The following is a 126,088-nucleotide window of genomic DNA, read 5'->3' as shown; positions in this document are numbered from 1 at the left end:
CAGGGTTGAGTACTGTAATATGGCCGAGCAAGGGTCATGCTTTGCTTTGGCAAGTGCATTCCAAAGCTTCCCTGTGGCTGCAAAGTAGACATGGGCTTTCTTCTCCTCTTTATAGTTTATTGGCAAAGTATCAAACATTTTATAGGGCAAACGCTGCCACCCGCCCAGCTGTGCTCAGCAGTTACTGCCAGCAAAGACGTTGCAGTTGGGACTCACACTAGGGTAACTTCAACTTTCAAAGCTTGCCTCTGAATGCTTCTCTTCATGCCCTTTAAATGTTGCAAATCAAAGAGGCACAAGGGGAGGCTGGGTGGCTGGCAAACTTCCCACCATGGTGATGAGAATATAGCCCTTTGTGCGGCTAGAACAGCGAGAGGTGAGGCAGGGGGAAGAACACAGGCTGCTTACCCAGGGGGCCCAAAGCACCAGCTAGGAGGGGAACACATTGCCTGACTGAGGTCAGGCGGGCGCTGACAGTACTTCACCAAATGCCAACAGTGTTCCCTGTCTTCTTTACAGGCACTAGTGCTGTTCAGCTCCCTCCCTTGCTCAGCAGATTTACTTAGATTCAAGGAGTCCCCAGGCAACTGACCTGCACTAGCCTTCTCCACAAGGTGTCCCCGATACTGTTCGTGAAAATTGTAAAAGACAATATTGGAATAGCAGTCCTCTACAGACCCTTGTCTAGTTAACTTCCCTTCAGCCCCTTTTTCATATGATGACAATGGAGTGGCCCTGAACTCTATTGGGATCCAGCAGAGGGGAAGGTGAATTGAAGATTGATCTTAGTGTGCTATGTTCCTGTGATTTACAGTCACTTCCTATGTAAAACTTAGCCAAAATGCCATCTTGGGGCCTCATAGACCTCTGGTAGTGGATCAGTATTTATCCCTAGTGTACAAAGACTTTGGGAGCCCATTCCACATAGAGGGATACTCTTTCACCCTAGACACACAGGGGAGGGTCTAGGCCCTGCTCCAAATGATAAGACAGACATTGAAGATCCCCCATGGAATGCCTCACCCTCCCTGGGGAGCAGAAAGGTGATGGGATAGGGGGCCAGTAGGTGGGCAGGGGAGGAGGGGAGGGAAAGGAAACTGGGATTGACATGTAAAACAAGCATGTTTCTAATTTAAATTTTAAAAAGTTAAAAAAAATGCTATCTTGAAAGTAGAAGTGGCTTCCATAAATGCAGATACACCCACTCTACTGGCAGGGAACCCATAGACAGGGAAACCTCTACAATAAAGACAAGGGGAAGTTGATTGCTTAGGTAATGCAGTCAATTCAGACCCTGTAAGATTAATTTTGCACTTGGATGTTAGAATGCCTTGAACTGTCACAATAAGCAAAACTCAACAGAAGTTGGAAAAGACAATAATGTGAAAACCACAGTGTATAACTAATAATGAGCTGTGAAACTAAAATAAACTCCAAGTCATGCTAAAAGAAAGGTTGGGCATATTTCTTTTATTTCAAAATAAAAGGAGAGCTAGATATGACAGCAGGCTTTGAACTCCAGGGCTTGGAAAGTGAGGCAGGAGAATCACAAGTTCAAGGCCAGCATGACTCCATCAAGAAACCCCTATCTCAACAGAAATAAAGGAAGCAAAATTAAAGACAGAGCTATAGAAAAAGAAGAAAAAGAAAAAGAAAATGTTCTTACAAAAAATTTCAAATTGAGATATGATTGAAGATGAAAGCCAAGAACTGTAAGAAATGTATCAGACTGATTTTTTTTAACTCTTTGGTTTTTACTCTCTGGGGCCCGTCACCAGTTATTCTTACTTATGAATGGCTTGTTTCTAGTCAGCTTCTCTTAAATTATCCCATCTATTTTTTTGCCTCTGGGCCTTTTCTTTCTCTATTTTTGTTACTTTCCTTCTTATTCCATATCTGGCTGTGTGGTTGGGTGACTGACCTCTGGCACCCTCCTCTCCTTTTCTCTCTCCTTGATTGGATCTCTTCTTTTTCCCAGATTTCTCTGCCTATTTATTCTCTCTGCCTGCCAGCCCCACATGTCCTTTCTCCTGCCTAGTTATTAACCATTCAACTCTTTATTAGATCAATCACGTGTTTGAGGCAGGCAAAGTAACACAGCTTCACAGTTAAACAAATGCAACATAAAAGAATGCAACACATCATAACATGATCAAAGAAATATTCCACAGTACAAACAAATGGACACATCTTAAATTAATATTCCACAACAACTGATAGTTCAGAAAATTAATATATTTTTCTTGGACTTTGAGATTGAAAAATGAATCTCTGATTTATTTCCTTGTTTAAATACATATTCATTATTAGGGTCAATTTTCTATTAATATGCTTTCTTATTGTTTCTCTAAAGGAACATCATGGGTCTGGAGAGATACCATAGTCTGTAACTCAAGCTTGAGAACCAAGTTTAGATTTCCAGTACTTAAAGAATACCAAGCTTGTCAGTGCACACTTGCAATCCAGAGCTCGGAGGTGGGAGCAAGAGGACCCTTGGGGCTTGAACCTAGCGATTTAGCCATTTGGCCAGCACCAGGTTCAATGAGAAACCCCCCCCCCGTCCAGAAAATTAGACCTTTGATCTTCACACACACATTCACATACATGTGTATGTATACACTCACATGAATGCACACACATATGAATAGACACATTAAATAAAAGAAGCTATCTAAATTAGTTTCAAATTTCATCAAAACTGAAACTTCACCAACAGAATAGAGATACAAAGAAAAAAACATGTAAGACCTGGCCATCAAAGGCCACCAGGCCAGCTAAAACACAAACTAACAGTTACACAGTGTTATCAGAAGTGCAAGACTTTGGCCTTTTCTTTCTTATTCAGATATGACTTTTGGGGATCTCAGCGTGCCTTGCTCTCTCTCAACAGTGCATTCATCCCTTGATCCTTTCTTACATGGGATGTGGTGGTTTGGAAGAGAATGGCCCTCACAGGCTCATATATTTGAATGCTTGGTTGGCAGTTGGCGGAACTGTTTGGGAGAATTAGGAGGTATGGCTTTTTTTGAAGAAAGTTTCAAAACCTCAAGCTATTCCCAATTGGCTCACTCTCTGTCTCATGATTGTTGTCTCAACATATAAGCTCTCAGCTACGACTACTGCTCCAGAGCCAGGCTTGTCTGCCTTCTGCCATGCTTCCTGCCAGATGGTCATGGATTCTATTATCTTTTGGAACTGTGAGCCTTAAACTAAATGTTTTCTTTCATAAGTTGCCTTGGTCATGGTGTTTTATCACAGAAATAGGAAGTAATTAAGACAGGGGACCTCTCAAACACCTACCTCCCTATATCCAAACCTCTGAATTTATCACTTACTTCATTAAAACATTTATATCCTTACTTTGTTTTCATTTGTGCATATATATATATATGTAAGATACATGGGCATGTGTGTGTGTGTGTGTGTGTGTGTGTGTGTGTATGCTTGCCTGCATGAGTGTATGTGTACATGTGCTTGTGTGTGTGTGTATGGAGGCCAGTAGTTAATGTCAGGTATCTTCCTTTATTTCTCTCTACCATAGATTTTGAGATTGGGTCTTTCACTGAACCAAGAGGTCATGCTTTGGCAAGACTAGCTAGCCATCAAATCCCTAGGAGCTGCCTGTTTGAGCCCAGCCCTGTTTTCAACTCTGGGTTACAGATTTGCAACATGATACCCATCTTCTATGTGCTCTGGGTATGCAAACAAGTCCTCATGCTTGTAAAGCAAGCACTTGACACTTCCCAGTTCTTCTGTCTTTTTTTATTTTTTTTTGACTGCATTAGGTCATTCTACTTTTATTATCCGGGTTTTTTTGTTCATATCCACATGGAAGTTATAAAACAATTTTTCCAAGTCAACATAGTTCTTTCCAAAGGAGGGATTAAGCTTCAACCTAATTATCCTCCCAACTTGATTTCTACTTACTCCTTTTCTCTTCCCTCATCACTCCAGTAAACTGTGTTTGCCTGTATGCTTAGACAAATTGATTAGGGAATGAAGCACACATACTGTTTAAAAAGAAATAGGATTTTAGGGCTCTGAACAGGGAGTGCTCCCTAACTCTGCCCTGTGCATAGTACTGGTCTTGGTCTTGTTGGAGGGAGGAAGGGAGGGGAAAGACAGGAGGAGAGACATATGAACACTTAAATTACTTCATTTTACAAAAGACCCCTCCCCCAGTAACTTTTCTGTTCTTTCATTTAAGTGTAGCCTCCGGCTTTTCACATGTACAGTAGTCCTTCCCTCCAGCTCTGAAGAAGGTGCCAGTCTGGTGTTTCAAAGCCAATTTCTCTTCCCTTGCCCTCATCCACAGACTGTCCATTGAATGAATTCGCTCAGTCAAAAAGCTACTCCGGTGTCTCTTATTTACATGCATATTTGCACACACACACACACACACACACACACACACACACACATATGCACACAAACACACACATTCTTACATCCAGACTCTCACACACCTATACACACAGACACACACACACACACACACACAGACAAACTCACACACATCCAGGAGCTTGCTTTTCTCCTACACTTCCTTATGCTATTTCAGCTACCTAATTTGGCATTTGCTCATATTCATCCATTACTTGAAACTTACCTGCTGGAAGTCACCAGTGACAAATTCCAAAGGTATTTAGATACTCTTGATGGGTTTTCAACTAACCCTAACTACTGAGGGACATCAATCTATTTCCTAAACTGGCTATTTCTTTTACCTACTCTTGTCATTCTCATTGCGAAGTGGCTTTGTAAACAGAGGCTTTTATTTTCCACGATAACCAAGCACCCTATGCCTGAGCAGGCTGTCTGTTATACGGCATCTGCTCCCAGGTTCAATGCTGCGCATGCCCGCCACGTTTGCACTACAATGCCTGCTCAGACTTCTGCTGCTGCTAATCCTCCACACTTGCACACAGGACACTCTGTTCCCACATGCTTTGGCAGAGGCCACAGTCACAGCTGCCCACCATCTGATCAGTCACCTAGGTGGCCTCCCATGCTGAGCCTGCCATGCCCTGTTCTCCCACCTTGCCCCCACCGCCACACCCCTACTTCCCAGTGTGCCAGTCCAGCAGCCACCTGGGCACCCTGTCATGCCCATGCCCTGTGTCACCCATCACCACTGTCACAGTCACTGCTGCTGTGGACAAAGCAAAAAGTCAGCAGATTTGGTAAGATACCTGGGAAGTCTAAAGAAAAATCTTTTGAATATTAAAAATGGGGCATATCACAATGCATGCAGCTTAAAAATGGAAAAAAAATAAATGAAGGAACATTGGGAGACGTCATTCTGTAAATATGTGCCTGATTGGTTTGAATAAAGCACTGTTGGCCAATAAGGAAACAAGATAGGTGGGACTAGGAGTCTAGGAGGATTCTGGGAAGTGTAGTGAGGAGAGCTCTTGTCATGTAATCTCCTAGGAGCAACGGGGGCTCAGAGTGCCCCTTCAAAAAGATAAGTTCTTATAAAATATGTATTAGTAATTATGGGTTAATAATCAAATCAGAGCTAGCCGATAAGGAGCCTAGCAAATGGTCAACAGCTTCATAATTATTATAGTGTTCTGTGTGTTACTTGGGGGCTCAGACAGCTCGGCAGGGCCCAAGTGGCTGGCGAAAGTCTACACGTTACAAAGGAATAATCAACTTAACTGGGATTGACATAATATTGATTATAATTACTATCAGTTTAATAATTCATATTTTATCCTTAAAAAGTTGTTTAATAACTGTGCCAAATATGAAAAATTGACTGATAAAATACAAGCCTTGGAAAGACCTACTAATGAAAATAAGAAAAATACTCAGACACAGACAGGAATTTAGACAGAACCTACAACAACACTGCATGAGGAAACTGCACCACCTCTCTGATCTAACAGGTTTCCCGCCAATATCTGCCTCCTGACTCCCAAGTCTTTACTGGTAATAGAACAACTAAGGGAATACAACATCTTCATGCTTGTGTGGCAGCTGCATTTACCCACTGAGCCATCTGCCCAGTCTTAGACAATATTTGTGGTCCTGTTTATGCTCTGACTCTGAAGATGTGCCAGACTAATGGAGAGGAAGACAAATGGCAGAGACATGGAGTAGGAGGGAGAGAGATGAAGATAGATGGGAACAGTAAGATGAAAAATAAAGGAGACGGAAGGGGAAGAAATGGAGAATGATACAGATAAGAAAGGGGTTGATTCTAACTGAGCTCCTGGAACCCAGTTGCAAAGAGGAGTGATGAGCAAAGGAATCAAGACCTGGCTTGCGAAACCCACAGAAGCAGCTGACCTAAACAAGGGGGAATGCATGGACCCCAGACTGATGACTGAGAGGCCAGCATGAGACTGATCCAGACCTCCCCCCACCTGCCCCCGAACCTGGGTGTCAGAGAGGAGGCTTCGGCAATTTATGGGACCTTAGAGAGTACATCAGTATTTATTCCTGGAATGAAAATGGACTCTGGGAGCCCATTCCACATGGAATGATGTTCTTTCAGCCTGGACACGTGGGGGAGGACCTAGGCCCTGCCTGGGATGATATGACTCTGAAAATCCCTCATGGAAGGCCTTACCCTCTCTGGGGAGTAGAGGGGGGATGGAATGGGTTAGGGAGATTGGGGGGCCTGGAGAGGAGGGGAGGGAGAGGGAACTGGGAGTAACATGTGTAAAAAGTTAAATAAAAATTATTATTAAAAAAAGAAAGGGGTTGATTAGCCACTTCAACCTTCTATTTAAATGTGCTCCAACATTCCTGGATCATATTGTCCTTAACAAATGACTTCCAGCTACGTCTTCCATGGCATGCCAGTTTCCATAACTACCCATTACATATAAAGCCTAGGCATCTAATCTATACATATTTTTTAAATTTCCATTTATTCCTATTGGGATTATGGGCCACCAGTTTGAGTCAGGCACAGATACCCTTTTCTTATTTCCAAAATATTACCTCCCTAGTCTCCTTTAGCCCTGTGTGTGTGATGACACACATGCATATATCACATCAGGATGGTATGTGAACTGCAGAAGTCTGCAGAGCATAGATGTGGCTTTTCACCAAACTTAGGTAGCCTTTCTCCCTTTTCCTGCAGCATATGTAGATATGCAGCCTAAAGGTCAGCAGCAAAATGCCACCCCATCCTCCACAAAGAAAAAATATAAACCAAAACTGAACTCCAAATGAATGAACAGCTCTTTAAAACATGTGCTATAGTCAACAGCTGCAGATGACTGCACAGTATCTTTACAAGAAAGGGCCTGGCTGGGTGGTGGTGTCACACGCCTTTAATCCCAGCACTCGGGAGGCAGAGGCAGGCGGATCTCTGTGAGTTCAAGGCCAGCCTGGTCTACCAAGTGAGTTCCAGGATAGCCTCCAAAACAATACAGAGAAACCCTGTCTCGAAAGAACATAAAGAAAAAAAAAAAAGGGCCCAGTAACAGCAAGGCTTGGATGGAGCAGGGACACAAGCTTGCTGATGAGCTGTTTTCTATTGCTTGATTCAGGGAAAGGGAGAGTCATTGTCTTAAGCTGTGTCTCCACTGTTGACCCCATCAGGCTCCAACGGATAGTCTCAATTTAGTGGCCAGGCAGAGAGCCATGGTTAATTTAAATTGGTAGGAAAATAAAACCAGAAGTCACAAATCTGGGAAGGGGACAGGCAGGGTAAAGAAGGGACTGATGGGGAGTGGAAAGGAGATGAGAGAGTGTGGGGGTGAAATTGCCAAAGAACTAACTTAATAATAATAATACTAATAAAGAGTACTACAGTTCATGAAATGGAAAGATGGAAAAAGCCTGAACTTCCAAATATAATAAGCTTCTGCAGTAGCCAGATACCAACTAGCCTCAGGCTTGTTTATGAGAAAATTGAATCTTTATTTTGTAAGCAAAATGTAATTGGATTTTATATTTGCGAGTAAGAGCATTTTACCTGAGCTTTTGGTATTTTGTTATGCGCTGTGCCAGTACGATTTTTAAAAAATTCCCTTGGTATCATGAGACAGGTAGCCCATGATGTTTGGAGTTTGGGGGATGAGTGATTTTAGGATGGAAATATTCAACTGAGTTTTAAATAAGGTTAGTATAGTACTAAGTCTCCAGGACATTCATCCAAATTACCGCAGACTGGGTGGCTTAGCAGAAATCTTAGACCAAAGGAGCCGAAAGTTGTTTTCTTTTGGCGTTCAATGCTGGTTGTATTTGTGATCCTGACACAAGCCAGAGTCACCCGGGAGGAGGGAACTTCAATTGAGAAAATGCCTCCTTCAGATTGGCCAGTCTGCAGCTCTGAGGCACTTTCTTGATTACTGATTGATGTGGAAGTGCCCAGCCCACTGTGGGAGGTGCCATCTCTGGACAAGTGGTCCTGGGTTGTAGAAGAAGCAGGCTAAGCAAGTCACAAGGGGAAAGCCAGTAAGCAGCATTCTTCTATGCTCTCTGCTTCCGTTTCTGCTTCCTTCTTCTGCATTGACTTCCCTTGATGGTAGACTATTACCAATAAGCCAAGTAAGCCCTTTCCTCTCCAAGTCATTTTTGGTTGGTATTTATCACAGCCACAGGAAGCAACTAGAACAAGCCTCTTTCTTTAGTGTGTAGATGGCTGTCCTCACCTGGTGTCTTCACAGGGTTGTACACAATTTATGTCAAAGTCCTAATCTCATTTCATGAAGACAACAGGGATTCACACTGATTGGTTTCAGTGATTAAATGTAGACCTCTTTAGCAGCTGGGAGAACTGTGTTGACAGGCTCTTTGTTTTACAATGGACAAAGTAGGACTGGGTCTCAAGAGGCCCTCCCCTAGATCAGAAGTCATGCCCACTTCTAGAAAGTGGTTTGTAACCAGATCTTGAAATTTCATCCTGTGGTCTTTCCTTCCCACCAGTCCCACTCTGGCCCATTACTCATGTCTATTTACCCTGGGATTGTTAAATAAAAACGTGAATGTGATTTTTCACTTGCTTATTACTTTCTAAAGCTCAACCAGAGGAATGATACTCTAATTCTTATTGACTGAGCTAACATATTACTTAGGGAGACAAGGTTAATAAAACAAAGCATTCTTCTGGGTATCTGTTATTACATGTAATTTTAGAATTCATCTTAAGCCCAGATGCATTTTTCCAAAGGGTTCAATTCATACTGCTCTATACAATAAAAGTCTTACAACACAGTGGTTTCTGCTTTAATGTGTTTTATGTGTCTGTACAAGTTAGTGTGCATGGGACACACATTTGCATGTGGTGCATGTGTGTATGGAGGCCAGAGGTCAACATTGGAGTTTGTATCACTTTCCACACTGTGTTTTAAGACAGGGTCTGTCAGTGAACTTGAAACTCACTGATTAGGCTAGGCTGGTTAGCCAGCAAGCTCCTTGGAGTCCTTCTGTTTTGGTGTTCCCAGGATTGGGTTTACAGGTACATTACTACATCCAGCTTTTTATGTGGATGCTAGGGTCCAAACTTAGGTTCTTGTGTTTGCATGGCAAGCACTTTATTGACTGAGTCATCTCCCCTGACTCTATCTTTCATTACAAACTATATAATAAAAATTTTTGTTAAGCCTTTTGCAGTATTCTTAGTGATAACCAAGCACAAGTGTTAAAGATTTAGAAATGGTTGGTTCTTCTATAATGTGCAGAGAATTACCAACTTTTATTACAGGAGCATGTGTTTAACAACAGAATTCTATTGAAGTGAAGATCACAACCTTTTTTTTTTCTGAGACAGGGTTTTTCTGTGTGGCCTTGGCTGTTCTAGAATGGCTCTGTAGACTCGGCTGGCCTTGAACTCACTGAGATCCACCTGCCTCTGCCTCCCAAGTGCTGGAATTAAAGGAGTGTGCTCTCACTGCCTGGCCATAAAATTATTTTTATAACATCTGTTTTGTTATAAAAATATAATAAAAGCCACAGTTATTAAGAGTATTTGGTGTATTTTGTCTCACCTAATCAGCATTCAATAGCAAAAGGAGGGCTGTCTTTGAATTAAGACAGTTGTAACTTTAAATTCCTGCTCTGCCAGGAACTGCATTGTTCTTGGGTAAGCTAATTTATTCCGATTTTGCTTCCTGTTTTGTTAAATAGGAATGCTGAAACCTGGCAGAATCATGTGAGGTATGTCATCATGTTCCTTTAGTACCTTGTGCAATGCCTGATACACAGTATCAGTGAGTAGTGATGGGGGCTGTTTTTTTTTTTTTTTTTTTTACTAATGAAGACATTGATTGTAAAAGATCAGTTTCCTGAAAGATACTGAGTGCTAATGAGTGTCAGCCATCAATGGAGGTGTTAAGAATGCCTCTGAGCAGCATCAGTCACCAATGGAGGTGTGTAAAAGTGCCTGTGATCTGCTGTCAGTCACCAGTGAAGGTGTTTAAAAATGCCTCTGATTGGCTGTCAGTCACCAATAAGATATTAAAAATGCTTCTGACTGGCTATCAGTCACACCAGTGGAGGTGTTTAAAATGACTCTGATCAGCTGGCTATTCTGAGTTATCATCCTCCCTTCAAATAAATGCAAAAGCAAAAGTTCTCTCAATGTGTTTATTGAGGTTAGGATTCACACTTTCCACCGGACTTACTTCCTGGAAAGTTTCATGAAGGGTAAAAGGGGGATTCAGAAGCTGAGCCTTTACTGTCATAGTGTTGTCGGCACTTAAACGTGCTGCCTCTCACACTGACTCTCTCTATAATTCTATGGCCAGGATTTAAGACCTAGCAGTGGCAGAAGGAACACCTGGGAGTCATTCACAATGTGGAGAGAAGAGTGAACACAGAGTCAGGTCTGGGCTGAGGCGGGAGCGCTCCTGTCCACTGTCCAGTGTCCATGCTGAAGTCCAGAATTCAAACTGAGTCCAGTGATGTTCAGAGGACTTCTGACCTTGGAAGTGCTGATCTGAGAGTAGAAAGGGGAGAATTCAAGCCTGCTGTCCCGAGGTCAATGCTGTTTGTCCTGAAGTTACTGCTGTTTGAAGGTCACTGCTGTCTGTCCAGAGGTCACTGCTATCTGTCCGGTGGTCACTGCTATCTGTCCGGTGGTCACTGCTGTCTGTCCTGAGGTCACTGATGTCTGTCCTGAGGCCACTGCTGTCTGTCCTGAGGTCACTGCTGTCTGTCCTGAGGTCACTGCGGTCTGTCCTGTGGTCACTGCTGTCTGTCCTGAGGTCACTGCTGTCTGTCCTGAAGTCACTGCTGTCTGTCCTGTGGTCACTGCTGTCTGTCCTGTGGTCACTGCTGTCTGTCCTGAGGTCACTGCTGTCTGTCCTGAGGCCACTGCTGTCTGTCCTGAGGTCACTGCTGTCTGTCCTGAGGCCACTGCTGTCTGTCCTGAGGTCACTGCTGTCTGTCCTGAGGTCACTGCTGTCTGTCCTGAGGTCACTGCTGTCTGTCCTGTGGTCACTGCTGTCTGTCCTGTGGTCACTGCTGTCCTGTGGTCACCATTTCCTGCTGTCACGGCCTGGTACTTCTCATTTTGTGTAAGTGTGTGAGATGAACTGCATATATGCAAGGAGGTCCAGGTCATAGAGCTGGCAGGTGGCAAAGATAGTAACAGCCCCATGTTACCTTGAATTTAAGGGCTGAAGTTTAAGGGGTCCATGGGAACCAAAGACTCCTATACCCCCTGCCTCTGGGATGTCTGCAATTTAACACGACACACCCTACACCCATTCAAAACGTGCCAGATACCACAGAAAAATGGCAGTGGAAAACATGTAAAGGCACAGAAGTAGAAGAGACATTCTGGGGCTGAGATTCTCCAGGGACTTACCTATCTGAGATTCATCCATCAGTGCTTTGCTTCACGGTGGACAGATCCCTTGAAGTCAATTGCAACTGCTGCTCCTCTGACATGGCCACCAGCACACCATGTCTGCCTGCACGCCATCATGTTTCCCAGCACGATGACAATGGACTAAGCTTCTGAACCTGTAAGCCAGCCCCTATTAAACATTTCCTTTATAAGTGTTGCTGGGGTCATAGTGTCTCTTAGCAATAGAAACCATAAGAAAGACACAGTCCATCATTTCCAGCAAGTCACATCCTTAGCCAAGAGCAAGGAGAGAATGCACGCATGCCAGCAGCTCAGCTCACTTTCTCTGCTCTTCATGTAACTTAGGGTCTACAGCCAAGGGGCTGGTGCTGCCCATTTTTAGGCTATCTCTATTCACATCCGTTAACATGATCTAGACAGTCACCCACAGACATGCCAACAGGCCAACATGATCCAGACAGTCACTCATGGAGACCTTCCCCAGGAGATTCCAGATTGTGTCAACAACACACAGCATGAGTTCTGGGTTCTTGGGCCAGGCACCATTGTAAACAGAGCAGGGGTTAATATTTTAAATTATTTACTCTGATAAGACCTCAATATGACCCTCAATGTGGCCTTGAACTTAGAATGTTCTTGACTCTTACACCCCCTCCAATGCTGGATTAAAGGCCTACGCCAGGAGGGACATTTATGATTAGAAATAATTTGATTTCTTTTATCATGTAGACCAACGTAAATGAAACCTCTTATGGATTTCTTTAATCTCCAAAACTAGGCGCTGAGTTACAAAGAGAGGTTAGAAAGAGTCAAAAGGCTACGTCCAACTATTTAGAGATGTTTAACTTTGTGAATTCTTAGTGTATTTGATAGCATGTATTATCCAAGACAGATTTAACTCAAACACTGATTTTAAACTTCCTTCTGAAACATGCTACTCACTTAATTTTTTTTTACAAGTTATCTGATAACATGTACCCAGGCTAAAGATCTTTAATATTAAAGAGAATGGTTTGGTATTCTTGTATAGCTTCCCAGACTGGAATAACTGGGTTTTATTATGATATTAATATATAGTTAGCTCTCCTGCTTTAACTGTAAAATTAGAAGTACACAAAGCAACTGGTTTCAAACACTGGATGATAGACAGCGTAAGACTGATCACAAGGTGAGTCCAGGATCTGCATGGGAACAGTTTCCCAGCTGTAGTATGTGCAGAGAGAAGGCACCCGAACACCGAATGCTGGCTCCATTGAACAGAGAAGGCAAGGTCAGGTTGGTAGCTGGGGCTATTGGAATCTTTAGTTCAAGGAATCTGAGAAAAACGAACTGTGCAGAAAGAACTTCAGAAAGCGATGAGGGATTTCCTCAAAAGTTTCAAGGCAGGGAGCTAAATTTGATTTGCAGGGAGTTGGACCACTTGAGGCTTGCCAGGTAGCATCTGGTACAGGATTGAGACAGCACAGAAATAGTTAGGATCAGCTGTTCCAGGACCCATTAGAACTGCAAACTTTCCCAAACAGATAGAATCTCCCCTCAATACTTTTAATACAGGATGTTTCTAGAAAAAAAATTATAGTCCATGAGGCAGAATGTATGTAGAAGAAGACATCAGGCAAGGCAAGCTTATTACTTGTGAATGGGCAGGAAGTAGAAGTTTATGATCTGTGTCAAGCTTGTCCTTCAGGACATAGGAGAGCTTCTCCAGAGAAGGCAGAATCTCATCTACATGTACCCCATACATACTGTAGCAAAAGAACCCCACAAAGCACTAAGCTCTGAGTTTATATATCCTGGGAGTCACCTGCCTCCCTGAAAACAACTGTTTTAGGAGGAAGGAACACATGGCCTAGGTTATGAGAAGAACACTTTCTCCTTATCTTGCTTATTGTCTTTCTCATTTGCCCAAGGATTGCAAGTAAGCTAGATCAGTCAAGGTCATCTGAGGAGACCTTGTGGTTTCTACTACTGGCATTCTGCTGGCGAGCCAAGAAGACTGGCTTCGGCAATGGGAACCATGCCCCATGGTGCGGTCTACAGTAGACTCATCTCAGTGAAGCCTGTAAATAAGCATAACAAAACTCAGAGGGAAATACAATCCAGAAGCCAAGTTAAACTCTACTAGTTAGTGGGGCTTTAGAAACCCCAAGGCTCTCCTCTAAGTATACCATTATGCCTACTCAGCTTTAAAATATGCAGCAGTAATTAAGCTGCTTGCTAGCATAAGAATCAATACTTTTTTTATAAAAGCAGAATTCGATGTTAAACAGTGTGTTATTAAAATATTCAGAAGCCAGTGAGACGGCTCAGTGGGCAAATGAGCATGCTGTGTGAGCCTAATGACTCATGTTTGCTCTCTGGAGCCCATGTAAAGTTAGAAGGAGAGAGATGACTGACTCTACATAGTTGTGTTCTGAACACCACATGCATGCTGTGACATGTGCACCTCAATGTGACATAAATGTTGGGCATAGTGTAAAAGTTTAAGACTTTAAAACAGGTCAGTATGTTTGTATGCACTTGTAATCCCAGTACTTGGGAGATATAGTCAAAAGGAATGTGTGTTTAGGACAACCTGGGCTGGGTACCAAGGTAAGTTCCAGATCCAGCCTGGGCTTCATAGTGAAACTCTGTCATAAAACCATGGGGGAGTGGGCTAGAGATGACCCAGTGGGTTAAGTGCTTGGTGAGCAAACATAAGAACATAAGTTCAGATCCCAGCACCTACATAAAGGCTAGGTGTGGTTATGCATATCTGTAACTCCTACACAATGGGATGGGATAAGACGGAAGGGGTAGGTGAATCTTGGCGACTCATTAGCTTGGCAGTATAGCGCATCAGAGGGCTCCATATTCAGGGAGATACCTTGTCTCAAAAAACAAGGTGGAGAACCAATTGCTCTCCACAGGTACCTGTATAGGTAAACACGAACACATACACATGCATACACACACACACACACACACACACACACACACACACACAGGCACACGCACATGTGCACACACATTAATTTGAAGCTTCAGATATTTTAATCATGTATAGGTAAGAACATGAGACAGAGTTTTACTACGTAGAACTGACTGGTTTGTAACGTGCTACCTATGCTAGGCTGGCCGGGAACTCAGAGAAATCCACCTGTCTCTGCCTTCTGAGTTCTAGGATCAATAGTGTGTACTACTACGCCTGACATGTTTAAGAAATTAAGAGAAAATATGTTCAAAAAGTAAAGGAAAAAGTGGTCTTGGACAATGAAAGGGTGGAGACTCAACAGACGTGTAGAAGCTAACAAATGGACATTCTTGAACTGATTAGCACATTAACTGAAGTAAAAACTAACTCAATGGACGTACTAGCAAACTGGAGACATTAGAAGAGATAGATATTTATATAACAGAAAAACACACAGCAATAAAAATGAAGATGAAAGAGTTTTTGCTTCAGGAATCTGTGGGTAAGAACAGATGGTGGCTTGGCTTCCTTATTTGATCAGGCAGGCATAATCTAGATTCTACAGTCAGCAAAGGGACATAAAAGAAGTGTACAGGTCCATTTTTCTTAATTTAGATGTGTAAAAGCCTAAATCAAACATTGGCTATTACACATAGCATAAAACATATTCATTAATAAAATGGTGTAGGGGATATAAGAAATGCATACCAATAAAAATCTACTAATGTAATTCACTTCTTAAATGACTACAACTGGTTGCTTATGTGATCATGTCAATAATTAGTACATAAAGGGCATTTGAATCTATTCAGCATCTGTGTGTGTGTGTGTATGTGTGTGAAATTGTATGTGTGTGTGTGTGTGTGTGCTATATGTGGGTGTACATGTTCATGTGTGTGTGTCCACCTGTGGGTGGCAGACAGTGGTTAATCTTGGGCCACTTTTCATCTTGTTTTTTTTTTATAAACTTTCTTATAAAATACTTGCAAATAAAATAAACATCTTACATCAAAATTGATGAGACCCACAGTTTACACATAACAGTGAACTTCTTTATAGTTAAAATAGATACTCTGAAGCTGTGTAGCTTCACATTGGAGTTCACACTTTCACTACTGAATATATTTTATGTACTTATCCACCAGAAAAAATTGAAAATAAATTTGATATGATTATAGCTAGATAAGCAATTAGCTTTATATCCTCTTTTAGAGCTCATGTCCATTACCTGCACTCCGTCCTTCCTCATCCCCTAATACTTAGCCTTTCTTGCTGTCTTTTCTGTGTGTTCTGCTTCACTCACATAAATGTCTGTTTACATATATAGATCTTTTGTTGGCTAGATTCTGCCAATAATATCAGCACATCTTCCCCTACCAATCTCCACCTTATTTTTTGAGATAAGGTCTCTCATTGAATCTGGGGCTTGCCACAGAAGACAGGGTGCTGGCCAACAAGCCTCACAGAGCCGCCTGTCTTTGCTCTCTCAGCACTGGGGTTATAGGAACACACTACCACTACCACAAATGGCTTTGTATGTGCATGCTGGGCATCAAAACTCAGGCTATCACAAGCAGCAGCACACACACACACACACACACACACACACACACACACACACACATCTCAGTGTAAGGAACCTCAACTCACCTGTGACTGATCTTCAGTCATCATGTGTTTAGGTAACTTAACACCTCTTCCTACTTGTTTCAATCAATTGTTATCTCCCACTCTTCTGGAGTGTTTTCTCTTAACTTATTGCTTTATATTTTTATTGTTTGAGAATTTCACACATGTACATATGTGTTTTGTTCAAATACCACCCCCATTCACTTTCCTCCAATTCCTCTCCTATCTCCCATAGGAGTATTTTCACTCACAAATGCTTCCAAGTATGTCCTATTAAGCAAAGACTATTATTTTTTAAAAAGTCTTATTTTGATTTTTCATAATGTGTCTATGTGTGCATGTGTGTATGGGCATGAGTGCAGTATAAGATTCACTGGTGCTGAAGTTACAGGCAGTTTCCAGACACCCCACATGGGTGCTGGGAACTGAACTTGGCTTTTGTAGAAGAGAAACATGCACTTGTAGCTGCTGAGCCATCTCTCCAGCTAGAGCTGAAAAACAACAGACTAACAGACAAAAATCATTGTAACTCCTTAGTCCCATTAAGACTTAGACTTCTCTCTTTTTCTTCCCCACACATTAGTTGTTAGAGAAGGCATACCATATGCTTACTTTGCTGTTGACATCCCCGTCTTTGTCTAATGAGTTCTTTTGAGTCCTGTTTCCAGTACATTGTTGGTAGATTCAGATGTTTAGTCAGATGATAGCTTTTGGCATTTAAAGCACAGCCCACTCCCAATTGCACCACTTCAGAAGGATCTCAGTGTCTAGCTGCCTCTCCTTTTGTGTTAGTATTGAAGTTGTGTTTGTTGTCAGACTCATCTGTCCATCCTTATCCATGTCTCAGTCATTTTTCCATAGCTGTGATAAAACTCCATGACTGAGGCAGCTTTAGGAAGGAAAGGTTTATCTGGAGCTTTTGGTTCCCGAGAGATAAACATCCATCCAATTCACAGTGGGGAAGTGTGGGTGGCAGCAAGCACCACACATGGAGACAGGAAAATGGAGAGCCTACATCTTGAATTTCAGAGAGGAAACAGACAGCTTTCTTGAAATGGTACAAGTCTTTAAACTCTCAAACCTGCCCCCAGTGATATACTTCTTCTAGCAAGGCCATACCCCCTAGGTCTCCCCAAACAACTATCAACTGCAGACCAAGTATTCAAATGCCTGTACTGTAGGAGACATCTCATTCAAATAATCAGAGTCAGCATTTCCATGTAGTTTCAGCAATAATGGATATTCTAATTTGTCATTCCTATTGACAACTTGGAATTTTCTATAAAGAAATCTCCCTTGCCAACATCTTTTGGGTCATTTTGTAGTTTAGTTCAAACAAATCATTCAGAATGAATTTAATCCTTTTTATTGATTCTTCAAAATGGATTAGTTCTTCTAATCATCCATAACTAACTCATGCTTTCCCCTGATTTGAGTAGCATTACCAATGTGAATTTTCAATATAGCTGATGAGTTTCAAGGCAATTCAGTCATTATTCTTTTTTTGGTGTTTGTGCTAGGCAAAACAATATCATGTTCTAAACACTGGGTCCTAGTTTCTAGAGCCATGATAAAATGACATAACCAAAAGCAACTTGGGAAAGAAAAGAGTTTATTTGGCTTACAGTCTTGAAAATGGAAATAGAAGCAAGAGAGAAAGCAAAAATAGATGAAATTCTTGAAATGAAAAAAAATCTAGGTAAGGCAACAGAATACAAGAGATGGAAGAGAGAATCTCAGGCATTGAAGATAAGATAGAAAAATGGATACACTGGTCAAAGTAAATGTGAAATCTAAAAGATTCCTGACACAAAACATTCAGAAAATGAGGAACTCTGAAAAGATCACACCTAAGAATAAAAGGAATAGAAGACAGCGAAGAATCCTAGTTCAAACACCCAGAAAATATTTTTAACAAAACCATAGAAGAAAAATTATCTAACATAAGAAAGAAAATGCCTATAAAAGTACAAGAAATATACAGAACACCAAATAGATTGGACTAGAAAAGAAAGTCCCCTTGCCACATAATAAAACACTAAACATACAAAACAAGAAAAGAACATTAAAAGCTGCAAGACATAAAGAGAAAGTAACATATAAAGGCAGATTTATGAGAATTATACCTGATTTCTCTTTTGAGACTCTAAAAGCCAGAAAGGTGTGGACTGATGTTCTGCTTACTCTAAGAAACCAAATATGCCAGTCCAGATAACTATACGCAGCAAAACTATCAATCATCATAGATGGAGAAAACAAGACAGTCCATAATAAAGTCAAATTTAAACAATATACGTCTACAAATTCTGCCCTACAGAAGGCAGTAGGAAGAAAACTCTAACCCAAGTAGGTTAACAACACCTATGAAAACACAAAAAATAAATAATTTCACAACAGTAAACTTTTTTAAAAGATTTATTTATTTATTATGAATACAGTGTTCTCCCTATATGTGTCCCTGCAGGCCAGAAGGGGGCACCAGATCTCATTACAGATGGTTGTGAGCCACTATGTGGTTGCTGAGAATTGAACTCAGGTCCTTTGGAAGAGCAGGCAGTGCTCTTAACCTATGAGCCATCTCTCCAGCCCCACACCAGCAAAATTAAAGAGGGAAATACACACTCACATGTGCACTCTCTCTGTTTCTGTCTGTCTGCCTGTCAGTCAGTCAGTCTGTCTGTCTGTCTGTCTGTCTGTCTGTCTGTCTGTCTCTGTCTCTCTCTCTCTCTCTCTCTCTCTCTCTCTCTCACACACACACAACACATACACACACACTACTACCACACAAGCAACAACAACAACAACAACAAAATAACAGGAATTTACAGTCCTTGGCTATTAATATTTCTAAATATCAATGGACTCAATTCCCCAATAAAAAGGCACAGGCTAACAAAATGGATGAGAAAGCAAGATCCATCCTTCTGCTGCATACAAGAAACACACCTTGACATCAAAGATAGATGTTACCTCAAAGTAAACGGATAGGAAAAGCTTTTCTAAGCAAATGGACTTAAGAAAAAAGCTGGTGTAGTCATTCTAATATCTAACTAAATAGACTTAAAACCAAAATTAACCAGAAGAGATGGGGAAGGACATTTTATATTCATCAAAGGAAAAATCCACCAAGACGATCTTTCAATTTTAATATCTATGCCCCAAATGCAAGGGCACCCACATTTGTAGAAGAAATATTACTAAAGCTCAAATAACACATTGATCTATTTATGCATTGACAGTGGGAAACCTCAATAACTCACTCTCACCATCAGACAAGTCATCCAGCCAAAAAAATGAACAGAAATGCTGGAGCTAACTGATGCTATAAATGAGTCTTGATTTATTCAGTACCAAAATGTGAAAGCAAAACTACAGTGTTCATCTGGAAAACACAGGAAAATTTTTAAAAAATAACCAAACAAACCAAAATCCCCAAGTTTTCTTAAAATGCCAGAAACCCAAACACAGACTGTGGTTGTTTGAATGAAAAAACAAAAAAACAAATCCATAGGCTCATATGCTTATATTTAGTCACCAGTTTATTGGGTTGTTTGAAAAAGATTAGGAAGTGTGGTCTTATTGGAAGAGGTGTGTTACTAGGAGTGAGCTTTGAGGTTTTAAAAGATTTGTGCCATTCCTAGCCTCACTTCCATCCTATTGAGGATCAAGATGTGAACTCTCTCTCAGCTGTTCCTGTGGCCATGTCTTTGCTCCAGTAGAGACTTTAACTCTTTCAAACCATAAGCCCCAAATCAAGCACTTTCTTTTGTAAGTTTCCTGGTTAATGATGTTTAATCACAGTAATAGACAATTAAGAGACACTGTTGGATTGATAACACCAATTTACATATTGCTTTTTACTATGAATTAAGAGATTGATATATATTATATTATATAAATTTATAATAAAGCTTAATATATTAGGAAGCATTCATATATATTAAGAGAGTGCAATAATGCAATGTCAGGAGGAATATGGAGCCATGACCTTCATTTGATTTGTTCATACTTCAAGACTTAATGACTTTTCTGGTATTACACACAAACACATATTTGCATATGAGAAATTAGAGATCAAGCACAAACAAAGAAGTATATTTACAACACAATAATTATCTGAAAAATAAGGAAGAGAGAGAGAGAGAGAGAGAGAGAGAGAGAGAGAGAGAGAGAGAGAGAGAGAAGCAATTGAATAAAAAATGATCATTGGAACTACTAGGCAGCTCCCAGAACGTGGATGGCTAATGAAAGCATGCAAAGGCACTAAACCTCACTGATAATCAGAGATGTAACATTAAACTATAATGAATATCAAAAATACAAAATTCAAAAATGCAAACATCCATGGTCCTACCATAGCCAGGGTCTGTATTGATGTGCGTGGTCCATGTTGCCACCAAATGCCTGCAACCTGTGGCTGTGAAGGTGTCTGAGGACCATGCTGCTGTTGGGGCCATTCTGATACAGATGGCTAATGCTGTCACCTGGGGCCATGAAGGTGTCTTGGCTGGGGTGATGTCTATGGCTCCTGTTACCATAGGGCTTGCAGATGTCCAAGGTCTGGTCAGCCACCTGAGAACATGCTGCCACATGGACCATCATAATGGTTGGGTGACCTGTGTTGCCATTGGGGGCCATGGTGACATCTGGGCCTGAGCTGCTTCCGAGGGCCATGTCTGGGTCCTTGGTCCTATAGCAGCTGTAGTCTGTGATGATGTCTGTGACCTATGTTAGCATAAGGGTTATTGAAACCATGCCCTGCCCTTTACTGAGCAAGGCCCTCCCTTCACTCGCCCTGGGATAGCTGACCCTATCCCCTTGCTGGATACCTTAGCAGGAGAGCTAGCTCTGCCCCTCAGAGAAGAACAGCACCCTCTCCCAAACTCGGAAAAGATGGTTCCACCCCTCACCACAGGCATGCCCCTCACCTGGGAAGCACATTAGAGATAACCCTATGGTCAGGGACACAGGTGAGTTAACCCTGAGGTTCTAAGAGCAGAAAAGCTGATACCATCCCCTCTCCATGTGCTCCCTACAGCAATCGAGAGAGAGGGCCCTATATCTAGCTGGATGAAGCAGTAGAACTGATTCTGCTGGTGTGGATGACCCAGATCTGAGGACCTGAGAGCAGAAATGATTCAGTTCCTTGCAGCAGGCTGCACTGAGTGAGCTAGCCTGGGCAGTGCTGGAGAGCTAACCCAAGTAGTGACAATGAGGAAAAGCTGGTGGACCGACCAACCCTGCTACCACCCAGTCCAGAACCAGGGGTATGAACTGGCTCACCACAACATCCACGGTATCTATGAACTGTTGGAGCATGTAAAAGGAACAAACCTACAGATCAAAAACAGCAGGATTTCCATGACCCAGGACAACAACAGGATATTTAGGAGCTCCAGTGATAGCTCATTATCAGTGGAGTAGCAGAAGCCAGAAGCCTAGAGCCAGACCAATGAACTCATGAAAGAACAGATGAATGGACTAAAGGGCTTACAAACGGTGTGACTCAACACTACAGCTTCCACAACAAGATTCTTCTCCTTTTATTTTGTTTTGTCTCTGTTTTGGTTTTTTTTTTTTTGGTTTTTCTTTTAAATTTGGTTTTGTTTTTTGCGGGGTGGGTTGAAAGGGCAGAGGGCAGATGTGAGGGGACAGGGAGATAACTGGGATCAGAATGCATATGAAGTATACAAAGCATCAATAAAAGTTAAAAACCTTAAATAAATAAATGCAAGTATCAATGTTGGCAAGAGTGAAAAGGGCACTCATATTTTTCTTGATGAAGCAGGATTTGGTGTAGATTTGGAAGATGTAGTAGTATTACTTTAAAATCCCACATATGCAAAACCTGCACATTGCAAGGGGCCATTCCATCCCACCACACATGCATCATTAATACAACTGCTCTAAAGGTTTAAAAATTATCGTGTGTGTGTGTGTGTGTGTGTGTGTGTGTGTGTGTGTGTGTACACGTGTCTACCAGGGTGTCAGAAGAGCACATCAGATCTGCTGCAGCTGGAGTTACAGGCAACTATGAGCTGCCCAAAGTGGGTGCTGGGGATTGAACCCTGGCCTTCTGGAACAGCAAGTGCTTTCAACTGCGGGGCCACTTCTCAAGTGTTAACATGTTCTCAAATGTTCATAACAGTATTGTTAATAAAAATAAATATAAGCAGTGCAGGTGACCATAAATAGTACGTAGGATAAAGAATGTATATTTATAAATCAATGCACATTTCTATATTGGAATATTGTCTAGTTATGGAAGAAACTTCAAATACATGACATCAATATTGTCTAACTCCCTCAGCATAAGGTGATAAGCAAGCGACAGAAGAATATATAAGTATTAAATCCATCTAACATAAACCAAGACAAACTGGGCAGCAATGTAGTTTGGAAATGCATATATGGCAGCAGAAGACTTACTGTAACGAAAGACATTGCAGCGTTTACTCCCAGGGCAAAGTTTGTAAGACAATGTTCAAGGCATCTTTTAGCCTTAATAACACAGGTACTTTCCCCTCCATTGTTAGAATGTGTTGAATATTCTTCATATACATAAACTCTTCATAAACACATAGTTAATGTATTACACAGTAAAATAAATTTAACATGGACTTTAACTAGGCAGCCTTTTAGGTTTCTGTGATGATCTATGGTCAGGATCCCCCTTACCGTGGGCGTTATTTGGAGTTCCATCTGAGCAACAACATTGAGATTCCTGAAGTGGTAAATTAGACAGGAAATCCCGAAGGGAAATAGGGACACACTGACAGAGAATCACAGAATAGGTGACTAAGAAGGGGACCGTGATAGTGACCCCGGGCAATAACTGTGATTTTACTTGAAAGATTGCGTTCCAGCCCTGTTTTTGCCCTTGTCTTGGTCGCTAATTCCCTATTTCTTATATTGGTTTTGTAAAGTGTATCATAAAATTCAAACTCAAGGAAGATTACTTAGTAATTATAGTACAGTTGGGGAGACTGAGGCCATAGGCTGACGCCACTTCCCCATGGTGCCATCACCACTTTGGAACCTAAGACTCCCAGACCTGAGCACAGGCCCCTAGCAAAACTGTTCCCTTTCCTACCGGTTTGCGCTCACAGCTTGACATCACAAAAGACTCCGCCCCGTCATAAGCCCCGCCTCCATTGGTCCCCTAGCCCCGCCCTCTGTCTCTCACTCTGGCATGCCCCGCCCCGGTGCGCTTCTTCCGGCCCCGCCCCTCCAGGCTGCCATGACAACGATTCCGCGCCCCGCGCTCAGCTGCTGCTCGGGCGGGACCCAGGCTGGACCGCGGGCCCCGGCCTGGGGGCCACAGCTGCCACCGCCGCCGCCACTTCATCTCCTCCCTGTCCCTGTCCCGCCCCGCGTCTTCCCGCTGCACTCGGGCCGGAGGCCGGGGTCCCTCCCCGCCGCACCACCCTGCGCGGATGCCGAAGGTGAAGGCGCTGCAATGCGCCCTGGCGCTGGAGATCCGCTCTGTGAGTACTGGGCTGACCCTGACCCACCCCAGCCTCAGCGTCTGCCGCCCGCCTCTGGCCCTGGGGACCCCTGGAAATGTCAAGTGCCCGCCCACTCTAGCCTCGCGGGAGCCTTACCTCAACTTCCCGTTGGAGTGCTTTCAGATCTCTTCCACACCACCAGAGTTGCGCTCCCAGGGTAGTAGTTCCTTTTGAATTCCTCTTTACTCCTGTTCTGGTGACCCTTGTTCTCTGTACTCTTGGACCCTTGCTCCAGTCTGGGGGTGTGACATTTGAGCCAAATCCTGCGAGTTTTCAGATCCTTCCCCAAACTTTCTGTTAGCGTAGGAACCCCTTTTCAATCAAGGTGGAGTCCCTAACTCCAAAAACAACTTACTTGTGGCGTCATTGCACAGGGTTTCTTGCCTTCTCCTCCCAGGACAGACCCAACTCCTTGGATGCCACTTCAGCTCTTCCCTCCAGTCCCCCAAACCCTCCTGATTTTCAGATGGGTTCCTTCTCATCCTTCCAGTCGTCCCACGAAACGAAAGTTTTCAGGACAACTTTTCAGGACAACTGCTACTTCAAGCTTGCAATTCCACTCACTCTGCACTTTCCTGGAAAGGGGATCTGTCCAGCTTCCTTCGGTAAATCCAACTGAGGCCAGGGAACTCCACCTGTCCTCCAGCGAGGGGGGGCTTTCCGGCTGTTGAGAATGCCCCACTCCCCTTGATCACCGCAGAGTTTCCTTCCGAGATTTTTGAAGTTCTTCCGTGTCATCCCCGAGAGACCCTTCTTACTTCCTTTTCCCTCCTTAGAGGAGAACTCTGGTTTTCTCTCATAACCCCTCCAATTCCTTATTCCATTTGTTTTCGTGCCTGCACCCTTGAAGTGCCCTCACATGGACTCAGCCTTCTTCTTGGTATCCCAGCATAAGAAGGGAGCATTCTCTGTCATTCTGCGGGTCTGCCCCAAGGAACCCCTTGCATTTTCTTCCCACAGAGCCTCAAACTAGCTTTTCTCTGCACTTACTCGCGCTTGTAGCACTCTTTTTCCTGACTTTCCTTCCTCTCATAGAAGTCGCAGCAGCACTGAACCTAAACCAGCAAAGAAGTTACAGAGTTCTTTCCGGTCTTTTGTTCAGCCTTAAGGAGAAGCGAGGGTGGGGCGAAGTGCAGCAGAAGTGGGGGGCAAGGGAGTTTCAGGGATTCAAGCGTCTGTTCACAGAGGTTTTTATGCAGTAACGCTATACTGTTCCTAGCTTTCTTTGTTTGCAATCACAAGTTGACTTTCTGGAAGCTTTCATTTTTTTTAAAATTTTGCAAAGAATGATTAGTTTACCAAAATAATGCATAGTGATCTCTAAATGTGCTAGATCCCGGACAGTTAGTGAAACTCTTAAGTCCTGTCTCTGTAGAGTTCGTCATTGGCTGCTGCTTTCTCTCTTTGTAACCAATGGTGTAGCAGCGTGACTTAAAGCAGCTTCCTGACAGGCTGGTTGCCCTTCTGTTACCCGTTCTTTGTTAAGAGGAAGTACTCTGTCCTGATTGTAGCACTAGGGAGTCAGAGATATTTTATTTCACTATGTTGCTTTCTTGGTATACATTTTACAGAAAAAAAGGGGGGGGGAACTATACCTCCGGAGTATGCGGGTGCAAATATTCCTATTTTTATAAACATTTGTGTTACAATATTTTGTAGTTCCCCAAGTTTTCTAAGACATTGCATTTCATCTCTTTATTTTGTGTGATGATGTACAAACGCTATATTTTCTGACCAGCAACAACCTTTTAAAAGACTCCAATGTTCAGGAGCAAAAATGACTATTAGCAACCACACAAGTTAAACAAGATTAATGATTTAATTGAACAACAGAGAAATCACAGGACCACAAATGTGTTTAATATCTTTTCGATTGTAATTTTATCTTAAAAATTTTAAATACATTTTCAATATATAAAGGTCAAAGCTGTAAAACGAGGAGCTCTATGTTAAACAAGTTTTTCACCTTGATATATCATGATAGATATAAACAGATACACACTCTCTTACTCACGGCTATCGGTAACCATTGTCATTGTCAGGATATAAACGTATATACACATTCTTTATACATGACATTTATTTTCTTATGCAGCAGGCAGAATATTATATAAACCAAACTACACTTTATTTGATGCATCCTGGAGATCACTCTGCATTTGTGAAGAGTACCGTCTTGTTTTCTCCCAAATTATAGTCATCCAGTGTAATTGGAAGAGCATTTTAATGAATGTCTTGCTTATGACCTGTGTACATTAATTTGGTTTGTCTGTTTATATGTGCATGTGTATATGCAAAATGCATTTGCTGAAAATGAAAGTAAATTGATGACACCATGATACTCCTAAATACTGTAGCATGCATATTCTGATATGAGTGTATTGTACGAAACCACGATTCCACACCATAATTGAGATATTGCACATAATAGTACATCTTAATATTATGTCCATATTAATGTTTTCTGAATTATCACAAAGATAATTTTTATAATTAACTTTTTAACCAAAATCCGAGGTTTATGTATTGAATTGACCATTTAATTGTTAGGTCTTATAGTCCATTTTGTTATAGAGAATTCTCTATTTCTGTGTTATTTTGTTTTCAGTGGATTAAGTTCACACATTCATGTCATTTCCCAGATCGATATTTAGAAGTGTCTATTATTATGACATTCCATTGTTCTTCTCATTGGAAAGGAACTGCTGTTCTGATTTGTCTCTCTAGATTAGTTTACCAGCACTGCAACTTCATTTTGGAGACATACAGTGTGTAATTTTTTTGTTATGTGTCATGCTGATCATGACTTTGAGATTTAATAATGTTGCATGTTTCAGTGGGTTGTTCCTTTAAATCATGGAGTAATATTCTCTTGTATATGCATATGATAATGTTCATTTAAAAATCATAAAAGTAAAATATATGTATTTGCAGTGTACAAAGTAGCTGTATTTTTTTTTTGCCATGACATGACATGCAATTAAGAGAGTAGAGAGGTATATTACTTACTTTTGTGTTGCTGTGATAAAATACTGTGCTCAAAACCAACTTAAGGAACTGAGAGTTTATTCTAGGCTATGAATTGAGAGGGATAGAATCTATCCTGGTGGGGAAGGCATGGCCACAGTCAGGTGTAGCATGGTGGCACGAGTGGGAAACTGGCTGGTCATATTTCCATCTGCAAACATGAAGCAGTGAGAGAAGAGGAAATGGGATGAGCCTGTATACCCTCAATATCTGCCCTAGCGATGTATGCTTCTTCTAGCAAGGCTCTGTCTCATCAAGGTTCCATCACTTCTCCCCCAAACATTGCCACCAATTAAAGACCACGTGTTCAAATGCATGAGATTATAAGATACATTTTCCTTGCAAACCAACACAGAGGTTTATTTGGGCTCATGGTATCAGAGGTTATCAGTCCACCATGGTGGGTAAGGCATGGAAGTAGGAGTGGCTTTGCCAATAACACAGATTATTTACTAGAGGACAGTTCATGTCTTTGCAGATCAAGAAGCAGACAGAGGACCAGAAGCAGGGCCAGACTATAGCAATATCACCAAATTGGGAACAAGTATTCAGAAGCATGAGCTGGTGGAGACATTTCTTATTTAAACCATAGCAGTTATGTTTTGATGTATGTATGAAGCAGTTTAACACGTCTGTCACCTCACAGAGTTTTATAATGAGAATATTTAAGATTATTGTTTTAGTAAGTTTCAAGTTTACACTACATTTTTATTAACTGTAATCACCATGTCGTGTACTATATCCACAGAACTTACTTATCCTGTCTGAAACTTTGTTCCTTTTAACCAACATTGCTATATTCCCCTCCATCACTCCCAGGTTCCTGGTAGCCAGCATTTTGCTTTATGCTTCTGTGAGTTTGAATTTTTAAAAAATATTATTTACAATTGAGATCATAGTGTTTGTCCTTCTGTGTCTGGTTTACAGCAGTTAGTATAACTCCCTCCAACTCATGCATAAATTGTAAATGCTAGATTATTTTTCATTTGAACTGTGTCAAATGTTTAGTTCATTTTATAAACAATGTTTATCCAGTGATGGATGCTTAGGTTGATTCCATGTCTTGTTGAATGGGGATAATGCTGCAATGAACATAGGTGTGCTGGTGCCCCTTTGGATATACATCTGGAAGTGGGGTTGCAAGGAAGTGGGGTTGCAAGGTAGTTATATTTCTCATTATTTTGGGATTCTTTATGCTTTTTTATAATGTCAATCCTAATTTACAGTCCCATCAGCATTCAAGGGTTTCCATTTATCCACACTTTTCCTATTATGACTAATGTGAGGTGATATTTTAGTATTAGATTTGTATTCCCATGATGGTTAGAGATGGATGCATCTTTCCAAGTACGTGTTGGCCATTTGTATGTCTCCTTTTGATAACTGACAATTCAAGTCCTTTACCCAATTTTAAAATTAGGGAAAAGTAGGGAGGGTTTTTTTGTCTTCTTGCTGTTGAGTTCTTTTAATCCTTACGTATATTTATATTAACCCTTTATTAAATATATAGTTTAATATGGTTTCCACATATTTTTCCATTCCATTACCTGTCTCTCACTCTGCTAATTAATTCCTTTGATATGCAGAAGCTTTCTGAGTTGCTGCTGTCTGTTCTATTAATGATGGTTATTTATTGTAGCCTGGTTGTGATTGTCATGGGTAAGGCTATAAAGAGTCATTCTTATCAAAGTCTTTCTTGGATGTTACCTTCTGAAGTGACCAGGCTCAGATAGAGAGCATCCCATGGTGTATTGTTGCCTGTTTGTTTTCTCTTGTGGCGAAATTTAATATTTTTCTCATTAATAAGTTTTATATAAGCTAGAGATCTCTACTTGTGGGTTGAAAGTGTGGCACCCCCCTCTCCAGTCTTACTCTCATGTCCACTTTTTGCTGCAGGGTTGTATTAGAAGATGTATCATGTGATGTTGTGGTTAAGATGAGAGAAAACAGCAGGCAGGAAAGGTTTGGCTGTATCACACAGCATTTTGTGTTGTCCCACAGAGCCATATGACTTGTTAGAAAATATATTGCTGGGGAGAAAAGTGTGACTTTCTCAGGGAATCTTTCAGGAATGACATGATATGCCAAGTCACACTTTTAAAAAGAACATCTAAAGACTTATACTTGTAAAGCTTTTTACACTTAGTATTGGATACTTATCTTTGATAGGAAAGGACTGCTTTTGCTGTTTCAACTTTGTACTTCTTTTTTTGCTATTGAGTATTTCCATGTTCACACTCTAACCCTGAACTCTTGGGGGAGGGTCTAGGCCCTGTCCTGGATGAAATGACAGACTATGGATACCCCCATGGAGGGCCTCACTCTCCCTGGGGAAATGAGGGGATATTGGGGGGGGGTTGGGGGAAGGGCAAGGGAGGAGGGAAGGGAAACAGAGAGGGACCTGAACTGACTTGTGAAGCAACCTTGTTTCTAATCTAAATTTAAACTTAAAAATAAATAATAATAATAATAAAAGAAGGAAGAAAATAATGTCGAGCTTAAATAGATCAGCAAGGAAAGTGGAGAACTTTCTTTAATGCTTGTTTTGGTTAATTTTATGTAATTCTGAGTTTTTCACCTCTATATTTACTTCACTTCATTAACTAACTCCAGCTAATGGCAGCATGCAGCAAACAGGGCAGTACATACATCTGGATCGTTCATACTTGTGACCCTTATTCAATCAGACACTGTCATGCTACCATTAAAAACATTTAATTTCAAGATAGTTGAGACTAACAGAAAAATATAAATAGAAGATAATGATGACTTCCTCCATTTAACAGCAGGAAAAATATAAGTAATAGATATTATTACCATTTAACAATTGTTATATATTGTTCCCATGGTCTGTAAAACTGGACATTAAAAAGATTTTATTCATTCATCTTTTTAGTTACATGTATTTGTGTGTGTGTGTGTCTGTGTGGGATGTGCATTTGAGTGAAGATGCCTGCAGAATCCAGAAGAGGGTATCAGATCCCTAGGTACTGGAATTATGAACCACATTACAGGAGTGTAGTTTCTCTACAAGAGCAATAAGTGCTCTAACCACTGAGCACCCTCGCCAGCCCCAGAATGGATATTGAACTCTTTCTTTCTCTGTGACAAATTATTTTTAGTTTAGAATATACTGATTCCATTTGCTTTGCTGGGTTGGATTGGATGATTTTTAAATTTAGTTTCATTTGTGTGTTTATTTGAGAGTTTTAGGTTTTTGAGTTACATGTGTATTTATCTTTATCCTTTAAACATTTCATTTAAAACATTTTAGATATATGAAACTTTACAAGCAATAACATAATGAAAATCATCCTTCTGCTCCCTGCTTAATAAGTAAACGTTACAGATAAGAATGCCATTTCCAGTATTATCTTCCTAAAAAAATACCTGCTTCCCTTCTTTGGGCTAACCACCATCCTAAGTCTTTTATACTCCTTTGCATTTCTCAGTATTTTTCTCATTGTATTATCTTCCCAAGGAACTTGATTTACTTCCCAGTAAGGCCTGCCACCATTTCAAAATATTGATAGTGCAATTTTTAAATTACTTGGCATCAAATAGTTTATAATTCTTGTTTTTCCCACTATACTTTATGACCTATTTAAAAGATTACTTTCCAAATACATAGAATTTATGTGTGTATTATTCACATACTTCTGCTCTACCTCAAACATACATAAGCCACATATACATACTTTCATGTACACATAACATGCTAATATTATATTTTGAGACAGTGTTTCACTATGTTGTCCTGGCTGGCCTGAACTCACTGTGTAGAAAAGGTTAGCCTCAAACTCCCAGATATTTTACTGCCTCCTCCTTCCATGAGCTGGGATTAGAGTGTGAAAACACTTGCACATTTGATATAATTCAGACCTAGGATAATACCTAGAATTAAAATAGTTATAGACAAGAGTTTTTTGAAAGGAAGCAATGCATTTATACTTATGGGAAACATGTTTTGAGGACATCTCAGGATTTGGCCAGTTTTCACCAAGTGTGTGGACCATAATTGCTCAGTCAAGTAAATTCTCACCTAGCAGTACTCCATATTCTGGGAGATCAAGGAGCAGAGCATGATGTGTCCTGAGAAACCCCTTACATGCCCAGAACTTTCAACCTGGTCCTTTTTTATCTACCTGCCAACTTTCCAAAGCCTTCTGCTTGGATTTTGCTCCCAATTCTAGTAGTAAATCTAGCATAGAACAGACAGTGGTAACCACCTCAGCTTCAGTACTTGTCAAATAAATCTGTTATCTGAACTTGATCTCCAACAAATACCTTAAGACATGGTCAAAATGTTGACAGTTTCTCTGCCAAAATGTTAACATAAATGGCCTCCAGTCCAATTCTAAATAAAGTGTTTGTTCCCATCTGGAAGCCTCCTGAGTCGATCTGTCTTTTTGTTCTGATGCATGTTTCAGTCTCCTGAACTCCAACCAGAACCACCTGCTAAGCTCTCCTGAAAAGCTTGCCATGGAAAGCTTTTTCTAACATACACCCCCAAACTCTTCCAAATTCCTCCAACAGATCTCAGTCTACAAAGTCAGACTTAGTTATAAAAATGGGACTACTGGTCTGTCTTAGTTACCTTTGCCTGTCTGTGACTAATTATCTGATGGAAACTGGAAAGAAGAATCTTTACTTTGGGCCCTAGGTTCAAAGGATATATATATAGTCCATGGTCAGTTAGCTCCACGATTCTAGACTTATTGTCATGTAGATTATCATAGTGTTGGAAGTGTGAGATGGAGGCACCTCTTCATAGCTCGGATGAGTCCAAGGAGAACAAGGGCACTGGGCTGGGTTTCACCTTTCAATCTTTTATTGTGTCTGTGCCCACAGCACAGAGGAATGGTATTGCCATAGTCAGTGTGGTCTTCTCCCCTTAGCAACTGATCGTCTCTAGAAATTTCCCCATACTGTTGAAGGCATGACCAGAAGCCATTTGGGGAAGATAGGGTATGACAATGAAAAAAAATATTTTGTGTATGTATTTCTTACACACATGCTCTAACTTTACAAGTTGCTGTTTCCCTTCGGAGTTGGGTGTGACTCGGTATGAAACATCTAAAATGTTCCTCCCTACTGAGGAAGCTGGTGATTGTTACATCTGTCATCTCTTCTTCCATCCTGTGACCTAGTATCAATTTATGTCTAAGGATTTGATTACTGTGCACAAACTATAAAAGGAATTATGTAATTATTTCTGTCGTGTTGCATGATGTAGTTAAGTTTTAGCCCTGTGATGGCATGGATGTAGTACGTTATTCATTTTTATGGTCAAATAATAATATGTTGTGTGAATATACCACATTTGCTTATCCATTTATTAGTTGAAGAATACTTGAATTGTGTCAACTGTTTGGATACTATGGATAATTATTCTATGCTGGTATATTAACTTTTATGAAGAAATAGGCTTTAATTGGTCCTGACAATCCAGGAATCCGACAGATGAACTTTATGGCTAGCTTGTTTGGTTATTCTGAGGAACTTTCAAACATTTTCCATAGTAGCTTTATGATTTTTATGTGTATTGGAGACATAATAAAGTTATAATTTCTTGTTATTGTCTATGCTTTATTATAGCCATCCTAATTAATGGAGGGGATAATCACATTGTGTTTATGTGCATTTTCCTAATCTCAACCCATGTTGAACATTTTCAGATTTGTTTAACAAGTTGGAGAGATGCTCATCTGCATACTTTACATTATTTAGGGTTCTGTTAGTTCTACATGATTATAATTTCTGTGTCATCTTGATGTATTTCTTATTATATTTCCAGTTGCTATATGATAATTAATTGCCTTTTTGGTTATTGTGTCTTAGTTTATTAGTGTATTTAGTATGACTCTTTTAGTTATAGCTTGATTGCTATATGTTTCTCTATCTTTTAATTGCCAATTTGTATCTTTGAATTTAAATGCGTCTTATAGGCATTTATATAATTTATGTAACTAAATGGTAGTAGCTTTTGTTTTTTTATAAAATTTATTATAAAAAACCTTGCAAATAAATAAAAATATCACATACCAAAATTCACTAGCCCTGGGATTTTTACAAATAATGAGCTTATATACATTTAGGATTGGCATTTAGAATGGAAACTGTGAGGCTTCATATTAAATTTTATACTTTTAATATCAAATATGTTATGTTCTTATCCATGACCTAAAACAAACAAAAAATTCATGACAGAATTAGAACTAGAAAAATAATTAGCTTTGTATTTCTTTCATAACTCATGTCCATTATCTGCATTCACACAATCTCAGAAACAAGCCATCTGTTCTCTTTAATATACAGAATTCAGCTAGTTGTGTGTGTGTGTGTGTGTGTGTGTGTGTGTATACAAATGTCGATGTTGGTACAGGATAACATGAAGAGAAGAGAACAAAAAAGGCTAAACATAGGGGGATGAGGAAGGACTAACTGCTGATGGTACCTTTTAATGTCATACAATTTTCTTAATGGACAAAGGGAGGAATGTATCAAAGGAGTGTGAATTTTTGCAGTTTAGCATAATCCAGAAATTTATATGCCCTGTTCTATCATAGGGGAGTGAGAGAATAGAAAGTTCAGCGAAACAATATTAAAAAATTATGAGAACTCAGTAGACTTGAAGAATATTCCAAATCCTTGAGAAGACTCTATTTGGCTCATAGAACAGATGGATTGTATGCAGATGAGTCTTTCTGGTACTTACATTAGTTCCTTGTGTGTTACTGTGACCAGAATACTTGACAGGACCAACTTAAGCAATGAAATATTTATTTTGGCTCACAATTTCAGTTCATCCAGGAAAGGCATGGCAGTGTTTATGGCAGTGGGAACAAGATCCCTCACATGGTAGCAGACCAGGAACTGGCAGCTAGATGGGAGCTTGAGGTGTGAGCTCCCTTCAAAGTCCTGCCCCACTGGCCTACATCTGAGATTCCAAACATCACATGTGCTTAACAAGAAACTAAGTGCTTAAAGCAGGAAGCTGTGGGGGATAGTCTAGATTTAAATCATGACATCCTATCTAAAGGTCATCATGTTCTCATAACGAAAGATACACTCAGTCAAAATTTAAGTGTCACCATTTTCTTTTCTTTTTTTGATTTTTTTGAGACAGGGTTTCTCTGGGTAACAGCCTTAGTTAGCCTGGTAACTAGCTCTTGTAGACCAGGCTGGCCTCGAACTCACAGAGATCCACCTGCCTCTGCCTCCTGAGTGCTGGGATTAAAGGCATGTGCCACCACCACCCAGCCTACCATAGTCTTAACGTTGTTCAGACTCAAGGTGTTGTAGTTGAGTTTTCTGTTGCTGTGATAAACAACATGATCAAAAGCTACTGGGGAGGAAACTATTTCTTCATCTTACACATCCAGTCCAGATCAAAGTCCATCTTTGAGGAAACTGAGGCCGGAACTCAAGTCAGGAATCTGAACCACTGAGGAATGCTGCTTCATGCCTCACTCCTGTAGCTTGCTCTACTAGCTTTCTCATACAGTCTGGGCCTGCCTGCCTAGGGATAGCACCACCTACAGTGGACTGAGTCCTCCTCAATCAATTGGTAATCAAGGGAATGTCCCACAGATATGCCCACAGGCCAATCTGATTGAGGCAGTCCTCCAACTGGGACTACCTCAGATAACTTAGGGCTGTGTCAAAGTTGACAGTTGAAACTAACTAGGAGATTCCATTCCTTGTCAACTTGATACATCAGTATGTCATTTTAAACCATAACTTTTCATTTTTGTCTTCCCTAAGATTTCACATTAATATTATATAGTATGGAACACAGTACAACTTTAAAAGTCCCACTGTCTTTAAAAATTGATTTAAAAAATTATGCTCTTTTAACTGTGGGATTCTGTAAAATAAAAAAATGAAAAGGGGGAAATAAAAACAAATAACAAACCCAAGCCAAACAGTATTCCAAGTGAGAAGAACCGTGCCAGTTACAGTATGAACAAAGCAAAACTATAGTGTAAATAAATAGCTCAGTGTCTGAGATCTTGAGGTCTGTGATTCATTCGTGATCTTCTGTGTACTAAAGGGCTTGGGTCATTTTACTTCTTTGTCTCTGCCATTCACAGCATACACAGCTTGTGTCATAGGTTCAAGTCAGCTCCACTCCACATTTATGACTGACCTTGTGGATGTCCCATTGTTCTGACTTCTTCAATACCTTAGTGAACCTTTTATTCATCACAGCTAAGTTTTCATCCCCAGAGGACCAGTATTTATTGTCCCACTCAAGCACAGCAAGTTTCACTTCCAGATTCTTCATTCAAATATATAAATCATCTTGATAGAATTTTTGAGTGACTCTCAAACTTCCCGGAAACTTCGTTCCTGGTACCCATTTCTATTGTGGTTTGCCTTTTTGTTGCTGTGATAAACAATATGACCAAAAATAATTTGGAGAGAAAAAGGGGTTATTTCATATTAAAATTCCAGGTCAAAGTCCATCTTACAGGGAAATCAGACAGGAACCTGGAGGTAGGAGCCATAGGGGAATGCTACTTACTGCCTATTTCTCTCTTGACTTGATCAGTGAGATTTTTTTGTATAGTTCATCCCACCTGCTCAGGCACCACCCACAGTGGAACAAGCTCTCTATCAATTATCAGTTAAGAAAATCCCCACAGATATTCTCAAGGGCCAGTCTGATAGAGGGAGTCCCACAATTAGAACTCCCTCACACAACTCAGGACTGTGTCAAGTTGACAGCTGAAGCTAACTAGGATGAAAGGTAGTTTCTTAACAGGAGCCCATGTACAATCAAAATCAAATTATATGTTACTCATATGATGTTACAGGTGAGCATCATTCCCATTCCTCAAAGGGGGAAAAGTAGGATATTATGAGACAATGACACCAAAGGAAGACTGAACTCCTGCAGGGCCAACATTAAAGCCTACATTTTTGTGTAGCTTTTGTCCAGTCCAGCTGACTTGTCCAGTCCATAACTGAGAGGGTGAGTGTGGATTGAGGACATAGACAAGAAACAAGAGATAGAGTCAGGAGGGCACGCTAGTGAATATTGGGGAAAAATCCCCAACTTTATTACATACCGTCTTTATACACCCCATTCAAAAGTGGGGGAAGGCAAGGAGACTTCGTTACCAATATACAAAAGAACAGGCAAGTGTAATTACCTTTTCAACACCCAAAACATCAAGTAACTACACCCTAAACTGGGTATCCTGTTGTCAAGGCAAGATAGACAATAGTCACACCTTAAATATCCTGTTGTTAAAATAAGACATTCATTAGTTACTTTTTAGGCCAAATATTCTGTTGTTTAATCTTGAGAGATTAAGATCTGACCTTAAGTCAAATTGAAGTGGAGCCATTTCTATGGGCCCAGACACTACACATGTAACTTTTCCCTTAGGCCACCTCTAGTCAGTACATGTCATTTTCTTCAATGGATAATTAGTGCTTCTGGAACCTTCTTGAGTGTTGGAACTTCCAAAGTTCATGCTAGCTCAGGAGCTCTGTACAGGGAATCAGACCCTGCTATGAATTTTTATTTTACCTCATAGACTTTTTTCTCAAACATTTGCATATACCTCCAATGACCCCCTTCATTCTTGTATTCTGAGTGTCTGCAAAGTTAAAGCTGGACCCTCTGGGAACATGGCTTCAGTGACTGACCTCTGTGTGTGCTGCACAGGAAGCCCTTACCTGTGTGACTCTGTTACTGGGAGATCTTCAGTACCCTCTGATCTTGACTTGAGAGGCTGTGTCTGTTCTTGTGCTCTTAAAAGAGGAGAATTCTGATGCAATACACTAGTAGACCAAGCAGTCAAAAGTTCATTAGAATAAGAATATGCTCTTTAAAAAAGGAGCAAGGCCTAGACAAACAGTAATGGTCCTAGTCTTAGCCTTATGTTTCTCTTCTGTTGTTCCTTTCAATGCACCTTCCCCAAGGGTGGCATTTCAGGTGTGCTTTTTTCCTCGTTGATGAAAGTACATTTTACCCATAATCCATTCTATTTTGAAGATAAAATAAAAGTATGGATTTAACTTACTCCTAAAGTAAAAAAGTTCTCTAGGGGAAAAGGGTAATGGTACTGCTCATACTTCCCATGAGGGTGGCTGCCTATGAAGTTGATTTTAACTGACCCAGCTAAAGACCACTAGCACCTATTGGACTTTGCATCCTGTTTTGGGAGCCATGAGCTTGTCCGTCTGAAGGGATTGCCACACATTATTTTCACATCTTGTTTCAAGTGACCTTCCTACACTATCTATGGCCAAGCCAGAGAAACTACCTGCTGGAGGCATTCTTTCTCTTAGGAGACAATGTCAAACATCTTTCCTTTCCTTATAAAGCTTTAATAACAAACCTAAACACAATTCCACCAGAGCCCATCTTGGGAAGCCACTGAGTTTATTGGGTAGGTGACCCCAAAGCAGCCTTACCACCAGGATGTCTCATCCCTCTGTGGATAACATATTCCCATAGCTACTTACCTACTCCCCCTTCAGTTGACTGTCCACAGTCTATATACTCCAGTACCTCCCAAGACCTCAAGGTCACACACAAGGCAGAATTGCATGCAGCTGGCCAGGTTTAGGCATGAGCATCAGGAATCTTAGATGAGGTCCAGAGACCCATTCCACCTCTTCCTTCTAAGTAGTAAACAAACCTTGTATTGAGGCAGTCTTGAAGTAACCACAGCTGTTCTGACATGCATGATATTTGCTATTCTCAGAGGCTAATGTTGTAACACACGGCTACCTGTTGTTCTTTATGTCCTGGGGCAGGGATGCTGCTGGTCAGTCCCTCTTACAGCTAACCTCTTGCCTGACAGCACTATTGTGAGCAGGAATATCCAAATGAAAGTCTCTCAACGAGGTTTCAGTTTCATCCTGGGGCTTCAAGGTGAAATGTCTCACCGCCCCCCTCCCCACCTTTCCTGTCAGTGTGAGAAGCCTGAGGTTCCTATTTAAGGTGCAAATGTCCTTAACAGTTTCAGAATCTGCATCTACATTGTCTACACCATCAAATATAATGCTTCCCAATTGTATTTATACCTTACATAGTTTGGCTCTGGTTTTAGCTCTGAGTTGTCACTATAAACGTGGTTAAAACAGCCAGTAATAACCATGCCTGAAAGCCATGCTGTCTGGAAATTTCCTGATTTCTTTCTCAGTCACTTCATCATCTGTATATAATAGGGCCACTGATTTTTTTGAGTTTACCTTGTATCCTGCCACGTTGCTGAAGGTGTTTATCAGCTCTAGGAGTAATCTTGCGGAGTTTTTTGGGTCACTTATGTAAACTATCATATCATCTGCAAATAGTGAAAGTTTGACTTCTTCTTTTCCTATTTGTATCCCCTTTATCTCCTTTTGTTGTCTAATTGCTGTAGCTAGAACTTGAAGTACAATATTGAAGAGATATGGAGAGAGTGGACAGCCTTGTCTTGTTCCTGATTTTAGAGGAATTGCTTTGAGTTTCTCTCCATTTAGTTTGATGTTAACTGTTAGTTTACTGTATATTGCTTTTATTATATTCAGGTACGTTCCTGTTATCCCTGATCTCTCTAGGACCTTTATCATGAAGGGGTGCTGGATTTTGTCAAAGGCTTTTTCAGCATCTAGTGAGATGATCATGTGGTTTTTCTTTCGCAGTTTGTTAATATGGTGGATTATATTGATAGATTTTCTAATGTTGAACCATCCCTGCATTCCTGGGATGAAGCCTACTTGATCATGGTGGATGATTTTTCTGATGTGTTCTTGAATCCGGTTTGTGAGTATTTTATTGAGTATTTTTGCATCGATGTTCATGAGGGAAATTGGTCTATAGTTCTCTTTCTTAGTTGTGTCTTTGTGTGGCTTCGATGTTTTCCCTATATACATTCTGCCAATGGCTCCTATTGTCTTTTGCATTTGAAAGCTTGGTCTCAAGTTAGTGCAATTGTTTTAGAAGTATTAGACATGTGACATTGTTGGGAGAAGTGTATAAAGGGATTGGGATTTGAGTTTTCAGAAGCCCAAATCATTCTAATTAGCTTTTTCTGCCTTGTGCTTGTGGATCAAGATGTAAGCTCTCAGCTACTGCTCCAATGCCATGCCTCGCCCATGATGCTCATGGACTCCAGCCCTCTGAAACTGCAAGCCCTTAGTAAACTCGTTTCTTTTTTTTCTATAAGTTGCCTTATTCATGGTGTCTTATTACAGCAATATAAAAGTAACCTAGACAATGAGGATAGTTAAACGTTATTTAATATTTAAAATATACTTGATTAGGCTAGAAAATGAATTTTTGGGCCTTGAAACTTTACCCTGTCACTTCTAATGATAGGATGAATGGACATCTATTTTAGTATCTGTGTGTTTGGCCAATACAAATACTCTTCAGAGTGATGGGAAATAGAGCCATGCTTTTCTGCAGTGTCATTTCTGTCCTTGAGTATAATGCTTTAATTCTGCTGGGTGCTACTCCTTTGTGAGTACATGATGTTGAATACTCTATATCAGCCTTCAGCAGAAAATGAGACCCAAAGGCTGACTGCTTAAAATTATTAAATTATTAGGTCATATCTCAAAGGTCAATGTATAGAATTTTAAATGTGGCATAATAACCAAATAGAAAATGACACATTTCTAAGAGGGAAGGCAATATAAAGGCATCTCACTGAACTCTGTGAGCAGCTGAAAATTCTAGTCCCTGGGGTGGGAAGTGACTGTTCCCCACCATGTTAGTGGGGTAGCTCATTTGAATTACAATGCAGGTGTAGTCACTTATCTAATTGCTTTCAGGTGACTTGTCCAGGAGTGGTGCTGAAAGACAAGGAGGACATCTATCTAAGTGTCTGTGTGTTTGGCCAATACAAGAAGACACAATGTGTCCCAGCCACATTTCCTCTGGTCTTCAATGCCAGAATGGTGTTTGAAAAGGTGGGTACAAAAATCAGGCAAGTATTAACAAACAAAAATCTATGATTCCAGTTTCGAATAAAATCCTGCAGCATAAACTATTATTGCAGACTATGTGCTTTGGTTTGATTCAAAATGAAAGTTGTAGCACGTTTAGACTTTTGAAGATATTCCCTTTATTATGCATTGAATCAATTGCCTTTTCTCGATGTGACCCAGCCTGTTTCTAAAACAGCTTAGTGGGCTTCTTACAAAGCATGGCATCTTGACTGCTGAATAACTTCTGTACAAACTAAAGCACAAATAGGTGAGCCTATGTTGCGTTTTACCTAGGAATATCTTGTGCTTTTCTGTTTCATCGTCTCTCTCTCTCCATTTTCCTTAAAAGCACTGGCATTGGTAATAATTACCAACCATATCCCCTTCCTCCCAGACTTGTCTTGTTTCTAGTCTTTCCCTCCCTCCCTCCCTCCCTTCCTCCCTCCCTCCCTCCCTCCTCCCATCCTCCTTCCTCTCTTCCTCTCTTCCTCTTCCTTTCCTTCCCTCCCCCCTCTTCTTTGCTTTCCTCAAAAATAAAATAGACCACTACAGGTATTTGTGGAAAGTACTGATGACACATAATACACATAATACAAGGCAAAACTATCTCTTTCTGGAGTTTAATAAATGCGTAAATACACATAAGGGAATGGTGAGAAATTAGGGGAGAAATACATACATTTTAAAAATGTCAAAGGCGGCAATAATATTTCAACGAACCTTGAATGAAACTGAGTTATTTGAAGGTCTAGGGGAGAGAATTCTAAGTAGAGAGCTAACAAACACAAAGGTTTCTTGTGAGGAGTTAGCTTGCTGAGGTGGGAGGGTTGATAAGATGGTTCCGAGGAGCACAGCTAAGAATTCTAGTGAGTGATAGGAGAGGGAGGCATATCCAGTTACAAAATGTACTTGTGAAATGATGGGAAGCCGAGAAAATTATTGAAGATTTGTTTGGAGGGTTGGCATGGTGATTTATTCCTGTAATCCCAGAATTTGAGGTACTTTGGCAGAAGAATTGAGAGATCAAGACCAAACTGGGATACTTAATGAGTCTTCTTCTCAAAAACCAAATCAAACCGAGCCAAAACAATAAACCCCCAAGCAAATCAAGATTTTTCTTTGTTTGGGAAAGGGAATGGGAAAACAGTCTACTTACATCTTCTTTGGCTTCCTCTTCTCATCCTGCCCCTTGCCGTGGGTGTCTGTGCTCCCTCTCTGCAGGTGTTCCCGGAAGCTGTAGACCCTGGAGATGTGGTTGCACAGCTGGAATGTAAGTTTTTAATTTTTTTTAAATTACTGATTGGAAAACATTTTAGGAAGTATCATCCTTATGCTATTTGATTTGAGGTTAAGTAGATGCTTAAAAGTCTAGTAGGATTTCAAAAATGTTGAACTGGGAAATTTTCATAATAAAAAAAATCTTTAAATAAACCTGAAAATAGAAATACTGGTATCTTTTTTGTTGTGGATAAACAGAGACTTTTTCCCCTTTCTGTTGTGGTCTATGATAAATTAAGAATTACTTACATATTTTGGCCAATAAGGTACGAAGTGTTCTGATGGAGTTTCATGATAGGTGGAGCTTTGTCCTGCAAACAAAACCTTAATGTAGGGGTAAAGAACTCAAGAGTCTCAAAGAGTCTCAGAGTAGCTTGGCTGAAAATATCTGTGCCTTTAGTTCAGTAGTTAACATTTTTTTCAAGGTTCTACATGACAGTACTACCCCACTATCTGTATATCAGTTGGAATAAACTGCACAGCCAGCCATGCTAGGAGTACACTTGGAAAGGACTTGTCTAGGCTCTGGTTATGAAATGGAAGGCTGACTTTTATGCCTAAAAATAGAGAGCATCCAAGGTCACAGACTGGTCTTTGTGCCTCAAGGCTGGTGACTTCACTCCCTTGTGTCCTCTCATGCTTTCCCTCACTCTCCTCCTCCGGGACACTCTAGCAACTTAAAAACATGGAACCTGGCAACAAGCTAACCTTTTAGGATGGAGGGTGCAAACAAGTCAGTCTGCTTGCTTTTATGGGATTAGGGCCTAGTGACTCTGCAAAATGCTTTGCACCAGGGGCTGGCTATTTCATGTCTGTTCTAGGACCTGACATTGTATTTCTACTGTGGTAAATACGCTCAGTGGCAATTGTTGCCTGTAAACCAATGTATTTAGTATTTCCTGGACATCGTGTTCAGTATCCGGGAAACCATCTATTACAAGCATTGAGGGCGACTATTTCTCTCATTTTGAGCTTTTCCCATTGAGAGAAACCCACTATTTATCTAGAAAATTTAGGGCTTCAAATTACTAATTACTGGTGATTGTTTCTTGAAAGGGGTCTTGATTTCCCTCACTTTTTTTCCTTTTGATCCTTTACTCATGCAGTGAAATTCTGCTTTTTATCCTCTCATCTGTCTTCAAGTGTTTGTGTTTCATTTCTCATAACTCTGTGCTTCACTTTGCTCTGTCCTTATGGCATATAGTTTGTCTTTACATTTTGCCTCTCAGATAACTTCCACAGCAACCTTCACTAACAAAGTATCTTCTTTTCTTTTGGTCTTCCTTCTGCTATGGTTTTCTTTGTCCCCTAATGATTTCTAATCTGGAAAATAAAAGCTCTATTGAGTAGAGACAATACCCACTTCAGTGGAGTGATGTCCCTGTGCCTGCCATCTTGCCTCAGTGATTTTTGAGGTCTCATTAACCTTATCCCTTGTTCTTGCTGGCCACTTGCAAGACAGGTGGGCTGTTCAAATGCATATTTTATTCACGGTGTCATTTTACTACAGGTGTGTAACAGATGGAGGCACTATGCTGTTGTCACACTTCACAAAATGAGCAGTTCCTCAGTTAAGTCAAACGTTTCCTCCTCTGTACCCCACATGTCTTTTTAAGTTAGCTTCTTAAAATAAGGATTTTGTCAGGCTTTAATCTCTGACATGATGTGGCTATTTCTTTAGTTTCTTTTTATCTGTAATGGTGTGTCACATCTTTCTATTTGTTTTTAATGCTGTGAATAAGAAAACTAGGTCCTTCAGAATTTCCTGTCTTTCATATTGTCTAATTGCTTCCTTACCAAAGCTCTGTTTGACTTGCTTATTGCTTGTTATTATATAAGCTGCTAATGGAACTGGAGGTGTTTGGATTGAGGCTTATTTCACTTCATTTTGTTATTTGGCAAAAATCCCTGATAGTTGGTGTTGTATGCTTATTGTATCGTGTCAAGTGACACGACTATCTTGTCCTTAGGATGCAGAGACTGGTCATTTGGCCCTAGTCAGCCTTATCCTGAAATCTCCATTTCAACTTCCTAATCAGCCTCTTATCTGCTAGCTTTAGCATCCACTGAGAACCATCTCTTTATTATTATAATACTATCATTCTCTTGTGTTTTTTAACTATAATTTTTTGTATGTGGGGTGTGTGTGTGTGTGTGTGTGTGTGTGTGTGTGTGTAGGCCTAAAGTGGATGTCTGATGTCCTTCTAGACCATTCTCCACCTTATATATTGAGAAGGGTACCTCCCTTCATTGAACCTGGGGCTTGCACTTAAGGCTTATCTGCTAGCCAGCTTGCTCTGGGGTATCCAATGTCTTTGCTTCTTGTGAACTGGGATTACAGATGGGCACCATCTTTTCCAAAGGCATTTCCTGGGTTTCAGGGAACTTAACTCTGGTCTTTAGTTTGTATGGAAAGTGTTCTGCCTGCTGAAACATCTCCCCAGACTGTGTAATTTTTTCTTACTTTCTTTTTATTGTTTGTTTTTTAAGATAAAATTTTCATACTATATATTCTGATCACAGTTTCCCCTCCCCCAACTCCTTCCAGATCCTCTCCACCTCACCACCCATCCAACTCTAAGCCTTTAAACAAATAGGCACCCCGTAAAAAAGAATAAAAAGAAAAATAAAGAAAAAACAGGAGAAACATATATACCTCCAACACCTAGATACATTCTCTACCTGAGACTTCTGTAATTTTTTCTTATCAGCAATTCAGGTCTTCTGAAATACAATCCCTATGGAAGAGGCGGGGCAAGCCTTTACAATGCCTTTTGCTCTTTCTTGTTAAATAGCTTCAGCAAAACTTACACATCATGGAATTTACCCCTTGTAGTTAAAAAGTTTTCAGGATGTTTATGCAAGTGTGAGATATCACCACTATCCACTTTAGGATATTTCTGTCACCATCAAACCTTCCCTGAGGTATATTTATTCAACCCCTGTGTATTTATTCAAATTTCTTGGCCCACCAGTCTCTAAATAATGACATGGATACTTATTATAATTATGAAAGCTTGACCTTTAGTTTAGGCTTCTTCCCACTAGCTCTTATACATTAAATTAATCTGCTTCTATTAGTCTACATTCTGCCACATGTCTCTCATTCTTGTTCTCCATAATGTATGTCTGCCTCTCTCCATGTCTCACTGCCATCTCTCACCTCTCTTCTTTTCAGAATGCCTTTCTCTTCCCGGAAGTTCTGCCTTTTCTCTCCTGCCTAGCTATTGGCCATTCAGTTCTTTATTAAACCAATCAGGTCCCTTAGGCAGGCAAGGTAAAACAGCCGTATATCTTTACACAGTTTGCTCCAATATTCTGCAACAAACAAGTGTCTACCTTCACTTCCCAGGAACCTCTCATTTATTTCTCTCTATAGACTTGCCTTGCCTCATTTCTTTCCTCTCTAGCTTATTAATTTAGAATAATGTTTTTGAGGCTCATTTGTATTTTTCCATATATAAGATGTTCATTTCTTGTGATTGCAAAATAGTACTTCTTTATAATAAGCATTTTGACTGTTTGGCTATTGTAAATAATAAATTCATTAGTATCTGCTGGTTTGTAGGCCAAGTATATGTTTAAAATTTGAATATGCAGTGAACATGTTTTTAAAAGCTATTGCACCATTTTACACTCCTTTGAGTTCATGAATGTTTGCTTTGCTGTGTTGTTCCCAAGACTGAATATTGTTGGTTTTTTGTTATATATGTATATATGTATAGCTATTTTTGTGGGTATATAAATATATCTCATCGTATTTCAAATTTGTACCTTAACACTAATGATTTTGAACATCACTCCATGTGCTTATTAGCCATTCATATTTTCCATATAAACACTTATTCAAGTATTTTGCTTGTTTTTGAATTGTGTTGTTTGCCTTCATATTAAATTATATAGGTCTTAATTTTTAATATTCCAAATGTAAGCCCTATATCATGTGAAAAATTTGTAAATTTTTTTTCTGGTCTGTCAGTTTTGTTTTATTATCATAATGATGCCTTTTGAGGAATTAAGTCTATTGTATCAGTTTTTTCTTTTTGGTTTATGCTTTTGAATTGCGCCTATGAAATTTTGGTCAACCCAGGGTCACACCAAATTTTCCCCTGTACTATTGAAATTAGTAGTTTTAATTCTGTAGTTTAGAGCTGTGGCACATTCTGAGTTAATTTTAGATATGGTATGATGAAGTCAGAGTATAGTCACTCTTCCCCACAACCACACTTTCTTTCTTTTTATGGTTGAATATCCAGCTGCCCCACTGATTATAAGATGCTCTTTCCTTCATCAATTGTCTTTTGTACCTCACTTAAAAACCAGCTGACTGATGTGAAGTTTCCTTTTGTCTATTCCTTTCATCTACATATTTACCTTTAAGTGACTATTACTGTCTTGCTCACTCTAGCTTTATAGAAACCTTGAAGCTAGTCTGTGTAAGTCTTGGCTTCATTTATGTTAAGAAAGTTGCAGTTGTGACACTTACTGTGATTTTAAACAGGCCAATTTTGTAAATGGCCTGAATTCCATGTTTTACCTCATGTTGTAAGACATAGTCAAAATATGAAGGCAGATGTAATTTGCTGTTGAATTGGCCTATATATACTTTACATTTCTAAGAACCACAAAGATCTCTAAAGGAAGGAAAGAATGGTTGTTATAATACTGTAGGAAATTGGACCTTAGAGAGTGAGTCCAAACCAAAGCAGGTGAGGAACAAGCACACTATGTAGACAAAACTTGCATGGAATGTTTATTGGGGGAAGGGAAGTAAGTGAATGGATGGGAGAGAGGGGAGAGAGAAAGAGAGAGAGGCACAGACCTGCTTGCCTCTTTAGAGGAACAGTGAGAGTGAGTGGGAGTAGATGGAGCTTGTCTCTTAAAGGACCTTTTGCACCTGTGTACAGAGCCAAGGTACTGCTTGCCATGGGCCCCAAGGGGCATGGCCAAGGTGTGCCTGGATGGTAACAACAGATGCTGTGGGGGCAGTCCACACCTATCTCTACAATGAGCTTCCATTGTAGTTAGACTTTAAGCTACAACATAGCATTCATCACAGAAGTGACAGAAACTGTTCACTTCAATGAAGTATAACATCGAACCATCCTAGCAAAAACAAGCATTTCAAATGAGGAAAGTTGCTGGACTAAGGTAGGATTTTCAGAATTTCTACCTACTTATTTTACTATTGTGATGGTGAATCACATATTGTCAGAACAGTCCATGATCTAGCTGTGTAAGATTCCCGAGAGCTCGTAAGAAAATCCCAAGTAAACAAGACAAGGGTTTTATAACCTCTGTTTCTCCATGACATGGATTTATTCATGGAGAGGGCTTTCATGCCTCTCCCAGGTGTAGTAAATAGGGGTGGTTTACTTTAGATTACCCACAGTCTTACCATCTTACCTATTATTATTCAGAACGATGCTTCCAAGAACAAGTTGTTTTCATGACTATGTAAAGCCTAAACTCATGTGACCTTGTCATTGTAACTGTATACAACTTGAACTCAAGTGAACTTTGCTCACATTACCTTGCTTAACCCTCAGAATGTAAATTGTCAGGTTTCCTGAATAAAATTGGCTTTTGCCTGAGACTTTAATCAGCCTCATTGTTCTCATAGTCTAATAATGCACAGCACATATCATTTTCAATTGTTTAAGAATGCAAAACTAATGTGTGCTTGCCAATCTAAAATCTAAATTCCATTAAGTAAGAATATGTTATCCAAAACCAAATTGCACATTATCTAAACACTGAAAGGGATCCTGAGCCCTTTAACAGGCTGCCAGATAAATGGGCAGATCCCTTACTGACCTCAATCAAAAGGTTCCAGTGATCCTTGGACATAGGAATTACTTAAATGGCCTTTGTTGTCATTGATATGATGTATTGTTACTGTACTGTTATTACTATTGGTTTTACCCTAGAACTAAACTCCTTCTATTCCACACCACATCTGCTTCTTTGGGGAGTTTTCAGAGACCCTAAATCACTGTGGGTATATAGTGTATTCTCATTACTGTTATTCCCCACTCTCTCTCTCTGGGCCACCCCAATTCATTTCATCTCCTCTTCTTCCCTACATGGCCTTTTTCTCCATTAATCTTGATTTGTTTTGTTTTGTGGCTCACTGAGTTTAATCAGGGTCATCTATGGGACTATGAGTTTGAAACTTACTAGAAACTGGTGAGGTTATCAGTGGGTTTGTAACTGAAGACAACTTTATCCTGATGAGCCAATAGTTCATCAGAGAGTGGTAGGGCTCCAGGAGCCACTCCACAATCCATGATTGACTGTTGACAGGTTCAGTCTCGTGCATGCCCATTGTTGGCAGTTGCAATTACTGTTAAATCATGATTGTATTAATTGTATCATGCCAATAATATATAGTTTCACAACCTTTCTCTATTTCCTGGCTCTTTCATTTTTGCCACCTAGTCTCTTCTGCAGTGTTCCCTGAACCTTCGAGGAGGTGTGGTGTAAATATTCTGTTTAGGGCTGAGTATTCAACAAAAACATATTCATAGCACCTTGAATGACATGACAAAGAGCTCTGAGTAAGGCTGAGAAGTAGCCTTCATCTGTGGGTATAAACATAGGCACTTAGAATGCAGCTTGGTTCCATGACGTGTTAGCTTTCACCCTAGCACTTAAGCTCTCATCAGCTATGGATTTTTGACTAGGTTTGCATTACAGGCATGAGTTCCTTCTTGTAGAATGGGCTTCATGTCCAATCAGAGAACATTGATTACCTCCCACCCTCATAACAGTTGTGCCACATGTTCCTTTGAAGATGGTATATATTTTTTTGTAGAGTCCACAGCTTGGTTTAAGACCCCTGGTGCCTTTTTTCCCCTGAGGAAGACACTAAAATAGAAAAGGGTCACTGGGATGGAAAATGCCTTAAGGGAGAGAGGATAGCATAAAGCACAGGTGACATGAAAACAGAGGAGGAAACACTAGGGGTAGAATATTGCATGGAGTAGGGAGGAATGAAGAAGTTGAGAGAGGAGAAGGATATATGAAAAAAGCCACATGGAAACCAACTACTTTTGTTAGCCAGAGAGGGAAAGAAGAAAAGAAAGGGATTAGAGAGAGGAGAAGAGATAGGCAGACAGACACACAGATAGTTAATGAATGGATTGAGTGGATGCATAGATATGAATGACTGTAAGGAAGATATCCTGGATCCTGAAGGTTACAGGTTATTAAAAAAAATTCCCAGTGTGGAGTACCTCTGTGAGCTGTTGGTCAGGATGGCCCTAAGAGTGCACCAAACAACATAGATCCTTGGCATTTGTCTGAGTTGTTCAAAAGAATTGGTTGATGAGACCTTGTTGCTGAAGATGCCACACATCCTGACTATAAGATACAGAGAAATCAAGCTGGAAATGAACTGCAATCTTCCCTGCCAGATAACATTCATAGTGCTGGAAGTTGCTAGGTGGACTGCTGAGGTAGAAAGCCATCTTACTGTAGTCTTACTCAGTCTCTAATACTCATCATTTGGAGTAGCTATACATTTCTGTGGTAACCTTCACCCATTGTACAAAGGTCTTTGATCAAAGCTGAGAGTGGCACTAATCCAGACATAAACATAAATGTTTAGAAGGCAGTTTGGTGGACACAAGGCATCAACTTGTTTTCAATTCTTTTATAGCCACTTACTCTTGCTCTTTCCTTTCTGAAATATACAGACTCATTTCTACACAGAGACACACAGGCCCATGGGCATACAGGCACAAGCACACAGACACACGACTAAAGCTATTGTACCTCCTGAAATTTCCTTTTCACTAGTTTCTGGTCACTGATCATTTTGCCATTGTAATCAGACAGGTCTTATTTCCTAACCTGTATAAGAAGTTCCCACAATTATACATTCCATTTCCATTGGTAACACAGTCCTGCATGATCATCTGTGTGCATGCATGTGTATATGCATAACATAAAAAGTGATAATATTCAGAAAAATACATCCTATTACCTATAAGTTGTGATCTACTGATAACAAATCGTTTTATCTGAAAGCAATTCCATCCCTAGCACATACCTGACATTGTAGCAGGAATTTTACCATTTTCTTTGCAGTCTCTAACCTGAAACTGTGTCAAGAAATTATTCATTTAGATAGAGATAATAGCTAGGGATTAGAAGATCTTCAGGTAAGCAGGGATTGGTCCCAGTCAGAGGTATTCTGGGAAAGGATATAAGATATCGAAAATGTGTCCTTGCCAAGGTTGCATTCTTCCATTTAGAGATTTTTGGGCTGCCTATTGTCACTGATTGAAGTAACATGGCATTTTGCCTTTGAGGAGCCTGGGTCAGAGTTGGAATAGATGGTAAATGGTATTTTAAGCAATAATGAATGAAAGTCCAGTCCCAGTTAGTGGCTGGGATGGATGCAAGGAAAATGACAGCATACTCAAAATTACTGTGGACTGCAACTGTAGGAGAGCAAATAAAATATATTGAACTACCTAGAAAAAAAAGAAGTTCCCACATTTGTCAGTACTGAAGGCTTTGCTCTGTGACCTTTCGTGCTGGATAGTTTGAAGTCATTTCAATACAATCTAGGGTCATTGCAGAAGCCTCTATAAGATTCAGCTATAGGCAAGCCTGTCAGGAAGTTTCTTAATTAGTGATGGATGGGAGAAGGCCCAGCTCACTGTGGGTGGGGAACCATCCCTGGGTTGACCTCAGCATCAGTTCCTGTCTCCAGTTCCTCCCCTGATTGAATTCCTGTCCTGACTTCCTTCAGTGATGAACAGTGATGTGGAAGTATAAGCCAAATAAACCCCTTTCCTTTCCAAGTTGCTTTGGCCATGTTTTTTTTTTTTTTTTTTTTTTTAACCACAGCATAGCGACCTTAAGTAAGATACCTTTGGAGCCAATTCTTCTATACTAGGATATATTTTAGAGTGAAAGGTTATTGAAAGTTTGCACTCTAACACCAAATGCCTCCCCAGTTCTGTGTTAAAGGCTCAATTTCCAGTGTAGCATTATGAACAGGTATGTGAAGTTTAGAAGGACGGACATGGCTTTCTCAGTGCAGGAGACCATTGATTTTGCTCTGCCATGATGCACATCCTTCTATAGATGTCTAAGATGTTGAGGCTGCTGATCTTGGGCTGAAACATCCAGAAATAAAGCCTTTCTCTTTATTTCTCTGTAAGTTAGGTACCTTAGTTATTTTTTACAGTACTAAAAGCTAACACAAATATGTTGTTAATATTAATGCCAAAGCAAAGGGTGTAAAAAGGATACTACCATATAAACAAAAAAGTGATCAGCTTCTCCCTAGCACTAGTGTATAGTTTTTTTCTCTAATTAAATGATAGTAACTTTTCCCTTTTTATTCACTCTGTGACTCTACTGGATATATCTCTTATTCAAAACATACTAGATATTTGATAGCCAAGGTATTAAATATAATAACTATATCAGCCCTCCTCACTACTTTATGACCCTTGTAACTATCCTATTAACCTGTATGGTGTTGTGATTCTTTCTTCAGGAGCATATTTTGTGTTTGAGAGTTTAAAATAGATGGTCTGTTTCAGTTTCATTCCCTCCAACATTTGACAAAGAGAAGACATGATTTATATTTACACTTCAGTATATTACTAGGTTTCCCCCATTGAATAGTTTCATGTAGAGAAAAGTAGCTCGCTGATTAGAGCTGGTATTTCTCAGTTTATAGGAACTAAGGTTTACCTGGTGTCTGGGATCTGGAAAGTGATTTCAGGTGAGGATTTAAGGACTGAGAATAAATCCTTTGAATGGGAGTGTCCCTGTGTAAATCCTCAGGAGAGCTTGTGGGACTCAGGTTTGTATTTTAAGCACACAGGCACATTCTAAAAGTGTAGAGCCCATAGGTAGGCACTTAAAGTAAATTATCATGGTGGTTTGTGTCCTGGAGCAGAGGCTAACAGCGTTCTGACATTTCTGCCTGATGTACTTACTGCAGCCTTTTTATTTACTGTATGTGACTAGAATTTCTGGGGTATTTTGGTACATTTAATGTGTAACTCACACTAACAGTACAAGTGTAAATGAGAATTTTTACAGAGGAAGAAGGAACATAGTTTTTAGTTATACAGTAAAGATTGGCCATAAATGATACTAATTGTATTGCATGTTCCAGGAGATATGTTTATATTAACTTACTGTTGGTTTCCACCCGATCAGATCACTTCTATAAAAAGCTTTCCTTTAATAATTTAATATCTTCCCAAAGTATTTTAACTGTAGTAAAATATACATAACATAAAATTTGCCACTTTAATCATCTTAAGTGTACAGTTTAGTTGTATTAAATGCATTTATAATTTTGTGTGACAATCACCAGCCTGCATTTCCCTAACTCCTTAATTTATCTTTCAAAACTGAAGCATGAAACAGTGACTTTATTCCCCTTATCTCCCCATTCTACTTTGTTTTTATGATCATGGAAAAGAAATCCTTTATCAATGGAATTTGTCCTTTTTTGTGAACTGGTTTATTCCACGTGGAATACCTTCAAGGTTCATGTCACAGAATGTCAGAAGATTCTTCCTTTAAAGATGAGTAATATTCCATTGTATGTTTATAAAACATTTGCCTCTTTCTCCATTGATGGGTACTTGGGTTGTTTCTACCTTTTCAATATTGGGAATAATGTTGCTATGAACATGGATGTGCAAATATGAGTACTTTCAGTTCTTTGTGTGTTTTTACATGTAGAGTGTCTATATTCTATTTTCTTTAGCATTTTTGGAGGAATCACTGTACTCATTTCCATAGCAGCTATAGCATTTTACATCTTCACCTTCTAGTTCATTAGCTTCTTGAGTATTTACATTAATGTGATTCACAAAATCTGGGAATTTATAATATTCTCACCGCCCCCTTTTTGCTTATCTTTTAGCAGTTGATGCCTTTGGCAAATGGTCTTTATGTTTCTATTTGCTTCAGTAAACTGCCAGTAATTCTAGTAATCCATCCTGTCCCAGCTTTCATCCATGTAAGGATTAGGGTTTCTTCTATTTCTTCTTGTGTTCCTTTTATTATACATTACATTTTTTTTGCATACTGCTTACTTTTTCTACTAAATCTCTTTGAATTTTATAGCTTTTAAAATTTGTGGAGTATTTTAGTAATGGAAATTAAACCCAGAGTCTTGTACATGCTCAGCAAGTTCTTTATTGCTTCAGCTCGGATCTTTCTTTCTTTCTTTCTTTCTTTCTTTCTTTCTTTCTTTCTTTCTCTCTTAAGTTTTTGATTCTGTCACTTCAGTGTCCCCATTTGTGTGATCATGGTCTCCACACTGCACACTTGTTCTTTCACGTTTAGTTTGCCATGTTCTTTGCTGAAAGCCAGTCATAGTGTATTGAGGAAAGAACTTTTGTAGCTGTCCTCTTTAATGTGTTGCTAAGGTCTGAGGAGAGAGTGTTCTGGCTTCTGGGAGTGGAGCTACCCTTTGCTGAGCCCATGTGAACTCTCCCAGTGTTTCTAGGCCCTATGTCTCTAGGACAGGATAGCTCGATAGCTGAGTATCTCCTTTCTCCCATGGACAAGAAAGGTGGTACTGAAGTTGAGTATTTCACCTGCTCCTGGTAGAAGCCTGGAATGGGCTACAATTGGGACTTTCCTTTTATCATGTCAATTAGGCTTTTTAAAAAAGAATCTGGAAGATAGAACCCATGTAAAAACAAATTTTCCAAGAAAAGGCCTCGTTGCAAAGAATATAATGTGCTGGCATACTTCCAAATGCTTCCTTGCCTCTAGGCAACACTCCTGTGTTGACAGTGAGGATCCTGAGGTACCTATCAAGACTCCCCCCACCCCTGCCCGCAGCTCCCATAGAGGCCTCTGCTTATGTATTTCTGCTCTGTTGTGGTCCTTTGTCCTGTGAGATCACCTTCCTGAGGTATACTAGAAGGGTTGCTCATCTCCAGTTTTTATGCTAGACCAAATTCCTCTAAGCCTCTTATACATTGGCAGACTATAAGCCCTAAAGCAAACTTTAAGGCTGTGTCTTAAATGATGTTAAATCTCTGCCATTGGTAGCATAAATGGCACCTTTTGAGTATGTAGAAGACTTAGTTTCTGGATCTTCTAATTTGTTTTCTTAGTTTTTAAATCTCAGTTACCTATTTTTCTTTATACCCGTTTGCTTTAGTTTGAATGCCAAATGCTGTAAAATGTAGAAATAATTACTTGAATTATCTTAATTCAGGCTGGATTTGAGCTGTTTCCAAATTGGCTATATTTTAGTTTATCCTTTACTTTTAGATTTTGTCTTAGTTACTTTTCTATTTCTGTGAAGAGATACCATGACCAAGGCAACTTATAAAACAGAGCATTTAATTGGCGGTTTACTTATTACAGTCTTAGAGAGGGAGTCCATAGCTATCAAGGAAGGGAACATGATGACAGGCAGGCAGACAGGCAGGCACTGGAACAGGAACTGAGAGCTCACATGTTAAGATAACAATCAAGAGGCAGAGAGAGCTAACTGTAATGGCATGGGCTTTTGATATCCCACCCTCGGTCATACACCTGTTCCAATAAGGCCACACCTCCTAATCCTCACACATGTAAACCTTGGGGCATAGGGGGAGGCATTCTTATTCAAACCCACTACAGGTTTAATCTTCTATGAATCAATCATCAGTCAGGTTATCAGGTCATTGACTTGAGCCCCATCCCCCACTTCCTAACTAAGGCCACGCTTTTCCATGGGAATGTAGTTGAGTATTTTACTTTCCCAATTTGACTATTCTAATGTTCATGTCGAGTCTATCAAAAGTCACTGTTAATTCCTTGCCTCTTAGCTGCCTGTCCGATTTTTTTCAGATACAAAAACCAAAACAAAACAAAACAGAAAACCAAAACGAAAACAGCTCCCAAGGCCAGGCTCATCTCTCTGGATTTCCTTTTTTTATATCAAGTTTCTGTTTTATACAGTTTTGGTGCTTAGGTGTTAGCATTTATTATTTTTTTTTTAGTTTCTACCTTTTCCAGTTGATGTTAGAAGGAGCCTTGTTCTTGGATTATTTCTTGCTCTGCTGTATTTTGAGCCTTTGTATATTCTGTTCCTCTATGAAACTCTATACTTGTTACTTTGCAATTCCTGGTTTACATTACTTAACCCTTGCTGTATATGGGTGCTAAGGACCACTTAGAGCTTTCACTGCCCTCCTGACTGGCTTAGGTACTTTTATTGCAGTATCTAATGACACTCTGCAAGTCTTTCATTGTACTTGTGGATTATAATTGCATATTCATGTAGGTATTTTTATTACAGTATCTCATGACACTCTCCAAGGCTTTCATTGTACTTGTGGATTATAATTATATATTCATTGATGATTTTTATTTCACTTAATATTTATCCCCTTTGTGGAATTTAAGGCTCTTAGGAAAAATCCACTTCTTACTTGTTATGAGAGCACATCTGCAGTCTCAGTGCTCAAGGGACTAAGGCAGAAAGGTGATGTGTTCTAGGCCAACCCAGGGTACACAGTGAAGCCCTGCCTCAAGTAGATGGAGTAAAAAACCATGAAGGTATAAAAAGAATCATATTTACATTTCTCATCATAGCTACCCACTATGACTTAAGTGGAGAATTTAGGATTTTTTTCATTGGTGGAATATATGTATGGAGAGTAGAATGGGATCCCATGGAGAATAGCAGAAGTTCAAGGACAAAACAGTTAGCCTTTTCAATGGGTTCTCAGAGGAGAGAGATCATTCATTTATTTTCTTCTTACTTTTGTAAATTTATCAAAAATGTCTTAGAAGGTATTTTATAATATATATAACTTGCTATCACTCAAGATTAAGAAATAGATATATTCATAAACTATGTATAGTCTACTAAGAGATAAACAAGCACATTGTCTATTCAGTAATTATTTTGGATTTAAAAATTTTGATACTTATTGTGTGTGTAGGAGCACTTGTTCTTGTATTATGGCATATGTGGATATTGAGGGCAGTTCCATTATGTGGGTTCCAGGGATCGAACTTAGGTTCTCTGGCATGGCAGTAAATGTCCATACACACTGATCCATCTTGTAGGATATATCTTGGTAAACAAAGAAGAAAGATATAAGAAAAGGGGGAATATTTATTTTCTAATTGGAGCCCCAAATTATGATGTAAAGGAGAATATAACATTTGTTCATATATGAAATACATGGATGGAAGGTTGAATGAGACTTCCATTTATGGAAAACAGCAGAAGTTAAAGGAATGAAGGGAGAAATTATGCCTTTGTAATGAGCTACCATAAGTAGATTAGAGTAACTCATTATCATTGACTTTTTCACTTATGGAGATTTTCCTTTCAACTTTCAGATGATACAGCAGTGTTCGAGTTGATACAGCTAGTTCCACCAGGTATTGTACTACTTAATGATAAGGCAACTCATTTCAATGAAATATTTCTAAATATCTCTTCTCCCATCTCCCTGCCAAATAATAGCAATGGTTATGTTTTAGGCCATCGATTTGTTATGCATATGCCAATACAACAAACACAGAAAAATTGACATGAATGCAAATTGAATGCCTCATTCTGAAATTAAATGTTAAAATAATTGAAAGTGGAAGATAACACCTTTATATTTTTGACAGTAATATAAATTGAATTTTAATTTTTGACATTAAAAATAAAATTGTTTATATTTGTTAACTAAACAGATTTTTTTATTTTTAAGTTTAGATTTAGACTAGAAACAAGGTTGCTTCACAAGTCAGTTCCAGGTCCCTCTCCATTTCCCTCCCCTCCTCCAGTTTCCTCCCCCCATTCCCCCCATTATCACCTCATTTCCCCAGGGAGGGTGAGGCCCTCCATGTGGGTGTCCATAGTCTGTCATTTCATCCAGGGCAGGGCCTAGACCCTCCCCCAAGAGTTCAGGGTGAGAGTGCATCTCACATTGTTGGATGGGAGTCCAAAGTCCATGTGTATACTCGGGATGAATACTGATCTACTACCCAAGGCTCAATAGATTACCTAGGCCTCCTCACTGACACCCACATTCAGGGGGTCTTGATCAGTCCCATGCTGGATTCCCAGGCATCAGTCTGTGATTCAAGAGCCAAACCTTGTCAGGTCAGCTGTTTCTGGGGGTTAAACCAGCCCAGTCTTAATCCCTTTGGTCATCAGCCCTCCCTCTCTGTTACTGGCTTTCTTGAGTTCAGCTCAGTGCTTAGCCGTGGGAGTCTGCCTCTTCTTCCATCAGCCACTGAATGAAGTTTCTGTTTCCCAGACTCTCTGGCCATGGGATTGTAGGCTGGCACTCCCCAGATCTATGTCTAAAATCCATATATGAGAGAGTACATGCCATGTTTCTCTTTTTGTGACTGGGTTACCTCGCTCAGGATGGTTTCTTCTAGTGTCATCCATTTTTGTGTGTTTGTTGACTGTTATTGGGAATGAAGAGGGTGGTAGCCTTCCTTACTTGTAAGGTAAACATGGGTTTCTGAGGAAAGAGGTTACCTCTTAAAATGTAGAGACTAGTTTTAGTGTTGATATTGATTTCTAGGACTATCAAAGAAATCTTGGTTAAATATTTTATACAATATATACCTGTATTTTATTAAATACAAGTAATCTCAAAATTTTCAGTATTACATACATACTTAATTCACTAGCCACATTTATAATGTTCAATCTTACTCCACATGAGAGCAGACAGAAAAGATAGAAGACAGGAAGTTTCTAGAGATGGTAATAATAAGCTTTGGATCTATAAACTTAATGCAACTTCATATTTTTAACGAACTCCCATTTCTAAGAGTTCATAGGTTCTCACTGAGTGTAAGTGTACCCCTCTTCCCCAAGGTGTGAGGTAGAGAATTAGTAATATATACAGTATTTCTATAATTGAAAAAAGTGTTAATTTGTTGTATCCTTATTTTAATTTTCCTTTTATAGAAGATAAGCATTGTCTTCAAGCAGGTATACAATAAGGCATCAGGCAAAATATATATATTATACTTGATAATTTTGTTTCTAAATAGAATGTTTTGTTATAATTTGAATCATAGGATATCTTTCTTATAGTTGGAGAAACACTGTCTACCTATGATGAAAATACACGAGATTTCATGTTCCCGGGTCCAAACCAAATTTCTGGACACCATGATTCAAACCGCCAGGTTACCATGAGGAGGATTTCTGGACTAAGAGTAAGTGATTGCATGATGCAGGATAATGGGTAAGAAGTAACATGCAGGTTTCAGTACCTTGAATGTGTAAAACCAACTTTAAATTTAATTGGTTTTCAGACTTCTTTTGTGTAATTGTGTTATTTTAAGTATCCTGAATGCAATGAAAACTAGCAAAAATTAAGGCATTTATCATAAAAACTAACACACATATTGGCTGATATTCTTCACAACTTGCAATTTGTTTCTCATCTGCAATACCCATCCTCATTCCTCCATGTCTATCTGTCACTTTTTCTGTTTCTTTCTGGGGAAAGTTCAGCAAACACTAGAGCAATAACCAGTCTCAACATTTAGGGAAACCCCAATTTAAAACATGACTTTTTTAGACATATATGATTTATTAGAAAATATTAATACATATTAAATATTTATAAATTGAGAAATCTTGTAAGCTTCTGTGTCATAAGCTGGAATAATCAAAATTCAAAATTATTTAATAGAGACCAAGTTTTTTTTAGCATATTATCTTCTAGGTGTGTGTCTTCAACGTATTCTCACTGGAATACCATGCGCCGTTTTATTTTGCTCATATCCTTGGTGCTAGAGATGGGATCTTGGGTCTTTTTCGTGTTATTCATCAGTTTACCACTGAGCTACACCACAGGTTAAGATGTTTCCTTATAGTGCCGTTAGCAGTGGTAAAAAACAGAAATGACTGAAACTTCCAGCTCGGATAAAACCTGAATGGATAGATTATAAAGTATCCATAGACTGTACATCTAAGTGTAAACACTACATTAACAGGGCCTTTTTTTCTGAGTGGCAATAATTGTGTCACTAATAAACATCGTTAGATCTGATGCTGTCTCCACACAAATCTCTCCCATCTTTTCCTGCAACTCTTCTGATTTGAAAATATCTTTATTCCTGAAAAGCAGCCTGCTTCTCAGAAGAACTTGGAGATGGTCACTTTGTTTCAAAAGCAGAAAAGCCAAAGTTGTTTAGCTTGAAATTATTTGAGCAAACAATTTTTAAGCTAATTTTATGGAATCCTAATATAAGCAAATAAAGTGGTTGTCATATAAATTAATACAGTGAATTAAATCAATTTTCCCCTGTGTCTAGGTTTATGATAAGCTGTGTCCAAAGAAATAGCAAGTTCAATTTATTGAAAGGGTAAAAGTTGACTCTGTAACAAATGAAAACCTTTCTTCTCTGGAATATTTTTATGTTGTTAGTTAGCTTTTATACTATAACTGTCTTCAAAGAGTATTTTAAGAGTCATGTGGAAGCTCATAAAGAAAAATATATTTAGTTTATGGTCTCTTTAAGGTAATTTAACTTGCTTTGTCATATGAAGACAGCAATAGACTGTTCACAGGAATTTTCTTTCATCACTTGAGTTTCTTTTGCATATATTTGGAAGTTTGACTATTGAGATAGAGATATATAAAAATAAGGACTTCCAATAACAGCCATATGAAGAGTTGACAGATCTTCTCTTTATATTAAGCATGTGTGAAACTGGACAAAGTTATCAGAGTCAACACTGGTCAGTGAATACCTACTATCAAGTGCAGCAAGTAGATGACATTTTTATACTTGAAAATCTGCTCCAGTTTTAGGTAATATAGCAGGAATTTGGGGCTCCTTTGCCTGGGATACCCCATGTCCTATGTCTCACTGACAGCTGTATCTTTACCAGCTGTTACTGGACACAAAGAGCAGTAGCTTTGGTTCCAAGAGGTTGAGAAGTGGGGTGAATGGTTTGGTTCTGCTAGCTAAACATAGTGGATCCTGTTAGTAGCAGATGGACAAACCTTACAGCTATGCAAGGCCCACACAATCTGACTCAGGTCAATGGCACACTTTCTACGACATTGGCGGGGGATCCAGAAACAAAGGGACAAGAAGAAGATTGAGAGAAGCTCTCTCTTGTCTCAGTTTGAAAGGCATTCACAGGGGTGACAGTGAGAGATGAAAAGAAGCGCAGGGAAACTAGTTGTAGCTATTAATTTTTTCTCACCTATCACTGAAAATCAGTGGAGGGGCAAGCCAGTATGGCTTCTGTGAAGAACTGAAAAATAGAGAAGATATGGAACAGAATGTAAACTGGACATCAAAACTGGGGTATATGTACAGCCATATCAATAATTGTATATATATATATATAAGTAAAAGTAAATGCTCTAGTCAGTAGTTTGTAGTCCTGGCAAGCAACAATGACTTGTCTTCAGAATTCTTGTGATTCTGGGCTACCTTCTGTGAGTCCCACTACTGTTGACGAGGATTCAAACCATTATCTGGAATTAAATTGTGTCACTTTTATGGATTTGCTTAGTAAGCTTGGACAAAGCACAGTGACCTGTAGCTATAGGGTCCATGGGTGGATCAATTTAACATTGAGTTGACCATACTTTTTAACTGTGGTTGCCTTGGTGGTGGTGCTGGGTATTTTCTCTGTAGACTTTGAGCTCCACAACATTTTCATCCTTGAACTGTAGTCGTTCTCAGTATCTTATGAAGTAGTATTTAATAGATGCCTCTTGATTAGACTCAGTTAATTAATTACTTCATGCCATAGGCTCAATGGAGAAACTTACTTTTGAGATGGTGTGATTTGGTCAATTTGGCTGGACTCTACAGCCCATGCAGTAATCTAGATGTTACTGTAAAGCAGTTTGATGATGTGCTGAGTATTTATAAACAACTAATTTAAATACTTGACAGTGCAAGTGACCTTTATCTCATCAAGCAGGAGATTGCAACACCAAACACTGAGGTTTTCTAAGGAAAGAAGACTTATTTCTCATGGAAGCAACAGAAGTCCTACCTATTTCTAACATTCCAGCCTACCCATTGGCTTTCATGTCCAAAATAGTGTGTCAATAGTTCCCACCTATTTAAGGTGCCCTTTGCATTTCTTAATTGTCATTAATTGGATTAATTCCCTAAGACAAATCTCTCTATGTATATGAATAATCCTTTTACACACTAGACTTTAAAAGGCTTGTAAAAAATACTGTCAGGACTATTGTGAACTCAAGTGTGATGAGCAATACTTAGGGAAGTTTAGAGTGGAAAGTCATAGGCCAGGTGGTGATAGTAGACAGTCTTGTACTTCTTAACATTTTGATTAGAGTATGGCTATAGCATATATTTAGTTATATAACAGGGTTCTGGAAGAATACATGATGATGGATTGTGTAATGACACATTTTCAGTTCAAATCTTCATCATTAAGTGATACATGACTGTGTTTCCAGAAATTCTTTGATACTCCTCTCTGTCTGGACTTTGGAATTGTTAGGCACCAGTGATATTTATTGCCATTTTGTCCCCATTTGAATGAGAATGTGTGCATAGACTGCACTGTACTTGCTGAACATGTGTACAGTGGGTGTTGTCATGTAGATAACTTGTCTCCTTAGTTCTTCTAAATCTTGGCTGTGAAGAAGTATATTCTAGAAGCTATACTGAGCAACCAAAGAACTTTACCTATATGAGGATTCTTAAATGCCAACCCTGATTTTAAACTGAGTTTGTAAAGTTGTAAAAGGTCAAGACTTCTTGCTTCCTTTTTTCTTTTGGGAGCATTAATGTATTTTGCACATAAGAGGAATGCAATTCATAGTTACAAGGGAAACTGCACATACATATTTAATACTCTTCCATTGAAAAAGAGCCAAGTTCTGAGTCTTTGAATATGGACCACACTTAACAAGTTCTAGAGAAATATATTGTGTATAGTAGATATCTAGCAAGTGGGTATAGTAGATATCATTGATGTTGATTTTTGGGCAGCTCAGATTTACCCTCTGTAATGGATATGTTTTAAATTCTAAACTTAGTTGGTCACCGACAGAGTTTGCAGAGATGCCCAGTGTCTGACTTTTATTGCTTTGGGGAGAAGCTATTCAAGGGATAGCCAACATGGTTTACAGTTGGGTATATATAACATGGACTTCCAGATATTTCCTTGGGTGTTTTGTAACTGTCCCCCTAACCTGTCTCCTTTTCTCCACTTATCTCAAAACTGTTCAAGTTGATTATTGAAATGTTAGTGGAAATAGAATCCAGATAAATATTTACACATGAATATAAAGTATAAGAAAAAGGCTATAGGAAATTTCAGAGACCTCCTCTGTCTGAAGATTGCATGACTGGGAGTAATGATATTTTCAGAATGAAGCATCCAAACTATTCCATTAAAAAATTAATAGCGTGGAGGGGTATAAGATGAACTAGAGGAAGTAAATGGAATAGGAAATAGAATTCTGTTTTAATTAAAATATATTAAAATACAATAAGTTAAAATTTTAATGGACAGCTAAATATATATTTATAATAGACAAGGTGTTTTGTTGTATGTAGAAATTTTGTAATAGCTAAAAAGAGCTAATAATTATTTCTTGATTATATAGTTAAATTGTAAATGTAAAGACAGTTGAAATCAATTAAATGCATTCACATGTTTATGACTAATATGTCATAATTTAAAATCTTAAACACTTTGACAAAGAGACACTTGAAAATGAAAACAATTTTAAATTATTCCATTAAAGTAATATAATAGTTTCAAACCAAATTACTAGCAATGAAACTGCTAATTAGTAGCATTTATCATTACTATGTTTTTTTATAATAATAAAAGATCAAACTAGCAAATGAAGTGCTGAGGCTGTGTCTTGAAAAGTAGTAATTTTAGATCCTATTCTAGCCACTATCTTTTTACTACGTAATAATACCATTTTTCAATCTTGCAGGGAATTGCTCCAAAACTGGAATTTTCTACAACTTCAGTGATCACGGAATGTCTGATAAGTTCAAGGAAGTGCCGCACTCAGGTTAAAATGATTAAAGTATTTAATGTTCATATGGTACATGTGGGTGCATGTGTGGTGGGTATTATCCTTGTTTTGGCGGCATTTCTTCTCACCATCCCTGTCAGTCTTTGTCTAAAGTACTCAGCAATTTGATTGCATCATAGTAAACAGGAGAAAGCCAACTTTGGCCCCATGGCAGAGGGCATCACGATATGTTTTCTTGGCTATTTACTTATTTTATATCACGAAAATTTAAATACAAGCAATAGTGAAACTGCCAGGAAGAGGTTGAGATCAGGAATTGCCAAAGAAAACTCAGCTGAGGACTTCCACATATTTTACAGACATTACAGTAAACTTCAGAGAGGTCAAGGGCACCTTTAAGCAAATGCGGTCGAGTTCTCACACTGGGTACTTCATGTTTATTGAGTGAGACTTCTTGGATGTGTCTAGTTCCTAGAGAATGTTGCTCAGTGCAGTGACCACACTGTTCTGTTAGCCCAAAGAAAGCTTGGACTTTCCAACTTTAATAACTCATGTTTGTGAAGGTTTCCTTTAATAAGCACAGTTGTTCCTCAGATTCTAATTCTTACTGGGCCAAAGGGCAGTCTTCTGGTGCAAGCGACCTTGCCCATAGTTATCTCATCAGTGCTGGCATCACCCATGTGCAGCTCCATGACTGGCATGTTCTGATGAAGGGCTGGTAACATACAAAACCCAGAGGACTCCATAGGAGCAGGGCTGAGCCAGTAGTGGAAAGAGTAGACTAGTAATTTGCTGTATTACATTTTTAAAGCTAATTTTTTTTGAAGACAATAGCTGTGACCTAAGCTAAGAAAGGTGCAATGAGGTCCCAGAGTATTGGAGATAGTATTATTTAGTTAGCAAGATATTTAGGGTTCCAAAGTCAGTCTTTAGCTATTTACCAGTTAGACACAGATGTTAGAAGTCTAACCAGCTGTGCTTAACATGTGCGGGAAAACTTACTGACTGGTTTCTCAGTTACTCAGTGTGTGCATTTGTAAATTGTTAAACATGCTTTGCCCAGCGTTCAATTTGTCTCTCTGAAGAATTCTTAATGAATGGATAGAAAAATCCTTTTTTATTTTTTAATTCACATAGAAAAGTCTAAGCATGTCAAGTGTATATCTCAATGCAAAAGCCCTTGTACATGTAAAGCCCTCCTCTCTGTTAATATCATTGCTCCTTACACACACAGTGTCTAACGGTTTCTGAGAAACACTGTTCTTTTTCTTCCACTTGTTTGGAGTTGCCATTTGTCCTTTACTAAACAGAAATGTACGAGAGTAGACTGTTATATTAGGCAGAATTTAAAGCTATGCTTTAGGGCTATAGATGTACCTTGTTATGATTCAGTAGGGCACTACCATGCATGAGTTTTGGGTTCAATTCCCGGTCAAGGCTGGAAGGAGATGGGGAAGTAGAGGAGAGGAGAAAGAAAGAAAAGTGAGGAGGAAAGGATGAGAGAAGGATGTAAGGGAGGAAGGCAAAGAATGAGGGAAGTACTATTTTCAAATAATGTATGTTTTATGTTTGTCAGCAATTTAATGGAATGAAAAATTAAGGGTATTGATATGTATTTCCAGGAGAAAGATATTTTTTCTCTTCTACTAAGTCTTTTTACTTGTTTTAAAGTATAATTTATTTTTCCACAGTTAAATGTTGACAGACATTTTAGTATGCCGTTAAACATAGTCAAGGTTTTGCTGTATAGCAATTGCCCTTAACAGTGGTTTAAAGTCGAAAGTGCTTCTCAGTTGCAGGGGCTAAAGGATGATTACTTCGGACTAGATTGGCTGTCCTATGCCTGAAGGATCTGGGGTACTTTTGCTCGGACATGCCATTTGGCAGTTGTATTTGGAGAAGGTGAAGATCATAAGACTCATCATCTAGCCGGCTAATAACTGTGGCTTACTGCTGTCGGAATATTTTTAGGAAGAGTCAACATCCCTTTAAAAAAACATGGCCATGTGACAGTGTCCTATTGATCAAAGGAAGTTGCATAGTCAAGCTTAGCTTGATCCCAGGGCAGAGACTACCATGGTGTACATGTAGGAAAGGAAATTATGGAAGTTATTTTGGCAAGAGTACACACAGCTAATATTTTAAGTTTTCGTAGGCAAAACTAGGGGGCATTAAGGAATGGGTATGCTTGAACGCCATGTGTCTGTAATGGATGCCATGAAGTTTGTAACTTAAGAAATATGCATCTTCAAATACTTTACTGAGGAAAAAAGGTGGGGTTGCTGATCTTAAGATGTAGTATGATCACAGGTGGGTATGTAAAAAGAAACTTAAGCATCACTTTAGTTTAGCTGTGCCTGGAAACCAACAATGTATAAATGATGAGGAGATAGAAGTCCAGAGACTCATGAGATATGAGGGTTAATAACAGAAGCAGAGTAGAAGAAATAGATTGAGGAAAGGAGATTTGTATGCGTGTGTGCGTGCGTGTGTATAAGTATGATCAAGAGATCCTTTAGATGCAGTAGATCTGTATAGAGGGGAAGTTCAAGATGTGGCTGACAGAGGTACTTAAAGCTGAGCTGAAGGGACTGATTCTAGGTGTCAGGTGCACATCTTGAATGGTTTAGGAAACCTCAGAGAACCTTTGTGGTTCTAGAATGTCTTCATCTGAGAGTCATTATGATGTTATAGAGGTGGATGGGAGGGGAGAGGTGAGCTCTGACATACCCATTGGTATCACTGAACTGTGTGGAGAAGGTCCTGGAGCATAACAACAAGCACAGGAGAGAGAAATGACCTGATGTGAGACTGTTCTCATTAGAAACACGCTAAGTTTTCATATCTACCACTGACTTGAAAATACTGGCTCTTATTTTGATTCATATTTGTATTTTAAGTACTTAGTCCTTGCACTAAGCGGGGTGGGGGCCTTAAAGTAGAGAAGAAATTTGGGTTGGTGGTTTTCCAAGGGATTGAACACCAGGAAGACAAAAATCTTTAACTGTTTTTTCCTAACTGTATGATTCTAGAAAAGAAATATGTTATTAACTTCCAATCTAACTATTAAGGCATTTGTAAGGTAAGGTGTAGCAGAGTGAAGGATTACCTGATTGGCAGCCAAGTTGGAGCTATCAGATTTGTTTTCATTTTTATTGTATTTTCTTTTAGACAGGGCCTCACTTATGATGCCCAGCCTGACTTAAAACTATGGGGCTCCAGAAGCCTTCTTGCCTCAGTTTCCCATGTATATACAGTTAAATGCCACTGAGCCCAGTTCAAATTAATTTTTTCATTTTCAAAAATTCTAGAGAGATACCAAATTTATAAGAAGCAGAAGTACTAGTTATTAAAGTTTATAATCTATCTTTTATGCATATTTAGTTTTATAAAAAGTATAATGCCAGAAATGGTGTTTTATCTGTCATTGAATTGTTAAATTATGACTTGGATCTTACACTCCAGTATATCTTAAACACTTGAGTAAAATATCTATCAAGTGCTTTAGAGTCTTGTGATGTACTTGTTATACATAATTATACCATGAATAAGATTCATTTTTCTGCATGATTTCACAACTAGCTAAACAAGTGTATTTTTAGATAAGGGTCCTTTGTTGTCCAGGCTCAAACTGCCTCAGTGTCCTACCCAGGATGACAGATGTGTGTGATCACACTGTATTAGACACAGGCTCTTTAAAATTAAATGTTTTTTTAAACTTGATAGCCTGTTACCTGAATATGTAAATATAAGCAGTAAATGTTGCTTGTATTTTTTTAGTTTACTGAAAGATAAGTTTTTTACTTATTTTGAAAATAAGTTTATGTCTTGGAATTTTACAAGTGACTAAGGATTGACCTTTAATTTTCACTAAGCCTTAGATTTAAGAAATAAGGAACTTTATTAGTTAGGAGACTTTGGATTTGATTTATCCTGGGTCAGTGCAGATAATGATAAACCTAATTGGTTTTGATAGCTTTTGTGTGTGTCCAGTAACTCTTAAAAGTTCTTTCCTTTCTGTATAGTTTTTTAAAAGTCCCTTTTGCCCTAATGAATGTTTGTTTTTTATGTTTAGGATAAATATACTTACCATTCAGCTCCAGTTGATAAACCCCACAGCAGACTGCAATGCAGACCATCAAGATCACAGAAGAAAAAGTCCAAGTCCCCTGAGAGGAATAAATACTGCATCAACACCAAGAACTACGAACAGCCTACAATAGCTTCAAAGTCGCACTCTCCATCTCCCTACACAAAGAGACGGATGTGTGAGCTCTCTGAAGACACCAGGCGGCGGCTGGCCCATTTAAACCTGGGACCTTATGAATTCAAAAAGGAAACAGACAAGCCTCCATTTGTGATTAGACATGTATGTTCTCATAAGCATTTCCATTTGAAATTTGTCGAATCTATCCGGCTGCTAAAACATTATGTTGAAACACATTTCAATAAGCAACTCATATAAATTATTTTCTTTCTTGAACTCTTACCCAGCAGCTAAAAGTAGAAAATTAACTTAAAACTAAAGAACATGCTTTTTGTTCCCCCTTGATGGCTTTAATGCTGAGATCACACTTCACTATGATGTCATATCGAGACTTCAGAGTCCCCATTCCCTCTCACTTCACACAGTGGGCAGTGCTACAACTCTACAATTGAACTTGGTTGTAATTGACATTGATACTAAAGTGCCAAAGGAGGATGTTAAAAGAGAAAACTAAGTTTCCTATAAGAAGGGGCCCATTCCAGACCTTTAAAGCATGATAGTGGAAGTAGATGTTCCTTTGAGAGCAGGTCTTTTGGGAAAGCTTTGGATCCTGAGTCTTTGAAGCCAGCCCTTGTTTGATGAGCATGCACGCATAGGAGGACCTTTGGATTAAGGTTAGGGTAGCTCTGATCTTTCTATTCACAGCCTTATGCTATGCTGGAAGCTAAGCAACATTTCATGCCATTTTTATGTTTTGCCTATAAATCAATCCTTTATTGCTTAAAATTAAATTCAACTATAAATTTTTTATTCAAAAATTATAGTGTAATAAATATAACCATATGTTAATATTTATTAATGATACATTCTTTTGTTTTTTTTTTTGAGACAGGGTTTCTCTGTGTGACAGCCCTGACTGTCCTGGAACTTACTTTGTAGACCTGGCTGGTTTCAGACTCATAGAGATCTGCCTGCCTCTGCCTCCTGATTGCTGGGATTAGATTAAAGGATTGTGCCACCACCTTGTGGCAATGATATTCTTGTTTATCTAATTTGATCATAAGTTTGGTTCTGTTGAACATTATTCAGACAAGAGTTTGATTGAATTGCTGATGGAAATTTGAGAATGCTTTTGACTTTAATACTGCCCATAATTACAAATTAAATTGAAAAGAAAGGATATACCATCTGCTAGTTTGAAGGAATTATCAGTTGCTTCTTAATTAAAATACCTGTATACAAAAGCTAAGAATGATCATGGGAGTTAGACACATAAATGTTGGGGAAACAATAACTCTCAAGTGCTTATTAATACTTTTCATGACAGTAATTTAAAATATAAACTTCGTAAATGTTATTTTTTATAGAATCTATTTTCTAAGTTATATTTTTTAAAGTTTTGAGTATTTCATATGTGAATACTTACACCTCTTCTTCCTCCTCCATGTCCCCAAAATCCATAACTTCTTCCATAAATATCATTGTTTTATATACATATATATATATGCATATTTACACACACACACACAATATTGGGTCCATTAGTGCTGCTCATATGTACACATGGCTAGGGCTGGCACTTGGATTATATAACATGTTTGGGAGTTTGTCTCTGGAGAAAACTGATTCTCCCTCTCAGCTTATCTAAAGGTGTGATCAAGACCTTGTGAAAATTTCCCCATCCATGTTGGCATGTTAACTAGTGCTGTGATTATCTAGGTCTTGTTTATGTAACAACACTGTTGAGATATCAAGGGCTGGGAGAGGTGGTACACACATTAAATCTCAATACTGGAGAGGCAAGTGGCTCTCTTTGTGTATAAAGCTAGCCTGCTCTACATAGCAAGTTTCAAGACAACTAGGGTTTCATAGTAAGACCCTTTCTCAAAAACAAATATAACTAAACAAAAGAAATTTTATTTAATTTTTATTTAAGAGGTTCCCCTTCAGCTTTTCTGTGAACAGAAATGTATACTTCTAAGAACATGTAAAAATTGTCTATATTATTGAGTAGGCATTGGATTTAGAGAGAATTCAGGGATAGACAACTATTCATGGTTTCAGAAGAACTTGGGAAACTTGTAGCAAAAGAAGCTTAATTTAATGCAAACATATGCAAATACCATAAGAAGGGAATAGTACCTGACCCAAAAGAGAGAGAGAGAGAGAGAGAGAGAGAGAGAGAGAGAGAGAGAGAGAGAGAGAGAGAGAGAGAGAGAGAGAGAGAGAGAGAGAGAGAGAGAGAGAGAGAGAGAGGGAGAGAGAGGAGAGAGAGAGATGAGAGAAGAGAGAGGGAGGAGAAAGAGGGAGGAGAGAGGAGAGAGAAAGAGAGAAGAAAGATGACTATGTTAACTGTTTTTAGAATTCAGATCAGTATACAAAGGGGATTCACATGGGGTACCTTGAGAACTTCCCCATTGGAAACCATGTGTTCATGAAGTGCTCCACATTCTATTGTTCCACTGAAATTCCTAATATTCTTGCCTCCATGAGGTTGCCTGTTCTGCCTGTTCATGTAAATAGAGTCAAGCAACTTATCTTGGGCACAACTCACTGATGTTGCACATGTTTTCACATGCATTTTATTTGGCTAATATTACATTGTCTGGGTAGCTGTCTCTTTTTGTTTATATATCATGTCTGTTGGTAGGTATTTGTGTTGTTTATACCCTTGGTTACTATGAACAATGCTTTAATGAGCAGCATGTGTACAAGTGTTTGAATAAATACTTATTTTCAATGCTTTTGGGTAAAGACCTAGGAGTAGACCTGCTTTATTATGTGCCAATTGTGTATTTAACCTCAAGACTTGCCAAGTGTTCCTCAGAGGTGTTGCACAATTTGCATTCCTGCCAGCTGTACAAGAGGATTGCAGTTTTCCTACATTTTCATGAGCACCTGAGCATCCCCCCACATCCTTCTTTGTGGTGGTGAGGTTAAAGCCAGGGCCTCTTGGATGCAGGGCTGCTTAATTTTCTCTCTAGTCCTCCTGTGAGTGTGAGTGGCATCTCCTCCTGGTTTGATTAGCATTTCTCCAGTGACTGGGACTGGTGATGTTAAACATTTCCTCATGCATTAGTGAATATCCTTAAAAATGCCTACTCAAAAGTCTATTGCTCGTTTTATGATCTCTTCTTTATTGCTATTGTTGGCTTGTAGGAATTCTTTGAATGATCTATGTAATAGTCTCTTATCAGATACGTGATCTTCACTTTTGTTACCCCAAGTTAACCTTTTCCTCTTCTTACTCTTTGATTCACAAAAGGTTTTAGTTTTGCTCAGCAGATCCATCTTTCTGATTCAGTTACATCACTGTGACATTTTATGTTTAGTTAGAAAATATGGTAGAACTCACTATAAAGTGGCCAGCACAGCAAAGACACTGTTTGAATTCCATGTGTGTGCTAAGACAGGTGGAAATATGGTAGACCTTTTCTAGGTAAAGCATGTAGGTTGCTCTAGGGTGTTATTTTTATTTTTGTAACTTTGTAGTCAAAACCAAACTAGGAAACAGGGTAGTAAGTACTTAACTGTAAATTTGTTCTTTTTTGGGGGTGCCATTTAATTTCAACTCTGTTGAAAAGTGCATAGTAAATAAGTTACTTAACTCTGACTTTGGAACACAGAAGCAGTGTGGAATTCACCTGCTGTGTGGCATATGCCCTCCAGTTGCTTAGCAATGCTGTAAGATTGAGAATGGGAATGGAAGGATGAAGTGCTCTTTCACATTGTAAATCCTCTTTCTTCTAGGTTGATCCCCCCAGTCCCAGGGCTGATGCTTTCTTTGGATCACCTGGCAGAGACTGTGAAAGAGATGAATGGGTCAGGATGCACAATGGTAAGGGGGAAGCTTCCTTTCTCCTACTCTAGGTGCTTGAGCTAATATCAAGCCTTACATGGCACTGATTGAGAAAACACATTTTTTGCTACATTGCTAGATATTGTGATAAAGCTTTTTACAAACAGAACGGACTGGATTTCTGTACTGTTAAAAACATTCTTTTAGATTAAAAATGTATATTAGAAATTTTAGCATATTAAATACTAATTTATCTTTTAGTAAAAATTACTTGATAGTGTTCTACTCAACATTTTCTACATTATTTGACTACAAAACACGTTTCTCACTTTAATGTGTTAATTTCTAGAATAGATTTTGAGAAACAGTGAAATAACTCAGGGTTATGGGTTTGGAAGATTATATATATATGCTTGAATAATTAGCCCTGCCAATTATTTATATATATAAACTAATTATAGCATTCTTGGAAATTTTAACTCCATCAATAGCTAATCAATAAAGATTAGAGATAACATAGAAAATGTTACCATGAAAAGTGTATGAGCATACCCACTTTGAAAATATCAGCCATATATAAACTAATTATAGCATTCTTGGAAATTTTAACTCCTTCAATAGCTAATCAATAAAGATTAGAGATAACATAGAAAATGTTACCATGAAAAGTGTATGAGCATACCCACTTTGAAAATATCAGCTAAATTGATATTTCTGAAATGATGAATTCTTTAGAATTAGTCTATAAGAAAATGTTTTACTTCTTAGCCCTAGTTTGTTTTTAGTGGGGTGAGTTTCTTAAGTTCAATGTGAGGTTTTTTAAATACGCTTAAATGACATTGTATAGTGAAGAGTATTTGAATATTAATATCAGTAGAAAGTGGCTAGCAACTAAGTAAGTATTCCCTGGCAACTTTTAACATTAATTTCCTACACACTGAAAACATCAGAGTAAAAGAAAAATGATACAAGGGGAAGAAAAATGGAATCATAACATGCACTGAGCTTGAATGCCTTCCGTTTCTGGCTATACTGTATGCCTTCTTTTTAAATGAGGAAACAGAATGCTCTTTTTAGAGATGTTTTGTTTTTGTTTTAGCTGATAAAGAAATGGACTTTGGCTAAACTTGAGTGTTTACAGTCAGAACATTTGATGAAAGGCTAAGTATATTCATAGGTTCTTGAATTTGGTTTTTTTTTGTCCCCCTCCTTCCTTCCCTCCTTCCTTCCTTCCCTTCCCTTTACTTTTTCTTTCCTTCCATTTGTTTTGATTTTTTAGACAGGGTCTCTCTAAACAGCTGCGCTGTCCCAGAACTTAGTCTGTAAAACAGGCTGGCCTCAAACTCACAGAGTTCCTCCTGCCTCTGCCTCCTAAATTCAAGGATTAAAGGTATGCCACCATGCCCAGCTTGTATTTTTATAAAGTAATTGTTTTACCAAAAATGTTGTCATTCTTTATCAATACATTTATATATAGAATATGGATTGTGTGAAAATTAAATACAAATGTAACATTTCCCCTCTTGGCAGAAAGTTATGGTGTAGAAAATGGGCTGTGTGAATGAGACAAAGGGAAATAACTCCCTTGTAGATCTGTATTGGGAAGATTCATTTGCAGTGCTACATGCTTGATCTGATTTGTCATCAAGGTGGCTATTGTTCCTAATGACCCAGCTGAAGTTTCCCCTCCCTCAACTTCTCCCAGTCCCATCCCCTACATTCTTCCTCACCCAGATCCACTCCCTCCAACATCTCTCCCTCCACCCATCCCAGTGGTTCTTTAGGAATGAATGAATATGGTTTTCTTGTAGGCAGCATTGAAGGAAATGCTTTTTAATTGTTAGTTACTGCTTAGCATTTGAGGCTTTCAAGTATCTTTCATATCCATTTGGTCAACAAATCTGTAATTTAGTGTGAGCTTTTTGAGACTTTATATTTTTATTCTCCTGTATTTTGTTTTTAAAGAAAAATATATTTATGGAAGAAGCATTGAACTAACTGAAGACCTTAGTTTTATTACTTATTAGATAGGAATCCAGTATCTTTACATGTAAAGTATAAGTAATAATCAGTCGTAATTATTCTACTAGGCTGCCTGTGCCGCTGTACTAAATGTTGTGGAAAGCTTAGTTTAAAATCAAATGACGATGACATAGTCTACATTTATGGAGTTTCAGAAAGCCAAGATCAAGATGGTGGGAAGTTAGATTGTCTTGTATAATGACACTGTACTCATGACTGTGTAAGGGAGGAGAGAGGGAAAATGTACAGCAAGAATGGGAATGAATAACAACAAGGCTCCTGGTGTCTGTTTTCCAGTAACATTGATCATGTCTTGAGGCCCACTGTCATGACCTCATCTAAGTACTATCACCTCCCAGAAAACCATTTCACTGGGAGTGAGGGCTTCATCATAGGAATCTCACAGGAGGGGACACAGATTTAGTCTTTATCATCTCTTCCATGCTATTATTGGATAGGAAATTATAGCTAATATTTAAAAATATTTGCTGCCAGCAGCTATTTGTGTACTCAGTTTCTTGTTTAATTATCATTGAAATTTCATGAATGTTTAGAGACTTATTTCCATTTTATGGATAAAGAAACCTGCAATTTGAATTTCTTCAAGATTACACATAGTATCTGAGATAACTGTTTCCTATTTCTCCAAACTTTTCCTAAATAGAATCTCACTTATTATGCCCTGTTCAGTTTTCTCCAGGTTTACAAAGCTTTTTGATTGTCTTCAACTTTGAGGGATTCCCTGTGATACATTTTATGTTATTAATTACCTGTAACTTTCCTATGTCTAGTCTGTTCTTTTATGCTTCTGCTATTCAACATTGTACAATATAACTAAAATAGATTCTAAGTTCTTCATGACCATAGGCTATGACTTTTATCTTCTGCTGCATTTAGAGCTTAGTTGGTTCCTAATTGTTGGTGAGAATGACTCAATGTGAATATTGAGAAACTCAATATCAAAGTAAAAGCTTAATTCGTAAAGAAATGAAAGAAATTATAAGGCTGTCAAATTACACTGAATTTATACATGTAATTTGATTTCAAAGCTACTGTGTGGTAGTTACTGTATTGTCATCTCTCATGGGTTATAGAATGTAAATCTAGACTTTGTCTTGAACATAGGTAGATATTGTTTGTATGCTCTTGAAATGAGGACTGAAACAGAGATGGAACATGCAAGTGGGCTGGAAAAATATATCCAAAGTAACACAGTTAGAAATGAAGCCCAGGCTTGCTTGAATTAGAATTTAATGTTGGAGCTAGTTTTCTTTGTGACTTTAATTTTACTTTAATTCATTCGCAATTACAGTAATATTAACTTTTAGACAATGTTATAAAAGATGGACATCAGACAAATTTGGAGTCTTGACCTAATAGTTTAAGGAAAATGATTGGTACCATAGAGTCAGTGTTGGTGTCTGAAATATGCAGTGATAGCTGCCTACCCCCAAAGCCTGTGACTTCCCTATGCCTCACCATCGATATAAAGAACATTTCACAATAAACTGGCTTGGTGACTTAAATCACACATTTTTTTGCAGACTCATTGGTTTACCAAAAACAATTATTCTTTTGTCTCTGTAAAATCAGATACTTCCTAATCTAATGAAAAGAGCCTTCGTGAAGTCACTGCCTGCTGAAGAACTGACATATAACTTGTTGGGTTGGGTTGTCGTCTTGGCGCTCTAACACTGCTGAGGAATTTTGAAGTGCTTTTGAAATCTGTATTATTTGCGTTTTAGAAATGTTGATACTAGAAATCATAGGTGAAGCCAATCCCTTGCCTTTCTGAAGTTGCATATTGATCTTTTGTTCTACATAACCTTTTCCAGATCATCCTCACTTTGGCTGCTGCAGATCCAAGGATTATAAGGTGTGTCATAACAATTATATAATGAAAGCATAAGCATATTTCTGCTCTACAAATTCTTCTGGAAATTTTATAAAATAATGTGAAAGCAATAGTTGTCAAGCATGAAATGTCATAGTTATGGTGGCTGTGCCAAAGAGGGCAATATGCCTTCACTGAATATCTCCCTACAGATATGGTGTGGGTTTCATTATCCACTTGTTGAATTTAAACGTGTGGGTGTGTGTCTGAATGTGTATGTGAGAGGGACAGGGAGACTACACATGCACATGTGTGTGTGCAGTGCACACGAACATTGATTTGTGTAATATGACTATGTGTTCTTAATACACACATGTAGTATACGTGTACACACATGCATTTGCCTGCGTGTGTTTAATGCATATATGCGATAAATTATATATGTATGTATATATGTGTACATATACACACATATATATCTGTCTTTGCATACATATATACACACACAGGTGAGCTAGAGTCATGTTCAATACCCAACATGGAATAAGGAGGCTTCCTTAATTATTCTAAAGGCAGACTTTCTTCTTTTGAATTTTTTTTATTTTACATACCAACCACAGTTCCCCTCCCTTACCTCCTTCAGCTCCCCCCACCTCCTCCCATCCCACCCCCTATCCACTCCTCAGAAAGGTAAGGCCTCCCATGGACAGTCAACAAAACCTGGCATATCAGGTTGAGGCAGGAGCAAGCCCCTCTCTGCTGCATAAAGGCTGAGCAAGACTTCCTATTCATTTCCTTTAAATAATGCTCCACAGTTGATAATTACATATTTTCATCTTTGTTTACAGTCATTTTCTTTTACTAATTAATAAAAATCAGGCTATCAAGTGTTTTATTGATTTTGTTTCTTAATAATTGCTATTACCTAGTATATTGATATATAATATAATATGTATTATATAGTATACAAATTGTGTGCATAGATTAATAAAACAGCCAAATATGGAAAGAATGGAATAAAATTTGCGTGGTACTAATATGGCTGTAAATTGACTAGTTCATTTAAAGATGGATGTGAAGACTCTTCCCAATGTGTTCTACTAAGAACTGCACCTCCAAGTGTCTTTAATCTCCTACCCTCCTCTAGATTCATTACTTTTAGGGTTTTCCTAAAAGACCATGCGTGGTGAGTAAATTCTCAGATTAGTTCTGTATCGAGGATAGAAATTTTCGTGGAAATGCATCTATCATCAATTATAGAAAGAAGAAAGGATTATTTTTAGGGGTAAAAGTAGCTGATTGATGAACACTCTGGTAGTAGAAAATTACAGAATTTCAACAAGAGAAAAACTCTGAATCATGGAATGTTCCAGAGAGTTTATAGAAAAAGGCACTGTTTTGAGGCCCGTGGTGACTTATAGGGAGTGAGAGAAAGACGAGTGAGTCTGCAGAAGGAAAGCAACATGTGGGATGTTGTAGTAAGTACAATGTTCATGGAGAAAAGAGAAATTATTTAGGGAGTTGAACATATGGTGTGTGCTGAAGGATGAGGCATCCTTTTTATTCCCAAGGCTGCCCCACACCTGGTACAGATTCTGTCTCATCTTTGACAGTTTCTAGTTTTTCACTCTTGATTCTCTTTTGGACAAATTAAATTCTCTTTACTGTGGATGTATAATAATCGACTTTTCTCATCAATTCTCTTAGGCCCATTTCTGTTTTACTCTTTACCCCATCCTGAACCAGTGCCCTTATTCTTTTCCTGTGCAATTGCACTTATCTTGTATATAATAAGTACTTACTTAATATTTTGACTCTCATTGGGGATGTCATGTTCAAAGAGACATTTTGAGTATTTATGGTGATATTATTACAGTTAGATAGGGAAAGTGGTTTGGTGTATGCTGAGCTGAGCTAACAGATGATTTGAAATAATGAAGATTTACTTCATATAATACATGGTTTTCAGGTGAAAAGCAGATTGGTAATTATCAGAACCTAGAACTCTATATTTACATAGAATCAGTGAGTTTTTAAATTGTGTTTTAAGGTACATTGTATCATAGGAGTACATGTGTACAATTATAATCTGTTTCTTTAAAACCATATTCTGTGATTTTTATTTTCTTAAACTAGTGGTAGTACAATATATTGTTTTTTCCTAAAGTGTGTGTTAAATGTATTGTAATTAAACTGTCTTTGTTGATGATGATAAGTCCCAACACACACACACACACACACACACACACACAAATATGCACACATGCACATATACATATGCACACATACACCACAAACACTCCACTATGTGTTCTGTCTTTCTCCTTACCATTCTTTCTCAGAATAACGCTGTCTTCTCTCCTTACCATTACTCTGGAAGTATTTGGGAGAAATGACTTCTATGAGAATTTTAGACTAAGGAGTTATTATGCCCCTTTAAATAAAAGAAATGGGGAGCCATCATACTAAAATTGGGAAGTATTCCAAATAAAAATGGAAAAGAAAAGAAAGAAAAATACCCTGACTCAGCAATATGAGAGCAAGAATCTCCAAAGATTAATTACGCTGAGTTTGTTTTGTGTTTACCATCTATTGCTGGGCTTTATCCTTCAGAGTGGTTTGTTTCCCAGTAAGACTCCTTAGAGAAAACTAACATTTGCTTTTTTAAGTGTATATCAATTGGAGATAGCTTCAGAGTTACGGATGGGGGTGTTTGTCCACTTCTCCTTTTCATTCTAGAGCCCCATCTGGTGCAGTCCCAGGCAGGCTCTGTGCATGCTGCCTCAGTTTCTGTGACTTCATGTGTGCATTAGCTCTGTTGTGTCTAGAGACATTGATTCCTTCACGTCCTCTATCATCTCTTGCTCCTAAACTCTTTCTCATCCTCTTCTGCAGAGTTCCCTGAGCCCTGAGAGAAGGGATTCGATGGGGGGCTATCCCATTTAGGCCTGAATGTTCCAGTGTCTCTTACTCAGCATATCTGACTGTGGATCTCTGTATTTATTCCCATCTGCTACATGAAAAAGCTTCACTGATGATGGTTGAGCAAGACATATGAGTAAAACAGAATATCACCAGGAGTCATTTTATTGCTGTTTCTCTGGCAAAATGGTAGTATTTGGTTTTACCCCAATCCCTGGTCTGTCTAGTCTCAGACACTTGGTCAGCTAAGAAGCATTGGGTATGGGTTCCATCTCATGGAGTGAGCCTTAAGTCAAATCAGATATTGGTTGGTTACTCCCACAAGACCTGTGCCACTGTTGCATGAATTTATCTTGCAGGCAGGGCACCATTGTAGATTGAATGGTTTGTGGCTGAGTGGGTGTCATGAACTCTAGTTCATAGTGATGAAGTCTCTAGGTAGACAACAACTGGACTTCAATGAGTTGTATAGGTGTTGTTTTCAGGAATATGACCTTACTGTGAGTTTGTGGTTTGTGGAGAACAGCCTTGCCTTGGCAATGTCTCAGATTGTTTGAAGGTTCCCATAGGCCTCTTTTGGCCAATAACTTGATCAGATATAATTAATTCCCAGTACTTGAAGCTTTATCTGGTTATGAGAGATGTCCAATTTGGGCTCTGTTTTCCCCATTATTTGGTGATTTGATTCAGATAACCTTCATGTATGTATGTAGTTTACTTCTATTTTGTTAGCTTTCCATATCTCCCTTAGGTTTAGCTGCCCCTGCCCATATTACCTCACTCATGCCTCTCTTCCTTGTCCCTCCCCATTTGATCCCCCAGTTCCAGCTCCCAATGCCCGACCATTCATAACTATCTATTCCAGTGGTTTTCAACCTGTGGGTCATGACCTGTTTGGGGGTCACATATCTGATATTCTACATATCAGATATTTACATTACAATTCATAACAGTATCAAAATTTTAGTTATAAAGTAACAATGAAATAATTTTATGGTTGGGAGAGTCACATAATATAAGGAACTGTGTTAAAGGGTTGCAGCATCAGGAAAGTTGAGAACCACTGATCCATTCTATTTCCGTCCTTTAGGAAGATACATAGCTCCCCGAAAACCCAGTCCTTTGTCCTTTACTCTCTACATTTCCTTGATGGTTTTATAGATTATAACTTTCTTATCAATGACCAGCTAACCTCCACATTTTTGTAAATTTTTCTTTCCATACGCCATATTGACATACTGTATTTGTCTTTCTGGGTCTGTGTTACCTCATCCAGGATGATTTTTTTTTCTAGTTCTACCCATTTAACTCCAAATTTTATGATTTTCTATTTTTAATTGTTGAATATTCTGTTATATAAATGTTCTGCGTTTTCTTTATTCATTCATTCATTCATTGATAGGCATCTAAGTTGTTTCCAGTTTCTGGCTATTATGAATATAACAACAACAAACATGGTGTCTCTGTAGTAGGATGTAGGGAACCAAACCTAGGTCCTCTGTAATTACAACAGGCACTATAAACCACTGGTCCATCTCTCCTTCCCCCAGGTTTGATTATATAAAGAAACATGACACACAGTTTTGCAGTCATCAGTTTAATGTTCACTGCTCCCATTGCTTTGGCAAGGTGGCATATCATGGTGGAAGCACATGGCAGAGGAAAATCACTTCCATCAGGATGCAGGGAGCATGAGAGAGGCACACTGGATTCTACCATTTTTTAAAGACCTCCTAGTAGGCCCCACCCTTAATGGCTTTATCCTCTCCTGACTGAGCCTTTCTGAGGATTACGTTTTTATCACATGGGCTTCTGCACAGCACACAAGAATCAGATTATAGCAGCTAAGAGCTAAAGGGTTTGACATGATCAAGAAGAATTTGAAAAGCACCTTGATGACCTTGAGCTCTGTTATTCTAATGTGTCATGGGCCAAGTTATGTTATTAAAAATGAGAAGACAATTGAAGATTATTACTGTTCAGTAAATAGCCTACAACATAAAAACCTTATTACCTATAAATCATTTAAATATGACCTGGAAGGAGGATTTCACAAACTGAAACAAACCCATGGAAGTCTGTCAGTTTGGCTGATTATAATGAGAACTGATCCAGATTATTGGTTGTTTCAAATTTAGGACTTGAATCTGTGATGCTAAAAAGTCAGAGGAGGCAGTTTGCCTGTGAAGAAAGCAAGCAGGCAAACAACAGCCTAATCCAAGACACCAACCAAGAACAAAAATCTGAGAAGTAACTTTGAATTGCTATTGCAATGAGAACAGCCCACGTTCTCATTCTCTGGGTCTAGTTCAAATATGAGTTTAGTAATTTATACTTGTCCATGTGCATGAAACTGTCAGAAAATACCAGTGAGACACATTGTAGATCCATTAGCGAAGCACCACCAACTTTTAAGTCTTGTCAAAAAATATTACTAAAAGGTTCTACAGTCCTAGAAGACTGTGAACCTAGCTTTGGACTTGGTTTACCAAACCCACTTCAACATTATTTCATCATGGCAGCTGGGGAGAACTCTGAGAAGGGAGCCTGAGGGATTTAGAGGATCCTAGAGGAAGGTGCTATTTCTGCACTAAGGCTTTTATCTGTGTGGATCTATAGACTTTAGTGGGTATCGGGGTTGTCAAGTACTAGTTCAACAGATGTCTCCCCCAGCAGCTGTATGCTCTGAGGACCTTAAGGAAATCTTTTTGGTACATAATACAGAATGGAGGGTGCCACATTGACAATATTGTCTCTGAAAACAAAAGGTTGTTTATCTTTATAGGATTTGGAGTCATGAACATTTTGATGGTGAGGTTTCAGTGAAGAATAGAATTGATAAAGTTTATATATAAAGTTTTAGGGTTAATAAACACAGGCTGGAGACTTAGCAGTCATAATAGGTGAGTAGTGAAGGAAAGGATTCATCTGTTCTGAGAAGGACATTGCCTGTCCAGACAGAAGAACCAGTATTATTTTGAGGAGGGAACCCAATTAATGATAGAGCCTTTTGCTGTCCAGGTAGATCGTTAAGGAAGGGTCCTGAGATAAGTGCTGAAGCTATGCATTGGTTTACTGCCTTGTTTCCTGGCTAAATATTCCTTAAGGAAGTCAGGAGAAGGTCATGTGGAACAGAGATGGGCCTTAGTTCTTCACGTAGTTAAGTCATATGGATGCAGGTGTTCTGGGTTCTCCTATTTCACGGTTATATTTTCCCCTTAATGTGTTGCACATTATTAGATCTATTGAACTCAATATGGCAAACTCCAGTTGCATCTAGTTTTCAACTGTTGTAATTTTGTATCTTTATACATGAATAAAACTCTATTGTGTATATGTACCACAATAATGGACTCAGATTGAGGCCGTAATGTTCCCATTTTGTCTTCAGGCCTTTTTTACTATGTTCTCCTTATGGTGAGGTCCCTGCTGACCACTTCTTCTAAAACAATTTCTTTTCATCTGCTCCCATTCCACCCACCAGCATTTCTGATATCCTTTCTTGTCTTACTTCTTTTGGTGGAATTTAATACTCTTTGGAAAACCTCATATTTTATTTATGTATCTTGCACCATGTTTACGTTTTAAAAGTTATTTATCCTTAATAGAATTCTGCTTGAGTACAATTCCATAATTGTACAAATGTGTTAATTTGTCTATCTTGATTCATGTATCTGGCTGTTCCCAGAAGCAATGAAAGTTATAGGGAGAATTTGTATTGTACCTGCTTGACCCTCAGAGCAAAATTAAGCAATCATTTATTCATATGTATTCTTTATTTATGTACATTAGATACTTCCCAACCCTAACTCAAAAATATTTTGAGTTAGTAAAATTGTATCATCTTGTGACTACCTAGATATGACTTAAACAAGAACAGCAACAGCAGATATGCTTAAGTGGATGGAAGAAAGCCCAGGAGGCCTCAACCCTATAGAGAACTACAAGCAATTAGATAATGCTCAGAATAGGGGAAATAGCCTTATCCAGTGAAGAGCATATCAATTAATTTTCCATACCGATCACCTGTCAACAGAATGAGCAGTGTTTTTATGTAGTTAGGGATATACATATAACAACAATTAATGAAAATGAGACCATAAATTTTAAAAGGGAGCAAGGCAAGAGCCATAGATGAACATTTAGAGGGAGGAATTGGATGGAAGGATGATATAATTGCAATTTCAGAAAATAAATAATTAGAAACAAAATATATTGTACATATTTTGTATAGTATGTATGCATGTATGTGCTTTATATTTGTATATACCCATATATTTTTAAAAACAGGTTATCAGGACACCACATGGGAGAGACTTTGATGATCCCTTTGAAAGGTGTGAGGAATTTTTGAGCCCAAGGACATGTAACAAGGCCCAGCATTCTGCAAGGACCTTACTAGTACACTCAGCACCCTCAACAGCACCAAAGCATTGTCCAAGCCCTGTGCTAAATAGAGCCTCTCTCAGGGAAAGGTAAGTGTAGTTTCTTTTGCTCCTCATCTTTTCTTTATGAACAGAAAGATTATGAGTTCAAGGCCAGCCTTGGGTATACTTTTCATCTTTTGAATATTCAGCATTAGAAACAGAAAGCAGAATAGTCATATGAAGTAATTGTTTATAAAATTAAAACTTGATTTTGAGGCTTACTTAAAGTGTTTGTTTGGAATAGATTATAGATTGTGTCAATATTTCTTCCTAGCATAGTTCACTTGAAGTGAGTTTATTAGTCAGATCTGGACTCTATCCCTAATTAGCTAATAAAATTCTTAAAGTGAAAAATCTGAATTGTGATAGGTTGTTTTAGTAGACTCATAGTGGCTTATATTATTGATTGCCCTAAGTATAGAAATAGCCCAGGTTGAATTCTCCAATTAGTCTCAATGGTGAAACATGCATTGTTGTATGGCATCTGACTTCTCATTTACTCCTGCCAGCAACCCAATAGAATCTAAATCACAGGAAGAGTCAAGCTCTCCCTCTAGGAATGCTTGCATCCTGAGTCTGAAGGATTGTTATATATTGGGCATGAGAAAAAAACCACCATTTTTTAAATGAAACTATTCTTTCCCCATTTTAAAAGAATCTAGGCTATTTAATAAACTTTTACAGAAAATTGAAACTTGGGAGATATATTTTTAAAACCTTGACTTTCACATTCCTTGGCTACAGATGGCATAAAAAAGTAGCCACTGAATTCTTAAAGAATATTAAGTTCATTCACCAGACATAATTGCAGTGATTTAGTTAACTATACCAGTAGTCCAGCTGAAAACAGCTTTCTTGAACAAGATTATTGCTGCAGCGTTAAAGCATTCTGTTTTGAACAGATAGTTTTATCTGTTTCCTCATTAGCTTTGTAAGTATTTGTATGGGGGGATAGGAGGAGGGAGGGAGATGATGTAAGCATGTGTGTGATGATGGCCTGTTGATAGTGAGATATAGAATATTTTAAATTTAATTGGTTTTTGAGAATTTCAGGCATAAAACTGCTACATTTACATCATTCCCCTCTCCTCCCTCCACAAAGCTCCTCCCACGTCTCCTCACTTCTTCTTAAATTCATGGCCTCCTTTTCTATAATCATTATTGTTATATACACATGTGTATACACACATACTCAATGCATTTAGTGTTGCTCATATATGTAACCTATATGGGTCTCTTCCCTGGAGAAATCTGATTTTCCCTCCCCTTAGTGACCACTGATTTCCTGTAACTCTTCACCTAGGTCTGGAGCCTTGGAAAATTTCCCCCACTCATGCTGACACATTTTCCTGTACTATCATTAACCATGCTTTGTTTAGGCAACCATATTTCTGCGATTTCATGTGTGCATCATCCCTTTTATGTCTAGAAGGCACTATCTTGCAGTGGCTTGGGGTACTCTGACTCTTAAGATCTTTCCACTCCCTCTTCTGTCATATTCCCTGAGCTTAAGAGTAGGTGTGCTGTTGTAGTAGATGTACCAATTGGAGTCAGGTACCTTGACATCACTTGTTTTCTACATTTTGACCAATTTTGATTGATTCCATTTCTAGTTCATTAGAATCATGCCTAAAGGGTAATAGTAATGTGATATAGGAGAGTTCTCATGTGGTGTGTGTGTATATGTGTGACCATATTGTTTTGTGTCCTTAAAATTGTTTTTGAGTATCTTGTTGAATTCTTTTTTAAATGTACTACAATAGCACAGTATTAATTGGGAAGGAACCTGGTTTATTTTGTCTGTGTATAGAATGTAGACAGTCTGTAAATTCTTTCTTGAATATAGCTAAAATTATCTGTCCAACTATATTTCAGTGGAAGAAATATCTTAAAAGTAAATGTAACTATTTGCGTTCTCTCTTCCACCTTCCCTCAAGTTTTATGAGACGTAGTTTCACTCCAAAATCTCAGCTGACCTGGAAATTGCTATGTAGACCAGATTGACCTAGCCTTGTGCTGATTCTCCTGTGTCTGCCTAAGGAGAGTTAGTGTAACTTATTTTCATGTTGAATAATATGATTAATCTCTTACTAAAATACAATAAATGCTCTTAATAGTCAGCATTGCCTGTTTTATTTTGGATTCAATGAAAATATGGCACATTTAAAATAAATGGTGAATTAGTTTGAACTCACTATGAGTTGAAATTTTGTTAATGTTCATTACAAGTATTATAATTTTTCCCAACAAAGTGTAATGCCTCCATTTTGATGCATTTTGTCTATAAGGAAGGACATGCTCCTAGTAGTCAACTCATATTACTAGGAACAAAATGTTTTATTTTTTTAGGACTCAGTAGCCCTCTTTAAATGAATGACAATTTTAGGTTTGGTGTTTCTAGGACTAGCAATATATTTGCAAATGTTTATACAATCTATTGTAGTTATGAAACAGTTGCAAATGAAACTGATACAACTGTGTATTGGATATCCCAATTGGAATTTTTGTCTAAAAGTTGTATGTCAGAGGCCCAGCTTCAAGAGTTTATATGTATGGTATTCATTAAAATAATATTTTCTCTAAGTAGGCAGTAAGATGCTAACCCTTTGATCATGTTTTTAATGAACAGATTTTAAAAACTTCATCAGTTTAAGTCAACTAGTTCTTATTTTAGTCCAAGTGCTTTTTTCTTTTCACCCACTAAAAAACTACCTCCAGATATTGCCATGCCATAAAATGGTTTCAATTTTGTTTGTATTACAGAAGCACATTTTTCTCTAAGTATAAACATTATTATGACTCCAGATTTTTTTTTACACTTTACAATGTTACTAAAATCAGGCTTAGATATTAGCATACCTAATTAAAAGGGAATTGGTGCCCTTTTAAATCAGGCTTACGTTTTTTTCTTTTGTAAATCATATTAAAGATTGTGAGGCAAGCATTCCTTATGCCATAGCACAGACTAATGGCTCTGTTCTTAGTGCTGTTTGGAGACCCTGGAGTTGCACAGCTGGATCTTAGATTCCCACAATGGGTTTCATGTACTGAAATAATTGTTCTGCCAATCCACTTCCATAGGTGCAGCTAATCTTCCTTTTATCTACGTGAGAAATTGTTTAGGATTATCTACTAAATGATTATTGATTATGTCCTTTAAAGTATATCATTTAAACCATTCATCTATTTATTGATCTGTACCTTGTATAATAATGTAATATTCTAATTTTGTAAGAACAAGCTGAGGGGACCAAAGGGCACCAAATTTAAGTAATATTTTAACACACTTCCTGTTTCTTTATAGGGGAATTATCAACACTTCAAATATATGTATTATAATTAAGGGGATCAGGAAATTTTCATGATGACCTGAATAAAATAAAATACCTTAATTATATGAAAGTCAATTTTGAATTAAGGAAGAGCAGAATGAATATAAATAGATGTTTCATTTTTCCTTTGACATTTTAAATCCCAATACACAGTCTCAAATTAAAGCCATAGTTTTCTTGTATATATTTAAATATTTCATTCTTTTAAAAATATGATTCTCATAGTGGATAGAGAGGTGATATCTGTTGAGATGGGGCCATTTTATTCCTAGCCTGAAAAAGTGAAAATGGAAATGTGAGTAGATTCTAAGTAGTATTTTCATCTCTTACACATATTTTGCTTATTTCATAAAGTTGGTGGGTTGTAGCTTCCTGTTTATTCCTTATAGTTTCAAAGTAAATTAAATTATTAGAGAATAAGTGCTAATTTTAAAGACATCATACATGAAATTATTGTTTTGATGTGAAAAGCTACATCTTTACTTAGAGATAAACACTAAAGAGTGGTGTGTTGAAATAATTAAAGTGATCAGATATGTAGGTATTTTTCCCAAATACATGTCAAAATTAATTAAGACTGTTTTTAGACATTATAGAAGATTGATAGGGTAGCAGAGTATAAGTATCTGAATAAGCTCTTTCTCCTCATCATTGGCCAAAGGAAGAAGTTCTATTATTTTAAGCTTATAAAGTTTGGGGAAATTTTCTTTCCTCTCTTTAAAAGTTCTCTGTTTTTTGTGTCCACAGATTCCACTCTGATTGGTGTTCACCTTCAAACTGTGATGAGATCCATGACCGGGTGAAAGATGTCTTGAATTCACATCATGTTCATGCAAGACATTTATGTGTTAGTTTCTTTATTTTCCCTTTCTAATAGGCTCCCTAAACTGGCCAAGGTGCTTACAGGTTGTGATTCTTAGTTATGGGGAAGAGAATACATTTTCTGAAGGAATCACTGGGTTTACTGCAGGTCAGGTAACCAACTTGCTGCTTGCCCAGAGTCATACAAAATTCCTTTTAATTATTACTTTTGTGGATTTTGTTAGATTTATTTAGTGTGTGTACATGTGCTGGGACACATGTGGAGGTCAGAGAACAATTCTTTCCTTTCACCGTGTGTCTGCCCTGATTTTGTCTGGACCAGAATCCGGTCATTGGGGCTGAAAACAAGGGCCTTTTTTGGTTGAGCCATCTTGGAGTCCTAGGGTTCTTTGCTGTTTTTTCATGTTTCATCTACTATACTAGATATTTAACATTGATCGTGTGAACTATCAGCATTTTTAATCACAATTATCTTACAAAAAGTCACCAAATAGTTTCTCCATAATAATCTCAAGGTTTTCATAATGTAGAAAGTCTTATTTTGTGATCCAGTGATAACCCATTTGGTGAAGGTGCATTTGATTCCACAGATAGATTAGGGAGAGGGGATGTGTGGAGTACTTCTTCTAAATCAGGTGTTGAGCTGATTGACATGTCAATAAATATACAAAAGAAAGAAGAGCAGGTCAGGGTTAGCTTCATTTTGGGAAGTTAGCAGTACACAAGGTTTTCTGAGGTAAAGTAAATAAATGTGTTTATATTTGTGGTAACTTGGAGTTACAACAATATAATATTTTTGTATTAGGTTATTAAATTTCATTAATTAATTTGAAACAATTACTTCTTATAGTTTGCATTTTTCAAGTCATACCAGTTTTCTTTACAAAAATAAAAATCTAGCTAATTTTAGTGAAGATTGTAGTTATGTTTAGATTAATTAAAATTTATATTTTTCTTTTTACTACTTTAGTTATTCAATTTTAAAAACTATCTGTTCTTAATTTGTCTATTACTCTTAACATGCATACAGAACAAATTATTTCTTGGATGACTTTTCTAATAGTATTAAAATGTGAAAACACTGAACTTTTTGTATGTTTATTACCATTATGTTACTTCTATATGCTTTAATAATTAATATACCCTGAAATATAGAATATCTAACATGTATATATTTCTATATTTCTAAAACACAAGAAGTTATTGTTATTCATAAAGTAACAATTATTAGGTTCATATTTGTCTTATTCCTCATCATATATGAGTAGTGAGAAATGGAGACTTTAAATCAGAATCCATAGTATTTCCAGCAGTATCAAATCGAAGTGCTTAGGTACAATTCTACCAGAATATATGTGGGTTGTATGTGTGGTGTGAAGGGCAAACATGAATGAAAGAAGAGTAGGAAAAGGAGCAGTGTGCCACACTGACAGACAGATGGAGGATTTGGTATTTGAAACTTGGTGAACTTACATCCTGTGAAGACCAGAGTCCTGTGCATATTAGGCAGACACTCTGCAGGGGGTCTATGTTCCCAGACCATTTCATGTTATCTTCTAATTTTTTTATATGTAAGAGTATTTTGCCTGAATGTATGTATTTATATCGTGTATGTGCCTGGTGCCCACAGAGATCAGAAAAGGGCACTGAATACCCTGGAACTGGAGTTCCCAATGGTTGTCAGCCACTGTTTGGGTACTGGGAACTGAACTAAAAACCCTCTGTGAGAGGAACAAGTGCTTTTAGCTGTTGAGTCATCTCCCCAGCTAATTTTTTTATATTGTCTTAATCAAAACCCCAGTATACTTTAAAAAACCAAATATTGACAAGCAAGCAGATTCTAAAAAACACATGGAAATACAAAGGAAATTCTAAAATCTAAACAAGGACCAATGAGATAGCTCAGCCAAAGCTGACAACCTGAGTTCAGTCCCTGGGAACTCACATAGTTGAAGGGGACAACCTACCTCTGAGTATTGCCATTTCACTTCCATACATTTGCCATGGCACTTGTGTACATGAGCACACATGTACAAACATATTCACAGGTATACATGCAAGCAATAAATAATATAATGAAAGGAGATTTTAATTATTTGTAATGAACTCCTACATGTATACAGTGAAATGTGATCATATCTACCTCTTATTTTCCCCTCTGACTCCTTCTACCTTATGTCTCCAACACAGCACCTTCCAAAATAATCCTTTAGTTCACTTTTATGTGTACTCTGCACTGGAGCATGGGAGCCTAATAGTGGCTACATCTTCAAAGAATAATGATTCTCCCTTCTCTAACAACTATCCACTGCCAATAGAAATTTGTTCTGAAAAGAACAAAGGTGGAAGACTCGCCATCTAGCCTTAGCAATTTATTGTGTTGAGGACAGTGTAGCATTCACTCACTGAAGCCACAGAAATATCAAATGAGTAGAACAGAGATGCTACAGATTGACCTACAGAAATGCTATTGCTGTTATGTGAAAAAGCTGCAAAGCCAATTTAACAGAGCCCCAGGAAGTTCTTGCTCCTGTTCCCCAGTGTTGAGACTGTATGTATGCCACCACTCCTTGTGTAGCTTACATTGGTGCTGGGGTTGAACTTGTGTCCCCTGGCTATCAAGGCAGGTGGGAAGTCCCTGGCTATCAAGGCAGGCTGTCTTCCCACCCAACACTTTATAGTTTTGCCTTGTGAACAAATGGTTTTGTATGAAAATAAAACAACCCAGCAGCAACAAAAAAGAAAATTCCCTTGGCCCCTAATTCATAACAGATCAAGAGACCTCATGTATTACAATACCTTCAAAGGAAAGCATAGAGAAAATATGGACAATTTGAATTTGGCAAGGGATTTTTTGACATGACACAACCTATACCAGACAAAACAAAATTAAATTAGACCTCATAAAGTTAATAAATGTCTGCTTCATGAAAGGCACTGGTAGAGGAATGGAAAACCTTAGTCTGGGTGAAAATATTTTTAACAGGGCCCGGCCCGGATTTGATCTCCAGACCCATGTGGGGTGGAGAGGAGGAGTAGGGACTAGCCAAAGTTCTTATCACAAGTGATCATCATGTTCTCTTTGGTGTCATGTGATGTGAAGTGTTCTCTACTATGTTGTCACCTTAGTCTAATTTGAGAAAATGTATCTATACTAAAAGACTTTTCAAAACGTATAAACACTGGGTTGGAGCAATGGCTAGTCTTACAACCCAAAACATAAACTACTTGAGCAGTTTTCTTACAAATTACCAAGTAATTGGTCATAGATTAGAAGAGACTAAGGAGACATGATGACTAAATGCTATGGCTATTCTGTACTGAACACTGTAAAAACAGAAGGACATTGTTGAGAAGCCTGAAGATATGAATATAGCTGGCAGCTAATGTGATTGTGCTGTGAGAGTATCTTAGTTTCGCTGAGTGTACCCTGTTATGTCAGATGCTCACATTAAGAGACCCTCAAAGAAAGGGGGCACCTCTGTTTATCGTTCTGTATCATCTCTGCAACTTTTCTGTAAATTTAAATTGTATTCCAGACGTTATTGAGAGTTTCATTTCTGCCCCCTCAGTTTTAATAAGAGTTGGTGTGATTCCAGGCTTTCTTCCTCTCACAGGAAGGAAATTTTTTTGCTTGCTCAGCGTGGAACTCACTTCCTTCTACTTTGGCAGGCTTTCCACTTTAGTGGATCCCTCACTCTGCAGTTCCCAGTGTTCATCACGGAGGGGGCTGTGTGCTCAGGGTTGCACCCATGGAGTCTCACTGGGGCTTGCTTCTTAGGTCTTTAATTTTGTCTGTCTCACACAGGGGATTACCAAACCCCTGTGATTCCTCTGTCCTCCAGCAGTGGAACCGTTGAACAAAGCAGAGTCTTGGCATTTGTTCTGTACTCAAAAGCCACAGATGCTCCCAGGAGAAAGCCAGCTGTGGACCATCAGCTCACCTCTTTGGGGTTATGTCCCCTGGGGACTCTTTTCACCACAATTACAGTTGTTTGAGCAGCTTTCTGGTGCTTTTAGATAGCAGACCAGTCAAGGTAGTCAGTATACTCCATCCTATTCAAAAGTAGGAGACTTTCGCTACATTTTAAAAAATTTTTTATTTGCCTCGGGCTTGGCTTACTGGGGTGTAAAATAATGCTGTCCATGTTGGCTTATGTTAGGCACTAATTTCAATACAGTCCAGCAGCAAACGGAGCACAAACATAATTAGCCAACATTTCCTGCCTGCATTCATTCATACAGCGTCCCCTCCTCAAGTGGCTGCGTGCTCTGCACAGCACTGTACAAAGCTCAGAGGCTCTTCTTATGAAATCGAATTTTCTCCCCGTAAGGAACACACAGTGTTTTAATAAACTACTGAATGAATATGAAACAGTAAAAAAGAAAACAGCTGCTACAGCATGCAATTAAGTGTATTAATAAAAAGCATAAGCATGGATTATTGTTATCCCAGAGAAAAACTGAAATTGGCATAGGAATGGTAACGTTTATTAGAGGCTAGGCCCTGTGCCCACATTACTCAGTTTTTCCTCTCAATAATCTTGGAAATTAAGTATTAGGTCATATATAGTCTTTCAAAGACAAGGAAGCTGACATACCGGAAGGTGAAGTGACATGTATAAGGTTACACAACCACTGTAGATGCTCTTAACCAGAACTTGAATTCAGGTGACATCCTTGATCTTAACCACTCCATTCTATGGTGATAAATGCCAACTATAGTCATATACACATAAGCCCAGAGATGTGGTCAAGCTTAAGCATGTATAAATATATTCCCTTACATGCTCAAAAATAAGTGAATATGGCAGACGAGGTTGCTGACCTTCTTGTATCAGCATGTTTCCCATTTTTTTTGTAAGGAGTGGGAACTTGGTTTAGGGCAAGAATTAAGAGTTTGGAATGAGGAATCAGAAAGGATGAGTGAATTGCCAGGAAGTATTGTAGTTTAGGTTTGATAAGTTGAAACTGAAATATACATTTAGTTGGAATTTATTAAATTGCCACCTTTTGCCAGGCACTTAACTAAGTGGTATTTTTATGCTGGCTTTGAAACCAGACTTTTGTCAAAGATATTTATATAATTTCTTCATATGTGTTACAGGTTTTTGTGTATTTAGTATATGTAGCATGTTTAGAAGGACAGCCATGTAATAAGTATTTAGTAAATCTTGTTCTTTAAAATCATGCACCTCCTAACTGGTCTGAGGCTTCCAGTGCTACATAAACTCAGACTCTCTGGTGCCCAAGCAGTGTGAAGCAATGGATGATCCCCAAATGGACCAAACCCTGCCATTGCTTCTGCATCCACACATTTGGCACCTGTGTCCCCTCCCCCTCCATACCCAAAGGAAGACTGAAACAGATTCTAAGGGAGATAGACCCAGGACTGGAGAGTGGACTGCAGAGTTGGGATCAGTGACAAAGAGTGCTTCTTACTCTTTGAAGGTGAACCGGGTTCAGTTCACAGCACCACATCGTGGTTCATAAACTCCTTCCTTTGATGACCTCACATGCATACATACATACATACATACATACATACATACATACATACATACATACTCATACATACATGTAGGCAAAACATACACATATGGTAAAGTAAATCTCAAAAACATTTGAGAGAGAGAGAGAGAGAGGAGAGAGAGATAGAGAGTGTGTCTGCTAAACCTGAGCCTTCAAAATGGAGCTAAAGCCTGAAAAGCCCCTGCAAAGAAGGAAGGGAAGATTCCTGAAGTGGTAAAAGAAAAAAAATCCCACAGAACACAGAGATGCCAAAACAGAGCAGGCAGAGACATCTGGGGCACCACAGATGCCAAGGGAAGGATACAGATTTTATAGCTAAACTCATGCACAGTGCAAATTGAAATACCATTTTATCAAGTTTTACAAGGATGCAGAATTTGGGTTTTTAAAGCTCTTTTAGCACATAGAACCCTTCATTGCGTTGGGAGGATGGCACATATGTTACTAAGAGAATGTCTTCTGAGCCTGGCCGATGTGGGGAAAATACCTTTCCCAGGCTATTTTTAAAGACTCCCAGAGGGGATCCCTTAGTGACAGTGCATGGCAGCCAGTTATATCTTTGTTGTGTAGGAAGACCCAAATTCATTTTTATTCTCTCTTCCTTTTCTACCATTAACATAGACTTAAGTCTCTTAAAACCATGGCACTGTTGGGACTGACACCCCCAAAGCACTCTGGACTCTACAGTGGCATTACACATGGTATCCCCCAGAAAAGCGTGGTTCCTTTTTAAAAAGACTGTCACTTCCTGAAAGTCAGGGTCTGCTTCTGAAAAGATGTTAAACAGTGTGCCAAATGTAAAAGCTTAGCTCTTTCTCTAAACTGCCCCTGTTCACAGTATCCCATGAAGACTTGATTGGATCCAATAGCTTCTTTCTGACTTTGGTAATCACTGTAAGAAGGGACGTTGAATGTTCTTGCACATGGTTAATGCCTGGCTGCTCTTGTCCTGAAATACCATGATTGTTCACTAAAAATACATTTAATGATGCTGGAAAATAGTTTGGCTTGGGAAAAGAGATCACTTGTCTATGGTGTATAGAATAGGATGAGGACAATGGATAGAGTTTCTGGTGGTCAGTACAGGCCTTCAGGCTTGACGGCAGGTACCATTTCTTACTGAGCCATCCCATTGCCCTCACCTCTTTTTCAGTAAGCAACCAAAGAGTTAAGTTCTTTGGGTATTTGTGAGATTTATTATTTTTTTCAAGAATAATTATGCTTTTGTTAACTGTTTACATATATTTCTTATGAATTATGTATTTGTCTTTCTTCTAAATTATTTTTCTAATATTTTCTCCATCTCGAATTGTTTTGGTGGTTGTCTTTTCTGGTTGTAGATTTCTCTCTAAGTGATGCATAGACAAACTCACTGGCTCAATGTCTGTGAGTTCTGATATTTTTATCTATAGCCTTTATGCCACTGATTTGACGAGGCATATTCTTTGGTTGCTTTTAAAACACAATTGCCTACACAGAGAATTTCTATTAAATTTGCCGAAAATAGTTTTGACCCTTTGAATTGCTTTTCAATTCCAGGTGTTTAACTTTGAAGTTTATTAATCATACCCACATACATTGTGGTGTTGCTTATTTTAGATTATTATGGTTTCTTATTATATCTATTTTAAATTTTTGTGACTATATTTATAATTCTTTAGTATTTATTTGTTCTGTTTCCTGGCCTTTGACTTCTTTTTCAGGAACTTCTGTTACATATATATTGGGTCTAATTTGCACATATGCTGCTTGGTTTTTGCCAACTTAACATAAAATCTAGACTTATCTGCAAAGGAGGAATCTCAGCTGAGACATTGCCTCCATCAGGTTGGCCTGGACATGTTTGTGAGGGCATTTTCTTGGGTCTGTGAGTTCCTGCCTTGGACTCCTTCAATGATGGACTATAACCTGTACATCAAATAAACTCTTTCCTCCCCAAGCTGTTTTTTTTTATCAGTGTTTTATCAAAGCAAAAGAGAAGCAAACTGGGACACAAATGGGTACCGGAGAATGCGATTTTTCTATAATGGGTATAATCATGTGGTACTTTTGCCTTGGTCTTTTTTATGGCAGGAAGGTAGAGTATTTGAAAGAGTTGGGCTCTAAAAGCAGTTGAGTGGTCTAAACTTAATGAGCTGTTGTGGTAACTTGGAAGACAATGCTGAGAGAAATGGAGGGGCCGGCATGTGATCTTTCAGGGGGAATATGTTGGGCTGTTCGTGTGATATTTCTGACTAAGAATATGAGGAAGTAAAAATCTTTGTTTTAATGAGACAAGTAATGCTAGTTAGCTGGAGCTAAAGTATAATCGGCTGTGATTTTTAATAAGAGACTAGCACCACTCATGTGAAATCATCTGGAAGTTTTTCTTCAGAGTCAGTATACAGAACCTGTGGTCCAGAGAGGACCAAGGCTACTTATCAAGCTGACAGCTGAACTTATGAGTCTCCCACCTAGTACAGATTTTGAAGGCATGGAGGGTTCTGTAGCGCAGCTATGACTTGACCCCACTGGCAAGGTCAGTGTCCCTGCTGGAGCCCAGAAGGCCATTGTGAAGATGCTGCCTTGGTTACAGTGCAAACCCCAGGATTGGAAGGATGTTGTCTTTTTGTTTTGTGTCTTTTCATCTCTAACCAACTCATGATCTTTCTTTATGAAATAATTTTCCTTAACTTTTTGGACCTCATACATGCTAGGTAAACAGTCTACCTCTTACATTTTTACCAATACTTTCCTGATTTTTTAGGAACAAAATACAATTCAGTAAAAAATTTCAAGTGTTTACTCAGAGAATGCTTTTTTTAAATGACTTTTTTTTCTCCCCAAATGCACAACATAGTTTCTGGAATGTCTTGACGTTCTTTCTCTTCCCATTTGCATAGAATTTTTCTTTTTCTTTCCTTTTATTTCTCTGTTTACTTTGGATTATGGTTCCAGGTGTTATTTTACTGTGTGGCTTATGGAGAAAGGCAACTTTGACTGGTGGTTTTGAGAGTTAATAGATCCCAGGTGGCTCTAGCGCCTGTGGAATTTCCTGTAAACTATTTGTGTTCACTACTGGAGGAGTTAAAAAATCTGCTTTCAGTGGCTGTCCTTAAGCAGATGCACTGAGTTTCTGAGACTTTTGAAGTTATCAGTTGGATGTCCCATGGTTTTCCCCTGCAAGCTCCTTCACCCATGGTATACTAGCCTCCTTTGTTAATTAGGTGCCACACTAACAGGCTATCTTGTCATTTTATTGCACATGTTTTCTGTGGATTTTTGGTACTGCTATTTGGGTTATTTTAAATTTTTCTCTCATTGTGCATTTTACTCCTTTGCACAATAGAATGCATTTTAACAAAGTGTGTATTTGTAAAACAGCATCCATGTCAGTTGCAGCATTATTGGTAGCTTCAATTATCCTGGGTAATGCCTTAGGGACCTTCTTTCCACTAGATGCCACAGTATTCTAATATATGATAGGTAGATTAGTTTGATGGGATTTTGAACACTCAAAATCATATAATATTATGTTTTCAAGCCTAGTTTCATTAGTGGATCACTGTGTGTGTAACACGCCTGTCTTCACCCCTTTTCTGTGTAGATTCAGCAAATTATGCTGCACAAACAAAATTCTTGGAATCTAAAATCATTTACATGTTAACTATGGCACAATAGCAGAATTGAGAATTGACCTTTCACAAAGAATACCAAAGTCAGTCTACTGTAGTTCTAATTTGAGGCTAATGCACATGTAATCCTGTACACAGTGTTGTGTATGTCCTTTGATGAACACACACTAATTTGAAATGTAACTAAGAAGGACTTGATGCAGGACAAGAAACATGGGTATTCATGTGTTGGATACAGCATTATGTGTAATTCATATGCATAAGATGGAGAAGAAATGAGAAAACAGGAGTAGAGGAGAGGGGAAGGGAGGGATCTTCTGAATGAGATGCACTTAACATGAACTTCACTTATAGCTCATGTACACCTAATATTCCTACCACCTAGAGATTATTGTATAGAAGAATTTATGTACATTTCAAATCTTGACCCTTATTTTGATTTGATCCATTTTATGAGATCAGTGTGGAATTTTCCATTTTTGGAAAATACTCAAATACTTTGACTATTGAAGCATTTGCATTTGAATTAAGGATACTTAATTTACAATGCTTTTTGATCCTGAACTCCTAATATTTTCTTATCAATGTTTTAAAAGATGTATGGTTAGGTGTTGAGCCAGTTCAGCCTGCTCACTCAGGACTTATTAGGAGTCCTAGCTCACTATCTCTTCAAGTATGCCTTAGAAGAATTCCTTCATTTTTACTGTTTGAATCGTGAACTATTCGTTTAGATCTTATGACTGTGCCTCAAAAGTATCTTAAAATCATATTTCTAAAGTTTCAACATTGTTTTATTATTTTCTACACGTCTGTCTGTGCATCATTGTGTGCTGGTGCCTGCCGAGGCCAGAATGGAATATCAGACCCCCAGGAACTGGAGTATCAGACAATTGTGAACCTCTATGTGGTTCCTGAGAACTAAACCTGGGTCCTCTGGAAGATCAGCCAGTGCTCTTATCTGCTGGGGCATCTCCCTAATCCTGGATTCTTTGGTTGTATTTATCATTCTGTTTGCTTTTATTATGGCTATTTATTTTGGCACTTAATTAATTTTGATTATTACTAATTCTTACGCGCTATTGAACTTACCTCTCGAGTTGCTTATTTCAGTGACTATATTTTTAGTTCTAAAATCTTTCTTTCAGCCGGGCGTTCGTGGCGCACGCCTTTAATCCTAGCACTCGGGAGGCAGAGGCAGGCGGATCTCTGTGAGTTCGAGGCCAGCCTGGTCTACAAAGTGAGTTCCAGGACAGCCTCCAAAGCCACAGAGAAACCCTGTCTCGAAAAACCAAAAAAAAATCTTTCTTTCATCTTCATGGACTTATGTATGAAATTTTTAAAATTATGTCCAGTTATACAACTTTTCATCAATTTTCTTGATCATATTGTATCAATCACAAATAATAACCTAATGTTCTCATTTTCTAAAATGTAATATTTAGAATGTGTTTGTATTTGGATATTATCTGTTTTACTTTTTCTCAGCTCTAGGAGCATTGATAATTTTTAGATTAAATTTTGTGTATGTTTAAATCCTTTTGGATTTCTACATGAAGAAGAGGTTTTGTTTTCCTCTCCCAGGCAGGTAGCATTAAGAGCTAATCCAAAAGGGAGATACCTGACTTCAGGCTACATTGAGTTTTGATACATCCCAGTATATCTTTACTAAGAGTCCTGATCAACCCAGTTCAACTCTCACTTATGGCATTAGCTCCCACTTCAAATACAACCTTTAGGCCTTTACTAATAGCCTGATGCATTTTTTCCCTGCTTGTCAGATGTAGTGAATTGACATTTGGCCATTCGAGAGAAATATGAACCCAGTGGATACTTGACTTCAGATAACAGAAGGCTTAGTTCTTTACATTTCCACACTAGGAAGTTATTTATATGGCATTGTTTCGGGTAATGTGAAGGTGGACCACAGAGAGTATATCACCTGGTAATGTAATAGCTATTTTAGTGTAAATGTACACACTAAACTAATGATGTATTTCTAAAGATCTTGCTAAATGACACACGACTATATTTGAGTCCCTTCTGTCTCGGTTTATTGTGACACCTTTGCATTGCTAGTTTAGTATTTTCTGTCTTCTTTATTAGGCAGCTGCTCTGACTGAGACCATTCTGGCTACTCTCAGAAGTCAGGTATCCTTGGGTGCATGCTCCTTGCAAATAGTTTTCAGTTCACCCTCCTTTTCAGGGCTTCAGTACTCATCTGCTTTCCATCAATCTTTCTGGTGAATGTTTCTTTTAGGTACCATCATTGTAGAGCATGTTGTCTTTTCTATTCAGACATTTGGGGGTTAGCTTATTTGTCACCAGCCTGCCAAGCTTCAGAAGTCAGCAAATACATTCATATTCTTTTTTGCGTGTTTGAAAACTTTCTTTTTTTAATTCTTTATGCTTGTGGGATTCACACAACATTGTTCTTATTTTTCCCATATGTAGAAATTAGTTTTTGTTTCCATGGCCAGGGCTGGATTTTTATTCTGGCTAATCAGTGTTTGTAGTTTATAAAAAAAAAAGCTTCAGTGGGGACACTGAACTGTAGACAGTACTTAGAGGGATTTGTTTCTTGCAGCTGCAGTGCCTCTCGACCTTGGAGATGATCTCCATCTCTAAACACTGTTAGACTGTAAGAGACTGCACTCTGCATTCCAGATGTTTTGACTTGGATTTATGTCCCAGGAAGTTTTGTGAGTCAATCCATGCCATGGTTTGGAAGCTGGTTGGATTTATAAGGCGTTAAAGAATTTAAATTTTTCTTCTGCTCTTGTACAATCCTGAAAAGTTTTTGTGGTTTCCTTGTGCCTATCATTGATCTTTATTCAAATGTTAGCTGTGATCCTCAGCCTCTAGCCCATGCCCAAATCTTCAAATGCTTAATGAAAAATAGAGGTGTACACTGTAAGTACACTTTCAAAAGGGTTGTCTCTCTGATAGCTGAACATCGTAGTCATTAGGTTTGCTCCTAATATCCTAAAAAGTTCTTATTTTTCAGCTTTCCTGATTTGCAACAGAAGTAGCTGTTTGCTATGAATTATCCCATCCAACCCCAAAGAAATTTCTGTGTGTTTTTATGAGGATTTTTTTCTATCTCTTTGTGTTTGCTTTCTATTGCTATCACATATTATCATAACTTTATTGACTCCAATTGATCATCTTATATTTCTGTAAGTTAGAGGTCTGACAAAGGGCCATATATGACTAAATTCTATGCTTGTGTCCCTTCTACCATCTCAGTCATAGGCACTCTATCTGTAAATGCTCTTTCTGAGAATTCTTTGTATTCAGATCCAGCTGACTGTGTGTATATGCATGAGATGATTATTCCTAGTCATAGTCTGAAAATCATAACTATGTGGTAATGCAGTCTGTTTTGTTTCTTGGATCAGAATTCCCGTCAAGCCATCCTTGATCCAGTTTGGTAGCCTTCTATGTGAGTGGTGCTAGCAATGTGTTCTTACTCCTCTTAGGATAGTTTTTCCACTTATTTCTTTATTTGTCAGTCTTTTTCATCTGTCTCTATGCCAGTCAAGAAAAAGACCCAATGGAAAGTTTGAAAATAAATGATTAAATATTTATCATTTCAGTACTACCTAAAAGAAAACTATTTTAATAGTTGACAAAATTTTTAAAGAAAAAGTGCCAATAGAAAGATATGGAATTATTCATAAAAGTATTGACAACTAAAATTTTATGTACATTTTCCAAAATGTTTTAACTTGATTATGATTCACTGGCATTTTGACAACAAATGTGTCCTTTGCAGTTTCATGCCATCAGCAAATTTAAAAAGTATATTTTCTTCACAATCTGTGTAGATGTGTTTTCTTACATGAAGAGGATGGGCTATTCCTATGTGTTTTCATTACCTACACTCTTTGCATTCATTAAGGAGTGAGTGGTGATGGCTAAATTTAGAACAATACTTCATATGAAGTTACAGAAACACATGTCAGCTTCTGGAGACAATGCAGCTTGCAACACTAGCTCAGATAACCTTGTTTCTAATGCCCTTCTGAGTATCCAGTAGAAGTTAAGGATGGGAACTTTGTCTATGTATGTTTATACCAATTTACTCACATTCGATCTTTCCTTTTGTGGTTTTATTATTTTGGCTTATCATTTTGGCAAATCATTTCCTTTGTAAGTCATAGGTGCATGCCTGCATCTGTGTAATTTTCTCAAGCATTAGTACTAATGTCTCAGAAGAAAAGAATAATCGTTTTGGAGCTCACATAAAAATATATATGGCTTTGTTAAATTACATACTTGATACATTCACTACCATTTATTCCTTGTTCATAAAATATTTACTGAATGCATACTCTTTACTAATACTACACAAATTATAATAAGAATAACGTGCTCCTTTGAAAACACACATACAAGTAATATATAGATTTAGCAGGTTATATTTAGGAATATATATGCATATACATATATGCATGAAGAAATAATTAATGAAAAAAGAGGACATTATTTTGAAAGAGAGCAAGGTAGAGTATGTGGGAGGATTTGTAGGGGAAATGATATATTATCATCCTGAAATAAGAGAAATAACTTTGAAAATGTTATTCTCAGAAGTTTGGTATGTCCTCAGATGTCTAAACCCTTGATTCTTGGTTCAGTCTCTTAGAGTGAGAGTGGAAAGGCATGTTTCTCACAGAATCAGAACCACCACATTGGAAACAATGAGAAAGTTGATTAATAGAAATCTTTTGTCTTTTTAGGATGAGAGAGACCCAGAGAAAGATGAAGAACTGGAACTGAAAAGGGGTCTTTTATATAGAGACTCTGCCTATGACAGTGACCCTGAATATAGGTATGGACTTGCTTCTGTGTACAGAGATCTTTCTCATAACTAGCATAGAAATGACCACTTTCTCTTTTTTTCTAGATACTAATCTTATTTTTACTCTGCTAGTTATAGATATGTGTGTCTGTGTGTGGATATGTGTATGAGAGTGCAGATGCCTATGGGTCTTGGAGACATGGGATCCCCCTGGAACTGAAGTTTCAGTGGCTGTGAGATACCCAGTGTTGGTGCTGGGAACTGAACTGAGTTCTTCTGCAAGAGCAGTAGGCCCTTGACCTACTGAGTCATTTTCCCAGCCCAGTTATATTATTTTGTTACTCAAGCTTTTTGATTAAACACACACACACACACACACACACACACACACACACACACACACACACCTAAGATTCATTTTCCCAGCCCAGTTATATTTTGTTACTCAAGCTTTTTGATTAAAACACACACACACACACACACACACACACACACACACACACACACACACACACACCTAAGAGATAAGGGAATGACTCATTAAAGTGCTAGTGGAGCAAGCATGAGGGCCTGAATTTCCAAGCCCCAGAACCCATACAGGGGGTGGAAAACAGAAGCAACTGTGCACTTGTGTTTGTTATCCCAACACTGTGGAAGTAGAGACAGAGGATCCCTGTGGCTTATTGACCATGGAGTGTGATTGAATTGGTGAACCTCAGAGTCAGTAGGAGACCCTATCTCAAAAACTAAGGAGTAGAATAATTGAGAAAGACACCAGACATTGACTTCTGCCTCTATAAACAAATGCTAATCCATTTACACACACACACACACACACAGAGAGAGAGAGAGAGAGAGAGAGAGAGAGAGTCAACTCACATTCACAATGATGCATTTCCTCCTGTTTATATTTTACTGCCCAGCAAATTCATATTTTTCATGATATATTTATCCTAAGCTAAAAAAGATTTCCATAATTGAATAAGTAAATGTTTTTAAAATAGAGTAAGAAAAAAATCTGTTTTTCTAAATTTTTAGGGATATTAAGTAATACAAATATTTTTGAAAAATTATACTAGCAGATTTTATTTTGAAATTATTGTGCCAATGGCCATGAGATGCAGGATTAACAACTATGAATCATGGGTAGTTACAGCCATGCTGCTCTACCATGGAGTACTGTATGATTTTTTTCATTGTGAAATTCCATGAAGTAGAATTTTTTTTCTAGCCAGACTTTGCACTTAAATGGTAACCTTGCATGGAACCTCTATGAACATGTGAGAGCATAGCATGAGTGTTTCCTTTCCCAAAGTCATTGCCTCCCAATCAAGAGATAGCCTGGCCTCTTATGAAAGTGGGTTGACTGTTGTAGATGGACTTGAAAGAGGAACAGTGAAAAAAGTAAAAGAAGGGTTCATAGAGCACACAATTCATGCAAAGTTTTTTCTCTTCTTTGTTGTTCTTTAAGTCTCTTCCCATATTGCTATACCAACTAAAGTTTTGTTAACCTGATATACTCCAGAGCCACCTGAGAGGAGGGAACCTCAATTGAGAAATGTCTCCATAGGATTGGCCTATAGGCACACCTGTGGGATGTTTTTTTAATTAGTGATTGATGTGGGAGTGCCCAGCATAGCCTTTGTGAGTTGTGATACTCCTGGGCTGATCGTCCTGGTGTGTATGAAAAAGCAGTCTGAGCAAGCCATAGAGAGCAAGCCAGTAAGCAGCACTCCTCCACAGCCTCTTCTTCAGCTCCTGTCCTGTTTCTGTTCCTGTCCTGACTTTTCTCACTGATGGACTATTACTAGAAGTGTAAAGTGAAATAAACCCTTTCCACTCCAAGGTGTTTTGGTCATGGTCATTATCATAGCAAGAGAAACCCTAGTATAATTGTTTTTATAAATTACCACCTCAGTTTAGGGGGGCAAAATAAATAACTTTCTTGTTTGGGCAAGAAATAAGAAATAGGTTTGGCACTGGAAAGGGTCTGATTCTGAAGTTTTGTATAAATAATAATTGCCCGTGCTGTTCTTAGAAATACAGATTTCCACTTGATAACTCCAAAGGTTGTGGTTTCTACATGGAAATAAAACCCAAAAATACCCTGGATGGTTATAATACAGGGAATGTGAGAACAACTCTGACTTGGAAGATTTAAATAAGATTGTTGAGAAGTTATTTTAAAAATTCTGTGTTCTTTGTTGGTGTTTCCTAACAGTACTCACCAATTATGTACATCCTTGGGCCAACAGGATGGGATAGGCAGGCCTCCAGAATCCGTTACAGGATGGTTTTTAATATTTTGCTCTGGAAGCTTCGTCTCAAGTGATTAGGGTGTTCTAGTTTTATCTCCAATCTTTGTGGTTCCTGTTAAGTGGAACTGAGAGGCAGGTGCCTTCTCACAGCAAGTGATGGAAGCTTTTCTTGTTAGAAAATCATTTCTCTGAACCTTTCCTCAGGGAAGTAAAATGAATGATTTCAATAAGTAAGTAGTCTTCAGTATATTCATGCACAGATTTTTTTTGCTAATGCTCAAAAGAAAGATGACAACATAGCCTCTTATCCCCTTTGAGTACCACCAAAAGTATGGATCTTATTAGTAGCATTAACATCTTCTGCTTAGAGACCCAAAGTCTCAAGGCCCCACCTGCGGTATATTCCATTGGGAACTTGGGTGTGGCCCAGCAACCTGAATTACAGCAATGACTGGTGCATATTAAAGTGTGAGAAGCATTTCTAAATCTCATCAGTACATATAATGGTTTATATACTCACCTTTAAAGTGGCTTGTTTATTGATTTACTAATAAAAAATGGTCAGAAGTCACTAGAGTAAAACCTGATATATCCACAGAGCAATGGAGAAAACGAATAGCGATTAGCGACTTCTACTCTCCATGCTTCCCCTCTTGAAAGGCCTGCACTTCTCCTTTGACCCCTCCTTATTCCTCTTGTGTGCTCATCTATTTCCTCTGAGTCATCCAGAAAACTCTGTGGTCCACTCTGAGAAGCTGCATGTAGATGCTGCCCTCCAAACCAAGGTTCAACTCCATTGGTGGTCTCTGAGCAGCAACACCAACAAATATCTCAAACACACCTTTGTATAATATCTTTAAAATAATGTTATCAGACCATAATGTAACCTGTTATCTGTTCTAAAGCCCAAGACTGAATCATTTCTCCTTCCTTCCTTCTTCCTTCCTTCCTTCCTTCCTTCCTTCCTTCCTTCCTTCCTTCCTTCTCCCTAGATCCTATACCATATGCTCAGAACTTTTCTTCATGTTTTATTCATTGAGGTTTTTTGACTGATAGAAACAAGTATTGAGTTTTATGACAAGGACTTCATATTTTACAATACCTATAATCATATTCTAATATTACACCGTGGAAGTGCTAAGCATACCACTGTCTTAAAATCTTTAAGTATAAGTAGTACATTATATTTTCTTATTTATGTATTACTTTTTGTTGCCATGATAAAAAAAACACAATCTGGGAAAGTTATAGAAGAAAGAATTTATTTGGGCTTCTGATTCTAGAGGGATTTGTCATCACGGTGGGAAAGCATGGCAGCAATAAGCAAGCATGGCAGCTGGAGCAGGAAGCAAGTACTGACATCCTCAACCTCAACCATAAAGTGGCTTGAGTAGACTGGACATAGCCAGACTACTTTTAAAGCTCACATCCTTCCTCCAGTCAGCTTGCACCATCTAAATCTCCAAACAGCACCAGGTGGGGACAAAGAGTTCAGTGTCAGATATTCTAGCGGACATTTCTCATTCAAACCACATGCTTCTTAAAATTACTATTGTTGGCTTAATATATTCATCTTCAGAGCTCAATTTTATATAAATTTTTGTATTATGTATGTGTGTGTTTATTTTATCTGGAGGCTGTTTATGAGAACCAAGTCATAAGCTATGTGTAAAGCACTACTCCTATGATCTTCATTTGAACTGACAAAAAGAAAACGCACAAAATACCCTCCAGGCCTCAAATGATTTGCATCTTTTATCTAAATTAATCACCAATAATCTTTTTTTGTTTCCCAATCTATTGTAAATTGCCTAAAATATTCCTCATTTATGTATATATTATAGGCTTCAAAAATGTATATACATTTGTAATTTATACATTATTAGAGTTTAAAACTGATTGGTTCTCTTATCTTGCCTCTGTTCTTATGTTGTGTTTTATTTGTATAGCAATGTCACAGTTCAATAAAGAGCTGTCTATTCAATTAAACAGGCATAAGTTGTTGGAAATATGTACTACATTTAAAACAATAGCATAATCCCTTCTTTGAAGCTAGTTGATACAATGTTTTATAACATGTATCAGGAATGCCTTAAATGAATTGTGAACAAGTGCTGGAAATATTATTGGTAAAATGAGATGTGAAGTTGTTTAAAAAGCCCATGTCTATGTTACGGTTTTAATTGCCATACAAACATTTGAAACTTAGTAATACTCAGCAATTAAAAAATAATTCAGTTGCTCATAATTTATTAGAGATTCCAAAATGCCTGGAAGCAAATAATCCAGTGTCTAGGATTCTGATGTTTGTGTTTGCACCTCTCCATAGACTTCAAAGACATTAAGACGCATTGTGCTCAGATCTATATTTTACAATTTAGACTTTTTCTTGTTTCTCCGTTTTAATTTTTTTGGAATTTCATACACACATACAATGTATTTTGAACAAATCTGCCCTATTCCCTTCCCATTCTCTATCTCCATCTCCACCTTTCCTTCCCAACATTATATACTCTGTTTTATAAATTCCCTTAGTCCCCTTAGTGACAATGTGATTGTTCATGGATGTGGGACCATCTATACTGGAGCATGTTTAGCCTCTTGGGTGGCATACCCTGGAGAAACATACTTTCCCACCCCAGCAGCCACAAATTGCCAATAGCACTTCAGCTATGGATGGGACTTCAGGAGCACCCTCATCCATGTTGGAATTCTGACTGTCCTGATCTGGTACAACACTCATGTAGGCAGTTATAGCTGATGTGAGTTCCTGCATGTGATAGCTGTGCCATGTCTGGAAAATTCTGTTTCACTGTAGATGTTATTGCCCATGGTTCTTATAATCTGCTTCTTCTTCTACTATGATCTCTGAGCATGAGGAAGAATATGAGAGAGATGTCCACAGTCTCTTATTTTCTGCATGCTTACCAGTTGCAGACCTCTGTATTCATCTCCATCTGCTGCAAAAAGAAGTTTCTCTAAGAGGGTTTGAAAATGTTACTAATATATATGTATAAAGATGGGAACTTAAAGGGCAGTCTATTATATCCATTCAGCAGAATAATAGCATTGAGTTCTTTCCTAGAGAATCTGACCTATTTAGCCATGTATCATGACTCCAAGCAATAGTGCCAGGTAGGAATTTAAACTTGGAGAGTTTAGAGTCCAATCAGAAAGTGGTTGTTTTCTCCCATAATATTAATCTATGCCACTATTACACAGGTGGTCATAACTTGTCAGGACAGTCTTTACTTTTACTGTCGCTCATAGCTGAGTAAAGTCTGTTGGTTACTGCCATTACCAAGAAGTGTGCACAGATCCTTCCAGCAATATAAAAGCTAGTAAGGATGACATTTTCTGGTCAGTCCCAGCTTGATTTTTCCATGTCCTATGGATCAGGTATGTGGTAATTTTAGAATACCTAAGAGAGATAGCAATAGCCTGCAATCCATACCTGGCACTGGGCCTTTTTGTCTGATAGCCTGGGTATCTGAGAAAGGCATCCCTGCCCTGCTATAGAGTAACTACCTCAAATTCCTAATAAGCATCTACAGCAATAGGTCACAATGTGTCATTTCCAAAGGTCTTTAGTGTTATCTCCCCTGTATTTCTCAGCTCTCTCCAACCCCACCTCATTTAACCCTTTCGTTATTGAGCTTTCACTTTTCATACCATGTATTCTACCCCAATTTCCTAGAACCCCACTCCCATGGTCCCTTCCTAGTTCCTGACGTATATGGGTATTCTAATTTAAACACTTGTGTCTAAAGATTCAAAACATTCAACTCTTGTCTTACTGGTTCAGAGCTATTTTACTCAGAATGATTATTTCTAGTTCCATCCACTTACCTGTCAGTTTAATAATTTCATTTTCCTTTAAAGCTTAACATTCCATTGTGTTTACGCTTGGCATTTTAATTATCTATCATCAGTTGATAGTCATCAAAGCTGTTTCCATTTTATTGCTATTGAGCAAATAGAGCATCTATAAATATGGACAAGGACTATTCCTGTAGGATGATGTATTTTAGGAATTTGTTCAGGAGCCATATAGCTGCATCAGACGGTAGATGTATTCCTATCTATCTGAGGAAATTCCACACTGAAGTTTTTAGTGGCTGTACCAGTTTGTACACCCACAAGTAGTGAATAAGTGTTCCCTGTTTCAACATCCATACCAGCATTTATTGTCTTTTTTTTAAATCTTATCCATACTGACTTGGGTAAGATAAAATCTCAAGGTAGTTTTAATTTGCATTCCCTGGTGGCTAAGATGTTTAATATTAAAACGAGCAAACAACTGTTTCTTAGCCTTTTTTATTTCTTTTGAGACCCTCCTGTTTAGTTCTATGTCCCAGTTTTAATTTATTTTTTTTGTTTTGTTTACTTGTACATTTTTTGTTGTTGTTCTATACACTAACACTCTGTCAGATGTACAGTTGGTGAGGATTCTTTTTCAACTCTATAGATGATCATCACTGAAATGGTTGTGTCCTTTAATGTATGTATTTCTTTTTAGTTACATGAAATCCTGCTTGCTACTTAGTGGCATTAATGCCTGTGCACACAAGTTCAAGAGCTTTCCTTACTTTCTAATTGGTTCCAAGTATTAGGTCTCATGTTGATGTTCTTGATCCATTGGAGTTGTTTCAGACAGAATGGGCAATGAGGATGTAGTTTCATTCTTCTACTGATGTATTTGTGATTTCTCTGTATGACTCAAATGGTAAAAACAGTGTTTTAAGTGACAATAGAGGTGTATCAGGAGAAAACTTGTGTGAAACATTTGTATGAAATTGTCTAGACTTTGTGTAAAGCTAATAACAGAAATGTGCTGATTGTGTCAAAATAGTAGTTATGAGACTTGGAAATGGTGGTTTTGTAGCTTATACTGTTATAATAAATTAAAAAATACCATATGTATTCTTTGAAATTTTTATGGATTTGTACAATGTCTTTTTTTAAGTATCTATCTACAATTAACCTCCTTCCAGCTTCCCCTGTTACATCCCATCCCATTTTCCTCCCAACTTCATATGTTTTTTGTTACTATTATCTGGCTCCTACTAGTTCTGACCATATGTGCATGACCATGGGACTATGCACAGGGGCAGGGGCAACAAACCAACACCCATGTCCCCAAAGGAGAGTGACTCTCTCACATGGCAGCCTTCTATCACTAGGAAGTCCCCCGAAAAGCTTGGAGCATTGAGGCCCCATCCTGATCAGTGTTGGAAGTTTGACTAGCTTAGTCTTATTCAAATCTTGCTTAGGTAACTACAGTTGCTGTGAAGTGATGTGTCCAAAAGCCATATCACGTCTCCAAATCAGCATTTCTCAGGTCTCCTCTCTGACATCCAGCGCTTACATTCTTTCTGCCCTGTCACTTGTGATGTTCCTTGAGCCTTGGATGGGGGAGGCTGATGGAGCTAAGCCCTCACAGTAACTTAGTCTCAGTACTTTGACCTGCTCTCACTCTGTACTAACTACTACCCACTGCAAAAATCTTCTCTGACCAACTCTCAGAGCAACAGAAATCTATGAGTATAAACAAATATTTGGAAGGCAATTGCAAAACAGTAATAATAGTCACCTAGAGCTTATGACCTCCCTGGTTATGAACTTTTATGAATTTTACAGTACCACACACAAAATTCTTGCTGTGGAGGGGCTAATATCTAATCAGAAAGCAGTTAGTTCCCTCCAAAATCATGTCCTTATTCTTCCAGTAGGCACATCTTTCCATGCAGGTTGGTATGATAGCATTCAGTGTCTGGTGCTGGACCAAGACTTTGGTGTTTTTTCTCCCCCAGAAGCCTGCATAGCAGCTGAATAAGCAAGTCATCAGAGAAAGGGTTTCCTAGTCAGCTGAGGGAGGTTTTCTGATATCTTGAGTCTTACTATCTTGTTATGGTGGGCATCCAAGAGAAATAGTCTATGTTGTTCTGGGTGCGTCTGAGTCCTCTGTGACCAACAACTTATAGGGAGATGTCTGACACTGAAATTTTCATTTAATAATTCATGCAAAGTACCTCTGTTCAAACTCATATATAAGTATATATTTTTATATATAGGGTGGGTTTCTTGACCCAATTTTCCATTTCCAAGTCACTGGGATTACAGACATGCATCACTAGGCTTGGCTTTCACTAAACACTAATTTCTCCCTCTACACACTTCTCAGTGTCATGAGCTTGCTGATAAGTATAGAGAAAGTACTTAACATAATGTATGGTATTCACTTCTTTATCCCGGGTACATGCTGTACCATATACTTTATATGCATTCTCTTGAACAATTATATAAAAATAAAATTAAGGAGGATTAAACAAAAAAGTTAACTACCCAAGAACTTACAAAAAATTCTGGTTTCAGAGGCTCTGTTCATACACTGACCATACCACAGTGTCTGTGCTGTTTTTGCTACAAGGGCTCATTATGTAAGTCATTGCTAACCAAACTATAGCCTCAAACTCACAGAGAGCTGCCTGCCTCTGCCTCCTGAGTTCTGGGATTAAAAGTCTGCCACTGTGCCTGGGTTTTGTGCTAATTTTACCTTGCTGCACCCCCCTTTAATCCCCAAGCCCCTTTTAAACTCTTAACCCAGTTTTTATTTTATTTTATTTTATTTTCTTCTTCTTCATGCTTCCCCATTAATAGGTTTGCTGTCCCTTGTAGAGAGTCAGTATTTAAAGGCAAAAGCCTTGTTTATTTTATTTTACAGCCCTAACAGAGTACCACACATCCATAATATTTGAACTCATAGTAGTACCTCGAACTTAGTTACACCGTTGTTTTAATCTGTGTTAAAAATCAATCTTTTCTCACAGCTATCAGCGGCCACGTGGCTCTCTCCATTTGGATGATGGCGAATACTGGTCCAACAGAGCAGCCTCTTTTAAGGGGAAGTCCCACCGACCCGTCTTTGAGAACAGCATGGACAAAATGTACAGGAACTTATACAAGAAGGCCTGTACTTCTGTTTCTCATACACAGGAGAGCTTCTAAGATCATCCACCATAAACTGTATGAGTGTCCGTGTCAACCTCTCAATGAAAGCGTTTGATGTGATCTGTATTTGTATGCCTTTCTTTAAAACAGGTGTCTACTGAGTAACAGTTAGACTAGAACCCAGCGTATTCCTTCAAATGGTTAATTATCACAGCCTAGCCTTTATTAGAGAAGAATGTGCTATTTCCAATGTCAAAACTCTGCAACACAGTTACAACTTCCAATTTGTGGCAAGGCTATCCTGCCACATGTGCTCCTATCATGGCTGACAACCTGAAGAATAGGTTCTTTTCTAGAATGTTCTTCCATTTTAACTTTCTTTTCATTCTGGTTGGCTGGATATCTTATCTGGGTAAAATTTAATTAATATCAGATCCCTGCTATCAGTAATGAGCAAAAAAGTGTTCTCTGCAGAAATGAATTTCAATAATTTAAACCTGTTTTAATCAACATCATCTACTTTTTCCCCTTTTATAAGAGGCTATTCTATTTCTTAGGTTCTAAAACTAGCTTACATTGTAAAACTTACACATGCATTCACTGCTTCTCTGGAAGACTAGCTGAGTCATCTGAATGTCTACCAGCTAGATTAGTTTACTAGAAGAGACCATGGATGATTCGAAATGTAGCTAATATTTTAGTGTTAAATTATTTGCAATATTTTCTGCTAGGGAAGTACATTTTGATGCAAACGTAATAAAGCATCCTGTGTTGGTAAGCATATAAAAACTAAAAATAAACTAAAATAAAAGAACTATATTGTAATTTTACCTCTGGTATTTTCATAGGTATCACATCACCTAGGCAACTAGCATTCACACTTTAAAGGGACCATGGAAGGATTAAAATAACTCAGCAGGTGTCTTTCAATAGACACTCATAAACTTAGTGCTGGATTGATAACATTTGTGTTTTTCCCCACCCCACATACCCATGAAACCAATGACACTTTGAAAGTGCCAAAAAAATTGATTACCTTTTTACCAGAGTGAAGGGAGAGGTAAAGTGGGAGTGAATTGAAGCTGCTGGAAGCTTGAGGAGTTGACTGTCAGGGAATGTTTATTTTGTAGTTGTTGTTGACTCTACCATTCACTAATTCCACATTTTTTCCTTAAAAGAAAAAAATCTTTGACTTGCACTCCATTTAAATCTGACATTGAATTAAGACATTAGATGGCATACCTTCATATTATGTCATAATAGAACTTGTAAACATGTTAAAGCAGTTGACAATCTGTTCTATATCAAAATGAGCATGAGGGGCAAGAGTATCAGTCGAGGATTGTGTCTCATCTCTGCTCTTTTCCATCTGAGTCTCTTGAATTCTGTTTCCTTAGCTACTGTGCACAGGAAGTGTGGATTAGCCTCTGAAAATGTCCTGTGGATAAGATACAACATTCTATGAAACAAGTGTTGGAACATAGGCCTAATTATCTTATTGTTCATGCTGGCTTACACACACACACACACACACACACACACACACACACACACACACACACACACACACACACACACACACACACACCCTCAGAGAGCAGTTGATAGAATTCTAGGAATGGAAAGTGTTGCAGAGGTGGGAAAAGAGATGGTAAACTGGCCCTGGGCATAGGTTCTTACAGTCGTCTAACCTAAGAACATGTGTTATTGTAGCCATCAGTCCCTATGTCTCCAGCTCTGCTGTTGTACACCACACTCACAAATGGTATTCTCAAGTTCATTTGGGTACAGTTTAACACAGTGTTGCAATTTGTGAGCACCGAGTTCCCTACCATGGGTTATATTATAGTGGTTTGCACAATGTGTTTTTAAAGGTTTACATGAGTAATGATCTTTTTAAAAATCCATGTCTGGGGACTGGAAAGATCAATTGGTAGAGTATTTGCCACATGAGCGGCACTGAGATCATATCCCTGGTACCCATGTGAAAACTGGGCACAGCAGCACTCTCTGTAATCCCAGTGCTGGGGAAGTAGAGCTTTCTTCCTCCCTGGAGGAGGAGGAGGATCTCTTGAGCTCCCTGGCGTAGTCAAACAGCTGAATCAGTAAGCTCTAGGTTCAGTGAAACACCCTGGCTCAAAAGATAAATTAGTTAGTAACTAGAGAACATACTTAGTGAATAGTGCCCTCTGACCTTGACACACATGCACAAAACCACACAAATATGTACAAATACCCTCCATATCATGAGTGGAAATTAGTGTATTTTACTTTAGGAAAAATGAAAAGCTAAAATTAAATCCAATTAAAACTACTCTTTGGACAACATGGTGATACCCACTTATAATCCCAGCACTTAAAAAGAGGCAGGAGGATTGCTGTAAATTTAAGGACAGCCTGGTCTATTTGTGAGTGACAGACCATCCAGGGCTACATAGTGAGACTTTCAAAAATGAAAAAAGAAAACTATTTGATGAAAAGAATAAATAATCAATTAAAAAGTTCTACTCTCACATAAAAATCTGAATAAGCGCTTGCTGTACTTGTGACTACCATTAGGTGTGATCAGGACCACCAAAGTGTTCCAAAAGGAGCTTCAGAAACGGGTATCCTGGCAGGCATTTGCTGTGGGTTGGATGAGAGCAAATTCCTAGATATGTAGCATCAGTGATCTCTCTGTCTGTCCCCTGTCTCTGGGGGAAGGTGGGGTCAGAGATCACTGATTTCAATGCCAGCATGAGCACCATGTATCAGAAAAAAAAAAACCAAAAACTCCAAAACCCAAGAAATTTAGGAAATAATGAAATAAAATGTACCATTGGCATGAAAGTCTCCCTGGGGGTACTTGTTATAATTTTCCTGTCATTTTTTCTTATTGAAGGGATTAACTTAAAGTACTCTTCAGCTCTCTGTAATTGCTTAATGGATTAACCTGCAGGATCAGGAAGTCCCAGGTGGGAGAATTGCAGTCTGACTCCAGAGATTAAAAATCTGGAGTAAAAGCAGTGTACTTAATTGAGATACAACCTTTGAAATATACAGTCCAGTATTTTTTGAACTGTTCCCTGAACTGTACAACCATAACTGCTAAATTCGGATATTTTAGCAGAATAAGTTCTATATGCAGGAGCAACCACTTCCCACTGCCCTTCCCCCAGCTCTTGGAAAGCACCAATCTTGTCTCTCTGCTTTCTCTGTATATTTCATATAAATGGAGTTATACCGTGTGGGACTTGCCTTGTCTAGGTTCTTTCCAGTAGCATGAAGTTTTCAAGAGCTGTCCATGTGTATATGTTTTAGTATGTATTCCTTTTATTGCCAAGTAATTGACTAACCACCAAAATTTTATCCCTTCAGTTGATTGGCAGCTGTTTTCCCACTTTTGATATATTTTGTATATGGTTTGTGGATATATGGTTTTACTTATTTTTAAGTATACAGTTAGGGTTTGAATTATAGCCATATGGACACCAGTGCCATCATATTGTATAGTCAGCTACTCTTTAAGAGGAGTCCATTAGTCTTTGTCACAGAGACCCCCAAAACTGCCCCCATTGCTATGAGACCCCATGGCTTTTGTTATATATGGCCCCTGGTATTAACCTTTATCGACTCCAGCTGCCTGGACTCCTGTACGCCTCACTGAAAGTACTTAAAACAAGTTTTCCAGTGTTCTGTGTGTATGCCTGTAACTGGGAAATGCCCACCACTGACCTTGTTATGCCTATGGCAAACTGTTATAACTTTGTGCATGAGGACATTGAAAGAATCACACTGTAGGACCAAGTAATATACATCTCTTGGATACACTGCTAGTTCAGTATGGAAAAAAATCAGCCACTATTATAGACCACAGAATCAGAATGAAATGGGAAAGTTCATGATCACTCAATAGATACAAGGTGTCTGTCAAAATTCAGCAGATTTTCATAATAAAATAGAGATACAAGGAACATGAAAACCCCTTTCTTCCATTTCTGTAACAAAGTATAGGCAATGACTTTAAAAGTGGAAAGGTTCATTTTAGCCTATGGCTTTGGAGGTCCCAGCTTATGGAAGGTTGGGTCTTTGCTTCTGGGCCTGTGCTGAAGCAGCTGACTTCTATGGGCAGCTTGTGACAGAGCAAAGCTGATTTAACTCCTGGTCAGGGTACGAGAAATACAGAACAAGAAACTAGTGCCCCACTGTCCCTTTAAGAAGCACACACATCTCATTAGCTCTCAATTCTTGTTCCTACTACCTCCCAAAAGTTCAGCTCTGGGAAACAGTCCTTTAAAAGGTGAAGCCCTTTTGGAAACACTTAAGACACAAAGTGTAACAGTGTTGTACAGAGAAGAAAACTGAGAACATTTTTGTAAGATCTGGAATGAGGCAAAATACCTGATCCCTCCATTATGATCAGTGTGCTCCTGAGAGTCCTAGTCAAAATTTAAAGGTGTCCAATGTGAGAATGAGATGTAAATTTTATTTGAGACAATGTGATCATATAGTTAGGAAATCATAAAGATCTATTTAGAAACTGGTAGGTGGAACCAATAATTAGTTAAATGAAGTTGCAAAATCAAAGTACAAAAATCTGTCATTTTAGACACCATAATGACCTAAATAAGTAGAACATTTATAAAAGCAATGCCACTTCCATTTTTAAAAATAAAACATGTAGAAATTAGAGATGAAAATTATAAAACTGATAAATTTAAAAACTAGAATACAAAGACATATGAATTCAGGGTTTGGAAGAATTAACACTATGCAATGTCTATACCACCCTAAGCAATCTCCTTATCAAAACAGGCTTTCTCAGAATCCCAATGTCAATGTTTAAATAAAATTTTCATATGGAACCGTTAAACTCTTCAAATAGCTAAAGCAACTGAGTAAGGAAAAACCTGGAAGTACTTACACTTTCTGATTTCAAATTACATTTGAAGGCTGTAGTATAACACTATCACACTGGCACAAAATCAAACACATGGGCAAACGGAACAGAATGGAGAGTTCAGAAGAAAACCATATACATTTGGTTAACCACCAGTAAAGATGTCAAGAATCCAAAATGAAGAAAAGAGCAAAAATAAATAGTAAGGATTGCACCAAACTATGGAGCTCTAATAGCAAAGAAAACAATCAAAATGAAAAGTCAGTACAATAAATAATATGAATCACTCACCAAGTAGGTAGTTAATATATTAAACCTATAGGGAACTCACACAACTCAATATGACAATTACAAATAATTTAAAAATTTGAGAAAAATCCAAATACCCAAAGAAGTAATCAAATATCTAGTAAGAATATAAAAGAATGCCCACTGTCTCTATAGGAAATGCAAACCAAAGCCTCACACATGGAATGGCAATCAAATTAAAATAAGATAGAATTACAGAGGCATTGTGGATAAAAGTGTGTACTACTCTTGCAAAGGACCAGACTTCAGCTCCCAGGACCCATCTTAAGCAGCTCACAACATCCTTGAATAATAGCTCCAGGAAATTGGATGCCCTCTTATAGCCTCATATGTGCATAGACTCACAAAGATACACATATACAAAATACCCAAACTTTCTCATAATTCAACAGTCCCCACATGGGATATATATGCAGAAGAAATCAGGATCACAAAGAGAGCTCTGCTTTCCTACATTTGTCACTGCATTATGAAGCAAAGAGATGGAATCAACATATACAAAGAAATATTATTCAGTCTTTAACAAGAAACCTTGCCCCTTTTAACCTCATGGATGCTGAGAAATAGGACAAAAATACTGCATCATCTCACATAACAAATACAAAATAGCTAAAAGAGAGAGCAGGAGAGTAATCAACATAGGTTAGAAGAGGCAGTGTAGAGATCAGAGGGCACAAAGTCTCAACCATGCAATATGAGTAAATTTTAGACATTAATGCACAGCCTGGTGGTGGTAATCTATTATCTAATATGTGCTAAAATTATAAATCTCAAATATGTTAACTATGTAGAGATAGTTCATCAATTAACTTGATTGATATGCTCACATATGGCATACACTCGTACATATACAACAATACATATACTTTTATAGGTTAATTTATCTCATTTGTTTGACAAGAATAAGAAAGTATGTTAAGTAAGTAGATGACTTCAATGTAAGTGCTAAATTTGAGCCTTAGTAGGTTAGAGTCTGTGAAATAAAGGAATTTATCCCACGTATTAATGTGGGACAGAAAACTTAAAACGGTAGTACAACATCTAAGAATTGGCACATGATTTACACATTCTGTATGAGCTCGTCTATCTTTGGCACCTTTCTTCATCTCTGTATTCCCAATCCCACAAACTGGTCATATCTTGCCGGGCGGTGGTGGTGCTCGTCTTTAATCCCAGCTCTTGGGACTCAGAGGCAGGTGGATCTCTGTTGAGTTTGAGATCAGACTGGTCTACAAGAACTAATTCCAGGACAGCCTCCAAAGCCACAAAGAAACCCTGTCTCAAACAACAACAAAACAAAACAAATCAACAACAAAACACTGGTCATATAATATACACAAACTGAATTTCTAACTTATCTCCTAGCTGGTCAATTTTGTCAGGCCTTTTACACCTGTGTTCAATGGCTCAGTTAATGTTGGCTGAATGACTATATAAAAAAATACATGAAGAGCCAGTAATAACAATGCCAAGTCTAATTTTATCTGGATTTGAGTTTCAAAGTCCTGACAAAAGAAGCAATCATTCAGTCCATCTATGTTTTCATGGATGGAGAAATGGAAAAGATGGAAGGATTGAGCTGGGTTTTCCAGCACACATTTCCAATGACCTAAAAAGTTCACATGTAAAGTATTTAGTAAGTTGATGTCTAAATAAGAAGACAGATTAGAACTCTCAATGACTGAAAACTCTGAATAATCTGCTCAGTCTCTGTCCCTATAAAGCATGCTCACTGTCAATGAATTTATTATGAGACCTGTCCAAAGACACAGTCAGGGAAAACTGGGAACTGGTATTTAGAACCCAGCACAATTGTTGCCTGTGGAGTCAGTGGAGAACATTGAGAAATGCCTCCTCTCACATATCCACATAGCTGATCTGGAGAACAGTCAGTTGGACCACCAAGGATGGATATTTCCTTGGTTGGACTTTCTGGGAGCTGACACTTAAAGCAGAGCACGGGACATGGCTCATGTCATTAGAAGGCACCTGACGATGGCTTATACCTCTTCCTCCTCCAACATCAGGACCACAGAACAGGCTGATGAAGAGCTGTGAGCCTGCAACTGTGGGACTAAGGGCCCTAAACACTTCCATGGGCGTAAAGAAAGGGGCCTCCACTATGACACAGGGAAGCTGGGGGAGGCTTCCTCCTAAGGTCACTACAGAGGTCAGCAAGAGCCTTCTAGAAGGACTTTCTTTTTCTACAGTGTTGCTGAACTAGACAGATCAAGGAGGGAACTGAGAGCTACACTGCTGATTTAGTACAGTCCTAATACAAACAACCCAGAAGGTAACCAGTCTAAACTTTACTGTGGCAATATATATCCCCAAATCTGTAGTAAATGGTTTAAGGTGAAATGTAAAATTGTACGCATATACCTTGGTCAGCACAGTTAACTATATAAAATGTCACAAGGAGATAAGGTAACCCTGTCCCACCAAGGAGGAAATGTTGATTTAATTTAAAAAATCTAATATAATTTATCATGTTTTCTAAATTTAAAATTTATTTTATACATGAAAGTGGCTGTCCACGCACAGAGAATGCTGAGAACCCAGTAACTACTCAGTCGTCAAGATTAGGCACACCACCAGTGTTGGTCTGGTTCTGAAGAACTTCTGGATTGCTGTTGCCCTTCAGTCCATGTGGGAAGACCAAAGAAACTGTATTCTGATGTCAACAAAGTACAATAGCAGCACTAGTAACAGCAAAGTAGATGTACTCACCAGCAAGAGACAAAGGCAGGCAGGCTAAACCAGCCCTGCTCTTCCTCGGACTTCTTTCTGTCTGAGCTACTGTCAGAAGGTGCTGCAAACTCTGGGTAGAGTCTTCCTGTACTAATTAATCCTTTCAGGAAATACTCTAACATACCCTCACAATGGAAGCCATACTGAGTACTTAAACTTTTTAAGAAGAAAAAACAAATCCTGTGAGACCTTAAACAACTTAATGATGTATCTTAGGGCCTCAGAAAAACAAAAACAAGCCACACCTCAAGATGAGTAAAAGAAAAGTACCAATCAAGCTCAGTGCAGAAACTGGTGTAAATGGGAACAAAGGAACAAACAAAACACCGGTGAGAAAAACTTGGAGGGTACTTTTGCATATTTTGCTCAAAAATTCCATATATTATTACAAAATTTAGTTTTCATTTTGCAGATATTATACCATTTTAATACACATTCTCATTTTAACATATTCTTTATTTTTTTCTAAAATGATACTGGAATTTTGTATTGGCTCTGTGCTATTGCCTAGGTATATCATAAGGTAATTTAACAGTTCACCATTGTTGCATATTAGATCGTTTCCTAGTTTGTCCAGTGTATCTTTGAACTTGGAAAAAGTATGTTTTCACCAAAGGTAAGTCATGTGAGCAGTTTATGAAGTGTGCAAGCACAAAGTGGCTGACAGAAGGATGGCTCTTCCTTCCTGTTTGTTTGTTCCAAAACTTTCTACTGTTTACACACATTTCAGCCTCGATGCCATTTTCAGAAGCTTTATTTGTCTCACATTCCTTTTTTGGTTTGGATAAGGCTTAAATATAAAAACCCATCTGCGACACATATTGCATATTCACATTGAGGGCTAGAAACTCATTTTTTAATTAAAACTTTATTCGGCACTCACAGTTCACTTTGTCCTGTTTTTATTATGAAACACTTCAGTCTTCTCCCCAAAACACATATGTCTGGAGCATTTCAAGATGTTCCTTGTTGTTCCCATGGAGCTAGTTTCTGTACGCTGTCAGCTCCCTGCCATATGTCCCGGCTGTTCATTTTGTTTCCCTTCCTGGTGTTTATGGAGGCCGCATCTTTTACACAACCCAAGCTCCTCTCGTTCCCTTCTCTTTCATGAGGCTTTCTTAGGTGGGAAAGCAGACTGGAGACACGGCAGAACACCAGCATGTTAGGTGCCATGAGATGAGGGGAGGCTGTGGCCTTTTGGAAACTCCTAACATGTGTGTGTGGAGTGTGTCCAATGACACCTGAATTCTTGCTCCATGTGGTTTGTTGCAATGAGGACACTACTTGGTTGTGTTTAATGACAACACATGTGGTAGCAATTGAAGTTCTTCAATATAACTATTAAAACCCAGACTGGGGCTTGGAGGGTGCAAAAGTAGATTCCCCCCTTTATTCTCAGCAATGATGCATCGCTCATTATGTTCTCTGGAGGCCTGCACATGCTTGTCCACACCATTACAGATGTTTTTGAGAAAAGCTGTTATGCCTCAGTTGGGGGGAATTAAGAGAAGGTGAGCTAGCTGAAAAGCACAGTGTTTGTGTTCACTCTGGAGAGGAAAAGGCAGTGCCTGCTACATAAGAAGACTTTTTTACCTTTAAAGAAAATTATTAGTCAAAATTAGCTTATAAATCCTCAAAACAGCAGTCTGTCTACTATAACAGTGAGTTCTTAATGTCTGAAATACTCAAATAAATGGGATTACATTTTATTCTGGTAACTAATTCAATCCTGTCTTCCTTAAACATTGAGTATTTTTTGTGTTTTAGATTTATTAAAATATAATTGAACTTTCATCTATTTAAGGCATGTCATGTGATTCTTTGATACATGTACCACTGGACAATTCTGGTTTGCCCATATGAACAGTAGTTGTTGGAGCAGCCTGTAAAAGTTTGTAGGGAAGAGACCTTTGTCTCTGTGGTGTGGCCTCTATACTATCTTGTCTCATCTCATTTTGGTTCATTGTTACTGTTGCAATTAGTTTATTTTATCATATTTTACAGTTTTAGAGGGATCCAACCTAGAGTTTTGAATACAGGTTTTATTTTTTCCATTCGTATTTTTGGTATTCATCTTTTCCTGTCATATTATTTCAGAACTTTACATTCCTGTACAAATTTCCTGTGTATGTTTATAGAGTAGCCTTGAGTCAGGTTAACAATCCAGTCCTATCTATCTGGCCACAAGCATTTTTTCTTCCAGCTGAATAGGAGTAGTGGTAAAGACAGGTTTCATCGAGCTTTCACATTTCTACACAGTGTGTTGTTGACCAACTGGGCTTTTCCTCCTGTAAATGATGTAAAACTCCAGGGCTACTACACTCACTACCACGGAGCCCCTGAGGCCCTGCACACCACGGAGAAGCTAAAACATGCAGACTTACATAGAACATGTTTTGCATGGTGACTGCCACACCATGCAAAGTGCCCAGTGGATTTTTGGTTCTGTTAATCATATAGCTACAACTATAACTTACTAAGTCATTTGAAATGTCTGCTATTTAAGAGAGTTTGGGCATCTTTACCTTTCTTAAGATAGACAAGATGAGATTAATGTAAAGGGTGTGCTGTGCTTGACTTACTGTGTAAAACAAAAAAGAAAACAAACCCTAAAACAATGAAGATTAACACCCCCCACTTAAATGTTCTGAATGGGAATTCTCCCCTTCCTCCATCTTGGCTCATTTTATCCATACATGGTCCTACATAGAAGCCCCAAATATATTTATTTTGATTAGTGACACTTCTTTTCTGTGACCTTGCAGTGTTTTCACTGGGTGCATTTTCCTAACAGTTTCAATGCCCCGAAGCTTAACGAGCTGTTTTTCCCTTCCTCTTTTATGTCTAGAAGCAAGGCTATTTAGAACCAGTTAGTTGATTAGACTGTCTGACTCAGAAAATGGGATGACCATGAACTTGGCTGAAGATTCAGAACCATAGCTAGGGGACAACAATTATTACCAAGCTTCAAATATCAGCAAACACTTCAGGAGTGCAGCAGAGAGAAAATAAAACACACAAGGCCTAATGGTTTCTGCTGTGGGAGTCTGTAGGGCAAGTTAAAAGGAGTTATGTGTGGAACACGATAGTCTTTTTGCTATTTATCTTACTGGGTTAATTTAAGCCTATTACTCCTCTGTCTTGAAAACAGAAAATAGCCATTAGCTACTTCCCACAATGTGAAGGAAATGGAGAGGTTTATAGTTCAGCCATAGCCTATCTTCAGAGATCTCAGGGGTATAGCCTGGGAAGACAGCAAGTATTACACAGAGGCAGACGAAAAGATGTATGAGCCTGGTTCCCATTCTGGTCCCACCCCCAATTGAGACTTCAGCAAAAGTAAAGGATGCTGACTAGGATATAGTTCTGGACCCTCCCCAGTGTGGGGGAGAGAAGAGTAAAGGAACGGGTAATGATGTCAACTGAGATCCAGATCTGACAGTGACCTTGACCAATTCTCCCAGATCTCTGGCACCACTGAGTTGCTTTGTGAGGCTAAAGAGGTCAATATCTATGTATTTATTAGACTCTGGAATTTGGGCTACCTTCCATATGCTGAGTCCTCTATAAGGAGGCAGATAGGTGATGGCTGCCTCTGTGTAGAGCTGCTGGTACCCACAGCTCCAGGTCCTCTCTTTTCCTTTTTAATTTTCATTTCATGCAGATGAGCAATTTGCCCACATGTATGAATGTGCACCATATACATACAGTACTTGAGGCCAGAAGAGGTCGCTGAATCCACTGAAGCTATAGATGGTTCTGAGAGCTAATCACTGAACTTGCATTGTCTGGAGGACTAGCCATGGCTCTTAGGAACTGAGCCATATCTCCAGCCCCTCCAGATCTTTTCTTGGAGGATCTGGTGACATACCCCTAGTGTCCTCATGACTCCTACTCTATACCAAGTTTTACTATAGTGATTGTCATACAAACCCATTGGAAGTGTGGAAGGACAAAGATAAACTCTACCTACTCTCTTCTAGTTTTCTCAGGATAATGTTTGAGGTATCTCTCTGTTCTTCACATCACCAAGGAACATTGCCACCTCTTCCCTAAAAGTCTGCAGATCCTAGCCAAGCGAAGGACTGGTAGTGCTTTTCCCAAGTAGAGTTCACCACATCCCAGAGGGATACAACAGATAACTTTTCCAATGCTAGCGCAGCCCTCGCAGTACCAAAGGATCAATGGGCTCAAGTGTGAACTTGTGGTTCTTCTTCCCTATCAAGACCAGATCTATACCCTGCATCTCTAAGGACAAGGCTGTCCACTTTCCAGGCTACTCTATAACATCTCATCTTTTCTGCTGCTCACTGAGTCTGGGGCTGCTTGGGAAAACTCCATTTAATTCAGTTCTCCCTGCCCCTTCTTCCTAATACGGCCTCAATCCAAACTCCGATTCAAAGGAAGATATCCTTTGTTACCTATCCTAATTCTTAATTTTTATTTTCACTTTTGGCTGACACATTAAAACATAAGTTTGTACATAAATTTACGTACTAATTGGGTATAACTATATTAAGTAGTTATATTATTATTATTTAATGGTAACAAATGGTGTAGTTCAGCTTACGACAGAAATCAAGCTCTCCCTTTTTGGCCACAGCTAAAGCTTTACCCATCACCGTACCTTTATGTCTCCTCAACATATCCTTTGTCCCCTCTCTCTGACACCTCTGGCAAATTCTCTGACCTTATCCAGCTTATGTACCTGTGTAAGTGAAATCATGCAAAATGTGTCTGGCTTGTTCCAGCGCGTAGACTGTAGGGTTTAGCACAATTTCATTCATTTTCGTGGCTTCACAGTTGTCTACTTTGTGGGTATATCACATGTTATTTATCAAACGTGTTGATATGATCCTTTACTCTTTTCTATGATACTGTAACAGCCTCATAAATTCCCATCCTAAAATAGCATCTGACTCCCCAATTCTCTCTGTTGCCAGAATCGTATTTATAAACAAATAAGATGCTACCTGGATGTATTCATTTCCTTAACATCTCTGGTACTTTCCCACTCTAGCAGCATCATTCATTGTTACTGCACGGCTTCCTCCTCTCCAGGCACATCTGGCTTATTCTCCTTACGTGGGTCAGTCACATCAGTTACTTCATCGGGTCCCCAAAATGCATGCCCTTTTATTTACATGTCTCGCTATGCACTTTGTAATGCACCCCCAACCTGGGGTTGGATGCAATTCACCCTATTTTGGGCACAGAAGTCTCACAAAGTAGAGTTAAATGTCAAAATCCAAGATAAATATTTTTCCCGTGGAGGATTCTCTAATTATAATACTAGGTAGGGTTTTTGTTTGTTTGTTTACTGCATTCTCTAGGTGTTTTGTTTTTAACTTTCAATGCCTGCTGTCTTTATTTGCCTAGCATATATTTTCACAACAATGCCATTATGTGCCTTTCATACTTATCACAAAAGCCTGACAAAGAAGCACATCCGCAAAGGATGTGTTGAGAATGGGCATGACAGTGGGGATGGGCTGAATGTGCAGAGAGAAGACGGAGCTCAAGGCATGGCAGCTCAGAGGTGGTATTGGCAGGCTGCATTCTCTCAGCTCTCAGGCTCTGCTTCTTTGTAAAAGACAACATCTCTTAATGATGCTGAGAGTGACACAAGAGGGATGAGGTGTGGATGCTCACTGCAGAGTTATTAAGAAGGTTTTCAAGTGACCGGTTTTGTTCCTGTGCCTATACTTCTAATCTCAGAATTTACGCAACAGGTTTCCAGTTCATGGATTATTTCTTCGAGAAGAAATCACTAATAGTTTCCATCTAATTTTGAAACAGATGATTCACTTGAGTTCTTTACCTACATACTGTTTGTTTTAATTTGAAATTGCAAGTGTATCTGATAAAAAGGAAGAACTTTCTACCAATGGTGTGACCCCAGTGATGGATGCTGACCCTCAGAAGGCCATCTGCTCCCTCACAAGAGCTGTGTCAACAGAGGGTTGGAACAGAACAGGGAAGATGTCAGAAGAGCTCTGACCCAGGCTATGAGAACAGAAGGGCTATAGCAGGGACCTCTGGGGGGACCTCCCATTCCAAACATCTGTAATTCTGAAATTTATATGCAGACCACACTAAGAGATGGGTCGGTTCTTGATGTTCTACTCAAGAAGCAAGGTATAGAGTGTTCCTTTTTTCCCTTTAAGCAAAGGCAGTAGATTTAATATAAGATCACAGTAAAAGTCTGACATTTCTACTCTGTGAATCTGGGCTAAAGCTGAGATTTGATTTTGAAATATGAACATAAACTGTAACTGCCTCAATTTAAGTCACTAGGATTTATATTTATATATAACCTTTAAAGTTCTCCCAACTTTTACCCTGGAGAAAGGAGAAAATTATAGTCATCTCACTGCTGGAAGGCTATAGTGGCTTTCTTTCTAGGTTAATGGAAAACTTACACTGCTTTTGCCTGGCTTTCCAGCAGCTTCCACCCTCTTCTGACTGATGCAAACTCTCACACTTGGGGACATCGCTGTAAGTCTCCCATGTTAAACCGAATGCTTTTTTGTGGCTCAATCACTTCAAAAACATTTTTTTCTTGAGACTTTTAAGCACACTATTTGTTTTGAAACTGTCCCTTCATAGTGCAGAGCTCCTGCTTAATGTTCTTATTGCTTGTGGCTAAGCCATTTTCACTCAGAAAATGACTCCACTGCGAAGCTGCTTGTGTTGCTACCACTCAGGCTGTCATGGGGCCTGTCTCCCTATTCACCTCCCAGTCACCAATCTACCCATGGGCTCTGCTCTCTTTATGTGTGGAATCAAGTCAGAAACACACAGTGTCAAGATGGAAAGAATCAAACCTTTATACTCACCTCGATTAAGGGATGGAAATATTGAAGTATGGCAGGAGCATCGCAAAACAAAAAAACAGCTTTGACCCCTGGATTTTTATCTCTTCTTTGACAGAGAGACTAGGCAAATTGAAGCAGGACCCCAAATGGTTGCAAGGAGAGCTGCCAGCTAGCACAATGGACAAGCAGTTTCCTTTCAAGTGGGCTGGTAGAGTGTTTTTATCATCTATCAACACACACACACACACACACACACACACACACACACACACACAGAGAGAGAGAGAGAGAGAGAGAGAGAGAGAGAGAGAGAGAGAGAGAGAGAGAGAGAGAGAGAGAGACTATACATAATGAAGGCTAGAAAAATGCTGAAATACCATATAATATAGGCTGGGTGACTTCTTGTCCATTCACATGTAATTAGACAGAGCCTGAGACCTGAACTTGAGAATGACACTTTCCTAGAAGAGCCAAACACATGGTAAGGTAACATGGTTATAAAGGTTACACAGAAGTATGGTAGTGCAGGAGGCTGATGTGTCACTTTGGAAACTGATCTACAAATGATGGGCATGTGAAGGTGATTTGTGTGCCCATGGCAGACCTACCCAAGACCTTGGGATGGACACAGGATTCCAAATGTCCTTTCCTCATGCCCCACCTACATCAAAGCTGGCTTGCTCATCACCTTTGAAATGTTTTTCATTTGTAGCTGATGTGCCTCCAAATACATTGGCATTCTGAATATGAAGGTGCCTTTCCTCTGAATTTACTCTGTGCTATCCTGCAGCAGCTCACATGGGAGTGGCCAGCCTCTCTGGAAAGGTGGTAATACTTGTCTACCTTCCTCTAGGCATTGTAGGAATTTAATGAGACTTCATGCCCAGCAGGATTGTGGAAGCCAAAAGGCTGTATAGAGAGCTATTTCTAATTATTGCTCTTGGTTATTGTTAGGAACCAGGAAGTTAACAGAGGCAAATTACTATGTAGTGAATTCATGAATTAATTTAAATATACCACACAATTTAATATTCACTCATTCACTGGGTTTTTTGAGCACTTACTAAGTTTCCTGGCATATGCAATCCCTTGATGAACCCAGTGCCCACCTTTAAAGAACACTGACCTATGGCAAAGAAGAGATGAAAAGGAATTGTAATTTGAGCAAGAGAGTCTTATGGTTGAAATAATACAGGATGTGGAGACTCAGGGACACATACCAGTAGGTGAAAGGCATCAGTAAGTCATTGGAAGGGATGGTTCCTGAGATGAGCAGGGGATAGGAGACCCAGGAGAAAAGGTCAGGAGTTGAGTATTCCAGGCAGAGGGAGCCACATGAACAAGTTAAGACAAAGGAAGAATGGTTTGGTAGGAGGAATTCTATTCTCTAGATGATTAAAGTGGAACAAACACACATCACACAGACAGACAGACAGACAGACAGACACACACACACACACACACACACACACACACACACACACACACACACGAGAGGGGGAATTCGTATGCCCATAATAGACCCACAGGGATGGACACAGGATTCCAAATGTCTACTCTCCTCCAGCCCCACCTGTGTCAAAGCTGGTTCACTCACCACCTCTGCAATCAATATCTTTTATTTCCAGGGATCTTTGTAACTGCTGATACCCTGTAGGATCTTAAAGATGTCCCACCCTCTCTGGAAGGTTTCATTTTCCCTGAGCTGACCTCACCTCTAGCCACACCTTTTGATTGTTTGCCTCTGACTCTGTCTCCACTCACAACCTCAGGATCCCATGAACAAGCAATTCTTGAATTCTTCCTTATGTATTCAGAACTGGGGCTCTAGGAGCAGACCCCAGGTACCCTGATTCCAGGATGTGACTCTTGCCTTTCCACTGCCTTGCATTCTATTATTACAACTAAAATAGAGATGTTCTGGTTCCCAGGGTCTAGCTGGAGAGTAAGGCTTCACAGACAGACCAACTTAGCGCACCTTATATGTAGAATATGGCCTGGCCTGCAATAGCAGAATACCTTAATGGTTGGTAACAAGGCAGGAGGAACAAAGCATTATACAACTTTGCAACTGAAGGCCACCTCAAAGGCATTTTGTTGCTATTGTTTTCTTTCTTGTGTCTGGCTCTCTCTCCCCAGCACCCTCCATGTGACCAGAAGTGGAGCCCAGACTTGATGGTGGACCAGTTTCACTTCCTGGGTGGGGGCTGTGGGGGGAAGTTATGGTCTGAAGTCTCTAAGTTTTGCCATCATTTCACAAAAACCTAGGAAAGACTGATTTCTTCCTAAAAGACACTTGACTTGTCTCTCCAGTATGCTCCTAGATTAGGTCCAAGAAACAGAAAAACAAGCCAGGAAGGGAGGGGAACATTTGCAGTTGTGTGAATAGGAATGCTGGTGTTGTGCTCAGGACCCAACCACCTGAAACCTTTGCAAGGTGATTTAGAACTAGCCACTGGCTAAACTGTCTCATGTGAGGGCAAGGCACCAGCTGTGTTGTATACTAGTGTCCCATTCACCAATGGGGCCGGGACTGAACCAGGTGTGTTAACTATCAGCATTGGTAGACACTTTTGTGTGGGAAGCTCAGAATATTTCCACAACCAGAAGATGGTCACAGGAAAGTTATAAGGGCTCTGGACAGCAAGTGACAGTAAACAGAACTCATGAACACCCAGCGTGCTGTCAACCTCTGCCCCACTTGCTAAATGCCCTTTGC

The 126,088-nt window shown here is 38.6% G+C and overlaps 1 protein-coding gene across 3 annotated transcripts; it reads left to right on the top strand.

The window, feature by feature from the left end:
* Positions 1 to 23,611: 23,611 nt before the first annotated feature.
* Positions 23,612 to 108,732, top strand: Spata6 (spermatogenesis associated 6). 3 transcript variants are annotated; one of them, XR_005881315.1, is made up of 14 exons: positions 23,615 to 23,848; positions 39,680 to 39,817; positions 41,057 to 41,105; positions 55,463 to 55,504; positions 57,174 to 57,298; positions 62,047 to 62,127; positions 66,167 to 66,460; positions 70,049 to 70,136; positions 73,955 to 73,995; positions 81,166 to 81,350; positions 85,382 to 85,481; positions 99,342 to 99,433; positions 102,945 to 103,137; positions 108,492 to 108,615. XR_005881315.1 is itself a non-coding variant. In XM_005072100.4 (13 exons), the coding sequence occupies exons 1-13, from the start codon at positions 23,798 to 23,800 to the stop codon at positions 108,667 to 108,669; spliced, it is 1,464 nt and encodes a 487-aa protein (XP_005072157.1). In that variant the 5' UTR covers positions 23,612 to 23,797; the 3' UTR covers positions 108,670 to 108,732. The 3 variants fall into 3 exon arrangements, 2 of the variants coding, with proteins under 2 accessions (XP_005072157.1, XP_040612901.1); XM_005072100.4 differs by lacking the exon at positions 102,945 to 103,137 and having other exon boundaries at positions 23,612 to 23,848; positions 108,492 to 108,732; XM_040756967.1 differs by lacking the exons at positions 23,615 to 23,848; positions 39,680 to 39,817; positions 41,057 to 41,105; ... (2 more) ...; positions 62,047 to 62,127; positions 102,945 to 103,137 and adding an exon at positions 64,794 to 64,896 and having other exon boundaries at positions 108,492 to 108,732.
* Positions 108,733 to 126,088: the final 17,356 nt, after the last annotated feature.

This window comes from Mesocricetus auratus, unplaced genomic scaffold (assembly GCF_017639785.1).
Source record: "Mesocricetus auratus isolate SY011 unplaced genomic scaffold, BCM_Maur_2.0 Super-Scaffold_100014, whole genome shotgun sequence".
Lineage (NCBI taxonomy): Eukaryota > Metazoa > Chordata > Mammalia > Rodentia > Cricetidae > Mesocricetus > Mesocricetus auratus.
The sequence above is the reverse complement of the archived record's forward strand: the minus strand, read 5'-3'. Positions and strand labels throughout refer to the sequence as shown.

What these genes read in the sequence shown, in the direction of transcription:
- Spata6 (XM_005072100.4), top strand. Translation starts at nt 23,798, where the DNA reads ATGCCGAAGGTGAAGGCGCTGCAATGCGCCCTGGCGCTGGAGATCCGC. An exon ending in TGTGGTTGCACAGCTGGAAT is followed by an intron (nt 41,106 to 55,462) that starts GTAAGTTTTTAA and finishes TTCAACTTTCAG; the next exon opens with ATGATACAGCAGTGTTCGAG. An exon ending in GCAGATCCAAGGATTATAAG is followed by an intron (nt 73,996 to 81,165) that starts GTGTGTCATAAC and finishes TTTTAAAAACAG; the next exon opens with GTTATCAGGACACCACATGG.